This window comes from Rhinichthys klamathensis, unplaced genomic scaffold (genome assembly GCF_029890125.1).
Source record: "Rhinichthys klamathensis goyatoka isolate OS25496 unplaced genomic scaffold, OSU_Roscu_1.1 h1tg000989l_1, whole genome shotgun sequence".
NCBI classification, from domain to species: Eukaryota; Metazoa; Chordata; class Actinopteri; order Cypriniformes; family Leuciscidae; genus Rhinichthys; species Rhinichthys klamathensis.
In genome coordinates this window covers 82,922-222,500 of record NW_026607292.1, presented here as the reverse complement: position 1 = coordinate 222,500, position 139,579 = coordinate 82,922, and the positions used below count along the sequence as shown (strand labels likewise).

The 139,579-nt window shown below is 39.1% G+C and overlaps 8 protein-coding genes and 2 long non-coding RNA genes across 14 annotated transcripts; 6 read left to right on the top strand and 4 right to left on the bottom strand.

The window, feature by feature from the left end:
• Window positions 1-26,134: 26,134 nt before the first annotated feature.
• pnp4a (purine nucleoside phosphorylase 4a) lies at window positions 26,135-30,787 on the top strand. Its single transcript, XM_056244491.1, has 6 exons — window positions 26,135-26,247; window positions 26,665-26,828; window positions 27,248-27,351; window positions 28,431-28,606; window positions 28,698-28,888; window positions 30,277-30,787. The coding sequence occupies exons 1-6, from the start codon at window positions 26,225-26,227 to the stop codon at window positions 30,492-30,494; spliced, it is 876 nt and encodes a 291-aa protein (XP_056100466.1). The 5' UTR covers window positions 26,135-26,224; the 3' UTR covers window positions 30,495-30,787.
• Window positions 30,788-31,725: 938 nt separating this feature from the next.
• Window positions 31,726-38,630, top strand: cunh20orf96 (chromosome unknown C20orf96 homolog; the record flags this gene model as incomplete). Its single annotated transcript, XM_056244487.1, has 9 exons — window positions 31,726-31,852; window positions 31,947-32,074; window positions 32,148-32,306; window positions 35,049-35,148; window positions 35,583-35,740; window positions 36,138-36,239; window positions 36,348-36,434; window positions 36,577-36,695; window positions 38,327-38,630. Coding segments are annotated over 9 exons (1,041 nt in total), but the record flags the coding sequence as incomplete, so codon positions are not given.
• Window positions 38,631-40,174: 1,544 nt separating this feature from the next.
• Window positions 40,175-49,505, top strand: rem1 (RAS (RAD and GEM)-like GTP-binding 1). Of its 2 annotated transcripts, none has more exons than XM_056244489.1 (5): window positions 40,175-40,532; window positions 41,455-41,801; window positions 44,946-45,028; window positions 46,335-46,542; window positions 48,731-49,505. In XM_056244489.1, the coding sequence occupies exons 2-5, from the start codon at window positions 41,474-41,476 to the stop codon at window positions 49,006-49,008; spliced, it is 897 nt and encodes a 298-aa protein (XP_056100464.1). In that variant the 5' UTR covers window positions 40,175-40,532; window positions 41,455-41,473; the 3' UTR covers window positions 49,009-49,505. The 2 variants fall into 2 exon arrangements, with proteins under 2 accessions (XP_056100464.1, XP_056100463.1); XM_056244488.1 differs by lacking the exon at window positions 40,175-40,532 and adding an exon at window positions 40,558-40,843.
• A 5,685-nt stretch (window positions 49,506-55,190) lies between these two features.
• LOC130078800 (uncharacterized) lies at window positions 55,191-57,024 on the bottom strand. The gene is made up of 2 exons (XR_008805972.1): window positions 55,888-57,024; window positions 55,191-55,349 (listed from the first exon to the last, which is right to left on the bottom strand). It is a non-coding gene; the product is annotated as an uncharacterized LOC130078800 (long non-coding RNA).
• On the top strand, window positions 55,222-65,712 carry rbm39a (RNA binding motif protein 39a). Of its 3 annotated transcripts, XM_056244484.1 has the most exons (17): window positions 55,281-55,354; window positions 55,890-55,955; window positions 56,124-56,184; window positions 57,309-57,358; window positions 57,449-57,631; window positions 62,743-62,808; window positions 62,913-62,966; window positions 63,065-63,182; window positions 63,294-63,446; window positions 63,531-63,668; window positions 63,753-63,818; window positions 63,964-64,168; window positions 64,277-64,357; window positions 64,450-64,570; window positions 64,659-64,764; window positions 64,864-64,942; window positions 65,045-65,712. In XM_056244484.1, exons 3-17 carry the CDS (start codon window positions 56,179-56,181, stop codon window positions 65,143-65,145), a joined length of 1,527 nt encoding a protein of 508 aa, XP_056100459.1. In that variant the 5' UTR covers window positions 55,281-55,354; window positions 55,890-55,955; window positions 56,124-56,178; the 3' UTR covers window positions 65,146-65,712. The 3 variants fall into 3 exon arrangements, with proteins under 3 accessions (XP_056100458.1, XP_056100460.1, XP_056100459.1); XM_056244483.1 differs by lacking the exon at window positions 56,124-56,184 and having other exon boundaries at window positions 55,222-55,354; XM_056244485.1 differs by lacking the exons at window positions 56,124-56,184; window positions 62,743-62,808 and having other exon boundaries at window positions 55,222-55,354.
• Window positions 65,713-65,934: 222 nt separating this feature from the next.
• On the bottom strand, window positions 65,935-67,877 carry si:ch211-15p9.2 (uncharacterized protein LOC562650 homolog). Its single transcript, XM_056244494.1, has 2 exons — window positions 67,779-67,877; window positions 65,935-67,537 (listed from the first exon to the last, which is right to left on the bottom strand). Exon 2 carries the CDS (start codon window positions 67,501-67,503, stop codon window positions 65,971-65,973), a length of 1,533 nt encoding a protein of 510 aa, XP_056100469.1. The 5' UTR covers window positions 67,504-67,537; window positions 67,779-67,877; the 3' UTR covers window positions 65,935-65,970.
• Window positions 67,878-68,712: 835 nt separating this feature from the next.
• nfs1 (NFS1 cysteine desulfurase) lies at window positions 68,713-74,058 on the top strand. Its single transcript, XM_056244495.1, has 13 exons — window positions 68,713-68,975; window positions 69,190-69,266; window positions 69,385-69,501; window positions 69,641-69,724; window positions 69,895-70,047; window positions 71,082-71,175; window positions 71,261-71,395; window positions 71,467-71,624; window positions 71,716-71,821; window positions 71,910-71,991; window positions 72,780-72,863; window positions 73,012-73,101; window positions 73,305-74,058. Exons 1-13 carry the CDS (start codon window positions 68,867-68,869, stop codon window positions 73,366-73,368), a joined length of 1,353 nt encoding a protein of 450 aa, XP_056100470.1. The 5' UTR covers window positions 68,713-68,866; the 3' UTR covers window positions 73,369-74,058.
• Window positions 74,059-74,532: 474 nt separating this feature from the next.
• Window positions 74,533-107,478, bottom strand: dvl1b (dishevelled segment polarity protein 1b). 2 transcript variants are annotated; one of them, XM_056244492.1, is made up of 15 exons: window positions 107,050-107,478; window positions 95,653-95,722; window positions 94,785-94,906; window positions 89,064-89,176; window positions 84,852-84,990; window positions 84,610-84,712; window positions 84,270-84,339; window positions 84,049-84,188; window positions 82,790-82,866; window positions 82,633-82,700; window positions 82,443-82,520; window positions 82,223-82,357; window positions 81,064-81,231; window positions 80,752-80,970; window positions 74,533-76,913 (listed from the first exon to the last, which is right to left on the bottom strand). In XM_056244492.1, the coding sequence occupies exons 1-15, from the start codon at window positions 107,217-107,219 to the stop codon at window positions 76,414-76,416; spliced, it is 2,172 nt and encodes a 723-aa protein (XP_056100467.1). In that variant the 5' UTR covers window positions 107,220-107,478; the 3' UTR covers window positions 74,533-76,413. The 2 variants fall into 2 exon arrangements, with proteins under 2 accessions (XP_056100467.1, XP_056100468.1); XM_056244493.1 differs by having other exon boundaries at window positions 84,619-84,712.
• Window positions 107,479-111,688: 4,210 nt separating this feature from the next.
• LOC130078811 (uncharacterized) lies at window positions 111,689-112,794 on the top strand. The gene is made up of 2 exons (XR_008805973.1): window positions 111,689-112,472; window positions 112,509-112,794. It is a non-coding gene; the product is annotated as an uncharacterized LOC130078811 (long non-coding RNA).
• A 380-nt stretch (window positions 112,795-113,174) lies between these two features.
• On the bottom strand, window positions 113,175-135,488 carry mxra8a (matrix-remodelling associated 8a). Its single transcript, XM_056244496.1, has 10 exons — window positions 135,261-135,488; window positions 123,771-123,797; window positions 122,214-122,516; window positions 121,781-121,882; window positions 120,507-120,974; window positions 114,591-114,752; window positions 114,303-114,360; window positions 114,125-114,207; window positions 113,966-114,040; window positions 113,175-113,324 (listed from the first exon to the last, which is right to left on the bottom strand). Exons 1-10 carry the CDS (start codon window positions 135,310-135,312, stop codon window positions 113,299-113,301), a joined length of 1,356 nt encoding a protein of 451 aa, XP_056100471.1. The 5' UTR covers window positions 135,313-135,488; the 3' UTR covers window positions 113,175-113,298.
• Window positions 135,489-139,579: the final 4,091 nt, after the last annotated feature.

The following is a 139,579-nucleotide window of genomic DNA, read 5'->3' as shown; positions in this document are numbered from 1 at the left end:
AGTTATATTGACATTGCAGTCCTAAATTAGTACTGATAGTTGTAGTATCACTGCTAATTTACAGCTCATTTGTTATAATGGCGAACATATCGGATGCGTGTCTAACTTTACCTCTGAGTGCAGGTGAGGACACTTTCGAGCTATTCTCGGTGAATCTGGAGCTGAATCCGTGGAGAAACAGATCCGTGGTCTGCTGGAAAAGCAAGCCGAGCTGTTGGATCGGCGATCAGCACTTGAAGCAGCACGCGCCGATGCTCACAAGTTAGTGGTTAGTAACTCTTAACTCCGAGTTCGTCTACTCCGTGTGTTTCTCTGTCCAGAAGGACGCGATCATCTCGGGCTTCATTTACTTCCGGCACCGACACAACACAATGGACCATGGATCACGCAGCGGAAGACGCGAGCCAGGACCAGAGCTACTCCTCCGCCCCTCCGGTCTCGAGATCTCCACTCGGAACCGCTTCTCCCCTCTTCGCGAGTCGAAACGCGACGACGCCGTGATCATCGGCACGTCCATGGTCCGCCATGTCCGTGCTACCTCAGGTAAAGGTAAGGTGCGCTCTCACTGCTTTCCTGGTGCTCGTGTTCTTGATATCGCTGCACAGGTTCCCGAAATCCTGACCGGGGACGAGCGCGTCGGAGCTGTGGTGCTGCATGCGGGAGGGAGCGACGTCAGGCTGCGGCAGACGGAGGTTCTGAAGAAGGACTACATGAGCCTGATCGAGGACCGTACGCAACACAGCGCCTGAGGCAACGATCATCGTGTCTGGACCGCTTCCCACGTACCGACTAGGACAAGAAAGGTTCAGTAGACTATTTGCACTAAATGAATGGTTAATGTCACTGTGTAATGAACAGAAACTGCTCTTTGTAAATAATTGGAATCTGTTTTGGGAGCGACCCAGGCTGTACCGTGCTGATGGCCTGCACCCCAGCAGAGCCGGAGCGGCTGTTCTGTCGGATAATATCTCCAAGACGTTACGCACCAGATGACTAATAAGTCAAAATCCAAATCACAGTCTTTGCTGTCCAAACTTAATTGATATACGTAGTGAAGAACATTATATAGAAACTGTGTCTATTCCTCGTTTAGTGAAGCCAAACAATAAATCTAGTGCAGGATCTAGCAAAAATCTTATTGTAATTAAACCAGAAAATCTAAATATCAGTGAACAAAAAGAATTTCTAAAGCTAGGTCTTCTAAACATTAGATCGCTCACACCTAAAGCGGTTATTGTAAATGAAATGGTCACAGATAATAATTTCGATATACTTTGCCTTACTGAAACCTGGCTTAAACCAAATGAGTATTTCGGTCTAAATGAGTCTACTCCGCCAAGATACTGTTATAAGCATGAGCCCCGTCTGACTGGTCGTGGCGGCGGTGTTGCAACAATCTATAAAGATATTCTTAATATTTCTCAGAAAACAGGTCACAGATTTAATTCGTTTGAAGTACTTATGCTAAATGTTACGCTCTTAGATGTAAGAAAGAAATCCATATTATCTCTAGCCTTGGCTACTGTATATAGACCTCCAGGGCCATATGCTGAATTTCTAAAAGAGTTTGCAGACTTTCTCTCGGATCTATTGGTCAATGTCGATAAAGCAATAATTGTTGGAGATTTTAACATACACGTAGACAACAAAAATGATGCCTTAGGGGCTGCGTTTACAGATTTATTAAACTCCTTTGGGGTCAAGCAAAACGTCCGTGGTCCCACTCATCGTCTAAATCATACACTAGATTTAATTATATCATATGGAACCAATCCAACTGATATAGATATTATACCGCAAAGTGATGATGTCACTGATCATTACATGGTAACGTGCATAATACGTACTGCTGAAATATGTCATGTTGCGCCACGTTATAGACCAGGCAGAACAATCCTTCCAACCACTATAGATAGATTCTCAAATAGCTTACCTGATCTATCTCAGCTGCTCAGTGAACCCAAACTAACAGATGAACTAGAGGAAATGACTAGCAGTTTGAGCACCATTTTCACTAGTACATTAGATATTGTTGCACCAATTAGATTAAAAAAGGTTAAAGAGAAAACTAAAGCACCATGGTACAACAGTGTTACGCATGATATCAAGAGAGAAACTCGTAACCTAGAGCGTAAATGGAAACAAACTAATTTAGAGGTCTTTAGAATCGCGTGGAAAGACAGTATGTCACGTTATAAAAAGGCTCTAAAAACAGCCAGGGCTGAGCATCTCCGCAAACTAATAGAAAATAACCAAAATAATCCAAGGTTCTTATTTAACACCGTGGCTAGACTAACAAATAAACAGACATCACCAGAGCAAAATATACCGTTACAGTTTAGTAGTAATGATTTTATGAATTATTTCAATGAGAAAATAGAAAGCATTCGAAACACAATTATAAATGTACAATCCTCTATGGTCTCTTATGATTCAGCCTCAATTATCGTCCCTCAAGAACAACTACACCGCTTTGCAACGATAGGACAGGAAGAGCTAAATAAACTTATTATTGCATCTAAACCAACAACATGCTCATTAGATCCAATACCCACTAAACTACTGAAAGAAGTGTTAGCTGTAGTGGAAGAGCCTCTTCTTAATATTATTAACTCGTCTTTATTCTTAGGTCATGTTCCAAGAATATTCAAGTTGGCAGTAATAAAACCTCTCATTAAGAAACCGCAACTAGATCCAAATAACCTAGCAAATTACAGACCCATTTCAAATCTTCCATTTATGTCCAAAATACTAGAAAAAGTTGTATCCGCTCAACTGTGCTCTTTTTTGCAAGAAAATGATATCTATGAAAAATTCCAGTCAGGATTCAGACCGCATCATAGTACAGAAACTGCGCTAGTTAAAATTACAAATGATCTACTCTTAGCTTCTGACCAAGGCTGTATCTCAATACTAGTCCTACTTGATCTTAGCGCCGCGTTCGACACTATAGATCATAAAATACTCTTGGATCGACTACAAAACTACACTGGTGTTCAGGGACAGGCATTAAGCTGGTTTAGATCGTACTTATCTGACCGTTATCATTTTGTCTCTTTACACGGGGGAAAATCAAAGTTAACGTCAGTAGACTACGGAGTACCGCAAGGATCGGTGCTAGGCCCTCTGCTATTCTCAATATATATGCTGCCACTTGGTAATATTATAAGAAAACATGGAATTAATTTCCACTGTTATGCTGACGACACTCAATTATATATTTCATCACGACCAGATGAAAACATTACCTCATCTAAATTGACAGAATGTCTCAAAGATATAAAATGCTGGATGACGCGTAATTTCCTGCTATTAAATTCAGATAAAACGGAGGTATTACTTATTGGTCCAAAAAACTACACACAAAACCTCTTACAATACGACTTTAATATAGAAGGATGCCCTGTTACTTTTTCCACTACAGTAAAAGACCTGGGTGTTATACTAGACCGCAACTTGTCTTTCGAAAATCATATTTCATCTGTTACAAGAACAGCCTTTTTCCACCTTAGAAACATTGCTAAATTACGTAACATGCTATCTGTTTCTGATGCAGAAAAGTTAGTTCATGCATTCATGACCTCGAGACTAGATTACTGTAATGCTTTATTAGCTGGTTGTCCTGCATCCTCAATAAACAAGCTACAGTTAGTGCAAAATGCAGCCGCTAGAGTTCTTACTAGATTAAGAAAATATGATCATATAACACCGATTTTATCATCTCTGCACTGGTTACCTATTAAGTTCCGTATCAATTACAAAGTACTACTACTGACCTATAAAGCCCTTAATGGTTTAGCTCCTGTGTATTTAATGGACCTTCTATCACCCTACAATCCACCGCGTTCTCTAAGATCACTAAATTCAAGGCTTCTGGTCATTCCTAGGATATCGAAGTCCACGAAAGGAGGGAGGGCATTCTCGCATTTAGCTCCAAAACTCTGGAATAGCCTTCCCGATACGGTCCGATGCTCTGACTCGCTGACACAGTTTAAAACTAGACTAAAGACGTGTCTCTTTAGTCAAGCATTCACATAATGCTTACCTTTTAGTCCTCTGCTATGCCATACGGAACCGTTTGCCACTGAAACTGCTTAACGCACCAGTGGGGCTCGACAGCCTTATAGACAAACGGGTCGGTCCGTATGGTTGCGGTTGGGTTGCGGAGAGTTTGGGTTACGGAGAGTTGTGAGATTATGGTTTTCTAACACCTACTCCCGTGTAATGGAAATCATTATGAACATCAGCTATGCTAATTATTTCCCATCTGCCTTTCTGCTGTTATCTCGGGACGCTTGTCCCGAGAAAAATGGCGTTCGTAGGCTCTAGTTTGGTATCCTGCCTCTCACGGGGATTTCGGATGCCTCAACGCCTGTGATGAGAAGACCAACGCCTGTGAAGAGACGACTCAACGCCTGCGAAGAGACGACTCAACGCCGGCGATATGTTATCCCCTAAATATTACATGATTAACTAAATGTATTTTTTCCAGGTACTCTCTGATATGGACTTACTGTAAAGCTTCTTTAAAACCCTATGATTGTTAGCCAGAGGAGAACTGGCCCCTGACTAGCCTGGGTTCTCCCAAGGTTTTTTTCTCCATCCAATCTGATGGAGTTTTGGTTCCTTGCCACTGTCGCCTTGCTTTTGGCTTGCTTAGTTGGGGATATTTAATATTCAACAATATTATTGAACTGTGTTGTACTACTTTCATGTTATCACTGTGAAGCTGCTTTGATGCAATCTGTATTGTGAAAAGCGCTATATAAATAAATGTGACTTGACTTGACTTGACACACACGCACACAAACACACACACACACACACACACACACACTCACACACAGATAAATTTGCCCTTAATAATTCATGATGGCCTTATTAATTATACAAATTATCATACAAACATTGCAGACCTTTGCCTTAAACTAGACATATAAGTTGTAGAGACGGACTATATGAAAGACAACTTTTTACACTTTTTTTATCTACAGTAAATGCTTAGCTTTGAAAAATCTACATAAAGCATTTTCTTGATAAAAATGTATGCTTGAAGGTAACTTTAAAAATCTGAATTTTAAAATGTGTAATGTGAGTTATGGGACTGACAGGCTCCTGGTGTACTCAGCTGTTGTATGCGCACTTACTAAAAATGACCCATCTCAAAACCTGATCTGTCATAACACTGCATGCAACCCTCACAGACTTCACGGAGGTCTGGAGAAATATCTCCATATCTCTGAGTGACAGTGCCACATCCCCTTATTCTGAGTGTAGCCGAGCGTGGCCCCCATGCAGGGCCCCCCTCTGCCTGTGTTGGCCTTCCCCACAGCAGGGGTCCCATTATTGGACTCAGCCAGTCGAGTGTCAGCAGTCCCCTCTTAATTCACAACGACGGTGCATTCACTCACACATCACATGGATACACAGATCCAGCTGAGGTGGGGCCGCAGAGACCAAAACAATCAAACAAATCTGCAGATATACAATGTGGAGTGAAACACTAATATGAACTTACTGTATGCAAACTTTCTGTGTGTACATTTTTAGGATGCCTGCAAGCATGTATACATGACTGAAGTGGAAAATGTTTAACATAATGACATATAATACTCATCAGAATCAGTCAACATAAATAAGATTGAGTAATTCTCTGAAATTGTATAAGTTGTGCCTTTTGAGTTTTCTTTTCTCTTATGATTTCATTAGAAGGTTACTTCTGTACTCACCAAAACCAAATAAAGCTTCCCACTCGACTCCAGACACAAAGTATCAGGACCATAGACTTTGGGGACCACTATTGTTTGTCCTGATAATGCCAACTGTCTTATGTTACCAGTAAAACGTGGCCTACATCATTTTAAAGATATCTAGTCAGTGACAGAGTGCAAGCATATTCATCTAAAATAATTCTGTATTTTCAGCTTCAGAATCATGAATATTTTTATTCTGGTGTTACCATAATTGTCCTGTGCATTTGGGTTACCTGCACCAAGTCCAAGCTTATTCATTTACACCCCCAATGTTATTTAAAATTTAGCATTTTAATCAACACTGATTCATTCAGGAATGCAACAAGCATCTGTCTTTTATGACTGAGTCATTGAATAATTTACTCAGCCAATAGGCTTTATGCACAGCTGCACTACTTCCTGAACTTTAGCCAGCTCCTTTGTTTCCTGTCTGCCATTATTGGACAAACTGATTAATCCAGGTGTGCCTGATTATTGTTACTGAGGCCAGGCACACCTGGATTAATCAGTTTGTCCAATAATGGCAGACAGGAAACAAAGGAGCTGGCTATAGTTCAGGAAGTAGTGCAGCTGTGCATAAAGCCAATTCACTTGTAAGGGATCCACTGGAGGCAAGTTGTAGAGAAGAACCCAAGTGCAGTTTATTACAAACAAGATTAAACATGAAACAAACATATGGCGTGACATGAACTCAAAACAAAAACATGAACATGACCACAGTGGTTACAGGGAAACAAAACTTGACAAAGACACATGGCAAACATGAGGGCTTAAATACACAGACTAATGACAAGGGACACCTGTGAACAATGAACAGACGATTAACCAATGACAAGACACATGGCAGGATCACATGACAAACAGGGAATCACATGACAGACATGGAACATGACATGAACAAACCAAAACGTGACATCACTCGAATCCCTGGAGATGTACTACGGCTGATTCTGCTTTAAAATTAGTTTGAAACTATTTTTGTTGGTGGAACAAAAATAAACTTAATAATCGTAAGTTACTCAATATTAGCTTCTTTATTGAACCCTTTTATAAATTATATATCATCATTTGGACATTGTGGATAAAAGATGGAAATCTAGAGAAGGGTTATGATGCCCTTTTTTTTTTTAGCTTAGCAGTTTGCAACCCACAACAGCCGGTTCCCACAGGAGCAAGACTGGCCTGGCATGCCTGTTTGTGTTTATGTGTGCTAGCCGAGATAGAGCTATGCCCTTTTTAGCCCTGCCCTTCTGTCTGCCACCTCCGCACTGACATACAGACTGCTCAAGAGATCATGCCCAGTGCGGCTAATCTATAATAATCCACAGCCCAGGCAGCGATTCTCTCAGCGCGGGGAGTATTCTGGCAATGAGAGTATCTTACTGTGTGATACCAAAACAGAGCATCATTAAGTCCCATTGAGTCAAACGCCAATGCAAATCCCCCCGTTGGGTGGAATTATAACGAAGGTAATCATTTTCTGGCAACCCAATTAACGAACACTTTTTCTCAATGCGAGTGTTTGTTGTATTTGTGGGCCCAACGAGGACAAACTGTCAACCTTGAAACCCTCCCAAATAAAGGGGGTCACATATGGTTTGGGACCGCAATCGCTGAACAGTGTGTGTGCATGTATCACAGATGTGGCTCTGATTGTTTGTGTGTGCATTGTGCAGTCACGCTTACACCGGTGAATATTTGCCATCATTTTGCCCCATTTTTGAGATCCCCAACAGAGGGACTGACATCCATGGCAACAATTAGCGGCAATTACAGCCAGGACAGTTTGATGTGAGCTTTATCATGGCATAGAGTAGATTTACTGTTGCTATGAGAGCTGAAGTGTGTCCTATCCTTCATGGACATCTGCAACTGTACTCGGGAGAAGAGAGTCTTCTCTTGTGTACTATATTTCTCTGAAATTGGTCAATTAAGTGGCTCTTAACTTCCCTTTCACTCTCCGCCCTCTCTGAAACGCAATTATGTCCTTTCTTTTCACATGGTCGATTATCAATGCAGGTCCATTAAAATCAGATTTGCATAATATAGCATGCTCTGTAGCATCAGGCTATAACAACACATTAATCAAGCAGAAGGATGTGTGACTGTAGGACAGAGTCATCTTTTAAGACGGCATTAGAGGCCATCACAGCTCTTCGTATCCTGGGTGGCATTGGGTGGGCCGTTGTTTCCAAGAGTGCGCCCTTGATTGTCGCCCTACATGTTTTCTGGCTGTCCTTGGCTCTTGGCACCCGGCAGTGGAGCCAGATGTACATGGATGACCCTGCTCCATATGTGTTCAGAGGATTAGGGTCAACTGCTTAAGATTCAGACCCACACTGGCTCCCTGACTCACCTTCATATGGCCTGTGAAAGGGCAAAAAGGGCGAAGGGTCTCCTTTTTAATTTGGGTCAAGTCATGATTAAATTTTACAGGATGTATTTTTAATGTTTTGATAGGTTTTTTTATTGCACTATATATACTGAAATGTTTTTATTGTATATATATATATATATATACACTCACCTAAAGGATTATTAGGAACACCTGTTCAATTTCTCATTAATGCAATTATCTAATCAACCAATCACATGGCAGTTGCTTCAATGCATTTAGGGGTGTGGTCCTGGTCAAGACAATCTCCTGAACAAACTTGGAGTGTCAGAATGGGAAAGAAGGGTGATTTAAGCAATTTTGAGCGTGGCATGGTTGTTGGTGCCAGACGGGCCGGTCTGAGTATTTTACAATCTGCTCAGTTACTGGGATTTTCACGCTCAACCATTTCTAGGGTTTACAAAGAATGGTGTGAAAAGGGAAAAACATCCAGTATGCGGCAGTCCTGTGGGCGAAAATGCCTTGTTGATGCTAGAGGTCAGAGGAGAATGGGCCGACTGATTCAAGCTGATAGAAGAGCAACTTTGACTGAAATAACCACTCGTTACAACCGAGGTATGCAGCAAAGCATTTGTGAAGCCACAACACGCACAACCTTGAGACGGATGGGCTACAACAGCAGAAGACCCCACCGGGTACCACTCATCTCCACTACAAATAGGAAAAAGAGGCTACAATTTGCAAGAGCTCACCAAAATTGGACAGTTGAAGACTGGAAAAATGTTGCCTGGTCTGATGAGTCTCGATTTCTGTTAACATTCAGATGGTAGAGTCAGAATTTGGCGTAAACAGAATGAGAACATGGATCCATCATGCAGGCTGGTGGTGGTGGTGTAATGGTGTGGGGGATGTTTTCTTGGCACACTTTAGGCCCCTTAGTGCCAATTGGGCATTGTTTAAATGCCACGGCCCACCTGAGCATTGTTTCTGACCATGTCCATCCCTTTATGGCCACCATGTACCCATCCTCTGATGGCTACTTCCAGCAGGATAATGCACCATGTCACAAAGCTCGAATCATTTCAAATTGGTTTCTTGAACATGACAATGAGTTCACTGTATTAAAATGGCCCCCACAGTCACCTGATCTCAACCCAATAGAGCATCTTTGGGATGTGGTGGAACGGGAGCTTCGTGCCCTGGATGTGCATCCCACAAATCTCCATCAACTGCAAGATGCTATCCTATCAATATGGGCCAACATTTCTAAAGAATGCTTTCAGCACCTTGTTGAATCAATGCCACGTAGAATTAAGGCAGTTCTGAAGGCGAAAGGGGGTCAAACACAGTATTAGTATGGTGTTCCTAATAATCCTTTAGGTGAGTGTGTATATATATATATATATATATACAGTATATATATATATATATATATATAATAGCTCGACTGTAGTTGAATTGTTTTTGTTTTTGGGCTCCATCAAATGTGTTATATTTTTGTGTTTTCCAATAAAAATAAAATAGATGTCTAATCAATTAAATCTATAAAACTTTAATAATTAAATATACTATTATATTATAAGTAGCGTATGCAGAAGTTGTAGTTTAAATTTATATTTATTATAAATAAATATTTTAAGCATTATTATTGAGCATTTTCTGCCATGTTCGTTCATAAAAAGAACCAAGAAACAACAAATTCAAAGAATAGTGGTGAGGTCAGGGTTAGGATGAGGACTCAGACATATATATGACCCTTTTACAAGTCACAAGGTTTCCAGCAGATTCACTAAAAACCGAATTACTGCACACCTCCACATGACCGGCCCGACGTCAGAGCATAGAGTGAGTATTGTGGAGCACGTGAAATTGCTCGCGCTTGAGAAATGCCTGGCACGTTCCAAGCACTGTGCTTTTATTTAACAAATTGCACAGGCTACGGGGCTCATTTTTCAGTTATTATGTTCAGCCTTTTTTAGGCCACGGATACCTTGATAGATGAAAGAATGAAGCAGAGACCCCCTGTTGCATATTGTATAAAATTATTAAAGTGTTACATTTTAAGCCAGGCTCATAAAAATATAACCATAGTACCATATGATTGTTTTACATGCTTGATAGTAATAGGCTATGTGCACAAGCGTAATTTCGAACTTCCGCTATTGTCAGAAGTCGGCATGTCAGTTTCCGGTTTACGGCTGTTCATCCGCATCCGCTATAAACGAACAAGATGAGTGCTGCTGTTGTACGAAAAAAAGAGTTGTTAAACACATCTGTTTCTAAGAACTGTAGGTGGATCTATCATCTAACGCCCGTTTCACACATACCCCGTTTGCAGTGCGTGTTGCGGTGCAGGAGCAACGCGCGCTATAGTGCTTTCACATATGATGCGTTTGCATAACTGATCCGCGGCTGTACCACAAACACATACTTTCTATTTTTATTTAAAATCCAGAAGTTGTGCTGCAACTTTTTTCAAAAAAAAGTTGTCAGCATTGCTATTCTCTTTGTACACACTCTTTAATGGATGTATGCACGTTTAAACACAATTTAAACAACGCAAGTTATTCCATGCATTACTTATATTAAGTTGCTCAAGCAAGTGGTCAAATTTACTATTAAAATGGCAAATATTTTAAATTAAAACTTAAAATTGGCAAAAACAGCCGACTCATGTGCCTTTTCTTTTGCATTTAAATTGTAATAGCCTACAATAGATCTTGCATGTCACAAAGAACTTGTTTTTCCACCTCCACGAATGAGACGAGTGTTGTTCATTATGTCGCCTTAATTGTAGTTTTCCTTGATTTACCCCGGTCTTCACAGTCTTCAGATGACTGTGAAAAATAGTAGTACCGGTATATTAAATGCATTTATGGTGAGATTACTACATTTTATTTAATGAAACGCATTTATGGTGAAATTACTACATTTTCAGGTCAATCTTTGTGCATTTTGACCACGAAACATGCGGTGTCACTTTAATGCAGCACAGCAGATTCGGTGCAGAAACGATCGCTGTACTGCTGTTATACGTGCCGCATCTGGAACGGTGTGAAAAGTGAAAGCCCTAACCTGTTAACATGGTGCGTTAGGAGCACTGCTGTGTGCCACTTTGCTCTGCTTCAAGTCGCTAACAGCCATTTGAGCTTCCACCGCTTCCCGAAAAACACCAACCTTCGTGCGCAGTGGCTGCACAAAATAGACATTTTGGGCGACGCAAAAAAAAAAAAAAAAAAAAAGTAAGTATGTTTGTGGTAGGCTACAGCCGCGGATCAGTTATTCACTGCAAACGCATCATATGTGAAAGCACTATAGCGCGCGTTGCTCCTGCACCGCAACACGCACTGCAAACGGGGTATGTGTGAAACGGGCGTTAGATGATAGATCCACCTAGTTCTTAGAAACTTAGATGTGTTTAACAACTCTTTTTTCGTACAACAGCAGCACTCATCTTGTTCGTTTATAGCGGATGCGGATGAACAGCCGTAAACCGGAAACTGACATGCCGACTTCTGACAATAGCGGAAGTTCGAAACTACGCTTGTGCACATAGCCTATTGCACCACAAATCCACTACAATATTCTTGAAAATGATCATTTTAAAGGTATACTAACTTTGGCCCTTTAGCGATTAAAAAACAAAAATACATGCATTTTGTAGAAGAACATTGTTTTTGTTGTGCTTCGGCTCTGGGTTATTGTGCGAATGAATATAGCGATTTTCAATAGCAATGCTTTACAATGAACTCTGTTAGTGTCAGGTTTAGTGTAGGTAGGATGCCGAAGACGAGGACACGGGAAATGCAGTATAGTTGTTCTCTTACGAGAGGTTCTCTCGTATTGCGTAAGCTAGCTTACGCTGCGGGAAAGATTCATCTTTGCTGAGATATGGAAGCCAAAAAATTATTTCATAATTTGTATCCATTGACAACGCAGTTCCTCTGCGGCAGACCTAGAGCAGGCTAGCTAGCAGCTCATTGGTTCGCTCAGAGAGAACTGCTTAAGCCTATGGGAGAGCGGGGCTGAACCCGCTTCCAATGAGAGGCGCCCGCGCGCTCATTGCGTCATGGCCCGCCAGAATGGGCGTGGCTATGGTGTATATAACAGTCTCTCCCAGGCTTATATGTTGATTCATTTCATCTTCAGCAAGCTGCACGCTTCTGCTGTCCTGAGAAAAGCCGTCGCCGTCGAGAAGGCATCACTCTAGCGAGCTCCCGGACCCTGAAGAAGCCGGCCGTCTTCGCCACCTTCAGCCACCCTGCAAGCTAGCGCCATCCGACGACTGTATCCTTCTTCTTTTCTCTATATATCTAAAAGAGCCGAGCGTCTTTTTAAAGATGTCTCGTTTTTCCTGCGGCTCTTGCCGCGCTCCTCTCGAGGACGGAGACCGCCATGTCATCTGCGCTCTCTGCCTGGGACTCGAGCACGCAGAACTCGCCCTCGCGGATGGAGGATGCGACTTCTGTGAGAGCCTGCCGTTGTCGTCCCTGCGGGCACGACTTCTGGCAGCAAAATCCGCTCCCGCGCCGCCTCCCTCTTCGCCGCGTAAGAAGAAACGCCGCTCCCAGAGGCCGCCGGAGCCCCCTGCGGAACCATGCGGGCCGCCGCCGCCGCTTCCCGCTTCCCGCTCTCCCTCCCCGCCCCTGCCGGACATACAGTTGCCGCCGAGTGGCCGCTCTGTCGCTTCCGATGACGCCGCGGAGGAGAAGGATTCCTGTTCACTGCTCGCGTCAGACAGTGAAGAATGGTCATCTCTCGGATCCACGAGAGAGTCGGCGGGGATCCGCGCCGGGATAGAGGAGGAACTAATGCGCCTCCTCTCACAGGCCGTCGAACGCCTCGGTCTCGAGTGGTCTCCTCCACCCGAGCAGGCCCCGAACCGGATGGACGGCAGCTTTTTTCATCGGCGCTCGACCCCCGCGTGCAACCGGGCCGCCCCATTCCTGCCTGAACTTCACACAGAGCTGACGAAGTCCTGGAATGCCCCGCTCTCGGCTAGAAACCGCTCCGATATATCCGCCTCGCTGCGCTCGGTGGACGGAGCCGCCGAAAAAGGTTACTCAGCCATGCCGCCCGTTGAGGACTTGGTCGCCGCACACCTCTGCCCGCCCTCTGCTAGATGGCGCTCTTCCCCCACGCTTCCTTCGAAAGCTTGCAGAGCGACCTCGAGCTTTCATGCTCGCGCCTACGCCGCCGCCGGTCAGGCCGCCGCAGCGCTACATTCTATGTCTGTGCTCCAAGTGTTACAGAGCGATATTCTCCGTGAGTGGGCCGAAAGCGGTAGAAACCCCTCCCCCGCTGTCACGGATCTGAGAAGTGCTACGGACCTCGCCCTTCGCGCCACTAAACCCGCCGCACAAGCTCTGGGGAGATGCATGGCCAGCCTTTGTGTAGCCGAGAGACACTTATGGCTCACGCTCGCCGACATGGGAGAAAACTTTTCAGAGGATGCTGGGTTACATGGCCTCAGCCTCCGCTGTACTTCAGCTGGGCCTTCTGCACATGCGTCCGCTTCAGCTTTGGTTAAACAGCCGTGTACCCCACCGCGCGTGGAACACGGGCCGCCAGCTGATCAGAGTTACGCAGACATGTCTCACGGCGCTGCAGCCATGGACAGTAGCAGAATGGTTTCGACAGGGCGTCACGATGGGGACCTTTTCCCACCGAAAAGTCATCTCGACAGATGCATCCAACACGGGTTGGGGTGCAGTCTGCGAGGGCTCACCGGCCTTCGGCCATTGGTCGACACAGGAAAGCCCCTTACACATAAACTGTCTGGAAATGCTTGCGGTCGAGAACGCGCTTTCGCGCTTCCTCCCGCTCATTCGGGGACACCACGTCCTGATCCGTTCGGACAACATGGCTGTGGTCTCCTATCTCAACCGTCAGGGCGGTGTCAGGGCGGTGTTAGGTCCAGGAATCTCTTCCTACTGACACACCGCATTTTAGTTTGGTCTCAGAGCCGCCTGCTCTCGCTCAGAGCGACGCATGTGCCGGGCCATCTGAACGACGGTCCAGACATACTGTCCAGGAACCTCATCTCCTCAGGAGAATGGTCCCTGAACACACAAACGGTCCAAATACTGTGGCGGCTATTCGGCAGAGCAGAGGTGGACCTCTTCGCGTCAGAAGAGAACGCTCACTGCCCAATATTTTTCTCAAGGAGCGAGGACGCGCTAGCCCAGGAATGGCCTCGCCGCCCGCTCTATGCATTCCCTCCGATCGCTCTGCTACCACAGGTAATTCAGAGGATCAGGGACGCACGCCACTCGGTGCTCCTCATAGCCCCGCGTTGGGAGAGTCAGAATTGGGTTCCGGAGCTCACTCAGCTGTCACAGACAGCCCCGTGGCCCATCCCAGTCAGAGCAGATCTCCTCTCTCAAGCTCGCGGCACGATCTGGCACCCCCATCCACGGCGCTGGGCGCTACATGCATGGGTGATCAACGACTATTCGTCGATTTGCCAGAAGGAGTAAGAAACACTATCATACAGGCTAGAGCACCTTCCACGAGAAGGCTCTATGCGTCTAAATGGTCTGTGTTCTCAAAATGGTGCACCGACAAACATCTGGACCCACGGTCATGCGAGGTGCCGTCTTTGCTTGTTTTCCTTCAAGAGATGCTGGACAAGGGCAGGTCCCCCTCCACTCTCAAGGTTTACGTGGCAGCCGTCGCGGCGTTCTCTGAACCCCGACGCGCTCAGTCCCTGGGCAAAGACGAGTTAGTCATCCGCTTCCTCAGGGGAGCTAAGAGGATGAACCCTCCGCGCCCCCCTTCGGTTCCTATCTGGGATCTTTCTATAGTTCTCGAAGCTATGAAAGCACCCCCGTTCGAACCGCTCGAGTCTGTGGACCTAAAATACCTCTCGCTCAAAACCGTTTTTCTGACGGCGCTGTCCTCAGTAAAACGCGTAGGGGATCTTCACGCGCTCTCATCCAGCGCCGCGTGTCTTGAGTTTGGACCGAATGATTCTGTTGTCATTCTCAAACCTAGGCATGGCTATGTCCCGAAGGCGATTGGTACCCCGTTCAGGGCTCAGATTATTTCCCTATCGGCTCTGCCTTCATCCGATAGTGAGCGCGACGCCAATCTCCTCTGCCCGGTGCGGGCTCTGAGATTGTACACTACGCGCGCTGCCGCGTTCAGACGCGCTGAGCAGCTTTTCGTGTCGTTTGGGGGGCGCACCAAAGGTCTGGCCGCCTCTAAACAGACACTGTCTAGATGGATAGTAGACGCTATCGCCTCTGCTTACGCATCTAAATGCCTGCCCTGCCCTCTGGGCATCAGGGCGCACTCCACTAGAGGCATGGCCTCATCGTGGGCATGGTCCTGTGGAATTTCCATTCATGACATTTGTGTGGCCGCGGGATGGGCCTCCCCGTCCACTTTTGTCAGATTTTACAACTTGGAAGTTCCCGCCTTGCAGGCAAAATTACTAGCTGTCTAACGACCAGCTCCCTAAGAAGCTGCATTATTGGGAGTCCCTCACACAACCGGTTCGCCCCTTGTGCTCTCCTTAATGCTTATACACTTCATGTGCCCGCTCTGCCGGCCTCATACATGCTTTTGTATACACTTCATGTGCCCGCTCTGCCGGCCTCATACTACATTCACTCCACGTTAAAAATCCCCCGGTATCACCCTGGGATTCATGAGTGGATTCATAGCGCGCACGGCGTTGACCAGGTGTTCCCGCAGCGTAAGCTAGCTTACGCAATACGAGAGAACCTCTCGTAAGAGAACGAATCGGTTACCTAACGTAACCTCGGTTCTCTCTAGAAGAGGGAACGAGTATTGCGTTCCCGGCCGTGCTTGCGCTACTAGCGTTTCGCTTCACGCTGAAATAAATCAACATATAAGCCTGGGAGAGACTGTTATATACACCATAGCCACGCCCATTCTGGCGGGCCATGACGCAATGAGCGCGCGGGCGCCTCTCATTGGAAGCGGGTTCAGCCCCGCTCTCCCATAGGCTTAAGCAGTTCTCTCTGAGCGAACCAATGAGCTGCTAGCTAGCCTGCTCTAGGTCTGCCGCAGAGGAACTGCGTTGTCAATGGATACAAATTATGAAATAATTTTTTGGCTTCAATATCTCAGCAAAGATGAATCTTTCCCGCAGCGTAAGCTAGCTTACGCAATACTCATTCCCTCTTCTAGAGAGAACGTCTCGGTTACTGATGTAACCCTCGTTCCCCGAAGGAGGGAACGGGAGACGTGACGTCGACGTGACGACGTTAGGGGATCACTTCAGGGAGCCCTATCAACTTCGAGTATCTAAGAACAAGCCAATGAACGTTGGCGTGCGTGAACGCGTCACGCGCCCCCGCCCCGCAGCGCGGGTATAAAACAGGAAGCGGGCGCGAGCACACACCGTTTTTCACTGAGGAGCCGAGTTTAATGACGGCCGTACAGCGATGGTCAGCAACTGTGGCGGCGGGACGTCACGTCTCCCGTTCCCTCCTTCGGGGAACGAGGGTTACATCAGTAACCGAGACGTTCCCCTTCAGTCGCTCACGTTCGACGTGACGTCGATGTGACGACGTTAGGGGATCCCATGGAAAACGCCATCGGTTGCTGCCACATCCAGCGCCCTACGCAAGACTCTCAGACCCCCAACTGCTGGGGCAGAAGACCTGCGTAGAGGGAGTTCAACTGCTGTTCCATATACCCACACAGAGAACCTTGAATAACACTGGGAAAGCGTGCCCCTCCAGAGGAGAGGGACGCTGCGGAGCCACATCCTACCCGAAGGGAGGTACCATGTGGAGAATACACATATGGACTGGCCGGATAGGGCAGTGCAACATATGGAATGTCACTGGGGTGGCTCCAGCCTAAGAAGGGGGAGGCTACACCAGACAGTGACGGCAGAGCGAGCTCTGCCAAGGGAAAGACACGGGCTCACCGCAGGGAGCTGGTCGTGGAAGAATACTCATATGGGATCGCCGCAGGGATCACACATATGGAACCCAGCCTAGCACAAGTTACACAAGCATACGAGCACTAGGCCTGGCGTCGGACGCTCCGCAACGTCCGACTGCCGAAGGGGTGTGGAGGAACTCACAGGGTTCGCCTAGGTGGGGAACTCGACTGGAGCAAAAAAGCGCACGTATCCGCTCCGTGGAGGGGAGTGGCGCAGCAAGCCGACACTAGAGCGGGAACTTCGGTGTTACCGGCTGGTTGAAGCGAGCACACAGGAAGAAACCGGCTCAACACGTAGGCTATAAAACCTAGCGAACGTGTTAGGTGTCGCCCAGCCCGCAGCTCTACAGATATCTGTCAGCGAGGCGCCATGTGCCAGCGCCCAAGAAGAAGCGACACTTCTAGTGGAGTGGGCTCTCAACCCGGGCGGGCAAGGCACGCCTTGGGCTTCGTAAGCCAAGGCGATGGCATCCACTATCCAGTGGGCCATCCTCTGCTTGGAGACAGCCTTTCCCTTCTGCTGGCCTCCGTAACAGACGAAGAGCTGATCTGAGGTCCTGAGGCTTTGCGTTCTGTCCACGTACAAGCGCAGAGCGCGGACGGGACAGAGAAAAGCCAGGGCTGGGTCTGCCTCCTCCGAGGGCAGCGCTTGCAGGTTCACCACCTGGTCCCGGAAAGGGAGTGGTAGGAACCTTGGGCACGTATCCGGGCCGGGGTCTCAGGATCACGTGAGAGTTATCCGGGCCGAATTCCAGGCACGATTCGTCGACCGAAAATGCATGTAGGTCCCCTACCCTCTTGATAGAGGCCAATGCAACCAGGAGAACTGTCTTACAGGACAAGATTTTTAACTCAGCTGATTGCAGAGGCTCAAAGGGTGGTCTCTGAAGAGCCGAAAGGACCAGAGACAAATCCCAAGAGGGTATAGAGAGTGGGCGAGGAGGATTCAGTCTCCTCGCTCCCCTCAGGAACCTAACGATCAGGTCGTGCTTCCCCAAGGACTTACCATCAACAGCATCGTGATGTGCGGCAATAGCGGCCACGTACACTTTAAGGGTGGAGGGAGACAGCCTTCGCTCCAACCCATCTTGCAGGAAGGAAAGCACGGCTCTGATCGAGCATGATCGGGGGTTCTCCTCGTGAGAAGAACACCATACAACGAATAGGTTCCACTTCAATGCATAGAGGCGCCTCGTAGAGGGGGCTCTAGCGGAAGTGATGGTGTCAACTACCGCTGGGGGTAGGTCACCTAGAACCTCCGCGTCCCGTCCAGGGACCAGACATGAAGCTTCCAGAGGTCTGGACGCGGGTGCCACAGGGTGCCCCGTCTCTGAGAGAGCAGGTCCTCTCTCAGAGGGATGGGCCAGGGAGGGGCTGTCGCGAGGAGCACTAGTTCCGGGAACCAGGTCCGGTTGGGCCAATACGGCGCAACTAACAAGACCTGCTCCTCGTCCTCCCTGACTTTGCACAAGGTCTGTGCCAGAAGGCTCACTGGGGGAAACGCATACTTGCGAAGACCCCGGGGCCAGCTGTGTGCCAGAGCATCCGTGCCGAGGGTCCCCTCGGTCAGGGAATAGAACAACTGGCAGTGAGACGTGTCCGGGGCGGCAAACAGATCTATCTGTGCGGTCCCGAAGCGCCTGAAGATCAGCTGGACCACCTGGGGATGGAGTCGCCATTCTCCCGGTAGCACCTGCTGCCGTGAGAGCTCGTCGGCTGCACGGTTGAGCAGGCCCGGAATGTAAACGGCACGAAGCGACCTCAGATGCTTCTGACTCCAAAGGAGGAGATGGCGGGCGAGTTGTGACATGCGGCGGGAGCGTAGACCACCCTGACGGTTGATGTACGCAACAGTCGCAGTGTTGTCCGTACGGACCAGTACATGCTTGCCTTGTAGCGACGTTTTGAAGCGGCCCAGCGCAAGATGTACTGCTAACAACTCGAGGCAGTTGATGTGCCAATGCAGTTGAGGCCCCGTCCACAGACCTGAAGCTGCATGCCCGTTGTACGTGGCCCCCCAGCCGGTGATAGAGGCATCCGTGGAGACCACAGAGTGCCTGGACACTTGTTCTAGGGGAACACCTGCCCGCAGGAACGAAGGGTCCGACCACAAGCTGAGAGTTTGGCGACAGTGCGGGGTTACTGGAACCCGGCACGAGCCGCTCTGCCACGCCCATCTCGTGACTCGATCGTGAAGCCAGTGTTGGAGCGGTCTCATATGAAGCAATCCGAGCGGCGTTACCGCGGCTGCAGATGCCATATGCCCCAGGAGCCTCTGAAACAGTTTCAGTGGTGCCGCTGTTCTGCGTCTGAGCGTACTCACGCAGTTCAACACTGACTGGACGCGGGCCTCGGTGAGACGCGCTGTCATGTTGATCGAGTCCAACTCCATACCGAGAAAAGAGATCCTCTGCCCGGGGGTGAGTTTGCTCTTTTCCCAGTTGACCCGAAGCCCTAGGTGGCTGAGGTGACTGAGCACCATGTCCCTGTGTTCGCACAACTGCTCTCTCGACTGGGCGAGAATAAGCCAGTCGTCGAGGTAGTTGAGAATGCGAACACCACGCTCGCACATGGGAGCAATGGCCGCCTCCGCGACTTTCGTGAAGACACGGGGCGACAGGGCCAGCCCGAAGGGTAAGACTTTGTACTGATATGCCCGTCCCTCGAACGCAAAGCGAAGAAACGGTCTGTGTCGAGGGAGAATCGAGACATGAAAGTACGCGTCCTTCAGGTCGATCGCTGCAAACCAATCTTGGGGACGGATGCATTTGAAAATGCGTTTCTGCGTAAGCATCTTGAATGGTAGCCTGTGCAGGGACCGATTCAGGACGCGCAGGTCCAAGATTGGTCGTAACCCACCTCCTTTCTTGGGTACAATGAAGTACGGGCTGTAGAAGCCGGTCTTCATATCGGCTGGAGGGACTGGCTCGATTGCGTCCTTTGCCAGTAGGACTGCAATCTCCGCCCTGAGAACAGGGGCACTGTCCGCCAGAACACGGGTGAACAGGATGCCCCTGAAAGCAGGGGGGCGCCGGGCGAACTGAATCGCATAGCCGAGTCTGATGGTACGGATGAGCCAGCGAGACGGGCTGGGAAGCGTTAACCAAGCTCCCAGAGACCGAGCAAGCGGGACCAACGGCACCACAGACGTACCCAGAGTGGGGCAGCGTGGCGGAATGCAGGGACCCGACTCGGACGGCACAGCGGCCCGAAGTGGGGTCTGAACGTGTGGTGCAAAACGTACCTGCTTCCGTCGAAGGGCAGAGTGAGTGTGCGGAGGCGATACTGCGTCCAGGACACAGCCACTGCTGCCCGCTGGCGATGAAAGAGGGGCTTGGGAGTGACAAGGCATAGCGTCGTCGACTGCCAAGCGCGCCCTCTTGGGGCCCAGAGGTTTCAGAAATTGCTCTTTTATTGAAAGGTGGGTACCACTGACCCGTGGGTCAGTGGCGGAACAAAAAGAAAAGGAAACAAAAGATTCTCCGCCCGGCCCTCCACCGGGGGAAGGAGTGGCTCGTCCGCCATCTCCTGAAGAGCAACTTGATCCACCTCTGGGCCGCCCGTCTCAGGGTCGTTTGCACCGACGCTTACCTCCTGGATTGGCAGCGGCCTGGACGGGCGGGGTCGGCTTCCTGCGGCTTGCTCCACGCTGAGGCCTGGATGATGGCTGCTGCTGGGGCTTAGCGGGAGCGGAGGACGCTGCAGGAGGCCGACCTCGGCGACGAGTAGACGGAGGGGCTGCGGCCGGCGGGCGGGTGGGAGCAGCAGCGGTCCGCCGGGGAAGGATGTGTCGGATGGCCTCCGTCTGCTTCTGTGCGGCCGAGAACTGCTGGGCAAAGCTCTCGACTGCGTCGCCGAACAACCCAACCTGGGAGAGAGGGGCATCCAGGAACCGGTACTTATCGGTGTCCCTCATGTCCGCCAGGTTGAGCCAAAGGTGGCGCTCCTGGACCACCAAGGTGGACATCGCCTGACCGACTGAACGTGCGGTTTCCTTCGTCGCCCGGAGGGCGAGGTCGGTTGCCACACGGAGCTCCCGGAGGAGCTCTGGGTCAGAACCACCCTCGTTCATGTCCATGAGCGCCTGGGCCTGGTGGACCTGCAAGAGCGCCATGGCATGAAGAGCGGAAGCAGCCTGTCCACAGGCCTTGTAAGCCCTCGCCGTTAGACCGGACGAGAACTTACAGGCCTTGGACGGGAGGCGTGGGTCACCCCGCCAGGAGGAGGCGGATGCCGGACACAACTGCATCGCGACAGCCCGCTCCACTGGGGGGATCCCCACATACCCCTTAGCTGCCCCGCCGTCGAGGGTGGCGAGGGGAGAGGAGCCACTAGGACGGCTTCGGGCACTATACGGTGCCTTCCACGTCTTAGAAAGCTCCTCATGCACCTCCGGAAAGAAAGGTACCGGGGCGGCGCACTGAGAACCAGCACGGCCCGCCCCGAGAAACCAATCATCCAGCCGAGAAGGTTCGGGACGTGGTGAAGGATTCCACGCAAGCCCGACCTTCTCGGCGGCCCGGGATAGCATAGCGGCCCATTCTGGATCCGGCTCGGACAACGCTACACACCCCGAAGGGGGCAACGCAGCCGAGTCGTCATCTCCAGATGACCGCTCCCCCTCCGATGCTGCGATCGACATCTGATCGTCAGCTGGTGCCCCAAAGGAAACGACTGGTCGTTCCGGAGAAGGACCGAGCCGTTCGCAAAGGGGCGCCGATGGCAACAGCACATGAGAGGCGTGAGGGGCCCGCGGAGATTGCCTCGGCGGGGAAGCCCTCACGGTAATCCTCAGATCACCCTGGTCATGCGCCGAAGTAGGCCTATTCTGCGGGGCAGAATAAGCACTAGATCGGGGCATAGGCGAGGGGACTGCACCTCCCTTGAGGTAAGCGAGTCTCGACCTTAGTGCTGCGATAGTCATATTCCCGGAATGGGAACATGAACCATCCACAAAAGCTGCCTCAGCGTGCTGAATGCCCAAACACGAGATGCAGCTATTGTGACCATCTGCTGGCGCCAGGGAACGACGGCATCCAGAAACGCACAAGCGGAATGACATCTTGAAAAAGACGCAGGGTCCGCTTGTGTTGCTCTTTTAGTAAAAATAAAAAAGGAAATTGCTCTCACAGTGCTGAGGCGCCCAGGGGTAGCCACTGTGTGGACACACACACACACACACACACACACAAACAAAAGTGCTGTGAGAACAGCAGTTGAGAGCTGCACTGCTCGCGGCCACCGCTGATCGCGCCGTCACACCAACACTGGAACAGAGATCTTCCTTGCGTCTTCAAAAGGCGTTGAATCTCAGACACACAGTCACAGGAAACTCGCGCTCCGAAATGAAAGACGGTGTGTGCTCGCGCCCGCTTCCTGTTTTATACCCGCGCTGCGGGGCGGGGCCGCGTGACGCGTTCACGCACGCCAACGTTCATTGGCTTGTTCTTAGATACTCGAAGTTGATAGGGCTCCCTGAAGTGATCCCCTAACGTCGTCACGTCGACATCACGTCGAACGTGAGCGACTGAAGGGGAACCGAGGTTACGTTAGGTAACCGATTCGATTTATTTACAAACTCAACTTACAGGAACATACAGAAACAAAGGAAAACTCTCCAGGACTTCAAACACACACAACCATAAATTGACGACGACCAACAAACACTGAGGGAAAACACAGGGCTTAAATGAACAGGGACTAATGGGATAATTAACAGAACACAGGTGAAGGGAATTACTAATTAAACAGACCAGGAAACACTAACAGGACTAAACCAAAATCACAAAGACAGGGGGAAACAAGATCACAAAACTGAACTGAACACACTGAAAACGTGACAGTTAGAGAGCAACATACGGCAATTTTCCTGTTCAATAAATTACAGAGTAATAAAAACACCATCTCCGCGTCACTTTTAAAACATTTCAAATCCCTCAGTCCTCGCCGTCTCCGAAAAGCCAAGCCAATGTTGATTCTTGGTTTATTACGGGCTTCTCTGTGTTCTCTCTTTGCCAGCAGACTCTCCTCTGTTCAGCGTTTTTTTTTAAACGGGTGATTCCGGGGAGGTTTGAGATTTAGGCTACGTTTACACGGCAACATGCTTAAAACGGATATGTTTTTCCTTTAAGTTTTCCACGTACAGACGACACCATTGTAAAAACGATCCCCATTCACACGGATCCGCGAAAACGACTAAAAATGCTGTATTCCGCTGCCAGGCCATTAGATGGCGATGAAACTCTATAGATTTAACACGTAATACGCATGTGCATGACGTCATTGTTTTCACAGATTCACGTTTTCGTTGTTTACACGGAGACCATTTTCACAAACTTGCACTTTGAAACCCGTTTTCTAAAGTTTGCTTTTTCAGGCACCCTAAACGCCGTTGCCATGTAAATGAACGGCCAAAACGTATAAAACGTTTTACGTTTTTAGTTGAAAACGTGTCGTGTAAACAGCCCCTAACCTATACCCCTCCCACACAATACACGCACCGGAGCAACTTTTCTCCATTTATGGATATGACGAGACACGCACAGACGTTTGACGCATGTACGCAATTTCCCCCGAAAACCATACTTACTAACACTTATAATAGGCTTACCATAGTGAACCAGGGTAAGAAAAAAATACATTTTGGAAGAAGGGTTGATGATGATTCATTATTTGAATTTAGTTCATTTAGAAGTTCCTTTAATTAATAAATGTGTATGTGAGAAGGGCAATAAAGACATTTAACTTGAATTTTAGCTGCTTAACGTCAGCTTTGGTTAAAGTTAACTTAATATTGTATTATTTTTAATATTGTATTATTTTTTTGCAAAGCTAAATTTGAGACTAAACAATACGTTTAAGTACATTAATATGAGATTTCACTGTTTACATCAAATGTAAGAAAAAAACCTTCACATTATATATTAAGGTTTCTCATTTCTGTTTTTATTTAGAATCCATTAATAATGAGTGAATTGGGCAATCAGATTCCAGTGGGTGAAATCACATGTGCCTCATATGCCACAGATTACGTCTGAGCAGAGAGAGAGCGAGATGCACAGGGTATGCTTGGCACTCGACATTGTTAATGTAATTACAGAGAAAGGGATACGCTTCCTTTCTTTCTCTCTCTCTGTCTATCGTTCTCTGTCTTTCTCTATATCTGCCTGATTACATTGTATAACTCACATGAGCCTAGTTAGATGTGACCCGCTATGCAAGTTACCACGTTCTTTTGGGACAAAAGGTTTTCATGTGTCTGAAAGCTATCTTGACTGGTGCACATTGTCAGACTAATGGTATGTGAGAGAGCAATGCTGAAAATGTAAATATTATTGTCTTAAGCTGAATGTTCCTCAGGAACGACCATTTATAGGATCGAGTCTGTTCTTGAATTCTGTTTCGTCTTCGGCGATCAGTTTTGTTTGGGGATGCAACTTAAAATTCTGGTTATACAATAAGATGATAATTATTTTGTTGTTATGCCAACAACTGGATGATATTAATACTCTAGTAGCACTTTATTTTACAGTCCTGTTCTCCATGTACATACTATATACTTATTGTAATAACTGGGTAATAACTAGGTACTAGTCCTGAACCTACCCCTAAACTTAACCTTAACCCATGTAGTTACCTTTTAATACACAGTACTTTCTTGGTAAGTAGTACACTGTACACTGAAAGTGTGTGTACTGTAAAATAAAGTGCAACCAATACTCTATACTGTTTTGTATAAATGAATGAAAAATAAAACACTAACAAACTCAAATCAGTCAAGTGTAGGTATCACAATATTATATTGTACAAAATGGATATTGAGATTTTTGAGATTTGCTAAAGATCATTATTAAACTAATTGTGTTTTACTAAATGTAAAAATAGAAAATCAGATAAATTAGATGCACAATTAAATAGCCAGTACCTACCAATAAAATAAAATAAAATATCTAATATCGACTTGTACCCAGTATACTGATATTTCATGCATCCCTAGTTTTTGTTTTTATTTTTCATATTTAAATGTCCATAAAAAGAGACATATATTAGGTTTTTTAACTGCCTGATGAATGAGTTCCCTTATTACATGCTCTCAGAACACTTGGTTCATTCTGCCGACAAATAATTTTGTGTAATGACCGTTAAATTGTATATGTGACAGGCAATTGAGTTCCTAAACAGCTGTGTTCATATATCTTGCACCACTTTGGTCCCTTTCTTCTATCATAGTAGAATAATTTCTTAAACTGAAATAAATTTTCCAAGTGCATTTATTTATTTATTTGGTAAGTAGCCATATAATAAGCAGGAAAATGTTTTAAAAATAAAAAATATTAAAGTAATGTACCACTAAAAGTGGAGAAGGTGTGGGGAAACAGTGGTGTATCAGTCTTTGATTTCGGTCAAGGACAATTCATGCACAAGCCAATGAGAAGCTGGGTCAATCACTGTGTGAAATACATTAATCTGAATAATAGTGATGGCAAGAGAAAAGAAGTTGATTTATACCTTTGAAATGTTTTTACAAGACTTTGGATCTGTATATAAAAGTGGAAAATTGCTTGCAATCAGACAAATCTTGTGAGGTCCCAAAAATTAAATTTTTCTAGTCTCATGCTTCAGATTTGGGAAGGAGTCTGTACCCCTAATGGGCCTCACATGTTTACCGATGTGCATGGAGAAACTCAATCTCAACCCATTGACAGATCCTATACGGCAAACCGGATATACTCCAAACGCAGTATAGTTGGAAATTAGTGTTTAATTTAGGCTAGTGACATGTGGTTTTTAAATTGTTATTAATTTATGTTTTTTTTTCCCCAAGTGATGTCTTCTGATCCTATGATTAGATCTGTCGGAGAAAAAAAAATTCCCCTTGTGATGCAATTAAACTTTGAATTCACAATGTACACTGATTTTATTTACTCATAAAAGCACCATATATTCTTGTGTGGTTGGTTTTAAAAGCTTACTTCTCCCAAATCTAATTGAAAGTTTAGTTTGCCTCTGGTATTATACTTAGACACACCTACAAATTACAAGGCAATTCATTTGGCATGACTAATATAACACTGAGTTGTAACCAATCAGAGCGTTTGTGTGTGTTAGTGAGGTCTGTCAGTAGGTTTACTTAAATCGAGAGAGCTGTTCTCTCATTCACACACTGCCCAAATCCAGGAACACTTCTTCGAGACAAACACACAACACCAACATGCATAGTAAAGATCAAATCTGGTAAGTTACATTTTCTTTCCTCCTTAAGGTTAAGACAAAGTATATCTTAGGATTGTGCATGAACGAAATGGCATACTTTTTCTTGAAAATGTAGAACTGTAGCTCTATTTAATACTGTTTATTTCTATAAATGATATTCTCATCTTACAGTATGAAACAGTATTTAGGTCAAGCAAATGGATATTTGTCTTTTTAAAAGCAATAATGCCAATATAATGCTTTTTATTAATTCACAGTTGCCCTGATTTTTCAAAAACTGTTAAGGTCACAGTCCACAATGTGCAGAAAATGAACTACAGTAATATATAATGGGACAACAATAGAGCCAGTTACTGATGCTTTAAATTCCACAGTTCCCTCTAATGAATATAGTCAGGCTTTAAGTTTAATAAAGGGTTTTTTTTTTCTTGTCACTAGCCATGAGGACTACCAGAGAACGGCAGACTGGCTGCTGTCCCAGACACAACACAGACCTAAAGTAGCCATCATCTGCGGCTCTGGACTGGGCATGCTGGCAGACGCACTCAAGTGCCAAGACTCTTTCAAATACTCTGACATCCCTGGCTTTCCTCAGAGCACAGGTAGCTAAGACACTGCTCAGAACATGTAGGAATGTATTTGCTTCAGTGTTTTTCTTCATTTGCTAAAATAAAGACAAAGTATTATCAAACAGTATGCGTGACACTACCAACACCAAGGTCATAGGTTTGATTCCCATGGAAAGGAAGAACTGATAAAACAGTTTTTCTAAAATGTGTATCTTGAATGCAATGCAAGTCACTTTGTATAAAAGCATTTGCCAAATGCTTTATCTAAATACAATAATGTAAAATATGTCAATATTATGCTAGCATGTTACACTGTTCAACTTTTAACCTGCAAAAACTTTTTTAAATAGCTCCTTCAATATTAAAAGGATGGAAACAAAGTTAAAGGGAAAAAAAATGTGTATTTTGTTATAAGTAATAATGCTTGTATGTGTTTGTGTGTATTCAAACAGTGAAGGGTCATGCTGGAAGGCTGGTTTTTGGGGAGCTCAAAGGGAAGACCTGTGTGTGCATGCAGGGTCGATTCCATATGTATGAGGGACACTCGCTAAGCAAGGTTTGTCTTTTTCAAACCAAAGACACTACATGCCCCACTTCTTTGCCATAAATTGTATGCTATCGTTCAAACATTTGTGGTCGGTTTTTGAAACAAGTCTTTTATTCTCACCAAGGCTGTATTTATTTGATTAATTTATTCCTGTGATGGCAAAACTGAATTTTTTCAGCATCATTTCTCCAGTCTTTAGTGACACATGATCTTTCAGAAATCATTCTAATATGCTGATTTGGGCTCCCGAATTTTGGCTCCAGAATGTGTGTGTGTGTGTGTGTGTGTGTGTGTGTGTGTGTGTGTGTGTGTGTGTGTGTGTGTGTGTGTGTGTGTGTGTGTGTGTGTGTGTGTGTGTGTGTGTGTGTGTGTGTGTGTGTGTGTGTGTGTGTGTGTGTGTGTGTGTGTGTGTGTGTGTGTGTGTGTGTGTGTGTGTGTGTGTGTGTGTGTGTGTGTGTGTGAAAACAGGCAGTATTTATTTAAAATAGAAATTATAGATGTCTATACTGTCACTTTTATGCAATTTAATGCATCCTTGCTGAATAAAATTACTGTATTAATTTCGTAAAAAAAAAAAAAAAAGATTCTTACTGACCCCAACAGTAGTGTACATTTTCAACATTTTTCATTTCAGTACATATCATATCATTCTTGGGCAAACACAGTTTAATGTTCCATCAGGCTTTATTTTCTTTATGGCCCATGTTAATACAAAATCTATCTTGACAGTTTCATCATGTGTCATAAAAAGAATTATGTTACATAACAAAATTATATTACATTCCAAAAGTAATAACTACAGAACACTGTTCTATTCATGCTGTGTCATGCTGCAGTCTAAAATGATGATAGAATAAGGAGATTCTTTTTTTTGGATGCCCACACGGTATAGTCACTTCATCCTAGTCACGCTGAGTCACATGCTTTATGCCAGTGCGTAATTTAACATTCAATGAAACTTTTGTGTGGTTTACATAACACAGAGTTAGATTAAAATGGCTTATTAGTAATATGCCTTGTACAGTACAGCAGCAAGCTTTGGTGGATGTTGAAAATGGATTACCAGAATTTGTGCTTGTGTTCCTCAGGTCACTTTTCCAGTAAGAGTTTTCAAGCTTCTGGGTGTCGATACCTTGATTGTCACTAATGCTGCGGGGTCATTAGCGGACAGTTATAGCTGTGGTGATATTATGATCATACGAGATCACATTAACTTCCCTGGACTTGCTGGACTGAACCCTCTCAATGGCCCTAATGATGATAAGTGAGTATCAATGTACATGTTGAAGTGAGTTAAGAAAGTGTTCATTCATTATAATCACAAGCTATGTAATCATTTATCGGTCGCTATCAAGGTTTGGCACTCGATTTCCGCCCATGTCTGGGGTCTATGACAAAAGCCTACGGAAGATGGCATTCGACATTTGTAAGAGCATGGGCGTCTCCCAGTATGTCCAAGAGGGCGTGTATTGCATGGTGGGAGGACCCAACTTTGAGACCATAGCTGAAGCCCGACTTCTGCACAGACTGGGAGTGGATGCAGTTGGTAAGATGGTGTCTCATTTAGTAAAATCAATATCATTTTTTTAAAGTGCCCTTATTATGCTTTTTTACTACCTTTTATGTGGTTATTGTTATATAGCTGTTTGTGAATGTAAAAGGTCTGCAAAGTTTCAAAGATCAAAGTGCTTCATAAATGGAGTTATTGTCTCCCAAAAGAAAGAATCGAGCCTGAAGCGAGTCGTCATTGATCGCAGACTTACTTCCTGCACAAACGTATGGGTTTGTAACAAATTTACATAATGCCAGCCAATGGTCTTCATTGGCTGCCCGCGAGCAACGACCACTGTGACCCTCAAACACTTTAGTTGTAGCTGAGGCCTGGAGGAGTTCGGTTTAAGTTGTCGACATGACGCTATTTTATGCGCCGCAAAAGCAAAGGATCTAAAGGATGAGGATGCTCGAAATTCAGATATATAATGGGTGTTTCGTTTACGACATGCGCTGTATAACGGTAGACCAGTCGTAACAGACTGAGCCATCTGACCAATCAGAGCGGAGTAGGCTTTCGGAAAAGGAGGGATTTAGATAGACTGAGTGCTTCATCTAACCGTTTCAGACACTGTGTGAAAAGCTGTGATGCTGCAATGGATATTAAAGTGTTTTTAACCTTGGATGCATGTAAACCTGTTGTAGGAGACCGGCATAACAAAATAAGGAACCTTTAATATAGCATTATAGGGGCACTTTAAATTGCTTAAAGGGATAGTTCACCCAATAATGACAATGCTGTCATTAATTTCTCACCCTCATGTCGTTCCACACCCGTAAGACTTTCGTTCATCTTCAGAACACAAATGAAGGTCTTTTTAATTAAATCTAAGAGCTTTCTGTCCCTCCATTTACAGCCTATGTAACTACCAGCCCCAGAAAGCTAGTAAAGACATCATGAAAGTAATCCATGTGACTCCTGTGGTCTAACCTCAATTTTATGAAGCAACGTGTTCACGACGCATTCGTGTTGTGTTGACGCGAGAGCAGACGTTGTTGCGTTAACGTGCATTGGAGATTAATATTTTGTAAATAAAGTGATAAATTATGTTATTTGGTGCAAACAAAGTCCTCGTGTCGCTTCATAAAACTTAGGTTAAATTACTGGAGTCACATGAATTACTTTAATTATGTCTTTAATACCTTTCTGGGGCTTGAAAGTGATATTTGCATAGGCTGTCAGTGGAGGGACAGAAAGTTCTTAGATTTCATTAAGAAGATCTTCATTTGTGTTCCGAAGATCATGAAATCTTACAGGTTTGGAACCGTTTAAATTTGGCAGGATTTTTGAAAAACTTTATATTGCATAGAAATAGTAAGTGATAGTTATATTGTCTTAATTATGCATTTTATTATTAATTTATACATAATTTGCCTTTAAAGGAATGAGTACTGCACCAGAAGTGTTGGTCGCCAGTCATTGTGGCATGAGAGTCTTTGGTCTCTCCCTCATCACCAACAAAGTGGTGAAAAGCTATGAGGACAATGAGACTGTCAATCATGAAGCTGTGCTGGAAGTGAGCAAAATGCGTTCAGAGACGCTGCAGGTGCTGGTCACAGAGCTCATCAGCTGCATGGACATCAACAACAACACGGCATAATGTCATCAACACTGTAACTGCCCATCAAAACCTCATCCGGAAGAATCTGCAGCTATGCTGTCATCACTCTTTTCGTTGAGTAAAACTACAGAACATCTGTTTTAATAACACATTTTTTTTTATATTTAAATGTTAAGATTTTATTATTTGCAGTGATCATAAAAATCATATAGTTTGATGGTTCCATAACAACAAACTTAAAAAACTGTGAGATATTCAATATGTTATTCATGAAATGTAAAAAAAAAAAAGAAAAGAATTGTGCAGTGAAAGTTGTGTATGCATCTGTATATTCATGATTACATAACATTAGGCCCGTTTGTGTGGGAAATTATTAAATGTTTTATGCACTGCTATTCATTATACAAATTTATATCATTCCTAATGTTAATATCTTGATGATAAAGTATTTAAAATAATGTATTAAATCAAATATTTAAATCATTCCTATATGCTATTTATAATACATGTTATGATCTGTTTGTGTTGTAAATTTGCCATTGAATAGACCTGTTTTGTATAACCTTCTCTTCTATAAAACAAATACATAATCTTATCTTATAATGCAAGAATGTCAGCAATAAAGGTGTATTTAGAAAATATTTTACAATGAATTCTTTAATCATGTATATATCTGTTCTGCAGTGCAACAATAACAAGTGTATTTTGACAAGAATAAGTATATTTTAGCTACTATCGGTCTCTATATTCACTCACTTTGCTACAGTCACATATAATTTATAGGGATTTATAGACGTTCATATAAAGGATTACATTCGTTTTTCTGTTAAATTATGAACAATAGAATGACAGGAAACGGAGAAAGAGAATTTCCCCATTTTCGCGCATGCTCAGTATGTCCACTAGATGGCAGCAGAAGTACATTGTACACAGGCGTGTCGTGGTGTATCTCCGGTTGCTATGGGAAACTTCTGGAATGCTGGAATTGTTTAAGAACTCTTGATGACTTTTTGATATCGACAGAACTGATTTTACCGGTGAAGAAAACAACATCATGACACGCCTTTCATCCGGTGGTATGACTGACTGACTAACGACAACTGTGTTTATGACTTACATTATTGTTATAATGTTTGGGAATTTTGTGACACATAATGAAAAGGTTTGCAGTAGGCCTACACTCCATTTTTTTTCTTTCATGTATGAGTATTGATCTCTGTAAGTAAAATAGCTGCAGTTAGACTAAACCCTTTTTTTATTAAAATATTTTTTCAAGGATTACAGCAAATGGGAGCGAAGTACAAGAACAAAGCCTTTGCTTTGGGCAACATTTCATCATAAAGCAGTCATATCATCTAACAAAGGAGAAATCATACCATCTCCACCTGGAAAATCAGGTATAAACATGGCTACGGATAAATGTAATGCTTCTACTTTAGTGAGACATGTCTGTCTTTATGCATTGTTTTGTAATCTCTGCTTTATGAACAGGAAAATCTCAAAACGCTGTCCAAAATGATGTCACAACTCTCCCCAAACTCTCTACAAGAAGGGCACCTGAAAAAGTGGAGCAGGACCAGATCACCTCAAAGAGGAAAGACAACATCAAAGCACTGATGGTGTGTACTGTAAAGCAGGAAAGCCGACTTTAATAAAAGTTTACGCCACGCTGACAACTGCAATCTGTTGTAGTTACTCATCACATCCAGAAAAAACGCAATAAAAGACCTGGAGGAGCACTGTGAACAGCTTCAAGAGAGGAACCTGCAGATGGCCAGAAGCATTATTGACACAGACAGAAGCTCAGTCTCCAGAGCCAAAGAACTGCTCACACAGAGAGAACAAATGAGGGTGAGCTATATTGTATTATGTTTTTAGATCCCACTGTACACAAAGAGCACTGGATTCAAACTTTTTCAACGTTGAGTATTAAAGGCGGAGTAATCGATTTCTGAGAAACGCTGTTGAAAGTGGATCGCACCAAAATGCACTTGTAGCCAATCAGCAGTAAGGGATTGAGGGATCCATTCATGAGGGGGGTGGGCCTGTGCTGCATAGTGTGTTTGTGAATTTATGGGCTGAGCCAGAGTTGCGACACGCTTTGATGTCGCCGCGACGGCTGTCACGTGGTTCATGTAAGCCCCATTAGTTCCAAAACACACGCGGGCTGTCATGTTCTTCTATGGACAGACAGCAGCGATTGCATTATTAAACGGTAAATATAAAATAAAACACACACCCAAGTACTTTTTCAGCTGTTATTGCATTTTGTTTATGTCAGTTTTGCATTTGGAGAGGCAGGGTGACAACTTAGATAAGTTTTAGGCTATATTTTTGGAGGGAAACGCTAGTGTTCATGTTCGCATGGGTAGCACTGGCTTTAGCGGCTCTAACTTAACTTTTCCATGTCATTCATCTGATGATGGACGTCTCATGATATTTATTTCAGCACAACTGGGCTGTATTAGGCTATTGATTCCCGTGATCTTGCTTATAAATTCCGCTTCGTGATCACGCAAAGAGGTCTGCAGTCCGTTCAGAATTCTAACCAACATAAAATATAAATAATTACGCTGTGCATGTACAAATGAATGATTTAGGAGGGAAATAGACTGCTCCCATAACGTAGAAAGCAACGACTATATACAGCAATGTTCGGTAAATATTCAACCGAAAAATATTCTTCATAAAATTAAACCGGAGAGATAGTTAATGAGTGAATTAACTATGTTCCTAAATACATATAAGCACATATATGCATAACCCTAACCCATTTAAATAAATGAATTGTGTGTGTGTGTATGTATATAATATTATATATAGGCTATATATACACTCACCGGCCACTTTATTAGGTACCCCATGCTAGTAACGGGTTGGACCCCCTTTTGCCTTCAGAACTGCCTCAATTCTTCGTGGCATAGATTCAACAAGGTGCTGGAAGCATTCCTCAGGGAGTTTGGTCCATATTGACATGATGGCATCACACAGTTGCCGCAGATTTGTCGGCTGCACATCCATGATGCGAATCTCCCGTTCCACCACATCCCAAAGATGCTCTATTGGGTTGAGATCTGGTGACTGTGGAGGCCATTTTAGTACAGTGAACTCATTGTCATGTTCAAGAAACCAATTTGAAATGATTAGAGCTTTGTGACATGGTGGAAGTAGCCATCAGAGGATGGGTACATGGTGGCCATAAAGGGATGGACATGGTCAGAAACAATGATCAGGTAGGCCGTGGCATTTAAACGATGCCCAATTGGCACTAAGGGGCCTAAAGTGTGCCAGGAAAACATCCCCCACACCATTACACCACCACCACCAGCCTGCACAGTGGTAACAAGGCATGATGGTTCCATGTTCTCATTCTGTTTACGCCAAATTCTGACTCTAACATCTGAATGTCTCAACAGAAATCGAGACTCATCAGACCAGGCAACATTTTTCCAGTCTTCAACTGTTCAATTTTGGTGAGCTCTTGCAAATTGTAGCCTCTTTTTCCTATTTGTAGTGGAGATGAGTGGTACCCGGTGGAGTCTTCTGCTGTTGTAGCCCATCCGCCTCAAGGTTGTGCGTGTTGTGGCTTCACAAATGCTTTGCTGCATACCTCGGTTGTAACGAGTGGTTATTTCAGTCACTGTTGCCCTTCTATCAGCTCGAACCAGTCTGGCAATTCTCCTCTGACCTCTGGCATCAACAAGGCATTTCCGCCCACAGAACTGCCGCTCACTGGATGTTTTTTCTTTTTCGGACCATTCTCTGTAAACCCTAGAGATGGTTGTGCTTGAAAATCCCAGTAGATTAGCAGTTTCTGAAATACTCAGACCAGCCCTTCTGGCACCAACAATCATGCCACGTTCAAAGTCACTCAAATCAACTTTCTTCCCCATACTGATGCTCGGTTTGAACTGCAGGAGATTGTCTTGACCATGTCTACATGCCTAAATGCACTGAGTTGCCGCCATGTGATTGGCTGCTTAGAAATTAAGTGTTAACGAGCAGTTGGACAGGTGTACCTAATAAAGTGGCCGGTGAGTGTATATACATACATATAAAATATTATTAAAAATATTATATATTATATACATCAGTTGCCGTAAGTTAGCTAACGTTAGTGAAGTGTTGGTCACGTAAGCTATAGCTGCAATTAACCTATTATCTTCCAATAAACATTTACTAAAACTGGCTACATAAAATATAACTACATACTAGATTCACGAGAGGTCGGCTAATGTGTGTAGAAGTAAAAAAAATACAGTAATTTCATTAATTTACCAGCGAGCGTACTTCGGAAGCACTGAAAATGAATGGGGTTCAATGCTGGAACTATCAGTGTTTGGAACTATTGGCCGCTCCACGACACGCGTTACTTCCGCATTCCAAAGTTCCTATGGCGGTCTATGGGAGTGTCGCAACTCTTTCTCTCTATGGCTCTGGGCTGAGCTATCAAGATAAGGGTGTGATCCTTTTGGGTAGGGGGCGTGTTTGTTTTGGTGATTTCAAATATCAATAGCGTTTCTCTGAAATTGCTTATTACACCTTTAAGTTCCCCTAACCAGTGAAATTTGATATCATATGTTTTTTTTCTAGAGATCAATGGTAGCTTTGAAAAAATGGGATGACAGTCTTATTAAAAGTGCCAACGCAGAGCTGACAGATACAGAGGAAGTGTCACAGACTAATCTCAGCGGTTAGTTGAAACTTCTACACTTTACAATCAATTATGTTTTAGCTATTTTCATTATTACTTTTGTGGAAGTATGTGGAAACCCTTTTCTAATCTAATTAATTGGCTTTGCTATTCCAGCTATATTACCATTCAAAAGTTTGCAGCCGGTACAATTTCTTTACATGTTTTTCAAAGATGTCTCTTATGCTCTCTAAGGATGGGTTTATTTGATCAAAAATACAGTAAAAGTGCATAACAAACAGGGGCATAAAATCAAGCAAACACACTTTTAATGTAGAACGAGGCCCTCTTCTGTTCCAGCATGATATTGCCCCTGTGCACACAGAGAAGTCTACATGTTTGGGTATCCAGGTACTTTAGCGTTAATGCTAAAGCAAAAACAAACAACCCCAAACTGCAACAACATGTTTCAGTTGACTCTCTTATAAGTGCAGGTTTGCAGAAGCAGTTGGACATGGTAAAAGCAGAGGTGGTAAAGGCTCGGAAAGAGCTCCGCTTCCTGAAGACATACAAAGATATGGAGTTCCCAGTCAAGGCCTTGCAGATTGCAGACATGAAAAGAAAACTAGATAAACTGAAAGAGATGCAACAGGTAAAAAATGGGTAGCACTTTATTTTACAGTCCTGTTCCCCATGTATATACTATGTACTTATTATAGTAATTGCAATAACTAGGTAATAACTAGGTACTCTCTCTGAACCTAAACCTAACCATAACCCATGTAGTTACCTTATTATTACCCAGTACTTTCTTAGGTAAGTACACTGTAAGTGCACATACTGTAAAAGAAAGTGCAACTGAAAATAAGCAGGACTTACTGCCTGGATGAATAAAAGCTGACATTCTGGCCATCTGATGGGGAAAGAGTAAAAAGTACTTAAAGTTAGATCCAGGAAAATGCTGTATTTATTAAAATACACATGTGGTTCTAGCTCCCATAAGAAATCTTCAAAAATGTTTTAATATGTTTCTCCTCTATAATTGTCAGAAAGAGCAAGAGGATGTTAATCTGTTGTTTGAGAAAGAAACAGTCCATTTGGAGAGATGCCAACACCAAAGAGAACAGGAAGTGCTTTCTGCTGTTGTTGAGGTAAAGAAGCTCTTTTATGTCAATTTGTTTATTTCTTTTTTTTAATGAAGGTAATTCTTGACTTTTCTAGGTGCATTATCAAACACATCTTTGTTGTTTGATTTTCAGAAACATGAATCCCAGGTCCCTCCCATTGTCAAACTCGTGGCCTCACAGAATTACACAATGAGGGAAGAGATTGATATGCACAGAAAAGTGATTTAAAAAAATATATATATATTATTAAAGTAAATCTTTGATTGTTAAGCTAGACTTAATGAATTATTTTTTTAAAGTATGTTAATTTGTAAATGTATTTATTTATTTACATTGTATATTGACTGTATATATTTTTAAGGTGATAATGGAGCTAGAGCAGAAGAACGAAGAGCTAATGAAGAGTATTCAGGAACTGCAACTATCGAGACCAAACATCAGGAGAGAGATCTTTCCAGATGTTTTCCTGAAATCAGATAAGTAAGTGGATGAGGACAATGAGTTATTGAGGCAAACAGCTTCTTTATCACAAACAGTTCTTATGTCCTATTAACACAAGAACATTGGCAAGCTCTTCAGTTGAAGCATTCCCAAGTTATACAGTAATTGCAGTTGGAGAGAAAAGTTCTCACAAAATTGACCACTTGAAGGGAAGTTCAACAAACCCCTCAAAATCTCTAACAGTGTTAGTATGACCCTACCCCTCCCATAAACAGATATAAAACAGCAACACTTCAATTTCAAGAGGCTTCTCAAACATGCTGACAGCACACAGCTCATGATAGTTTAACATCTAATATGGGTTATTTAAGACGCTCATTTCATGCATGAGAAACAATTTAAAGGGATAGTTCACCCAAAAATGCAGATTCTGCCATCATTGACTCACCATCATGTCGTTCCAAACCTGTATGACTTTTTTTCTTATGGAGAATGTGAAAGAATAAATTCTGAAGGATGTTTTAACTGTTTTTTTTTTTTTTGTTTTTTTGTTTTTGTCTATACAATAATAGACAAACGGGGTCCAAAACCAAATTAGACCCCCTTGACTTTCATTGGATGAACAAAAACCACGAGATATTTTTCAAAATAATATGTTCTGATGAAGAAAGTTATACAGGTTTGGAATGACATGAAGGTGAATAAAAGTATGTATGATAAGTAACATTTTCCCTAACCCGAGGAGCTTTATTGGAGATCCAGCATTGCAAATCTGATAAACTACTAGAGCAAAACTTGCCCCATCTACTTTCAAACAATGGCTTGGTTTTGAAAGATATTGGGCTGTTGGAGATGGTGTAATGTTACAGTTTTGGAAAAGACTCCAAAGGCCATCTTAAAGATAAATGAAGAACAAGAGAATGCTGTGCATTCATGGAATCCCTGGCGCCCATTAAAGGTTAATGAAGGTTTCACATTTCCCAACAGTCTGTTCCAAAACAGCATGTCATTTTCCTCTCCAAAACAATCGGACACTTTATTCCAAGGTCCTGCACAACCTCTTGCCACCCTTGGGAACGGTTATATCACATTTAAGACATATTCATATGGACCTTTGGTCCTTGAGTGTTTTGGCCTAGGGGACAAAGAACGTGGAAAACAAGCAAAAAACACTTAGTGTGTTCACATATCATGTCACACTGAGCAACAAATTAAAAAGGTTTCCATTAACTAGAGATAATGATAAACAGATCTGGGATTTCCTTCTCCGCGCGTGACAGAGACATGGCTTTAGTATCTGCAGATGTCCTGAGCCCCAGCAGAGAAAGTTCTCGTGTTTCCGGTCTTAAACAAACTGTCTCAGGCTGTGGTGACCATGTTTAAAGGCAGATAAGGAGTCCTTCTTATTTACAGATGTCTTTGCTCCCAAAAATAAAAGAATTGTCATCATTTGTCCATACAATGAAACTCATTCTGGTCTGCTGTAGTTTTGGACCCCTTTGACTTTCAATATATGGGCAAAAACAGTTCTTCAGAATATCTTTTTCTTGGGTTTGCAATGACATGAGGGTGAGTAAATGATGACCGAAGTTTCATTTCTTCTGTGAACTAGGCCTTGGGTTGTATACTGGCTGTTTACAGTCACTGTCACTGTGTTGTCTATATTTTAGGTGTACTCCAGATATGGACGTCCATCTCGATATACCCCAAGAGGATTTACTCCCCGTGTAGCCCTGTGCTAAATGCATTACCTTTTTGAGTCTTCCCCTGAGCTGCTATATATTACAGACGAAAATCAATGGAGCCACTTCATTAAATCATTTTACTCAGTCAAACATTTTTACAGATCTTCCTTACTTTATTTGCCTTTGCTTTCAGTTTGTTTTATTGGCTCGATCCTCTTTATTTTTTTTTCTATATATTCTACTCTAGTGCAAGTACCGTAATTTATTCATGTGCCTTTAAACATGCAAGTGCAACATGTATTTTAGTGTCACACAAATTAAGCTGCAGATGTTAAGTGACCACTTTCCTTTGCTAAATAGTAACAGCATACCTCTTTAAAAATCTGACTTTTTATATTAGCATTCATACAGTAGTCTTATTGTAGGTACACTAACATTCAAAAAATTTTAAAAGAATTATCTTATGCTCACAAAAGCCATTTATTTGATAAAATACAGTAAAAATATGAATATTCTGAAACATTATTATAATGTAAAATAACGATTTTATATTTTAAAATATCAGTTATTCCTGTGATGATAAAGCTGAATTTTCATCATCATTACTCCAGTCTTCAGTGTCACGTGATCCTTCAGAAATCATTTTTATATGCTGATTTGGTGCTCAAGAAGAAATATTTTTTTATTATTATCAATGTTGAAAACTGTTGTTAACCCTAACCGCTTAACATTTTTGTAACAAAAACAGCATTTGTTTGAAATAGAAATCTTTGTAACATTATAAATGTCTTTACTGACGCTATTGATCAATGTAATGCATCCTTGCTGAATAAAAGTATTAATTTCTGTCAAAAACTTTTCCAAAATTTTTAACAGTAGTGTGATGTCAACTTATTTTACTAAGCCTAAACCTAACAATAGTCTCCCGAGAGTTAGTTGACATGTAGTTGCAAATTTAGAATGTCTAAAGTGGACTATCGACATAAAGTGTAACCTCAAATTATTCATAATACTTTGTATTGTTTGCCAAGCACATAAATCAGCAATTGCAGCCTTAATTTGTAGAAGATGCTCATCGTATTCTCATGTCGAGGAACACGATGTTGGAGTTTGGTACCAGTCGGCAAGCAAATGTTATTATTGCAAAGTGTCAATCCTCAAAGTATGCGAGTGCTTCATTTTATGACTATAAATGACTATTTATCTTGCAAATGGAGCATTTCAAAGCCATTTTGCAAACCTTGAAACAGTAGTTGTGTGACATTGATGTAATTGACCAAAGTGTGGGAACAAGGCTTGCTCTGTAAACAGTAATGGATTTCAGCACCCCAGTGTACGGGCGACTGGTTTGATTACTTTTGTTGTTTCAGTTGGAAAAGATTCAGCTGAGCCTCAGAGAATTAAAAATTCCTGGTAAAAAAAACAACTGTGTGATCTAAGCAGGGGATAAACCTTCTTCTATTTCACTGATGCGAAGATACAGGATTTTTTTTTTTTTTTTTTTTGTTATTTATTTACATGTGTATCCAGTGCTGGAATGCTTTTTTCCAATAAATAAAACTTATTTTAGAAACAAAAATACTAAATAGATGCATTAACATGGCAACATTCATTATCCAATTGCAAAAAGAAGAAACATCTGTGGATGTTTGTCTCTAAAAGAAAAATAAATGCAATGTGTGTGGTTTCACATTGCATGACTTTCCAGTGATGACATCATTAAATCAAGATGCGTTTTACATCAAAGCAATTGGACTAATGAGAACATTCTCATAACTTTTGATATCTCAGCTTAGCTTTAAGCAGGAAATGACAGAACATCGACGTCATGGAGATGGAGTGGGACGGTGCTAAAAAGACATATTATAACATTTCGCGGCCCTGGATGATGTTGAAAGACGCTCAGCGAGGACCCACGAGACTTACAGTGAATTGCCCATTTGTTGAGCTATGTTTATGGATCATGTGAGTAATATAAACAGAAAGCACGTTTCTCCGCTCCGCGCGCTCTGAGCTGGAGTTGAGTTGGCAACAGGAGTCCACCTGTGTTTAATCACAAAGGCACGATACATGCGACTTCACACCGATCCAGCGCTGTGGACTGACGCTCAAAGTCTAACTGTTACAAGTGGAAGGATGAACTGAGAAGTCGTGCTTCGGACTCCTAAAACTTGCGTGTGGTGAGATAAAGGTGAGTGAAAGGTCATAGATGTGAACTCACCGATGTTTTTCAGAGCGCACGAGCGTTCCAATCCGCGCGCTGCGGGTGACGGGGCTGTGACAGACAGCGCGAGAGAATGAGAGAAATGCTTCATTCCGCTCTTAAATTTTTAAAAGCGTTGTGGAACTCGGCGGGCTGTTGCCATGACTGCAGCGGTGTAGCGTTTCTGCAACCGGTTCCTCAAACTCCACTGCGCGCAAACTGATTGATTCACTTTGAACTTCATTCTGTGGATTGATGTGAACCTGTATGCTTTAAAACCTTCGTTTACGGACATGGTTGTGAGTACACCAAACATTCTAAGGATGTTTTTGTTGCAATATGTCTGATTTGTTTAGTTGTTGTGTTTATTAATGCATGAAATATAGTAAAATGCATGAATATTCAGAGACAGCGAGGCTAGTTGTCACAGGGGAAGTTGTCACAAGGATTTTAGTAACTAATGTTTTCACTGTCAGTGGTTTGGTATGTTGGTTTCAAACACTTAGTTCACTTAATTAGAATAATTAAACTAAACTTAAACAAACATTTTTCCCAGTGAGCATAATAATTTGGGGGCAAGTTGTCACGTTCAATGTTTGTTGAAAAAAGTGTTGATAATTTTGCATTTCAAATTTTGAATATTTTCCAATAATAGATTAATTGTTCAATAGGTTGTTTTGCCAAGCATTTTATGCCTAAGTTATGAATATTTGGTCTGTTTTTTTTTTAAGTCAGTTTATACTAAAATTTAAAATTGCACCTCATTACATTTTTATTTTTATTTTTTTATTAGTGGTGTATAATGTATATGCAGTGAATCAAGACTATTTAATAGTATTACTATGTTAACAAATTATGCTCAGACTATTTGTTTTCCTTTAATAATAATGTCACTTTTTTTTTTGTTCAGGCATACCTATGTTTATAAGATGACACTCAACACACAGAAAGAGGGAAAGGAACCACTGAGGAGAAGAGCGAGCACTCCCATCCCTTCCTCTCGTTTAGCGAGCCGGGGAGATAGAGACCCCTCGGCTGACCCGTATCACCCTCCGCTCGCCCAGTCAGCCTCTTACCACCCAGGAGACAAGAGCATCCACTCACGGGCCGACTGGTCTTCAGACTCAGAGTCGGACAGCTCTGGATCTGAGTCTCTTTATCGTGTGGTTTTGTTGGGGGATCACGGCGTGGGGAAGTCAAGCCTTGCCAACATTTTTGCTGGAATACAAGAGAAGGATGCCCACAAACACATTGGAGGTATACAACCCAAAATACATTATAGTTTTTGTTCATGTCTACATATCTAATCAGTTTAGTTGATTAATTAGGTACAGTTTAATTCCTTCGATTCGTCAACTGAATGTTATTGTATAACCATAAATATAGCATTGACACACTACTGCAAATGGCATTCCAGCACCTAAAATAACCTTGACTAAACTGTTAGGTCTGCCTGATTGATTGCACTCTCAAATTGTCACGCGTCATGATTGATCCTGAAACATTAATTGTATGACGGTATTGATTAATACATCAGTCAGTTCATACAGTACATTGGTTTGTGTAGCAGCTGTTGTCTAGAGCATTACTGCCTGTTTTATGCCTTTAAGCGCAGAATTTAAACTTTGCGGTGGCGTAAACATTACACTTTTATAGCATAAATGTAGAATCATTTCACTTCAGTTTGCTGGAATATGTGCATTTCTTACAATGGGACAACACATGACTGATTTAAAGTCAGCACCGTTGTTTCGTCTGTCCCATTTTCCCAGTCCATCTCAAGGATGTGGGACAATCCCTTTTGTCTGACACAAAACTGGTCCATCAGAGACCTGTGTAACTTAAAACTTAGACAGTTATGACTTTAATATTCACCACACACATTTGTGTCTCCCTAATTCATTGAGCTATGCAAAATCCCTTTATGAAAGCATTAGATGTGCATCTGTTGGCCTTCATGTTGTTGGGTTTTTTTGTCTAATGGCATATGACCCCATGTCTCGTGGCTGTTTTGGCTTTGACGTGTGCAGAACATCATCCTGTAAATAATCATCTCATTGACAGGCGGATGTGTGTATATATCACTGGAGACATATTAGTAGGCTACTCTTCTGCATGACCCTAAAAGTTACAATTTAAAAGAGCTGTTTTCTATTTTAATACTTTTTAATTGCGATTTACTCCTGTTATGCAAAGCTGAATTTTCAGCAGCATCATTACTCCGTCTTCAGTGTCACATGATCCTTCAGAAATCATTCTAATATGCTGATATGCTGCTGAACATTTGTTTGTTTTTTTCAGTTTTAGTTTTTCTTCAGGATTCATTAATGAACTGAAAGTTAAAAAGAACAGCGTTTATATCAAACAGAAATCCTTTGTAACATTACTACATTACTGTCACTTGTGATCGATTGAACGAGTCCTTGCTGAATAGTGTTAATTTCTTTTAAAAAAGGACTGACCAAAAACGTTTGAATATATTATGTTGTTTTATCGTTGATAAGAAGGCATTACAATTTACAAATTCATTTGAGATATACCGGTAAGATGTTACTGTCAGATTTCTATCCCAATGGCTTGCAAAGCTTCTATAAAATCTCTTTGATTCTATCTTAACTGGCTTTCGTTGAGTGACGTGTTTGTTTTGAATGCTTTGTAATTGCACTGCATTAGCATACACCTTAGTTAGCACAGTGTTATCATATCTGTGAAAAATAAAATGTGCATTGGCCCTCATCGTTTGAGGACATTGTTTTCTGTAGGGGATGTCTCGATTATATTTTAGATCTGGCCAAAACATTTAGATTTTAACTGACATGAAGTTCTGAGACATTGAAGTTGATTAAGGACACTGTTATTCTTTACCGTGAATTCAAATGTTGTGCTGTACATCTTTTAGAGGTCTTGAAAAGTGACAGAGTAGATTTAAAGTGGAAAAATGAGACAAGGTCAGTATCAACCTAGACTGGAGCAAAGTGTGTTTTATCTTCTTGTCAAACTAGCTATGTGATCAGTTTATCAGACACGGCTCAATGATTTTTCCACTCTTCCACTTCACATGCATTTTTCACGCTTGTGATTATAACAAAGCACCGTTTAAATGTATCGCACACAAACACATTAATGGCAGCAAATGTTTTTTGGGGTTTTTTTTTAGTGTCCATGATAAAGAAAAGGAAAATATTTTTAAATAACATCATTTTCCTTTTACCTTGTGTACAAAAAATATATATTTTCAAGTTAAAATGTGTTTTTACAAAATCATGCAAAATTAACGTTTTTGAGAAGTCACAGCAAATGACATTTTACAACCTTAACTAATCATACCTTGTCATAAAAAAGTCAAATTATCTGATATGTTGATACATGCAGTCTTAAGGGCCTTTAGGAAAGCTCTCTATGTTTTGTTTTGTTTTCTGTATGTTGGTTGGATCAAATGTCTTTGATTTGTGGCCAACAGTTTTTCAAATATTAATATGCAGTGAAGCACTTTTAAGAAATAGTAGATTATGCCAAACTGGTTTCTTTTTTTAAGAATTTCACCCTTTCTTGTTGTATCAACCATTTTTTTACTTGCTCAAAAACATGCTCATCATAGAAGATATGTATTAAGTAGCTGTATGTGAGTGTTAAAGTTTTTTTTAGGAAAATATAACCATGGTTAAATCATGGTTACTTTACAATAAAGTTCAATTTGTTAACTGTATTAGTTAACACGATCTAATAATGAACAATACTTCTGCAGCATTTATTAACCTTAGTTCATGTGCATTTCAACATTTACTACTACATTTTTAAAATCAAAAGTTGTATTTGTTAATATTAGTTAATGCATGTTCACGTTGTAAACACATGGAGCGCTTCCGAGTTCTACGTCAGAACGCCGGCTCAGTATTGGCTGGATCCTGCATCAGCATCACACGCATGCGTCGTGGTCCTCACGTGAACAGTGTCAGAGACTGACACGGAAGAGAAGGAATTGTTGAATAAAGTTGCTTTTTTTGTTTAGTTTGCGCACAAAAAACATTAACATTAAGGTTGAACCACTGGAGTCACATTGACTATTTCAACAATGTCTTTCCTACCTTTCATGTCCTTGAAAGTGGTAAAAACATTGCTGTGTATAGGGGGGTCAGAAAGCTCTCGAATTTCATAAAAAATATCTTAATTTGTGTTACAAAGATGAACGAAGGTCTTTCTTGTTGGGAACGACGTGAGGGTGGGTGATTAAAGACAGAAATGTATTTGTTTGGTGATCTAACCCTTTAAATGTTAACAAATGAGCCTAGTTGTTTGTTTGTAGCATCTATCCTTAGTTGCCAAAGCTGTTTTGGTTGTCAAATTAATGTCACTGATGTTTTTCTAAACAGATTTAAAATGCAGTTTTGCGTGTTTCTATAGAGGATACATATGAGAAAACCCTTACGGTGGATGAGGAGGAGACGACCCTAGTCGTGATGGACACGTGGGAAAATGAAAAACAGGTATGCAAACTTCATACATCAGTATGTCTTAACATAATCAACCTCATACTCGATGAATTATCAGTTGTAAATAAAGGAAAATCTGAAGGCATTTCATCTTCTGGGGGTTGCATGTGTCAGCCGTGAGTCTGTGTTTGTAGACACAAGTCTCATATACAGGGCCACAATGCCTTTTGTGCAATGCTGTGGAAAAAACATGGCCTCTCACTGCCAGTGGCTAAACTCCATTGAGCGATGGCCTGCAGTGAGCAAGCATCATACAGCTGGCCCCTGCTGCTGCTGCTGCTGACCACACAGACAAGTACACTGATCGCTCTAGGGCCTCATTACACCGCTATTGATGACTCTCCTCTGTGAGGTCTGTCTGGCAACTCCGCTTTGCTGGACTCTACAATTGTTTACAGAGATAATAATTCTGTAAATGTTACAGTCCACAGCATTTCCTCGACACAAAGCTTTGAATTGTTTGTTGTTTATACCTCAGTACATGTTCAAGTGTTTAAAGGGATCCTAAAATGAAAACTCTGTCATTGTTTAATTGCCCTCATGTCATTCTCTTTCACTTTCTTTCAATATGATGAAGATGAATGAGGACTGGAATTGTGAAGCTGCAAAATTACACCAAAAAAAAAAAGCAACATTAAAACATCATAGTGCTCCAGCTATCATTTTAAGTCCATTAAAGCGGACTGTGTTTACACTACTGTTCAAAATATTTTTTGAGTAACTATTTTATGCTCACTAAGGCTGAAATTATACAAATACTTTTATTTTAATAAAATGACATTCATTCCTGTGATGCGAAGCTGAAATTTCAGCATCATTACTCCAGTCTTCAGTGTCACATAATCCTTCAGAAATCTTTTTGATATGTTGATTTAGTGCTCAAGAAATCAATATTGAAATCAGTTGTGCTGCTTACTATTTTTGGGGAGACTATTTTTGTGGATTTTTTTTTTTTTTTCAGAATTCTTAATAGAAAGGTCAAAAGAACAGCAGTTGTTTGAAATATTTTTTTGTAACATTATAAATGTGTTTACTATCACCGTTGTAAAGTTTAATAAAAAAAATATCGTAGTGACTCTATATTGATATATCTTGACATATATTGTCTTATGAACCTCTTTTATTATACGCTATTATAAGCTTGAAAGACTCTATTCATTGTCGTAAAAATGTTTTCAGTAAAAAAAACTTTTGTGTTCCATTATAGAAAGTTACAGGTTTTGAACCACATGAGGGTGAGTAAATATTGATCATTTTATTCTACTATCCTTTCAAAAGTGTTAATTTTTTGATCCCCCAGGAGGAAGATGAGAAGTGGGTGCAGGATTACTGCATGCAGGTGGGGAATGCTTACATCATTGTTTACTCCATCACCGACCGCAGCAGCTTTGAGAGCGCATCGGAGTTACGAATCCAGCTGCGGCGCATCCGACAGGCTGAAAACATTCCCATCATCCTTGTGGGAAACAAAAGTGACTTAGTGCGCTCTCGAGAGGTGGCAGTGGAAGGTGAGAACTGTTTTGATTTGTATCATTCGCACAGACACATCATAGTGGGATGTTATGCACTACTGTTCAAAAGTTTGAGAAGGTAAGGGTTTTTTTTTTTTGAAGAAATTAATACTTTTATTCAGCGAGGATGCAATAAATCCATCAAAAGTGACAGTGGCATTTATAATGTTACAAAGGTTTTCTATTTCAAATAAATGCTGTTCATTTGAACTTCTATTCATCAAAGAATTAAAAAAAAAAAAATTATGATGGTTTCCCTAAAAATATTAAGCAGCACAAATTTTTTTCAACATGGATAATAATAAGAAATATTTATTGAGCACCAAATCAGCATATTATAATGATTTCTGAAGGATCATGTGACACTGAAGACTGGAGTAATGATGCTGAAAAAACAGCTTTGCATCACAGGAAAAATTAGATTTTAAAAATATTAAAATAGAAAAAAGTTATTTTCACAATAACACTCTTTTTAATGTATTTTAATATATGTGCAGCCTTGGTTATCATAAGAGACCTTTTTTCAAAAACATCAAAATCTTACCATCCCCAAACTTTTGTACGGTAGTGTGTGTCACAGTAGCTACGTTTACATGGACACGTTTTGTTTCAATCGGAATGAAATCATTACGATTAATGAATCCGATCATAGTGTTTACATGAACACCAAATAAAGTGATCAGGTTAATGTGAGCTTTTTTATGTCACAAGCTTCAAATCGGATTTTTTTTAATCTTTTGACACGCACACACTGCATGGATATACAGAGTTTCCCGCTGTTGGCACATACTAACCATTATCCTGCTATCGCTTCTTTTCTTTGTTTTAAAATGCAGACTTAATATTTATCTATTTCGGGTCCTGATTAGGAGACGACGAGCACATGAAGTGCTGCTTATATTTATTAAGCAGTAAAATGCCCCTTGCTGCGGCCAAAACAAAGGTGTCTGTGGATGAGAGTCCGAAGCAAGGACTGCTGGTACGACATTCCCTGCAGCACTTCACAGACGATAAGTGGAATAAGAATTTTAGAATTACACTATTCACCAACAACAGCTCGTTCCGTACATCGTGTGTCATTATGACATTTCTACTTCATTGCACATGCAGAACTTTTCTGTGTTGGTTTTCAATCGAGTTAACATGTCCTATCAAACGGATTAGAAAAGGTGTAATCCGCCCCTTATAATACGAAATAAATTTGTATTTGGCCAAATCATTCCGATTGATGTGGTTACATGTGACTTTTTCTATTCCGACTGTGCAACTAGTCTGATTACATAACGGATTATTAGGGTCCATGTAAATGCAGCTTTAGTATATCCCCTGAAGCACAATTGTTTGACATGGTGCAGATTCACATGCCTTAAATGAATAGTTCACCCAAAAATGACAATTATCCCATAATTTACTCACCCTCAAGTCATCCGAGGTGTATATGACTTTCTTCTTTCAGCTGAACACAATCAGAGTTATATTAAAATAATATCCTTCTCAGCTTTACAACGGCATTTTTATAGTGTTTAAAGCTCCAAAAAGCGCATACATCCTTCATAAACTATAATCCCTGGCTTCTGGCAACGGCCGTACGTGCGTTAAAGAGAGAGTTCAGGCGGAAGAGTGACCTCTGACCCGACTTATGACGTAGCTCCTCTTCTCTTACATCGAAATCCTCTGGCATTTTTCTTTAAGACTTCTTCTCATTTTAGACTTCTAATTCATGACGGGCGTTTTGTTTTGCTCTATCCTCTACGCCATGCATCGGGTCAAAGATCACCCTTCCACTGGAACTCGATTCTCTCGTGAACGGGCTTACGGCCGTTGCCGGAAGCCAGTGATTATAGTTTGTAAAGTTTTAAATATGGATATTTTTTCTTACAAAGACCCATCGCTTCACTTCAGAAGGCCTTTATTATCTTTTTGGAGCTTCAAAAACTCCGGCACTATTCAATGCCATAGCAAAGCTGGGAAACTCAGTTGGATATTATTTAATATAACTCTGATTGTGTTTGGCTGAAAGAAGAAAGTCATATACACCTAAGATGGCTTGAGGTTGAGTAAATTATAGGATCATTTTCACTTTTGGGTGAACTGTTCCTTTAAGGCCTGCTGTGATGTGATGTACTGCAATAAGTATTATGGGGTCAATCTAAGGATCTCACACAACCCTGGTCTTCTTCGGCAGAGGGTCGGGCTTGTGCCGTAGTGTTCGACTGCAAGTTCATAGAAACCTCCGCCTCCCTCCACCACAATGTTCATGAGCTCTTTGAGGGCATTGTGAGGCAGATCCGACTGCGGCGAGACAGCAAAGAGATCAATGAGCGCCGACGCTCTGTCTACAAGCGAAAAGAGAGCATCACCAAGAAGGCCAGACGCTTCCTGGATCGACTGGCGGCCAAGAACAACAAGAAGATGGCCATGAAAGTGCGCTCTAAGTCCTGCCATGACCTCGCAGTGCTCTGAACCCACAGATCCCTCTCATTCCTTGAACTTTCATTTTTATATTCGAAAAGAGGATTTGACTTTCTGACAAGTCCACTTTTGAAGCTGAACATTAATTCACATTTTTAGTTTGTTTATTCATTCATTCAAGTCAAACTATTGTATTAACCTTTTTTACTTATTCCCCCGAAGACCTATAGATCAAATGTTTGATAGGCGTTTGAATTAGACCAAAGGTTTATTACTGTATATCACCAATTAAGTGGACTTTTTTTTTAATGAACATTTTATCAATGTTTGCCTTATCAGACTGAATAGACAATAGTTAGAAATAATTAACAAGCAATATTTATTATTCATTGTTTTTCTTTTTATTTTTTTTCTTATAAAATTAATAATTCACCTTGTTGTTTTTTTTAACAAAGGATGTATTTTGTATACACTGAAAGTCATTTGCTATGAGATGGGCACAGCCCATTGGAGAAGTTAAAGGAGAGACAGCTGAGCCCAATGGGGTTTTTTTTCTAATAAAGCAAAATCATCATTTAAAAAGGGCATGTGAATATCCTCCACGAGCCTTTTTACAGTTTATTTGAATGAGGTAGTTGGTCAGTAAACTCAGTTGGTCAGTAAACAATAAAGGTGTCAGATATTTTACGAGAATTTATTATAACAACAAAAATTATGGTTTACAGGCTATCTAAATGTTTTCTTGTTTTTGTTTTTTTGCACTGGACGGGAAAATGTTTTTGTACAACTTGATGTTGCTGGTTTGTAAATATTTATTTTCCAAAATTTGTATAATAATAAATGGCTTTGAAATATGTAAATACAGTTATGCTTTGGATTATTAAATCCCAATCTGTGTTTTGAGGTTCTGCTTTTTTCAAATACCTCCCAGTCTGTCTTTCAGAATAACACGAATTGTCATATTTTATTGTCATAAGTCTGCCATTCTTAATCCTCTTCAACGTTTTAAATTGACTAAAAAAAGTTTCTTGTGTATTGTTTCATCCATAAGGTGCACTAGTGGTCATAAGTATTTGGTCACGTTCCGTAGCCTCACCTTGAACCTGCCACTATTATTATTGAGAGAAGGGTTCAGATATCCATATTTAAGTGGGTGCCATCCTGAACACCCCCATATTATCATTGTTTTCAGATACAGTCGAGGGGCTCAGAGGGCTTGTCTACAACAAGATGGAAACAATCAGTGAAATCCAATCACTGGAACAATGTTGAGAAAGGACCACAATGAAATGCCACGGTCAGTGCCTCTGTATGATGACACTTCAGTGCTCCACATAAAGCTCTTAAGCAGATTACTTCTCTCAAATGCTAATTTTCAGAGTTTGTTTGGTGGATGGGTCATATATGAGGTCAAATATATTCCAAACATAAAAGCAATGCAACTGAAAACCATCATGCCTCATTGATAATCCATACTCAATGTTAATGCATGAGAAGAGCATTGCATTGCCTGCAGATTTCCTTTAATAATTGTCCATGAAAGTTGATTGAGGGATTCTGCATGCATGGTATTATTTTGAAATTATTTTATTTTTACTGAGACAAAAAAAAAGATAGATTGATATAGATAAAAGTGTCTCCAAAACCAAAGTCATTCTTTGCAATCTGTGTTCTGCAAGCCCCAAATTCAGCACCCATATGACCAAGAATGTAATTTTACACAAAGACGTCAAGGTCAAGTTTGTGGATGGTGGATTTCCCAGATAAGCCTTGTGGATAAAGTTACAATTGAGGGTCTCCAATGCAACAACAACAAAAAAAGTTTACTCTTGGACTAGATTTGATTTGTATCCTTCTTCCCATAAAGATATTTCTCCAACAGTTGTGTAAAACAGTTACTGTTGTTTTATACTTTGACCCATATACTTAAAAAGCTAGTTCACCCAAGAATGAAAATGTTGTCATAATTTACTTGCCCTCATGTCGTTCCAAACCTGTTTTCAATTCTTTCTTCTGTTGAAGAAAAAATATATATATCCTCCTGGGACCCAAGAATAGACTTTTGTCCACTGTAGTGGACATTATATTTTAGTTAATTTCTCTGACATCATACATGTCACATGACACAACCTGGGTGTCCTGTAAAGAGCACATTCAGGACTTTTGAGAGATACCAAATGTTTGGAGGTTTCACCATGAAAACAACTTCTCCTTGGTCTTTAAAAATGTCTGACATTAAATTAGTGATCAAATGTAGCATTCTTATGGAAATATGATAATATATTGTAATTATATTTAAATTGGACTACTTTTTCAAATTGTATTTCATAAAACAACATCTCAGGAAAATGTTAAGGGGTTTCAAATAAAAAAATTACTTTCTGTTACAGAACAGGGCATTGATTTCAAACGTGTCCACTGTAGAGGACATCAGGACTAAAATCATGTTTATCAGGCATTCTGGGAGACACAACAAGTGAATATGGAAATAAATTATACATCAATATTCCTATGAAATATTAGATATTATTATTAAAATGTTGCCAATTATTACTCCAATTATTACACTTATTTTTTCATTAAATGTTGCTCCAAGAACACATTAATGTGCAAATTAGATACAGTGTGTAGATACATTGCATTGAATGGGAATATTAATTTATGGCCATTTTACCCACATATTGCAAAAAGTAAAATGGTGTATCAATTCATTCCATTATTTCTTTCATAACATAGTTGAGAATAATCTTTATACAAATTTTGGTTGATAAAATCCTGAAACCCCAAAATTTATTGGTGATTGAAAAAAAATCCCATTGCTTTTGCCTATACATATAATTTCATGTCATTTTATTTTTTAAACAACTTAGTCCTGGCGTCCACTACAGAGGACATAGCATAACGTATGAATAAAATATTATTTTATATATGTGTTTTTTTACCATTTGTTTATTGGGCTCTAAACAGTGTGATGACATGGAAAAAAACTAAATTCAAAAAACTTTTTTTTTCTGGGTCTCAGGAGGATATATTTTGAAAAATATTAACAAAAATACAATGGAAGTCAATAGGAACCGAAACTTTTGGTTCCTCAACATTATTCAAAATGTATTATTATGTGTTCAGCAGAAGAAAGATATGCATACAGGTTTATAATGACATGAGGGTGAGTCAATGATGACAGAATTTTCATGTTTGGGTGAGCATAGACTTGTGATGCTCCCTTGACCATGCGGTTGAGTATTTTATCCATGCATGTGGCAACCACTGCTCAGCTTCAGGAAAAGAAGCAGGAGGCCAGAACTGCAATTAGGCCAGTGTGCTGTGCCTGGGTCAGCTCTTTCCACTGGCCCCCTTGTCACCACTGGAGTGGGGGAGGGGACGTGGCGTTCTGGCTGGGACCTCAGTGCATTGATTTGGTCTGGGTAATGGAAAGAATGCTCCACTCCACACTCAACCTTTCCCCCTGCTAATACAGCCTACACATTACACATGCAGATCACACGCAAATAGACATCTTTTGTTGTGAATGTAGGATTTTTTGCTCATATAGTCATGCACATGAAACTTACCAACATTTGGTGCCTTCTTCAGTTTAGATATATACCAAACTCTAAGCTGCTTTGAACTATGATTCATCTCCCAAGCTTTTTTACAAAGTCACAATTAACTACCCAGCAGGTATGTTTGTGGTTGAAACACATGAAAGGCTGTTTCTGCCTTTCATAACAAGTGGAAGTTTTCTCCAAATACCAAAAATAACTGTGCATTAAGCGTCTGACGGGAGATTAAAGGGGACTCATTCACCAGAGCCATGCAGTAAAAAACGAACAACACAACAGGGAAAGAGAGAGGGAGAGCAGAATGGAAAAAGTGAATAAGGCCAGGGAGGTGGCAGTGCATACAGGAAGACGAATGGTCCAGCACCGGTCGCACTGACTGGTTCTTGTAACGTGTCAAGAATCTGGCGTCCTCCAGATGTGTGTCATGTTCATGCTGTGGAAAGCCTCTGGAGAGATTTACATTTGGCTGCACTCTGCCTCACTGTGAGCGCGGCCGGGGAGAGAGAGCTAATTACGGAAAGTTGGCAGCCAGCAGAACATCAAGCAAGCTGTGGTGAGAGTCAATGGAAAGAATGAGATTAAACCAAGAAAAATGTGGGGTCATATTTTTTCTTTTTTTTTCTTTTTTTTACTCAAAGATGAGTAATGAATTTGTTACTTTCTATTTTTCATTGTATAGGTCTACTTCTTGTAGTAAATTTGTGTACTGTTCTGGTTCACTGTCTGACTATGTCTCAGAGGTATGGTCGTAACACTTTACAATAAGGTTTCATAAGTAAATATAGTGAACTACTTCAGTTAACATTAACATGAACTATAGAATGAACATACTTCGCCAGCATTTATTAATCTTTGTTAATGTTCATTTCAACATTTACTAATACATTAAATACAAGTTGTATTTGTTAAAGTCCCTTAGCGAAGAAAATCAAGTTTTTAATGTTGTTTATCTATGTGGTATTTTTAATATGCTTTAAGACAAACCATGTGCAAATTCATAAGTCAACACCATTGCGAAGTATTTTCTCCTTAAAACTGCAGTGAACCTAAAAAGGCGGTTTGAAATCGCTGGTGTTTCTGACGTCACAGACTAACCAATGTGTGATAGTCACCAAGTGAATCTCTGAGCTGGTGTGAGTGAGTGGAGGTGGGGCTAATTTGCATATATTAATAGAACCACTAAATTAGGCAAAGGTATAGAGTTACATTCAGGCTATTTTAAGGCACAAAGAATTTTTTTCAAGAAAATAAGGTTCATTAGTTAACTACATTAGTTAGCATGAACTAATAATGAACTGCACTTATAAAGCATTTATTAATCTTTGTTAATGTTAATTTCATCATTTATGAATACTTTATTAAAATCTTGCTCACATTAGTTAAAGCACTTTGAACTAACATGAACAAACAATGAACAGTTTTTATTTTTATTAACTTACATTAACAAAGTTTAACAAATACAGTAACAAATGTATTGCCCATGGTTAGTTAATGTTAGTTAATACATTAACTAATGAACCTTATTGTAAAGTGTTACCAAATGTTTTGCTCATTTTTAGTTCATGTTATTAGTTCATGTTAGTTAATACATTAACTAAAATGAGACCTTATAGTAAAGTGTGTTGTAAAATAGTCAACTGAGTGAAACAGACTTGAAAGCCTGAGGGAGGAAAAGAGCAGCCGTTTCCCCTCCTGTTAATTTTAATGTTCTAATCTATAGGGATTTTTTTTTTTTTTTTTTTTTTTTTTTTATAATACTAAGTCATTGTTTGTATTTTCTTTTTTTGTACCCCCACACTTCCTTTGTGGTTTGGTGCCATAAAGATCACATTATTCCAGACTCTTGGTGGTCTATCTCTCTATCCATCCATCCATCCATCCATCCATCCATCCATCCATCCATCCATCTATCTATCTATCTATCTATCTATCTATCTATCTATCTATCTATCTATCTATCTATCTATCTATCTATCTATCTATCTGTCTATATCTGTCTGTCTGTCTGTCTATCTATCTGTCTATCTATCTGTCTGTCTATCAGGCAGGCAGGATATAAACATAAACAAACAGACAGACAGACAGACAGACAGATAGATAGATAGATAGATAGATAGATAGATAGATAGATAGATAGATAGATAGATAGATAGATAGATAGATAGATAGATAGATAGATAGATAGATAGATAGATAGATAGATAGATAGATAGATAGATAGATAGATAGATAGATAGATAGATACTACTCGTACTACGATTACCATATATTCTATGGAAGAAATAGTAAGAACTTAGGCTATGTGGTTTCGAATTCAGCAAATGACTATTCTTCATTAAAATTCATTTTTATTAAAGTTTCCATATGCCAAATTGAGACTGAACGTGTGGGGCTGGGCCTGGGGGTAAGGTGTTGTAACTAAAATTAAAACGAAAGTTTCAGGGTGTGTCTGTGTGTGTGTGTGTGTGTGCGTGTAACAATGTCACTTTGCCGTATTTCCTGTTCACACTTCCGTTGTCAGTGTGTATAACACGAGTTCCCCCTGGTGGACAGTTCGGCGCATCTCCCCTTATGCAACAAGAACGAGACGTGTACGCGCAGTAGCTGTTTGCCGCCAGTCAGCTTGTCGTTTATAGCCGCAGCACGCGCCTTGTGACTAGTATTAGTTGAAACGATAACGTTTTGGATTAATACCGTTGTGTTTTTTAGGTTTGTGTGGATTCGTGTTAAACGCCTGGGGTTTGCAACTGTAGCCGGAGCCGACCGTAGATCCGGGTTTTAGCGCTCGTTTGTGGAGTCAGGATTGTAAAGCTCTGTAGGCCGCAGTGTCTAAGGTAAGACGGAAAGGCTAATATCTATTTACGGTTTTGATCTATTTATAAGAACAATCTGACCAATTTCAACTTGTTATGTGTCATATGATGATCTCATTGATATTAATTGTATTTAATTCGTGTATTTGTGACGTTTATGGTGGGTAATTTCCGCATGTTGGCATAAACAACGACTTTAGCCAGATAGCTAACAAGCTAACAAAGCAATTTTAAAAATCCTCTACCGATAATACGAGTTATGTGGACAAAAAATATCCAAACGTACATACAAGTCCGTTATATGTGCTTATTTTGTCTAAATGTGTCCAAATTTTGATAAATAACAAGTCAGTTCGTGATTGTATGTGAGAGAAACGTTTCATTACCTGTCCACGTCTAGTCACGCATGTCCGCAAGTCAGAAATGTACAGTACGAGTGTAAAAATGCTATTTTAACACAGAAGGTAGATATATAGCCTATGTGTTATAATTTAGAATAAGATTTTTAAGTTTAACATTATTACGCCACTTAAAATACAATTTTCCTCGCCTACAGATCAACAACAACAACATGGCCGATGATTTGGACATCGAAGCAATGCTCGAGGCTCCATATAAAAAGGTGGGTGTTAATGCAAGTAAATAAGCTCGCTCAGGAATCTGTTTAACTTTCATTTGAAACTGCTAACCAGTCGTGTTTTCGTTAAGACTTTATTGTCAGATCAATAACTTTAATGTTTCTGTCATAGTGGTTTCAATGAATAAATTGCCCATCTATCTCTTTTTGTAGACTTGCCTATATCTCACCTCTACTCCCATGAATTCCAGTGTGAACTGTCAAAAAAATGAAGGTAGTAATTGCCCAATATATTGATGTACTGTGGTACCCTTGGTTGAAATACATAGGCAAAATGATACATAGGTACCGCCAGAATAAATGCAGTGGATTCACATAAGAGCTGGTATGAACTCTGTGGAGACTGTATTCATGTTATTGTTTGCATGATATTCTTAGCTCCATATTTTGTCGTAAGGAAGTTTTCTTCCAAAATGGCTAGAACGAGATTAAATGTTTTACCATATAAATATATGGCAGGTAACCACTAAAAATAAATTGGCCTAAAATGTCATAATCCTTAGTGCAGAAATCCTGGAGTTGACATACCCAAGCAAATCCACAGAGTCTCCTTAATTCTCTGTTCATCGCTTTGAAAATAAACCAAGATAAATATACTGTAGTGTAAATGTCATCTGTTTTAGTGAAAAAATGTTTATGCATGCTGCTAACATTTAGAAATACTTATAAATTGTTATTCTGCGGTTTTACAAACAGGAATTGATGGGGCTCAGCATATAATGTCATAACGTTCACCATAAAATACATTTATCTTGTAAACTATCTACAACAAAAGATCAACTCAACTATAGATGGTCTGTGGGAGTCGCTATTACTAAGCCGTGTGAATCCCTGTTTGCTTCAGGGCGAGATGTGTGACTGAGGTGGCATCGAGCTCTTTCAATCCACGAAGGCAAATGGGGTGAAGATCACTGGAATGGCATCCACCACTGGAGCTCGTTTAGTGGCTGGCTGCTTGCGTTGCCACTTTGGGTCTTAGGCTCAGATAGCCTTGGTACTGAACCTGTTGGGCTGCTTAATGAATGAAGTGTCTAAAAAAATGCTTTTTTACATACCCAGCATAGCATTAGCACTTGATTGATTTATTTTTTTATTAATTTTTTGGACGTTTTACACAAGTAATGCAAGCACTAGTAAGGAAGAACGACATTGGCAGCCATGTGGTTGGTTTCTTTCTAAAGGTCCCCCTTGTATTTATCGTCTTCCCACACAAACCCTGTAATGAACTCCTATTTAATGATCATATCATATTCTCTTTTGTTCCCATCCCTTCTTTATCCTTACGACTTGAAATGTTTCGCCGTCCTCCTCATGCTGTCTTCTATCGACCCTGCTTAGGATGACATCAAGTCCATAAGTACCAATGGCCACGAGGAGCGGAGCAAGAAGTGAGTTTTTCAATTTTCCTAACCATTTTACTTTCTTGCAAAACGCTCTTTCAATATTTTACTAACTGAACTTAACCTTTAAATTGAAAGAAAAAAGAAGAGCAAGAGTCGCAGCAGGAGCCGGGAGAAGAAGAGAAGCAAGAGTCGCGACCGCAAGAAGAGTCATGACCACAGGAGGAGCCGCAGCAGAGAGCGGAAGCGCAGCCGCAGCAGGGAGAGACGCCGCAGCCGATCCAGGAGCAGGGAGCGTGGCGGGCGCTACAGAGCTCCGTTGTACGTAGTTGTACATCTTTTAGTCTTTCTTTCAAGTGGCTACACACCTCAGATATAGTGCTCTTTAAATGTGTCTTTTTACTATAGCGAGCATGTTAACCTGAAGTAAAAGCCTCTCGCAGTGCTCCTGATTAGGGTTGGGTATCGGTTGGGTTTTATCCGATACCAGTACCTACTCTGTATTTTTGAAACGGTACTTAAGAAAACGAAACCGCACACACTTTGTCAAAAAATAATACCCCTTTATTTACAGGGCCTAACTGGACACAATATTAACTTACATCTTTAAACAATATAAATACAAGTAACATATGGTAATAATAAATAAACCAATTTAAAATAAAAATTCACATTACTTAATATCAAATAAAACAATATTGTATCAAACAATGTAATAATACTGGAGATAAACAGATATTACTACCTGGGTAATCTAATATCGACATGGCTCCAGGTTCCCATGTTTTGTCTGCTTGAACCAGTCATGTAAGTTATCTGATCATTGTACTAATTACTAGAGGTCGACCGATAGTGGATTTTACCGATATCTAGGTTTGACCGTACATGCCGATAACCGATAATTCAACCGATATTTTTTTTAATGGATACTGGATTAAAAACAAACATCATACTCACAATAAAACAGTGCTAAACTGAAATGTGCTCAATTAAATAAATAAATATTAATATATTAACTTTATACAGAAAATAATTTAAACATTAAAATATTACAGGTTTCGTTAGCTATAACCTAGAAACATACGTACATTTCATAGGTAACACTTTGCAAGTCCCATTTGTAAACAAGGATGTATTAACTAGCTTTCATGAACTATATGCATAATGCAATATACCTTTTTACTGCATGTATTAATATGAGCAATACAATTGTACCTTTATCATTCGTGTTAGTTCATTCACAGTACATTAACTAAGTTAATAAAAGATAAAATAAGAATTAAAACTCAATTTCAAATGCATTAGTAAATGTTGAAATTAACAAACTACCGTAACAATGAATAATTCTTCTACAACTTGTATTAACCTTATTTAATGCTAAAAATGCAATGTTATTGTAAAGTGTTACCCTTTCATATGATTCCAAAGAGTCGTGCTTAAAGATGGCCATTAAAATGTAATAAAGACCTGTATTATGTATACGTAATATAGCCTATAGTCTCTCACTTTATTTGCTTCTATATTTTAGAACACTTGATGATTATCTAATCAAAATAACAAGATCTATTGAAGTGATTAAAAAGATCTTAAAATCGAACGCGTTTCTGATTAGTTTAGTTTATCAATGTTGAGAAAGCAATCACGTCACTAGTTTTAAATATGCAACTTCGTCGGCTAATGAATGCATAAAAATGACCAGCCGGATAAAAATAATGCAAATAGATGGTAACAATTGCGCCATAAAACATTTGGGTCAGGTCTGCGTGTGTTTTTGTCACATATATGGTTGACTGAGGTAATGTTAGAGTCCTCACAGCCTCGACGGCAAACAACTGTTCTTTCTCTGCTGATGCAGCATCTAGTCAACAAATGAATTAATTTGTAATGATATGGCAATATGTAGCTACTTTAGTGTTATGTATTCATACCGTTTTGCTGTCGGTGTTTTAAATGTCAGCGCTCTCGCTGCGTGTTCTCTCCGTGCTGCGCGCTGCCTCACGTGTTAACGTAAACAACTCAGCCAGTGATAGTTTGTTATTTGTCCTCTAGAGGCCGCTCTCACTCTGTATAATGCCAGCAGTCTCTTCTGTTCTGAGCGCTCTCGTGCTGTGTAATGACCGCGCGCACTTCTCAGCCGCTCCAGCAACGGACGTAACCCGGAAAAACTAGGGATGGCCCGATACCATTTTTTTTTCAAACCGATACGAGTACGAGTATTTACACTTGTGTACTTGCCGATACCGAGTACCGATACCGATATTTCTACCGCAAAAGTAAAAGGCTCCCAGAAAAGAAGACGACTATTTTAGAACACAGGTCAGAAGACTGTTTTTATTTTCTTCTCTGCTTGTTTTAACAAGTCAAAAAAAAAAAAAAAAAAGTAAAATAATAAATGTATTAACTAGAGGTGGGCATAGATTCATTTTTTTTATCTAGATTAATATTGAAATTAATCTAGATTAATCTAGATTAAAATGGCTCATTTGAATTCTCCCGAAGGCATTCAGAATATGTGTGCTACCCAAATAATGACTAAAAGTAAGTCTTTGAGAATAGTTTGCCTCGCGTAGGGATGTGCATTTCTGCCAAGAATGCCATTCGACAATCGAGGAGCAAAAGTCAAATATCATTTAAAAAAAAAAACAAAAAAAAACGCAATGACAGAAAGGGAGGCCAATTTCATCTTTAGCGATTTGTCATCAAACAAACTGTTTATTAATTGAACAAGTAACATGTTTTCGTCCTTTTTTTTAACATAGTAGGCTAATTGGAAGAAGAAGAAAAAACAATAGCCTACGCACGACAGTCCGTTTTTGCATCGCCAATGCTCGTTAGATCAAAAAATAATGTCATCATATGTCATAAGAATTTTATGTGAACCTGCCTTGTTACTGCAATAGCCTCATTTTTAAACAAATTAGTTTCAATCAATGTAAACTATTCGTGTGATTATGCCACTGCGCAATACACGCGCAATACACACACAATGTATTACCTGAATGAAATGAAATCGAATGTGTCGTCCTGTGGAATCATTCATTCACAGACAGCTTACGAAGATGTTCAACTAATAAAGATCTTCATCGCTGGCAAAAATATGATGCATTTGCAGATTTGCATTCACTAGACTATAGACTGTAGATCGGCCACTTCATCCAACGCTCTGATGCTCTTAAATCTTCCTGTTTCGACTCCGAGTGTGAATTGAAAGCGCTTCAGACGATTTAGTGCGCGAGGAACTGAACAGATCAACTGATTCGCGAACCGATTTAGACAGATCATCTGACAACTTGTTTGATGAAGTCTTTGAACAGAATCGACTCAAAAGAGTGATTCATTTGTAAATGAGCATCGCTCATGCCCATACAAAGGACACAGCGCGCTTGGAATAAACTCATTTAACAACGTATTGCATTAAAATAAAGTAACGAGAGGAACGTCGCCCAACGTAACAAAGTAAAAGTACACCTTGTGTCCCTGACAGGAAAATACCCTACTGCGCGATCTGTGACAGTATAGGCGCGGCGTCATACTACACATTAGAATTGCGCGAAAATATAACGATATTCGAAAAAGCTGTTTATGATCCCAACCCAACTTTGATTAACGGCGATATTTTTTTTATCGCCCGATAAGAGTCTCACGTTAACGCAGCACGTTAACGCCGATAACGGCCCAGCACTAGTATTAACACACAAACCACTGTTAATTTAACATAAAAGCAAGCAGGCTACTGCGTGCATGGGCATGACTGAATGCACGCAAAGTGCGCACCCTTAATAAATCCTAAAAGCTGACAGTTCATCGCGATCTCGCACATCTCTGTTATTATCAATGAAGCTGACTGCACAATCAATCTTTCATAATATCCACACTTTGTTTGTTATAATTAGAGGATTTGCCAGCATACAGAATTCAGCACTGAATTTCAGTCCGTTTTGAGCAGTGAGGGGAGTCTATCTTAAATGCTTCTGATTGGCCATTGCGTTCAAGAAATCAACACATATGTCTGTGATTGGCTACATCACTCAACGCTGTAACCATGTTATGAATAGAAACTCTGGCCTGTAAATCATTTCTATTTTGTTGTAGTTGTTCTTGTTGCTTTTCTGCAAGAGATGAATAAAAATCTATTAGTTTTTATGTTTTATTCATAGATATTTCTAGTTTGCAGGAGTCCCGCAAATCGTTTTATTCTCCCGCACCCGCACACACAGAGTGAGTGCATTACCGCCCGCGCGCGCGCTCGGCCATCAGATCTATGATGCGTCTTCAGATGTTTAATTAGATTGCTGGTGTTAAACGATGTACTTTCTTTCCCTCCTCTCGACACCTTAGCTGAACATAACTCACAGTCTGCCTTGCTGTTGTCATCATCCCTTATCTTGAAATGAGCCCTAACCGCCGACATTATAGGCTACTTTCCTATGCCTCAGTTCACCACGACAAAGCTCTCGCTGCGGCCAGTTTCGTTTTGCAAAATGTACGTGGTATCGGTGCGTGGTATCGGCGAATTTTTATGAGTACGAGTATATGAGGACAGTATCGGCCCGATCCCCGATGCCAGTATCGGTATCGGGCCATCCCTAGGAAAAACTATCGGTGTGGATTTTTGCCGATAACGATAGTTCCACCAAACAACTATCGGTGCCGATTAATCGGCAAAACCGATGAATCGGTCGACCTCTACTAATTACGCAGCGCTTAGCTTGGCAAGTTTGGTATTTCGTTCCCACTGCGTCTTAGCTACGCAGCTTTGAGTAAACTTATGAAAGAGAACGTCTCTGGTTACCCATGTTCTCTGAATAGGGAACGAGACGCTGCGTTCACTGCCAAACTCCTCGCGCTGCCAACAAGCTTCCTTTTTCGGCAGAGAAATCTGAGGAGCAGATGATGTGCGCGCTAATATAATACGATGACGTGAGCGTCAAGGCGGCGGCCGCGCCATCAGCCAATGGATTGGAGTGAATCTTGATTCTATATGGGCTTCAGACAATCGTTCTGACGCGTAATTTTACACGTGAAATGCAGCCAAACCTTGGAGCGTTTTGTCTTCGCCATCTTCAATAATCCCCTCGCTATCAGCAGACGTTCCGGGAGTCTCCCGCATATTGATAACGGCTGCCTGATGCCCGCAAATTAGTTTAAATCTCCCGGAACGCTTGAGCGAGCGAGCAAAAGCGCGCATGCGAGACAGTTCAGACAGTGCTCCAATAAACCGTATAGTGCGTGCACGGCGGAGAGAGAGAGCGAAAGACTTTGCGTGTATGCGCCTAATGCCACAGAGACTCAGGCACCGAATTTTTTTGTGTGTTTACAACATTTACCCTTGTGTCCCATTGAAGCTTGCAGTATGTATTTAGAACTTGTAGTAGAGCGATTAATTGTAGCTACTGAAATTAAAAACCCTGAAAACCTTTTTTAAATTGCAGTTCTGGCCTGAAATTTAACGGTGGTCCCAGAGGGAAGACTGGCCCACCTCCTGCCATCAAACTAAGGTTTCTATGATACTATTTTTGTGATGTGTGGGTAGTTGCTTGTTCTGTGTTTGAGTCAGACGTGGAAAGTCTTTCCAAAAGTACTCACTGAAATTCTCTCTCAGTCGTAGAAGGTCTAGGAGCCGCAGTCCATTCAAGAAAGACAAAAGCCCTATAAGGTAAGTTTATTTCACCCTTGAAAATGACATTTCCCCCTACTAAATTCTTTGCTGGTTATAGTCATTCACTGCCTGTTTGTTTTGTCTTTTGCTAACAGACAGCCTATTGATAATCTCACCCCTGAGGAAAGGGATGCGCGCACAGTGTTCTGCATGCAGCTGGCAGCTAGAATCCGACCACGAGACCTGGAGGAATTCTTTTCTGCAGTGGGAAAAGTCTGTGTTTGTTTATCTATAAAGTTTAAATTTGGACCATTTCTACCTGTGTTACCTGTTCTACTTTGGTTTTGGATAGACACCTCTAATTCCCTTTGTTCTTTTTGAAAGGTGAGAGATGTGCGAATCATCTCTGACAGAAACTCCAGAAGATCCAAAGGAATTGCTTACATTGAGTTTGTAGATTCCACCTCTGTACCTTTGGCAATCGGTCTGTCTGGTCAAAGACTTCTTGGAGTACCAATCATTGTCCAGGCTTCACAGGTAACAGAAGCCTGTGAATAAATTGTCAGTCTTTGGTTGTAGATGTGATCATCTTCTAATTGCAATTGTTTGTTTGATCACCAGGCTGAGAAGAACAGAGCAGCTGCATTGGCCAACAACTTACAGAAGGGCAGTTCTGGACCTATGAGACTGTATGTCGGGTCATTACACTTCAACATCACAGAAGACATGCTCCGAGGCATCTTTGAACCATTTGGACGGGTAAATGTTGCCATCTATTATTTGATCACTTTATATTATCACTTGTTCTTTTAAATTTATATTGATCTTTCCTTGTTCATGCAGATTGATAGCATTCAACTGATGATGGACAGTGAAACGGGACGATCTAAAGGATATGGCTTTATCACAGTAAGTTGTATGGTCAAACTGCTTTTGAGATGTCACAGATGTTCAGGTGCAGAATTTCTGACATTACCTGACAAGTAGTTGGTGCCAAGCTCTAGAAGAGGTTATGATCTTCTCAAGAGCTTATTCGCTTTTCCTCTTTCTTCAGTTTTCTGATGCCGAATGTGCCAAGAAGGCTCTGGAACAGCTTAATGGCTTTGAGTTGGCTGGCAGACCGATGAAAGTGGGACATGTGACGGAGCGCACTGATGCCTCCACCGCCAGCTCCTTCCTGGACAATGATGAGCTGGAAAGGACTGGTATTGATCTGGGAACTACCGGAAGACTTCAACTCATGGCCAGACTGGCCGAAGGTAAGGATGTACTCTGATCTGCCGTATTAACATGTATGGTTTTCTACTGTTGTGAAGTGGGTAAAGTCTTGTGGCGTTTTAAAATGCTTAAACTTTGTTATCTGTTAGGTACAGGTCTGCAGATCCCACCCGCTGCACAACAGGCCCTTCAGATGAGTGGCTCCATGGTAGCCATGGCTGCAGCTACTGGTCAGTTCCTTGTCTTTTGTGTTAAATACATATGCTTTCATTTATCCATTTATTGTTGGGTTTTTTTATTTAAAGTCCATCTTTTCTTTCAGCTGCTATGAACCCTGGATTGAGTTTTAACATCAATGTGCCCACAAACCAAGCTATGAATCTACCATCGCAACCAATTGCAACACACTGTTTCCAGCTGTCTAACATGTTCAATCCAAACTCGTAAGTAGCAAGAAAACAATCACAGGTACATCTATGTAGAGAAAGTAATGTTAAAGGCCTGAATTTTAATTGCAGTGTTTTCTTGCAGAGAAAATGATCTTGGTTGGGAAATCGAAATTCAGGATGATGTCATTGAAGAGTGCAACAAACACGGTGGAGTCATACATATATATGTGGACAAGAAATCCGCTGAAGTGCGTGGCTTTCCTTAAACATTGTCATTAATTACTGTTCTAAATGTGGAGCTTATGTATTTAATTTGTAATTCTAAACTTCATTGTTATTTTTCTCAGGGTAATGTCTATGTGAAGTGTCCCACCATTCCTGCTGCCATGGCAGCAGTCAGTGCGTTACATGGACGCTGGTTTGGAGGTAATTCTAAATTCTGTTTGAATTGTTCATTCACTTATCAGTCCAGTTACAATATGCATTATGGTCTGAATTGTCACCTCACATTTTAATCTTTTATTTTAGGTAAAATGATCACAGCAGCTTATGTCCCTCTTCCTACATACCACAACCTTTTCCCAGAGTCAGTGCAGGCTACACAGCTTCTTATGCCCAGTCGCCGGTGATCAATCATCTCTGGAAGATTCACATTTTTCAGCCTTGCTCTTTTTAACTTTTGGACGACAATAACAGCAAGCTGTCGCATTTGTTTTGTTTCCTTTAAGTTGGTTACAAAACCAGTAAGGTTAACTTCACTTGCATATTGTCCTTACAGGTCTTGGACATCGAGAGAAGTTCTGTGGTTTAAAAAAAGTTTCCTATGTACAGCCTACTTGTTGAATTTTGCTTCTTGATCTTTTATTGTTCGTACATATTTTTTTTTTTCCCCCCTTCCACATATATTGTCTTTGTGATAGATCTGATTGGCTTGTTTCTCACTTGAGGAAGTGTACAATATTGCCAGATACACAATATAAAATAAGTCTTGATTTAAACTCTGCAATTTTGATCAAACATCAACATATTCAGCTTTTTGGCTCTATGAGCTGTGGGAACTAAATGGCTGACAAATATCTTTTGTGTTCGTTTAGAGACCATAAGGTTTAGAAACATCTTGTTTTTTCTAATCAAGATTTGATTTTTGTAAAGTCCTTGATGAAAGTTAATTTCAAATAAAGCCAAGATAACTGAAATTGTTTGATTCTCGCTTAATTCGAACTGTTAATTGTGTGAATTTAAAAAAAAAGTGTCACAATGTATTTTTGAAATGCAAACGTGGAGATTTAATTAGACTGCTTACAATAGATGAGAAAAGCTACCATATGGACCATTTGCTTGAGTAGAAATTAGATTAAACTGCAAAAGTGTCATTAAAATAATCATTTGCTCTGTAATTTGTACAAAAATTAAATGTTCAAAATACGAAATATTTCATATTAACTTAAAGTAGATCACCCATTAAAGTGGATGACTATAATTGTTATATCATCTCTGTACATTCTTGCCAAATCTTGGGGCAGACTGAGCATTTTGGCTATACGCTTATGTTCAATGGAGCCGCTGCCATCGCCCCCCAGAGCGTGACGTATCAGATGAGTCGCACTGTTCTCATCCTCCAGAGCAGAGAGCGCTCTACTCTTCCTCTCCTGCAGCAGTCTATGCATCTGTCCAACTGTAAAACTTAGTCCAGAAACTGGCTTCTTCCACTGGATGTCAGACAGGTGTTCCCCTAAGACTTGCACAACAGTCTGCCTGTGCATCAGTTCCCAGAGACCATCAGAAGCTAGAACCAAGAATTTGTCCTGGGGTCGCAATTTATGAGAGATTATTTCTGGCTCTGCTGTGAGGTAAGGTGGTGTGTGGTAGTTCGGAGACAGTATTTTTGAATTTTCGTTTCCGACCAGCAGCTCTGGACGTGCCTCGTAGATGCGATTCAAGAGCTCACTGTTCCACTTTAACTTCATGTCTCCAAAAGCCCTGAAAGGTATTAACAAGCCCAACAACCTGTCATGTTTCACCACTGTCTTATGCTCTGAAGCAGGATGCTCAGAGAGAACTCGTTGCATCTCGTCTGGGTTGTGGGCATTATGGTCATTGGTAATAGTGAGAGCTGACCACCTCCCATCATCCCCTTGGACTCCAAGAACGGCTCTGCTGTCACCCAGATTGGCTACGTGAAGATCTTCTCGGTCCACGTGAGCCACACAAGCCGTGCATCCAGACAGAGCCACTCTGAGAGGTGTGAAATGAGAAAAGGGAACCCCAAAGTCCACCTGGGCCTCCAAGGATATATCATTGTCCAATCTCTTGAAAGCGCTTCTTAAAGCTGTTTGTATATCATTGTCGTCATCCTCGTGAAGGTCTATCCTTTCCTGCCAGTATGTCCTCAGACTATTGAAGTATAGTTTGCCAGCATCTGTGCTAACGTAGTCGTTGGGGTGCTTGTGCCATTGTAGCACGGGAAGCACAGGCCGTTCACTCTCCACAGCCTCCTCTATATCAATTAAAGTCGTCAGTGGAAGTAGAGACACGGCTATGTAGTAGAAGAGACGTTCACTGACTGCTTGTGCGCAAGCAGACCCTGCATGACCATCAAACACTCCGAACAGCATGCCACGGCTCTGTAGACATGTTGCAGCACTCCGTCGGTCTTCGCTTGGGGAGTTTGATGCTAAGATATTACTGTCAAACCCTTTTATCAACACATTATAACGTCCATCATAACCATTTGCTTTTAAACTATACTCATTAGCCTTTAAAGCATGGTTTATTTGTGGGAGTGACATCTGTTTAGCCATGCCATTGTATTTTCTTCTGGGGTTTAGAATCATTGGTGGATTTGTGCAGACTGTAGATTTTGAGAGATGGAAATGCCTTGTGTGCAATAAAGTGGTTCTATTCAGAGTAACATATCCATGCATTGCTGCTGTCCATCTAAGTAATGACCACTGATGTTTGAGGTGGTGCGCTGAAGTTGGATACATTTATGCCAAGAGATGTTATGGATGAATTCTGTACCTGTAAATGTTTTATAATAGTGTATTTAATGAGTGAAAACCAATCAAACCAATGTAAGCAATCACGATTTACTGTGCAAAGGAAGTATACAAATAGGCTTACATATCAATTCCTGAATTAGTACAGTTCAGCCATACTGTACAACTAAATGAATGCATGCAAGCTCAACTGTTGCTAAAAGCTCTGAAGACACCAAATGATTCGTTTTCAGTAAATACTGTATAGAAATGTAGAGGCCTACCTTTCTTTTAGAACCGATCTGAATATTCTAATCGCGCTTTTCCAGACTTTATGTTTCACAGATCTACTTCCTCATTTTCACACGTTGTTTTCAAGTTATTTTCAAGATAGGTACAAAGTCCATTATTTATATTCTTAACTGCGCCAGAGCGCGCCTTGAGAAGTTTTTTTTGCTGCTCTTGACAAAGCGAAAATTAATTCGGCTGAATCAAGACACAAAAGTCATCTATGCCATAATCAGTCAAAATTATGAGATTTTAAGTCATAATTATAAGATAAAAGTCGAAATTATGTCATGCATGACATTGTCATGTCATCTTTTCGAATTTTTATGCAATTCCTTTTTGTCATAATTTAAACTTTTTGTCACAATTATTGCTTTCTGTGTAAAAATGAATAAATAATAACAATCGAAAATTCGTAACATAGGCCGACTACATATGATTAAATGATTTTATCAGAACTGAGGACGTAATTATAATGACGCAATAGCGACGAGTCACTTATTTGAAACGACCTGTTCAAAAGAACCGATTCGAGGAAATTATTTGGAGTTCCCGTCACTACTTTTGAGAAAATGCAAACCGCAGTTTTAAGTAGGCCTATAATGTTGTCTGACAGGAGAAACTAGAAACTAAAGCTTTCTTTCAATAAGCGGGGCTGATTTTTCCAAAATGAACTGATTATATACAAGCATGTCCAAGGACAGGGGAACTGTTACAGAGAAGATTGTATTGGTTCATGTTTACAATTTCCGGCAAAAGAAAAAGGCCAGGCTTACTTTTCAACCAATAGACTCCGTAAACGACACAAAAACCCGCCCACAAAAGACACAGATAACCAATGAGAGTTATAATAACAGACGTCCCGCCCCCGCTGTATGTGCGTCTTGTGTAAGAATCCCCGAATGTTTTTGAGAGCTTATGACACACTGTTTTATGGCGACAGTGAGCATGTCCTCTCTTCTGAAGTTGCACGAATAATACTATTATTTATCTGACGGGCTTTTTGTTTGACGAAGGCTTTGAAAGAAGCTCTTTTTATTATATCTATCATCGTTTATGTTGAGAACACTGTAATTGCATAAACATGATGAACAGGACATTATCGAGAAAACTTCTGGGCTCCATGTGTGGGATCTCCAGCCCTCGACTGAAGTTCGCTCAAAGCGCTGCGAACACTGTGCAAATCCAGAAAGGTAACGTTAAGGTTTTAGTACATCTCATTCTCTAATCTAGAGACCGACAGTGACGCAGTTGAATTGAGCGTGTGTAACTTACTCGGGGAGGCTTTGCTAATATACATTAACACACTTGCATGTAAATACATCTTGACTTCCTTGCATGGGTCTATTTATTCTAAAAGTCACTGTAACTTTTAGTGCTGATAAACATGTCTGTCTTATTCCACAGAGTTGATCAAAACAAGGGAACTTGAAAAGGATGAGCTGAGACCTCTGTATATGGACTTTCAGGCCACCACACCCATGGTACCCAATTATAATGCCATTTAGTTCAATTACTATTCAAACTCGTGAATCTAGTGCATGAGAACATTTCTTGGATGTTTACATGCATTGTTTTCATTGTTTACATCTGATGCAACAGGACCCAAGGGTTTTGGATGCCATGCTCCCATATCAAGTGAATTACTACGGAAACCCACATTCCAGGACTCATGCTTATGGATGGGAGAGTGAGAGTGCAATGGAAAAAGCAAGAAAAGTAAGTCTTTATCCTTCATAAAACCTGTATGTTTTTATTCGATAGCTGAGAGCTTTATTTATGAATATCAAAGCATAATATTTAGGTTTAGCCACAAATGCACTGTTTATTGTAACACCATTGTTTATTTCCTCTTCAGCAAATAGCAGATCTTATTGGTGCTGACCCAAGGGAGATCGTGTTCACCAGTGGTGCTACTGAGTCCAACAATATGTCAATCAAAGTAAGTATGTCATTACTGTTAGGAAAGATTAGGATTAGGAGGAAGTGGGACACTGGGGCACAGATGACTTGGCATTTCCTAAAATAATCAAATAGGTGAAGTTTATATAGGATCCACTGCATTAGTTATTAAGAATTACAAAAAAAATCTCTGTCTTTTCTTGTCTTTAGGGTGTGGCTCGGTTTTATAAAGCTAAGAAAAAGCACATTATTACCACCCAGACGGAACACAAGTGTGTGCTGGACTCGTGTCGTGTTCTGGAGGCAGAGGGTTTTGATATAACGTATTTACCTGTGAAAAATAATGGGCTGATTGACCTGGAGGTAAGCTTTCTTAAGGGGGAATAATTACATTATTTTGCTTTTCAAATAAGTTTCAGACACTCACCTGATCTCACATTGTTTAACAAATAGGGAGTCCCAAACAAGCTCCAAATTGATTAAAACAGTGTTGAAATAATGTTTTAATGGCTGTCACAATAGATTGCAATACTATTAGGGGTTGATAGTGGCACATTGCACAAAAAAAATCAAAATTTGAAATTAGTTTGTGTTTTTATTATATTTTAAAGATCTGGAAGACTTTTTTTAAATGGTTTTCTAAATGTTATATATATATATTTTCACATTGATAACATGGGGGAAAACTGCCCTATAGATATTTTTTATATTATCTCATAATTTGGCTGCAAGTATATTAGGCTGCTGTCACTTTAAGACCTGACACAGGGATCCATTATACTGTTAGATGTACGTTTTCTTTCTCAACTGCTTACGTCCACTTAAAACATAACTGATTGGGTTTATGTGAATATTCGCCAAGACAGGCATTTTGACATGTGTATTTGACTGTTTAAGTGCAATAAGCAGCGAAAAAGATCTCAATTTAGTACTGGGAGGCGGCTTTATGTGCGCGCACTTCGGGTGTGAGCACCAAATCTGTGGGAATGAGTAAAAATATGCACAAAATGCGCAATCCTAGTCCAAAATTCAAGTCCTGCAACACCAACAATATTCATCCTTCAGCGAATGAAATGAGTGAGTGAGCAGAGGCGGGTTTGTGTGTAACTCACTGGAGAGATGAGAGAGAGAACAAGCGCAGCTGCTATCGTGTATCTATTCTGCAGAAAATGAGTATTGGAAGCCTTTCAGATATTTCAGTATCGATACATATGGATATTTTTGGCAACACTACATTACACTTGGTTTATTATTTCAGATGCTTTTTTTAAAAGACTACAATTGAAAAATGTATATATTCTACATCAAAAGCCACCACTGAAATCCACCCGGATTTGGCGGGTTGGCAGGTGTTAATGTCAAGCCCTGTATTTACATCTTATATTTTGCTTCCTTAGCAATTAGAGGAAATGATCCGTCCTGATACAAGCTTGGTGTCCATAATGACTATCAACAATGAGATTGGTGTCAAACAGCCAGTCAAAGAAATAGGTAACCTTTATTATCTACATAATTCTCAAAATAGATACCTGTCAGGCTTCATATCATCTATATCAAGGATGTTTTTTGATTTCAGGTCATCTGTGTAGGTCCAAAAATGTGTTCTTTCACACTGATGCTGCTCAGGCTGTTGGAAAGATCCCTGTTGATGTCATTGACTGGAAAGTGGACCTGATGTCCATCAGCGGCCATAAGATCTACGGGCCCAAAGGTAGCGCATTCTACATTTAAATGCACAATAGTTACATCATCCCAAATATATTAATTGCTTGTGTTTATTAGGAGTTGGGGCTTTGTACGTCAGGAGAAGACCCAGAGTTCGCATTGAGCCTTTGCAGAGCGGAGGGGGTCAGGAAAGGGGTCTGCGTTCAGGGACCGTCCCAACACCTCTAGCCGTAGGCCTCGGAGCCGCCTGTGAGATCGCCCAGCAAGAGCTAGAGGTAGAGTTGGAAAAAGTGCTCGTTTTTTTCTACTACTAGTCTAAGTTTAAGTTTTACTTACATGCAGGTTTAATTTCCTGTTTATTCTCAGTACGATCACAAGCGTGTGACGTTGCTTGCGAATCGCCTAATTCAGAAGATCATGTCTGAGATTCCTGATGTTGTGATGAATGGAGACCCAGATCAGAGATACCCAGGTGAGACTGGATTTCCCAGGTGTCAATTTTCCTTTGTAAGGATCGAAGTTGACTTGGGTTTGTAATCTTAAACACTTTCCTCCTTCAGGATGCATTAATTTATCCTTTTCCTACGTTGAGGGGGAGAGTCTGTTGATGGCGTTAAAAGATGTTGCACTTTCATCTGGAAGGTTAGTAGTTTAAATGTCTAACCAGGGTTTATAAATCTGCGGATGACATGGCGAAAGAGCACACATTGTTCATGTACATGTACTCCCCACATACCAAGCTGGTTGAAAGGTTATCCTTTTACTAAAACTATTAGAGATATTTTTGTTCATTGAAATAATAAAATATAATTATTAGATTTTCATTTATTTGTATATTGTTGCCAAGGCTACATTTAGAATTTTCTATATTTTTAATTTTAAAGTTGAAGTGCTAAAATTACTATCTGGAAATAAATAAATAACTAAAACTGAAAGTAAAAATAAATTAAACCCGAATATAGTCATGTTTAGAATAAAATACAAAAGCACATTGCAAAATTATTAAAAATTAAAATAATAACTGAAAATATAAAACTAAAAGCTAATTTAAAAAAAAAACATAATAGTATGCAAGTAAAAAAAAAACTAAAATAACACAAACTCTTCCTGGAAATGTTTTTATTCAGAAAGATTAATTAATAGAGGTGTTTTTTTATTATTATTTATTTATGATTAACGTTTCTCCTGGGAAAATATGATTTTTATCAAATGTCAGATTTAAAGATTTTATATAACTGTTTTATTGGTTGATTGTTTTTGTTTGTAGAGATAATGTAAAATTATTGTATACAATCAATTGAAATATTATTGTTATTATTTTAAATGTGAGTACTTACTGCAGTGAATATATGCCTTGATGCTGATATGATGATAAATAAATGAATAAAAGTCTTCGTGGACGCAGTGACTTGAGTGTGTTCTTGTTGCAGCGCCTGCACGTCTGCCTCCCTGGAGCCCTCGTATGTTCTCAGAGCAATAGGGACAGATGAGGACTTGGCACACTCTTCTATTCGGTTTGTAGTTTTTACATAATATCAGTCGAAATGTTTATTGTGCTTTTGTGTTGCTTTATCTAAAGTATCAGTACTCAGTGCAGCATGGTTCCTGCTTGAACCATGAGCACACATACTATAATAATGTGTGATCTGATGTTTTTCTCAGATTTGGAATTGGCAGATTTACCACAGAGGAGGAAGTGGACTTCACAGTGGACAAGTGCATTCACCACGTCAAGCGGCTGAGGGAGATGAGGTGAGCTTTTTATCAGTCTGACCTGGCATCATGGAAAACATGGGAATATTTAATATGAATATTTTTTACAAATCCTTATGTAATCACGAATGACTGGGAATGTAATAAACGTATTAGTTAACTTAAAACCCATGCAAACTGGATCTTTCTTTGGGAAAATAAGGAATGTTATAACCTGCTTTGTCCTTTTTTTGGTCTATTAGTCCATTATGGGAAATGGTCCAGGAGGGCATTGACATTAAGAGCATCAAATGGACCCAGCACTGAATCATTCTCTGCGGAAGAAGTATGAAGACCTGCTGTGCTGTAAATACTTGTTCTGTACAGCTTTATTAGGCCGCCATACTCCGAATCCTTACACCTTATTCCCTAAAAAAAACACGCACAATTTTATTTCTCAATTTTTGGGGCTTTGAACCGTCTATGTGGAGATTTTAAGTGCACTTGGATGAATTGCAGAGGTTACAGAGGTGTGGGTTTGTGTCCGTTTTTTTGATATATTATTTTTACAGTTGCTCTGTGTGTTTAAATCACTCAAAATATAATCTCAAAAGACATCTTATAATGAACATGCATTGAATATTGCCCTGTCGTGTTTTTGTGTTTGAGCAAATCATAATATAAACTTAAAAACACTTTAGGGGTCTATCATATTGTCCTTTGTCATTCCTGAGACCAGCAGAAATAATTTTAGTAATAAGTGGTTTTATTACAGAAGCCTTGTTTTAGGCAAGTCAAATGTGAATTCCAAGTTACAGTTAATGAGTAAAGGTTTTCTTGAAATAAAGGACAATAATGGACAGTAGGTGTCATTAAATTCACCTGCCCATTAGAAATGTATTGCGTACGACTTCATGCTTATTGTCAAGTATAAGCGTCTTCTGCGATTGCGATTCACAAATTCTGTAGTGTCTTTGTTTTATTCAAGAATGTTATACTAATAAATATCCAAACCAATTGTTTTGTCTTTTTTCTCTACAGTATACACGTGGTTAAAAAATGTGGGTTTGGTCATTTATTCTTTTTTTGGACAAACTTTTAATCCGCAAGGATGCATTAATCAAAGTAAAAACATGTGACAAATTATTTCTATTCCATACAAATTCTGTAAATTAGAACTTTCTATTCATCCTAAAAAATGTTTCCTCAAATATATTAAGCAGCACAGCAGTTTTCAACATTGATAATAACAAAGAAGTTCACAGGAATAAACATATTTAAATAGAAAACAGTTATTTTAAATTGTAATAATATTTCACAATATTAGTTTTTACTTTATTTTTGATCAGATAAATGCAGCCTTGGTGAACATAAGAGACTTCTTTCAAAAATGGTAATGCATATTTCAGAATCAGATTAAGAAATTCTGAAATTGTAAAGGTAATCGTCTATTTCAGTGCCTGGCAAATGAAAATGAGCCGGAAGTTAAGATTAATCGTTTATTTCAGACAGTTTCACTTACAGATGGTCAGACAAATACAACACAAACAAAATGAGATTTAGAAAACTGCTTTAAAATTACAAATACACAAGAGTCCAATTTATATCTTACATAAATACAAAAAAGGCATGACCAGAAGCTCTGTACATATACTATATACAATTATCTATTTTCATATATACAATAAAAATGAACTATGTACAGCAGTTTTTACCCAGTCTTCCTAAGACAAAAAATTATACAACACATCTAAAGATGGCGATTCACCATAAAAGCGCAGATCAGATCTTGTAAAAGTGCCAATTTGACAGTCTTTATCTTGAGCGACAGTCCTCAAATGGTTAAATACTACACATACAGTAGTACACACAGTCCATGTGCTAAGTGGTCTCCTTCATTTAGTTACCTTATACAAGCTTTTTGAGCAAACATGTTCTCTTTGAGACACTGATGAACAGGTTACCAGCACGAGATATCACATCATACAACTGACACATTATTCCAGGGGCAAAAGTCAATATTTAAGAACATCTTATGTAAGAAAATATTACTAATTTCAGACGTTCAGCAAGCGCCAATTTGTTTTGTGCATCCACACCATAAGTGCTGCTTTTGAATTTACCCTGATATCTTTTTTATTTCCTGAAAATACATTTTTCTAGCTAGTGTTTCATAGCCAAGAGAGTCATAACAGTGTCATGCTACCATGTTTCCAACCTAGTAACAATTGGAAACGTGTCAAAATGATTAATTCCTCCAGTCTCTGCCACCCTCCCAGACAGCTTGTAATGCACAAGAGCTTTAAGCATTAATCATGTGCACCAAAAAATGAAACTACAATATAAAGATTGTTTTAAATAACATTTGAAAAGGACCAAACACAACATGAAAATACTTGTTTGACTGTTGCTGGATCTTAAAGGTGATGATCAGTAGCCTAGTCTCTTCATGGACAGCTTTGGAAAGGACTAACAGCTCCTGACCAGCAGAGGGCATTGTCTGATTGTCTTTACCTTTTGCTAATCTAGGATTAAAAATGTGCCTGCTGGTGTGTTATTTTATTGCTAAAATGGTTAATACTGGTCTTAAATTTTGTGCTGAGCCTAATGTGTAATGTAACATTAGCCATTACCAAACATTAGTTTGATTTTTATTTTATGGTGACAGAAAAATTGGGTGCTTTGTTGGGTTGCCTTACTTTCAGATACTTTCAAAAGTTTGGGGTCAGTAAGTTTTTTTTTTCTTCTAAAGAAATGAACACTATTAAATGAATACTATAATTTAACAAGGATGCATTAAATTGATCAAAAATGACAGTAAATACATTTATAATGTTACAAAAGATTTCTGTTTCAAATCAATGCTGAACTTTCTATACATTAAAGAATTGTGAAAACAGTTATGATGGTTTCCACAAAAATATTAAGCAGCACAACTGTTTACAGCATTGATAATAATAAGAAAGGTTTCTTGAGCACCAAATCAGCATATTATTATGATTTCTGAGGGATCATGTGACCCTGAAGACTGGAGTAATGATGCTGAAAATTCAGCTTTGCCATCACAGAGAAAAAAGAAAACAGTTATTATTCACAATATTACTGTATTTTTGATCACATAAATGCAGCCTTGGTGAGAAGAAGAGACTTCTTTCAAAAACATTACAAAATCTTACAGACCCTTAAGAATAGTAGTGTATGCAGGTATTTTCCCTCTGCTCAACACATGATTATCTTAACAAATGATCCTCAATCTTTCACACAAACCTTTGACTACAGTACGGCCACATGTGCTGTTGGTGAAAGTGAGCATGTATTTATGGCACTCATCATGTGAGATTACAGAATTGATTATATTATTTGTTCATCAGATTACATTATGTCCACAAAAAACTCACAAGGGTTTCCCATGGCATGCTGGAAGGACTGGCGACTAGCGGTGAGTTCGGGTGGTACGGTCCCTATCTCCCTCACTGGTGGGGCCCCAGGGGGCCCGCTGCTGATAGCACCCTTAGGGGTCAATCTGGCCAGGCTGTAGGGAGGAGGCAGGCCTGGGGGCCCGTAAGAGGAGGCGTGGCTCCGTTCGCTGAGTGCACAGGAGGTGTGGCCGTACTTGGAGAAGGGAGTGTGGCTGTAGGAGAAGGACGTGCGGCTGTGCTGGGAAGGGACTCGGGAATGAGTGTGGCTGCGAGATGAGAGAGTATGGCTACGGTGGCTCAACTGGCTGGCTGAACGCTCAACCCGCCTCCCACCTGCTCTGTTGCCTGAATCCGATTCGCTGCCGCCGCTGCCTGCTGCTTTGCGGTCCTTGTCCCTCGGCACGGGCCGCTGGCTCCTCCCAACGCTAGGGTTGGAACTACTGCTTCGACTTCCTGGAAAATAAACAGAAGTTGACATGGCTATATGGAGAACAAAGGAAAGAAAGAAATCAGCCTAATGCATTTTATTTTTTACATGCTTTTTACAGAAGGTAAAACAAAAGTTTCCATAGTAAACTTCTATGCAATGACCAAAACATTTGCTTCAGGTATGTCTGGTTGAGGACAGCAGGGAAAACAAATACTGAATGCAAATAATAACATTCAAGTAACTACAGTACCTTTCAAAAGTTTGGGGTCGGTACGATTTTTAAAAAATTGTATTTGAAAGAAGTCTCTCATGTTCACTCAAGGCTGCATTTATTTAATGAAAAATATAATAAAAAGAAAAACAATCTACTGACCCCAAACCTTTAAACAGTAGTGTATATAATTTTTTTAAAAAAGAAGACACATATTTTGTTGTAAGGCTCTGTCCAGTGAAACTCAGTGTTTTAATTTTGAAGCTAACCAAATTATGCAGATAACAAGAAGGAACATTTGTGATGTGGCTTCAACCCCGAAAACCATAAACAACACTATGCAAAATGAAAAAATACATAAATAAATGCGAATTAGACTATAATAATACAGGTTTCACTTGCTATAAAGTATATACATGATTTATGTTGACCACGATGTGTTTTGCACGGTGAATACTCAATAATAATTATGTCATTAATATTGTTGCATATTGTCAGACCTATGCAATATTTGTTAATATTAATAAATGGTAATGTTTGACTTGAACAATTTAGTTACTGTGAAGACACGTAATATCTGTATCTTTCAGGAAGACCATTTGAGAAGCTCTGATCTAGAACTAATCAGTGCTTCATCCTTCAGCAACTGAAGTAACAGCTCATAAAGTCAGAGAAGCACTCCATCCCTCACTAACATATAATGACAAATGTTCTGCATTTCTCACACTTCGTTCCTTCATGCTATGTTCCATGTTTCAAAGAGAATGATTAAAATATGATGAAAAAATGATGGCAATTAAAGAGCTGGATGACATGACACTGGAGTCAAATGACTATGCAAATGAGTTCATGAGGTGCTGCATCCTGAATTTAAAAGAGTCAAACTTCAAACAAAAGCCACATCATTTCACTCTTACATAACAGGCATGGCAAAGCTTTCTACATACACATATGGGATCTACATTGATTTTGTCATGTTTATTCCCAAACTATTGTGTATGCAGTTCATTTGTGTGGCCGCTTTATCCACAACACATGACATGCTGAGAAATACAGAGACGAGAGGCGAGGCAGCAGGACAAATCCAGCAACAGAAATACCCCAGTCAAGGAGGGAGACATGACCGTAAGAGAGAGAGAGAGAGAGAGAGAGAGAGGGAGAGAGAGAGAGAGAAAGAGAGGGAAGGAGGCTGCCTTACCGGACACCCCAGGGTTGGGACTACCTCCTCCATCAGTCTGCCATTGCCCAGCAGAAACGAACAGGAAACAACACAGTTATGCCGTCTGTCTGTCTGTCTTATTACCAGAAGCTCTATCAAGTACAGTTCATCCTCTCAGCCTGAATGCACTACTGGAATTTCATCTGGAATCTGCTCAGTTAAAATAATATCTTATATGCGCTCACATGTAAGATATCTATTTACATGTTGCGATGACATGAAATATTGTGAAATCCAGGGTCATCAGGAAAGCGAAATTCGATAGTCGATAACAGTTGTGCTGAAATTTCACGATACTAGATACCAATTTCGATACCACAGTAAAGATTTGAATTCTATTGAACAAACTGATTTATTTAATTATTTAAGTAACATATTAATACAAATATTTAAAAAATTAGCCTTCATTTATTGTTCAATTACATTAACTCAATTAAATCAAATGATTATTAGTATATTATTATTTTCAGTTGGTAATAAAGGTCAAAAATGAATTTAGAGCAGCCAGCATTTTCTTTATTTCATGTTAATATCATTGTTTGAATAATATTATCAGTGTAACTGTCTAATACATAGATATACTAAACTGAGTCAGTCCATCGAGTATACTTTTGACATCGCATGTCATATCTATTGAAAATAGACAATACCGTTCAAAGTCAGTAAGATTTTAATACTGTTATTCAGCAAGAATGCATTAAATTGATCAAAAGTGGCAGTAAAAAAAACATTTAAAATATTACAAAAGATTTCTATTTCAAATAAATGTAGCTCTTTTGAACTTTATATTCATCAAAGAATCCTGATTTTTTTTTATAATTTCACAAAAATATTTATTAGCACAACTGCTTTCAACATTGATAATAATAAGAAATGTTTATTAGAATGATTTCTGATAGGGATGGTCAATACCAAACTTATTCTCATTCGATATGATACCGATACTTTTTGTTACAGTTTTAACGATACTGATAATTTCTTAAATCAGTATGTGCTTTTTCAAAATAATGTTCATTTTCATACTTAAAAGTCAAATCACATCTACATGACACATACTGGCCATTAATTACAAATTTACCACAAAAGCAAATATGAGCACAATTAAATAAAAATGTGGACAACAATAGGTGTAAACGTAATCTTGTATTTTAATATTGGGATTAAATAATAATCAAGTAATTAAAATTATTTTAACATAAATATGTATAAAATAAAATAATATACCATGTATCATATACCATGGCATCTTGCTGTTTTTTTTCTACAGGTGAAATGTAACACCACACCATGTTATGTTTCCTTTCAGCCATTCTCTCCATCTCTCTCAGTTTAATGCAGAAGTGTATCTCGTGTGACACGTCACGTGACACAGGCCAGCTAAATATGTTTAAAAACAAACATTAACAAAAAGTGCTGGAAACATTTGAATGTGATGCAGAAACCCACATTTTGTATAATTATCATTTTAATATGGATATTTTTTCAAGGAATCGATATCAAATAAATCAATACTTGTTATGAGTATCGATATATGGATACTATAGTATCAACGTGCCCATCCCTAATTTCTGAAGGATTATGGGACCGAAGACTGGAGCAATGGCTTTATTAACAATATTTCACATTATTATGGTTTTTAATTTTGATCAAATAAATGCATAAGAGTAAAACATTAAAGAATTGTATCGACCCAAAACTTTTGAACGGTAGTGTATATATAGTACATAAAATCCATGTACTTAAATATTTAAAATGTTTTTCCATATCTGCCCTAGTTTGATTTTGTTTGACTGCTTTCATGGGCCTATCCATAAGTTTCAAACCACACAACACATCCGAACCTTCACTCAAGAGATGACAGATCACTCTAACTGCTCTTTACAGCAACTCAAACACACACAACAGGCTGCTGAGTTTCCTTCCTGACATTTTCACTGAGCTAGTGCATGGCATGTGTGAAATGAGCAACAGGTGAAGGTTAATGTGAAGCAGTGGATTGAGACGGACGTGTTTGTGCACTGCATCAGCGTTGAAGGCAAAAAGCACTAGAGAATGAGATGTATATGCCAGATGAAATCATGATGAGCTGATGTCAGCTGATGGGGATCATTTTTTAAAATGTGGCCAAAAATGAAGAAGATTTGCTTGAAAGGTTTTAAACTAGGGACTAAGACACCTAAAATGGGCCGACCATATTTGAGGACAATACTTAAAAAAAAAAATCTTAATTCTTGCTTTCAAAACCAGCTGGATAGAGTGCAAGCAAATGCATAATGCAGGATCAACTGTTTCATACATTTACAACAGCCTGAAATAATGTTTATATATGAGCGATCTTATCATTTCAGTACTGAACTAGGCTGAGATTTATTTTGGAATGTCTAACTGTGATCCAGTAATATGAAGTCAAGGATGACCTTTCCCTACTTACCCTCACTGTGATGACTTCCTGCACTGCCACTGTGGAAACTGTGGCAGGGGTCGGAATATCCTGGTGGGAAACCAGAGGGCGCTGTGGAGAAGGGTGGATAGGGGAAGGGCTGGCCGCCCATGGGCCATGGGTTAGTAGACGGAGGGGGGAGAGGGGCCAATGTGTCCTGCTCTGAACCGGCACCACTCGATCCCTCATTCAAGTTTAGCGTAGCCATGTCTAAGAACAAAGGTGGAAATTATAAAGAGGTGGAAACATTTTGTTTGTAAGGATAAATAAAAAGCATGAAGGAAATGTAGAGATGTGTTGTACTTTGGCAGAGATCTCCAAATGTGTAGTAACACTGTTCAGAGAAGGTGATCTTGTTGACAGTGTGTCTCAGATAGCCGTGTTTGAGCAGGCTGCTGGCATATTTCCTAGCATCACGCCGGTCTTTGAATCCTTCAACCCGTGAGTACAGCCAGTCTACTACATCACCTCCTGTAACATGCCAGATACAGACAGATGAATACCTATACACCACAGTTATTATAGTTAAATAAAACCATAAAAAAAAAAAACATTTTTTTGTAACTTTAAATAAAATAAAAGGTAAGTTAAGAAATAAAATAAAATATAAACAAAAAAAGTTTTACAGCTCCCACTTTATATGAAGTATCTTTGTCTACTATGTACTAACATTTCAAGGTAACACTTTATTTTACAGTGTTATTGTTACATATGTTACATATAGTTACTATAGTAATAACTATAATTACATGCAACTAACCCTAAACCAAACCAATCCCTAATCATAACCCTTTAGTAAGTACATGTAGTTACTTAATATTACTGAGTACTTAAATGTATAATTATAGTGTAACAAAGACACCTTAAAATGTATGATAAGTGTATTCATTTCAATTAATCATTTGATACAATGCACTTATTGTATACATACACATAGTACTTATATTGAAAAAATACCTGCATGTAATACAGCTGTAATTAATTCCTGTAATTACATTTATCATTACACTGCTGACTCTTCCATTACCCATTAACCAACCCTTAAACCTACCCATACCACCAAACCTGTAACTAACCTTACCAGTATCCCACCTCAATATCAGCGCAAGTGTTTTGCAATTCAACATGAACACAATGAGTACACATTGTACCTAACAATTATTTTTTGATGTAAGTATATAGTAGTTACACATCTAATATAAAGTATGACTGTGATGTGACTTGATGTGCCACAATAACTAAAAAAACTAAAATAAAAATGTATAAAAAAGTATTATACATATTAAATTATAAATATATACATATAAAAATTATAAAACAATATCTCCTTCAAAATATTACTAAAAATATAATAGTATCTCAATACTAAAATAACACTGCTTTACACATTTTTAAAACATTATCAACATTAATAACATGAGTGAGATATTTTCAAAGGTGATGAACGCAAAAGACATCTTACCTATTACAGCATTAGATATAGTAATCTTGAGCCACATCCTGTCCCTTATCTCTAGTCCTGAGTCTGGGACCTGCATCACCTTTACAATGGTGGCCATGTCTGTTTTTCCCACTGTAAGAGGGAGATCGTCAAACTCTGTGAAGGACAACAGGATGATTAGGATCATGCTTTTCAACAAAAAAAAGAGATGCTGTGATCTGTCAGAGAGAAAAGACTGTACCGTTTTGTGGGTAAGATCCTGTTAGTGCAGTAGTGTGGGAAATCCATGCAGCCGGGTCAATGGGTCTTACTGGTTCAGCTTTGGGAGGGAAAAAACAGGTCAGATAAGTCAGATAAGATGGACAAGTATCTCCATACCTAGCTTATGTTTATCTGAAAGAAGCGTAGATAAAGAGTTTGTGTGTATTGACCTCTGGGTATTGTAAAGTAACTGCGAGGCGAAGGGTCCCAGCATTTGGCAACAGTGAGACTGATAGGACTACAGAAGACGAGTACAATGGTTAGTTAAAACACATTTACATCTAAGCCTCATGTCCAATGTTACAATTCAGACATGTTTATTCTTACCCATTCTTTGAGACAATCTCTCTGAGGATCCTGACAGCATCGTCATTGCTCATGTTCTCAAAGTTCACATCATTTACCTGCAAGTCAAAATGTGGCATACACACATGTTAGCATTAAGGCAGAGCAGAGCCTCTGTGAGAAATTCATACCAAGGTCAACTGGGACCTTCTAAGTTTCTGTAAATAAAAGCAGCAAAATAATTTGCATTTAACTGATCTTAAGGTAATTACCTTAAGGTAATGTTAATAATATCAGTGTGCCAAACTGTGCAATGCCGATATAAATACGCAGTCTAATCCATAACTATAACTGTAATCTGCCACTCAACGGGGATCAGCAGCTACTGGAGGCATTTGAAGGCTGTATTTGGATCCAGAGACAATCACTACTAAAGCCACAGAGCAAGAGGCCAAATCTCATCATTAAAAACGAATGTAAGTAAGTATGTCCCTGCAGTGTTATATCACTTTAATACACCACTGGCGGAACCAATCCACTGTATTACACTAATCTGCTATTCGAACTGAAAAACTGATCTATTAAGTGTTTTTAAAGGGATAGTCCACCCAAAAATGAAAAATTTGAAGAATGTTGGTAACCAAACAGTTTTGGTTCCCACTGACTTCCATTGTATGGTCAAAAATGCAATGGAAGTCAATGGGAACCAAATTTGTTTGGTCTAAATATTACATTTTGAATATAGAAATATGTTGGGAAAAATGAAATGATACTATTATGAAACTAAAACCGCCAGTAGGTGAAGGAAAGTCGTAATAAGTGAATCATAGAATCATTCATTCAACTGATTCGTTCAAACCAGCTGATTTATTCATGAAAGAAGCAAGTGTCCACTGATGCTGATTTCGGAACCACATACTAACATACTACTCTTACTAATTTTGCCATAGAATGATATAGGAAAAAAGTAAGAGTAGTATGCTAGAAAGCGGTTCCGAATTCAGCACGAGTTTATGAATGGGTCATTGAAAAACTCACCCGATTCGTTCAAAAATAGTAAATCATTCAATAACGCCACACCGCTGTGTGTTGCTGGGGGACACAAGTTTTCAAAAAGCAGATGTTCTGCTCATATAGTATTTAATGTTGCATGCTTCAATAACAGCCTCTTTGGAATGTCTTTTTTATACTGTCAATGTTTACAAAAAACAATTATGTTCCAAAATTGTTAAAACCAGACTAAATTGATCACAAACAGAAATGAATATTCTCAAGAAGTGCCATTGCAGACTACAATGTACCTGCAGCAGCATGTCGCCTGGCTCTATTCTCCCATCTGCTGCCACCGCTCCTCCCTTCATGATAGAGCCGATGTAGATGCCACCATCTCCTCTATCGTTACTTTGGCCCACTATACTGATGCCGAGAAAGTTGTATTTCTCTGTGCAAACAAGAGAGAACACGGACGTGATGAATTTGTGTCACACTGTACGTGTACATGTAAAAGGCAAGCTGATCTTACCCATATTGAGGGTAACTGTGATGATGTTGAGGCTCATGGTTGAATCTGTGATACTACTGAAGGAAGATGACTGTGGATACGAAAGCAAAGGAGATACATGAAACCCTAAGAAGTCAAATACATGTATACATATATATACACACACACACACACACATTTACCTGGCTGAATTGAAACATAGACCTCTATTGTTTTTTATATAGTTATTTATAAATAGTATAACCTAACCCACACCCTAGCCCTAAGGTTTTGGGATGTTTTGTCAGATTTAGCTCTTTTCTGGATGCAAATTTGTCCCCAATATATGGTTAAGTAGGTGCACACAAGCAAGCACACACACATTTCTAACCCTGTCGATTTTAGCCACTTTGTGTCGCCGGCGCCTGCGCTTATGTCTCTTCATTAACTGAAAAGAAGAGCTCTGCTCTGTGGAATTGCTCAGCCTGAGAGAGACAAACATAGAAGAGAAGAACAGATAGATTATTGAATACAATCTGAGCCAAGACTGAATAAGTCAGTTAGAAGTCTAGCACACAGTAAAAGCAAAGTGTCAAAAAGTTTATGCTTTATATCATTCCAAACCTGCTAGCATCCTCATCCTCCTCGCTGTCAATGAAGGAGCTTGACTCCAGCTCACTGCTCATCATAGACCCACTGTCACAGCCCATGGCCGAGTCCCTCACCACCCGCTCGGCTTTTGTGTGACCGTTCACACGCGGGACTAAGAACAATCATGCACACAGCGAGCTTGTGAATGCCTTGTTGAAAAAACAAAACACTAACAAAGAGAACCATATATTTGGATATATTCATGGCTTGATCGCACCTTGAGCGACAAACTTAAAAAGAGGAAAACATACACTCCTGTGGGCGTGGCTCTGCCTCAGGGTGGCATCTGATTGGCTGGAAGGCTCTGGTGAGGCGGTGGCATCTCAGTGAGCCGGGCTTTTGGTATCGCCTCTGGTGGAACCCGAAACACTCCAGGAGAGTTGGGCTGCCAGTGCTTCTTTCACCAGGCTGATATCGCTCTCTCATACTGTCTGATATGCTCACTCACATGCCAGTCTTTTGAATTTTAAGGCAGCACTTTATTTATCTTGCACTTGCAGTCATTACTAAATTAGTTTGATGAAAGTTTGATTAACAAAAGACAGGCAGTAGAACAAAGGAGATGTGGGGGAAAGTAAAAGCACAAGACTAATGGAGAACAAAATATGTTTAAATATCATTTATATTCTGTGTTTTTATTCAGACTACAGATGTAGAGCAAACAAGCTACAAAAGATGGCGATATAGCTTAATGCACATCTACATCTAGCAAACTAGGCAATCCATTACAGAGCCATGTTTGACTTCAGGCAACGAAATGGAAACAAAGTACTCAATACATCACCACTATTTGTGTAAGCAGCCTATTTAAACCCAGACTACAGATATATCACGTTTAGCAGGATAATATAACAATATATTACATGTGATGCACAAGGGCATATTATGTTGCAATCTATTGAAAAAATAATTCTTCACATGCTGGTTAAAATTTTAGTTAATTTATAGTTTCCTTTATTTCATTCTTACAAATTTAGTTTAACGTAAAATAATAAAAATGAGTTTTAAAAAATTAAAATATAGGATACGAAAACAAGCCAATTATGAAAAAAAAATTAAATCAATATTTTTTTAAATATTGTAAAAATATACCGATTAAGAAAACTATTTTATTTTATTTTATTATATTTGCTGCAGTTTAACAAGTCTAGCATTCTGTATACTAGATAACATTTTTTTCTTTATAATAGATAATATTTTCACTTGCTCTTAACAAAATACAAGCCAATTACGCATGTCTTTCTGATAAATTAATATTTAGCAATAGCACTACAAAACATATGAAATGAATAGCCTACCCGAATTTTGTTTATTTTAAAATAAAATAAAAAGTCGCCTTACCTCAGAAAGCGCTAACGACAGAAGAGCTTCTCTCCGCCGGTGCACACAAATAAACTACTACACAGACAGAAGAACTCCCGCGGGAGCGCGCGATATGAATTTATTATCCTCCCCTTCTGCTCGCGCTCTCACCAGACGCGCACTGTCATTCATCAACAGCAGCGCGTCGACAATGAGCGCGCGACGATTTCGATTTTTGCATTCTCTGCTCGAGCGTGAAAATAATCATCATGTAGCCTACTGTGCAATTATAATTTACGAGGCAAAGTTTCCCCGCGTCGAGGGGTGACAAAAGCCTCTAAACAGAAATTTGAGGATAAAATATAGTCTGAAGTGTGACGTTAGCATGTGGAAATAAATAAATAAATAACTGTTTGTTTCGCCTGACTAACTGTTTTCCATGTTGTCTAAACATACATCTGAGTCTTTCAGGACAGGACAGCTACATTTTTGTATTTAACAGCCTACTAAATATTGTAATATAGCTACAACAAATGTTGTAGCCTAAATCTGGAAATGACAAAAACTGGATTTGTTGCCCATAACATATTGTCTGTGTAGGGTGCATAAAGCCACATCCCACTGTTGTCTTTTATTTGATTTTTATCTTTTTACTTTTTATTTCTTTATTTTATGCATTTTTTTAACCTATCTGTATTAGTATCAGAGGCGGACAGAGTACACAGCTTCATTACTTGAGTAAAAGTACAGATACCCCTTGCTAAATTTTACTCAAGTACAAGTAAAAGTACTACAGTCAGATGTCTACTTAAGTAAAAGTACTGAAGTACTTGTTTTTAAAAGTACTTGAGTATCAAGAGTACATTTTCTAATGTTAAAAAGTTGGAGGATGAATTTTTGTAGGCGGTGATGAAGTTCTGTTTTGGTAAACACAGCAAACACTTAAAGCGAAAACTATCATTAACTTGTTCAGAAAATTAAAATAGTCTGGCAAGGTGGGGCCACGGGTTGGCACAATCCCGGGATGGACCTGCTGCATCTCTTCATCCATTGTTTCGTCCATGGTTTCGTCTCTTATCTAAATCTGACCATGGAGTTGACTTTGGCGGAAAGCTGAAGGTGATTGCTGATAGGCTGTCCCAATCAGTGGCGCCTGCACAATCAAATTACGTTTGAGAGGGAAACAACAAATTGAGGGTTTCTGAGATTTTTCTTTTTAGAAGTAGTAACGGGTACTCACGGTTATGGATAGAAATGTAGTGGAGTAAAGAGTACAATATTTGCCTCTCAAATGTACTTGAGTAAAGTCATGAGTACTCCCCAAAAATGATACTCGAGTAAAGTACAGATCCCTCAAAATTGTACTTAAGTACTGTACTCAAGTAAATGTACTCCGTTACTGTCCGGCTCTGATTAGTATGTTATATAAGTAAATTTCTTTGTGTTGTGTGTTTAGCATAAAAAAAAAGAAAAGGAAAAAGGAAAATAAATAAATAAATAAATCCACATTCCTGCTTTGCATTTTGTTGGCAAATAGGAAAGGGCCACAGCACAAAATTCAGTCAGGGGCCCAGAATCCCTAGCTACCGCCTGGCTATTCCCAGAGGAACAGTGCATCTTGTAAACCTAATATTTTTTTCTCCTTTTTGTCCTATTAATTCTGAACTCAAGGAGTGTTGCACTGTCACCACTGACACTGTCTCCAGACTGGCCAGCTAATTAAGCCACACTGATTAATGATCAGCGGGAACTAATGGGCCAACAGAGAGACCTGCGCTACCATCACAAACACAGATAAATTATTCTGAGAGGTCTGGGTGTGTTTGCGTGTGAGAAAGCATTTGTTTTGTAAGGGTGAGGACTATGTTGAATAGACGACAGGAAGGGTGTGTGATTCTGCTCTGTTAACGCCTGTTGTTGTAAATAAGTATTTTACCAAAAAAAAAGTGCCATTGTACATTGTATTAATGTGTCTTTATTTGTGCAGTTAAGTATTGTGCAAACAATCAATGGAAGCTCAAGAACAAATACAGAAACAAAGAAAGAAGAGAAACAAAATGTACTACGAGAGTGTATGCAAATGTCATTTAAATGACAGATTGCTTTATTTGTATTCTTCCGTAATATTAATGTGAGAACACATTTAAAAAAGATGAAGTCGTTTCAGTCTGTCATGGTAGGTAATTATGGATAAATTAAGACTTTATAAATGAGCTAAAAACAAACAAATGCATACACAAAAAGACAAAGATGAAAACACCACTATAAACATACACAAAAAGAGGTGACTTTTTGACCTCAGTTTGAAAAGACGAATATATTTAGCACACCAATGAGGCAAATATCCTACATAAGAGGGCGTAAAACATTTGTCATGCTCAGAGTAGGATCAAGCCATGATTATATCAACTTTGTGTACGAATGCAAAATAAAGTGGCATGTACAGCAGGGATTTGGTCACCTATGCAGGGTTCCTACACAGTATGGAAAAGTACAGATTTGAGTCATTTCCAAGTCTGGATAAGTATATAATATATATATATAGTGTTTCTAAACTATTGCTCCATTTCAGTTTTCTAAATATAAAATTAAGAATTAAAACAAATATATATAATAATAATTATCGTACAAGCAGAGTGTTTTTATGGCAAAAGTTTCAAGGCGCACATTTTCATTACGCGCACCTGTTTGTCTTTACCATAAGCCAAACCAGCAACTGATAAAGGAGCAAGCGATTATCTAAATCAGACAGTACGATTTTCGGTTAAATATGGTGTGAAATTTGAGTCTGGAAAAGTATAGAATTTTGAAATGGAAAACTTGCAGGAACCCTGATTATGATAAAAGTCCAGTATTTAGACATAATCTTGTAGCTACACTCACATTCATCTCTCCTCCGTCTTGTCCTTTCTCGTTCCCGCTCTCTGCGGTGGCGGAGAACAGACTCACTTCCAGTTTCTGTGTCCAGACCGTCTCTGCTGTTCACTGCATTAGCACTGTGGCAAACACACACACAGAAACATATGCAGCATGAGCTCTGAAAAACATTGTATGTGCATGTAAGATATACATGTAAGCGATGGAATGCAGACTATTTTAGCCTTTGTGAGAAGGGCAGAAAGGGGAAGAGAGTGAGCAAGAGAGAAACAGAATAATGGTAATGACACATAGGGGGCTTCATCATGAAAAATCGTTTTTTGAATTACACCCTTGGGGCAGGCAAGTGTGTCTTTGTGCAAGCATGAACATATATATGTGCTTTCAGTAGAAATCTGAGTGAGGTGAAAGATTTATTCCACCATATAGTCAAGGTAGCCTATAAAGGTGTGTGTGTGTGTGTGTGTGTGTGTATATATATGACCCCTGAATGTTTCTTTTTTTTTTTGCCTTATGCCAAAAATGAGTTTGTCCTTTCCGGAAGATATAATACTTTTAAATACACTGTAGGGCAAAGAGGACATATCCTGTACATGCAGTAGAAATTACATTTTTAATGATAAAAAAAAGTCACTTCAGTTCTTGCTATTTTAATACAAAAATGTTGATGTAATAAAAATACATGTTTAATAATAATTGTAATCATTCATTTATTTTTTTCATTATAAATGTTTGTATGAAACATACACTATTGGTCAGTATAATTTACTTTTGGAAAGAAATTAACACTGTTATTCAGCAAGGATTCATTGAATTGATCAAAAGTGCATGACAGTAAAGCCATTTTTAATGTTACAAAAGATTTCTGTTTCAAATTAATGTTTCAAATTAATTCTATTCATCAAAGAATCCTGAATATGAAGCAGAATAGTTGTTTTCAACAGTGACAATCATAAGAAATGTTTCTTGAGCACCAAATCAACATAGAATGATTTCTGAAGGATCATGTGACCCTGAAGACTGGAGTAATGATGCTGAAAATTCAGCTTTGCCATCACAGGAATCAATTACATTTTAAAAAATATATTAAAATATAACAGTTATTTTAAATTGTAATAATATTTCACAAGATTCCTGTTTTACTGTATTTTACTGTACTGTATGTTTGATCAAATAAATACAGTTTTGCTGAATATAAGACTTTTCAAAAACATAAAAAATGACCCCAAACTTTTTAACGCTAGTGTTTTACAGCGTATTGTTATTATTGTTGTTCTAAAAATGTGAGGTAAACTGCATGAATGCAACATGTGATACAAATGTAAGCAGTGAGTCAGTCAACCAATGTTAGAAATTAAGGTCATGGCATCAAAAATTATATAATCCAATGAGTTTGTGCTTTGCTGTGCAGTTTACAAATCAGCCACAAGAGGGCAGAAATATCACAGCAACAGCTCTAGTGATCTGCATCAGCGTATCCTCACATGTGAGGCTCAATTCCCACTTCATCAACACGAAACCAGCATGGCAATGGGTTCATTTTAACGCACATTATTCATATTCATATTATAAGTATTATATTATATCATATGGCATGCTGCCTTCATATATTCTCCTATACAAGTATAATCCACACATAAATGGACTGCATTTATATAGCGCTTTCACAGACCCAATGGCCACCAAAGCGCTTTACATTTTGCCTCACATTCACCCATTCATACACATTCATACACCGACGGTGTCTTGCTCATGGACACCTCGACACTTGGTCAGGTGGAATAATTAAGTGAACCAACCTTCCGGTTTGTAGACAACCAACATGAACCACTGCCGCCCCAAACCACATAAGCCTTAAGGTTTGTTTTGATTTCTTGCCTTATAAAAGGAACTGGATGTGTGAGTGTGTGACTGCAATAATAATGTTCCATCCACACTGTAAAAAATGGTTGTAACTTATAGAAAAAAAAACCCTGTAAAAATGCTACAGTAAAAACCGGTTACTAGTTACCTTATCACATACAGTGGAAAAACTGCAAATGGTAGAACATATTGCCTTATATGTAATTTTATTGTAAAGTTATGTCAAATTAGGGTTTTTTTTGCTTGTAAAAACTATAAAATAATATTTGACATATTTTGTACAGGTTTACCTTGCATTATATTATACCTTATTATTATTACTACATCAATCATGTCCTTGTAGATGTTTACTATTTTTGCTATTTCTCTATTTATACACATTCATACACTATCATCACAGTGCCCCTTTTCTATATTTATATCCCTTTTCATCTGCACAGTGCTGTTCTCTTGCCTTCTTTACACTATTTGCATTTTTTGCACAATATATTACTATTTCCATTTCTGGTTAGATGCTAACTACTCTACATAATTAAGTTAAGTCTAATCTAGACATTTTCAATGAATATGCACAAGATGTCTCTCCCTGTCCTCTCATGTTTAAAACATTAACAATTTTATATTTGGTCATGCCGTTGCATAACAGTGAATCAGATTTACAAAGGTCCCTTCTGGATGTTCTGCTATGGGCAGATACACCACTCATTGTTTACCACAACTCCCTTCAACATTTGTGTCTCATGCTTTCTGGATGACTGAGCCCAGTGGGGGAGCAAGAGCCAAGGGGATTTGCTCTCTTTATGCTGTTGATATTCCTACATCCACAACATCAACATGCATGTGTGTGTGTGTGTGTGTGTGTGTGTGTGAGAGAGAGATTATTATGTAGATCAGGGATTCTCAACCGGGGGTAAACGTTCCCCAGGGGTTACTTCAGCAGGTTGCAGGGGGTTCTTGGAACATTTTTGATTTTGCTTTAAAACTGAAATTGCTCATTACATTTTTTTTTGAGTTGTCAACACATTCAAATAATTAATTGCAATTATTGTCATGATTTTTTTATTTAACACGTATTCTTTTTTTAAGGCAAGACACTATGGCCAAAAATATTGTTTTAATTCCTATATATATATTCTGAAGGTTTTTACAGAGGGGTTTGTTCATTTATCATTTGCCTGATTTTATACATCATTTTATTCTTAAAAACATGGTGATATATTGATTTTTTTTTCTTTCTGGCTGTTGACAGAATTTTCTGATTTATGGAGTGATAAAAAAGAGACGTCAATTCAGTAAAAACCTCTGACTCTAATAAGTCAACAAAATGAAACAAGATTTTTAAGATTTTTAACCTGACTTTATCTGGAAATGTATGCAAATTAGTGAATATTTAATTAGATACCTAATTTGCATATTCAAACAACATTTTAGAAAACATGTAATACAATTTTTTTCCATTTAATGTAATCAATTAACTGGGGAAGTATGGTGATGTATTTACCAAAAAAATACCAGACATGCCTTAAAAACGAACTCATTTCTGGTTTGATGTCGATGAAGGGATTCTTGAGCCTTTCAGTAGAGGTACATGTACAAAAATCATGTACCCGAGTGATCAGGGAATCTGATTTCACCTCATGTAAAAGAAGCATGGAGGTGTATAAAGTAAAGTGTGTGTGCAGGTGAAGGTGACACGGCATGTGCGGGATGCAGAATGTGTGAGGGATAAAGAGAGCATCACCAATGTGAGTGTGTATGTGTGTGTGCACTCATGTGAGATAATCAGCACATCTGGTGCACGCTATAAATGGATGTTTTCAGTGGTTGAGCATAAAACACAATGGCAGCATAAAATGAACTATTAAATATTGTGCAGAGAACACTAAATATTACACTTGACCAGGCCCACACGATTCAGTTATATAATGCAATTATATCATAGCAATATCAAGAGATAATACCATTTCTGATATCAACTGAACCTGGAATCGATCCAAATAGAAGAAACAGCATTTTGATCTCTTAAAGACACCCTGTGGTGAAAATCAAGTTTTAAATGCTGTTTATATGTCTATGTGGTGTTTATAATATGCTTTAAGACCAACCATATGCAAATTTATAAGTCAACACCATTGCTGAGTATTTTCTCTTTAAAAATACAGTGAACCAAAGACAGTCTCAAAAACACGGTTTAAAATCGCTGGTGTTTCTTACGTCACAAACTACCTTGTAACCAATCACCTCGACGTGCGGGTGGGCTTTAGCATATCATTAATTATGCTCTGAAGCAGGGGAGTCTTAAGAGAAGCCAGGTTATCCCGGTATATTTTTCTGTTGATATGAAAAATCAGGTAGATTTAGCAATATGATGTATATTACGATGTTATGATGAACTATATGCCTTTCTCCACTGATATTCTAAGTTGTTCAAGCGTTTCTAAGGATATTGATTGTTAGAAGGCAGCTGTCTGACTCCGAGATGGCGAACGGGAACATGGTTTGTGTAACATTAGCAACACATTATTAGCTGTTTGATAACATAGTCAAGCAAAAGGCTAATCATATTAATTACCATTATGTGTCCGATGTTGTAAAGAGCGATACCATTGTGCAGCTTTTACCTCAGTAAGTTCACAGAGTAGATCTCTGAGCTGGTGAGAGTGAGTGGAGGCGGGGCTAATTAGCATATTCATGGATCTGCATATACTACATGAAGAAAGGGTGTAGTTACATTCTATTTTAAAGCATGAAGACTTTTTTTCCCAAGAAAAATCGTTTAAATATGTAATTTTGGTTTTGCCGCTAGGGGTCGCTAACCTCTTACAATAACAAAGGCATAGGTGGATGATGCTAAGCGGAATTATGGAACTTGTCGTCATGCCGATGGATCTAATAATGTTTATGGATGAGTGAATACATTGATTTTTTTTACATGACTGTGGTATGAAGCAGGTCACAATTGCTAATGAGAGACAGATATATATCAGCGCCACACGCGAGTCCCGTGGATATAAAGGAATAAGGACATTTCATTCTACCGAACTACCCGCAAGTGCTGAATTACTGACACAGGTCAGTTTATTCGACGAATTAAACTTGTGAAGTAACACAGCGCTGATTCACTTGGTCTACACTATTATACTAAACAGCATTTGAGTGTGTTGAAAGTTATAATGTTATTCTATGTGTTAGTTTGTTGGCTATATAAGACAAGGAGTAAGCTAGATCAACATCGGAATAACATACTGATCATATTCTAACATTTCATCATGTTGAGCTATGATAACATTGATTCATTTTATGTACATTTGCTCACCTGTCTAATAAAGTACATGCAAGAGTGGCGTCTCTGTCAAGTCGAAGTTAGTCGCGGACGTGGAGCTCTCGGCATCTCGAAAATACCACGCCGATATTGATCCTCGTTTTATTTCATTTTATATAATTTTATTTCGTTTTAGATCCTCGGTCCATAATGTTTGAACGAAACAACAACAGCGTGAGAGTGCCGCTAGACGTAACGCAGTTGTCCACGTCTGTCGCCATGGTTACTATGGCAGTACAAGCGGAAACCAGGGATAACGCGGATATTACGTCATTGACAGGCAACAATGACCAGGGACGAGCCATTATTTAAAATTGGAATTTCTTTGAAATTCTCTGAGATTTTTGGATATTTTATTACAAAAATCTTACATATTGTACCTTTAAGGGATAAAATGATTGACTACAGGGGGAATTTAACTACTGAATATATCAGAAGTTCGGGATAATGAGTTTGACTGAGCATGTGTATTAAAAGAGGGCATCTGTGTAGTGAATTTGTTCTGGAGTGTGTGTTGCACAGGATACATGCGTGTTACTCACTGGAACGAGGGAGGTCTGGAGTCTCCGATGCCTCCTGTCCTCTCCAGTGGTGGGGGAAGCTCAGTATGACTGTCAGTGCACACCGACATCCCATCTGTGTGGGAGCTCTCAGCCAATACAAGCTACAAATACAAAACAGACAAATAAATGCATTTTAACACAAAGATGAACTTAAAGAGTTGAAATGAAAATTACTCACCCTCATGTTGTTCCAAACCCATCTCTGGGTATTAAACCCAAATATTAAATTAAATCGGTTTATCATGTAAAGTGACCGTGTTTCTTCAGAAGACTTGGATTACACAGGGCGATTCATATGGATTTTACGATCTCTTTAAGAACCCTTTTGGGTTTGGGTTTGAATTTTGGGTGAATCGACGTACAATGGAGGGGCAGAAATCTCCATTTCTTTGTTTGTGTTTTGGAGATAAACAAAAGTCTTATGGGTTTGGAACAACATGAGAGTGGGTAACTGATGACAGAATTTTAATTTATGGGTGAAATCCTTTAAGTAAACATAAGTGTCAAGTTCAGATGCTTTTTGTTTAATAAAATGATGTTTGAACTGTTCTACTAAACTCAAAACAAAAGACTACAACAGGCAAAGGCCTCAAAGGCACTAAATAAAAATGGCATCCAGCAGAAAGCAATGTCCTGAATTATGCATTGCACTTTAGTCGGTAAGACTTCAAAGTGCCTTTCAGACTTAATTAGTATAATGAATCGGTGAACTAAAACTGTTGATGTCCAGTATATGATTTAGCGCATGTGCTGCATCTTTCTTACGAGTCGACATATGAATGCATGACTGCCTGCCTTTTCCACTCTGATTCAGATGTTTTATAAGGCAGAGGTTTTCACAGCTCACCCATGACACCACTCTCCCATTGAAACAAGGCAGTTTGGCGTTATCGTCAGAGACTTCCTCTTTGACAACCCTGCAGGGACACAAAGAAAAAAGATGCATGTGTATTTAATTAGAAGTGTTTTTGTATGAAACTGCTGCATTGGTTGTGCATGCTGCATATATCGTCACTACCGCCATGCGCTGAGAAATGAGCTCATAGGACTAGATAACATCTTCATGTACTGTGTGATGTGTAACTGTGATCCTGTTTAAATGTGTTGTTTAGACTGACTTTGCAAGCAGCAAACTGTCAAAATGGAGTTGAATAGAGGGCATATGGTGAGGATCTCACAAGACAGCTTGTAATGAATGCGTCAACTCAATGATACCAAACTTAAGCTGACATAGGGGTGGTTTCCCGGACAGAGATTAAGCCTAGTCCTAGACTAAAATGGCCCTTTAAACCAGATTAACAATAATCTGCTTTCTCTATCATGGTTTTAAATAGTCCAAGACTTAGTCTAGTCCAGAGTTTAACAAGCTGATTTCCTGGAGGAAGACTAGAGCTACTTCAGGACTAAATTGAGGCTTAAATTAAACCTACCGGGAGGCAGGCCTAGCCCTCCAGCAGATCAATTCCGCCAATTCTCCAGTCTGCTGCGGAGCCCGCTTCTGTGCAGACTCAGCAAAAGTGTGCATATCAACCGCAAAGGGGGTGTTCGCGAGCACCCTTCTGAAACCTAAAATGACAAACAGGATCGGCCGTCGTAGTTTGACTTGTCGAGACTGTTTTTCAAAGATGGCTCCTGCCTGTATACGCGAAGTGGACTGTCTTTATAAAGTATCTTCTTATTAAACTGTCTGGTTCTCAATGCTTCGGTTTGCAGGTAGGGACCCTCATTACGCTACCGTGTTAGTGTAGGGCTATTTTGAGCCTTGTTAGTGGTATTAACTAGCGATTTTTATTTGCCATTACTCTATGCCCTATATACTAGCGTTATAGGCTAAACAGTTTTTAGAGATAAAACTCTTTACATTCGATAATCATGAAAACAAATCTCAGAGAACGGTTGACTAGGTAACAATGTGTAATTAGACCAAAGGTTCATTTTGTGCCGGAGTTCTCCTTTAACGGACATGCGCACGCAGCAGCAATTTTATGTCCACAAAACCGAAAGTGCATATTAAGTGTGAATTTTGGGACAGGATCATAGACATACGTCCTCTTCCAGGCAGATTCGTATTTCGTAAAATTTCCTGTTGATTGGAACTTCTTAATTATTGCCCTGATGGTTGAAATGTACCTTTCACGCTATTTTCGAACATTTTGTTGATTCTCTATTTTGTGCTATTTTCTTACATTTCTTGAATTTTTGAAGCTCAACAATCTTTTGCTGCACATCAGAATTATATTCTTTGTTTTTTTTCACTCATTGTGTTGGATGGAATAGAATGGAATGGGTGGAATTTGAACTTTTTGTTCCCTCATATTAATAGTCCTGTAAAACAGGAAACCATGGCTGGACAATATAAACCTGGTGTGCTAAAAATTGTAAATATGAATGGGAATATACTTCAGAGATCTTCAGAGATTTTACTCATAATAATTTCTAGGGAAACCAATAATTGTGGCCAATGTGTATTAGAGAAAACCATTTATTTCATAATGTTAAGATTTTCTTGGTTCATTGCATGTTTTATAAGCATCTCTGTCAAGCTAATTCAGATTAGCACAGAAGGTTTTAAATTAATCTTGTTTATTTTACTTCAAGACTCCATAGTCCAGGTGTTAGTACTTAATCTGTGTTTCAGAAAGCCATTTTTAAACCACTATTAACTATTCTAGATTAAAGGGTTAGTTCACCCAAAAATGAAAATTCTGCCAGTAATTACTCACCCTCATGTTGTCCCAGCCCCGTAAGACTTTCGTTCTTCTTCTGAACACAAATTAAGATATTTTTGATTAAATATCACTCTAAGTCTCACTCCTCCATAGGCTTTTAGGTAATTTCATTCTGCCGGCCCAGAAAAGTTAGTAAAAACATTGTTAAAATAGTCCAAGTGACTACAGTGGCTCAACCTTAAGTTTATCAAGCGACGAGAATACTTTTTGTGCGCAAAAACCCCCTAAAATAATGACTTTATTCAACTCTTCATTTTCTTCTGTGTGGGCCTCTGACGCGAGTTCACGAGAGCGCCATGACGCATGTGCGAGAACTGAGAAGATGACGCTCACTATCATTTGATGGGAAAGTGTGAAAGGTAAGCCATTCCTTTTGCGGCATTGGTAAGGCACTTTTACGGTTTCTCGCTGGTTTCTCACGATTCGGACATCCAATGCACACTTTAGAACCATTTTAAACACTACATCGAGACCCATCTGCGACATCATCTCAGTTTTCGTGCATGCATCGTGGCACTCTCGTGAACTCACTCTGAAGGTTTATTATACAACCCAATCCAAAAGTAAAGATTATCCACGAAAGAGCTGTCCATGCCATGGATATACACCACCAGGGAAGTCAATTCTGCTTGGGTTTTCAAGATGACTAGGCTCATGCTCAACAGGTTGCAATGAGTCTGAGCTTCTTTCCAGGATTTATTTTCATTGACCAGACTGAATTCGAGGATACTGTTAACTTTTCTGAAGCAGACAAAAGGGTGTTCCTCAAAGCAAAGGCGGTCATGCCAATATCCTCTCCAATCAATCACTGCACAAAAAAAAATGTTAAACCACAGGGAGTATGTGACTGGCTCGTTGTCGCCAATCCATCTCCAGGTCTCTTTCAAAGGAGTATCTTCTTTCACTCTAGCTAGACCAATCCAGGCCAAATTATTATTTAGCAGAGCACTTATGAAGTTGTTGTCCAAATCATTACGTATAATCGCAAGACCAGCGTGATCCGTTTCACACTGTTGTTTTGGCTCCAGCCAAGTTTTATTTTCTTTGACTAAGACCCAGACTCCAGAATCCTCCTTACACACAAAGAATAGTTTAGCGTCACATTTTGTGGTATAAAACCAACTTCCAGCCTTGTTCATTGAGACACACTCTCCATACCAGTTGAAATAATTGGATTTGGTCTCATCCACCCAGTACCAAGCTGTGAAAAACCTAAAAATTCCCATCCAAGAGAGCTGGCTGACAGAACCGCTGAGATTCTTCAGCTCGTTCTTATCCGAGGTTACTAACAGTTGCCCGGAATTATTTAGGCAATACTTCTTTGCATCATACCAGCTCATCTTCTTCTCCACATGGATGATTTCCTTCACTAATCCTGGAACGGATATATCGGCAGACGTATGGAGTGCCAGTAGAAGGAAGCTAAGAAGCCCAAACATCTCCATGGTGAGACAGACAGCAACTGTTACAAGAACATGTCATGTTAAACTAGACTTGAGATTCATTTGCATGACGTCATAGTGAGTATTTGAATAGGATGCTTTGAGCTACTGTGCAAAGATGAAATGGTTAACTATCTTCCTAATCCGTATTGAAATGAGGGAACCAATTCAAAACATTCAGTCTTAGTTGCCTAACCTTATTTACAAGGATTAAAAACACAAATAAAACACTAAAAGATCATTTAATTGTCTGGTTTTAAAATGTATGTTTAGTTAAACTCTTCCATACTGTGCTATGAAGTTAATTGAATTATGACAAATGTTTTTTTTTAATTTTTACTGTAGAACAGGGATGAGTATCTGACAGAAGGAAGAGTGTTTGTCTGAGAAAAGTGTGCATGTATTTAAATTAAAAGGTTCAGTGAGGATGCTGGTGCGATGTCGGTGCAGCTAATCTGTACTTTGCAATGGAAATCCTCCTCATCTCACGAGAAAGCCTTGTGACAATTGATACAGACTACACACGACATTTGACAAGATATACAGTCTTCCTTCATTTTCTGTAATTTAATTAGTCTCAACTATGCTCAGATTCTCATAAAATAATCTATGAATAGCTAACCACACTAATAAAATCCACAAAATGTAAACAATGTTGGATATTATACTTGTTGAATGTGCAATGTCCCCTTATAACACATTTCACTTTTTATTCAGGGTCTCAAACCAAAAGCAATATTTGACGTGCTACTGCTCATACTTCGAAACATTTAGGGCTTTTCACAATTTAAATAGTTAACCCTGGGTCAATCTACTGTAAACCCCGGGTAAAGGGAATCCTGGGGCAATAATATTTCATGTTTCACACTGCTCATACTTATCAATTACAACTGTAGGTATATGACATTTCACATTGTATATCCATAAACTTTGGATTGGTGTTCTTATTTGAAAATTTGCAGTGTGAAAAGTCATGATTGGATAAACCCAGGGTTTGGAATGATGATAACCCAGGATTAAGTGTTGTGTGAAAAGCCTTTTATTTTCATTTCTGCTGACACCACTGGTACTTTTAGTCCAGTTTCCTGAAGATCTGCCCAACAAGAAGCATGTGCTTGGACAGTATATTGCTGCAGTGCACCAACAGAAGTGGCACAGTATATTGGCAGCATTGAGGAGTGGAATAATAAGGCAGGATGTTCTTGTGTCATTAATGACAAAAGTAGGTACTTCCAATTCCAAACCATTCCAGGGGCCAGGAAGTGCTGATGAGTGCTATGTACCAGTAAGCCACCACAATCCAGGCATTTTTATGTGCATTCAACCACCAATGGTAGACAGTTTTACTCTAAAGAAGAAGACTTGACTTCCAGAGCTTTGTAGATGTACATTTTTTCTTCTTCATAACAATACATATTTTGACTCTCAAAAATCAAGATTAACATTACTGCTTTTATATGAATAATAAGGGTACATTTCTAGTTTCAACATTATTTGTTATTCAGATAGTCCTCTTTAAATACAATACGTCAGATGTATGCAAACTGACCCACATTTGGGTTTCGACCATTGAACATCTATCAAATTCAACAATTTGCACACGGAACCACATTGACATTTCCCATATCTTTGGGACTAAACTATATGGCCTTAAAAAGAAGATACCAAATGAAAATTTTAAGAACCTAAAAAGATATTGAGATATGTGTATTTGACAGAACGAAGAGTATTTACCTAAGAAAAGAGAGCGTGTACTGTATTTAAATGAGAAGATTAAGTGAGGCTGTTGGTGCCAGTTAAGCTAGTAATCTGTATACTTTGCAATGGAAAAAAGGAAAGTTTTGTGATGCTAAGATGCCCAAACTTAAGTAAGACAAGAACTGATGTCACATTAACTAGTCTTAAAATTCATCTGCATGACGTCCTGAGTGTTTCAATAGGAAAGTTTCTTTAAAGCAGCACTAGGTTATTTTTCAACCTTCATAATATATTTCCAAGTCTCTTGTGATGGTACATCGACTTACAATAGGTTGAATGACACGTCTGACATAGCCTGACGGGGTCTGTAGCGTTTTTAATCGTACTTTTAAACTTCGGGTTTCGGGTAGTAACCGGCGAACAAAGAGAACTACAAAATTCGACTGCTTTACGGCATATACGTCACTTCCACCACCACCCCCACTTCCTTAAAATCGGACGTGCAAGCCAAATGTTATAGTCATGGCCGAAGCAGCACAGAAAAACAAGAAAGCAAAGGTTTTATCGGAGCAAAGCAAAAAGAGAAAAAGAGAAAGTGATCGCGTTAAAGGCAGAACGAGGATCAACATTGGGCCAGCATTTTCTCGCTGGCGTGAGCTGAAGGAGGAGGAGGGTTGCCCGACCGATGCGGACTTGGCAAAAAAAAAATCAAATGAAAGCCTGTGTCTAAACGGCGTGCACAAGTTTGGTAGGGGCTACATTCTTGCAAGTAAATATATAACATGTACAAAATCATATTTTAGGATACCTAACATGTCTGTGATATTTGTTTATTTGTCTTGCCTCAAGCTATAATGCAAATCGATTTGTAAAATTTGCAGATTCATTTATGGTAGCTTGATATTATAATATTGACGATATATATTTATTATCAACCACTCAAACATTGCATTGAAGTATCATATAGATTCAGTAAAACGGTAACCGATAGACTAGGCTACTATAATGACGCTGGCTTTTAAACTTGATAATCGCGATCATTTGTCGTTAGAAAAAAAATAAAACCCATGAAATTATATTCATATGACATACTGAAATATATGCCACTGTACCTGGGATGAAGACATTTCACACGCGACGCAAGCAGAACACCTGCATGTGACCTCCTCCTACAGTGTTCAGGGCTATCATGGTTGTCAACAATTGCACGTGCATGTAGGATGACAGAGTTTACGACAGTAGTAGAGGTCTAGAGGACAATACTGTTTCCCAACTGTAGGGGGACCCCACCCCGAGAGCAAAAGTTCCCTGGTGTTACTTTAACTTTGTTGAAGAAAAATAAATGGCATTCAAATATGGAGCCAATCAAAAACATTAAAGGCATAGTTCACCCAAAAAAAATGAAATATGATGATGATGATTAAAAACTTTATTTACTTTAAAAAGATCACTTTCAAAAGATCAAGTCAGATGTCTAAGAAAGATTTAACAGGCCTGAGTTCCATTATAAAATAAAATGCAAAAGATTTATGCAATTTTAAACTCACGGTTCGGATCATATTACGGTTTTTGATCATTTTTCAGACACCAAAAAAAAGAAAAATTAACTTGGCTTTCAATTTATTACTTAAAGCACACTTTAAGTACTTCAATACCACAGCAAAACGACGAACCTAACTAAAGTTCAAACATTATTAAGACAAGTGAACAGTCAGTAATAACATAAGAACAATAACACAAATTACAAGCATATAAATACAAAATAACAAAGTTACAAATAAAGTAAGGTCTAATTATAGCCTGACTTCGTCATACTCATATTCTAATCAGAATGTGAGTCTGATACGGCTCCATAGGGCTTTGATTATGAGGCGTGTCTTAACCGAACCAGGAAAAAAAACCTCTGCACTCAATTGGATAGACCTACAACCAATCAGAGCAACGCAGTAAGTGTTTTTTAATGAGCTATGCAAAGTTGTCAACAGAACTCAACTACACGCACGCTGGAAGAAGTAGTAAAATAATGAGTGTTGCTTCTTTTACTTGGTCCTCCATGAGTGCGACCAAAGGAGAAACCACAGCGACCACAGGGTTTTAATTGCGTCCCATCTTCTTAGTGACCATCGGAGCCAGCTGATAAATTAAACTTTTGCCGAATCCCGTAGGAAGGACGGCAAACACATCTTTCCGATCGACAAATGCCTTGATTGCAGTTCTCTGTTCGTCTTTTAAAATGAATGCGCTGTCGATTTCTTTTACAACAGACGCGATAGCGGAATCTATACATCTCAATCCTCCAGCTGCAGTCATCTGTGAGGGAAACCAGTTCAACCCAAGCGCTCTTTGATAACGTGAGGATTGCGTAAGCGTAACTGCAGATCATCTGTCCATCATCGTATAAAGCCCGCCCTGGCAATTTGATTGGCCCGACTAATTCTGAACCGATCATAATTCCCAACTACCAAAAAATGTTGTGGGCGGGGTTCGGGCTGGCATCCAGGCTAGTCTAATTAGTATTCAGGTACAGAAATGTAATACATGTAAAATAACACTATAGTGTTCACTGTATAAATTAAATATAGATTAATCTTTGTTAAAGCTGTGTTTTGTTCTTTGATTAGGCTAACATTAATGACACAGACAGCAGCATGTATTTATAGGCAGCTGTCACTTTAAGACCAAATGCACAGATCCAATATAATGATAGACATCCGGTTTCTTTCTCAACTGTTTATGTTCACTTAAAACACTAAAACGACTTTACAAAAATACTTGCAGACATGGGTATTTGACATAGTTTTGTGTGTATGTGTCCTTTCAAGAGCAAGGAGACTTGAAAGAGGAATCAATTCGGAGTTTGCACGCTATCTGAAACGGGGCTGTCTGTGTGTGCGCGCACAAGCATAACATAACAGCGCACAAGTACCAAATTGAGTTCTTCTCTTTCGCCTCTTCTTGCTTGTGACTGGTTTAAAATCGCATGAATGTGTAAATTGGCAAGCAAGACAAAACATGCACTTGATAAATGTTCACTCTATGATGGTTAAGTTAATCTGTGAATCACATGCCTGCACCATCTAGAGTTTCATGACAGAACTTTGTATTACAGTTTTTCTCGATTGCTTAAACACATTTCTTGAAACTATGCCTCGTATTCTCAAAACAGTAAACACAAATCCATAACGTCTCACCCAATTCCCCAAACATCCTATTTTCAGGTCAAAATGAAGCTCTACATTCAAAACCATTCACTCTTGCTGAAAAACCAAACTTTGCCCTCAGACAGGACACACAAGCCCTCAAAAATACACACACTACAACATAGTCTTACGCACTGGTGCTATAAATTCAAAACAACATTTCCAAAACTGGTAAGTCATGTTGCTTGTGGTCCCCCAATCCCCCCCCCCATCTTTATTTTTTACTCGCTCCTACTCTTACGTAAGATGTGTGTGAGCATCATATGACAGTAAAAGAGCACACACAAACCTTATTCAAATATGGAGTTGGAATGGTAAAGAGTGTTGGTACATGCCTCCACTCAAGGATACAATATGATGAACAAGTCTAAGAATGTTCCACATACGGTTGAAATACCATCATTGGCCTAAAAAGATAACATTGTGGGAGTCAAGACTATAAAGGAGAAAGGATGCCCTCCCTTCACTGTCACACTCTGCAGCCACTCTGTGTGACTGTACGACTGCTGGCCTTTTCTTGCAAGAACATAAACCTCATCAAAGACAATTGGAAATGTTTGTCTCTTATTCAGGGAGGTTTGCCACCACACCTCCCTGAAGGTTCTGATGATGGAGGCGACGGTGAAGCGACTCAGATTTGGCTGTACTCGTTGCCCAGCCTCCCTCATAGTCATACCATGGACAAGGAAATGGCCAACTAAAGTGGCTTGAATTTCATCCGAGACTGCTTGTCTTCTTGCCCTTGCCCTTCCTCCTCCTCCTCCTCCTCCTTCTTCTCCTCCTCCTCTTCCTCCTCCTGTTCCTCCTCCTCTTCCTCTCCCTCCTCGACATATTGCTTAATTTCTCTGTGGATCCATTGTTCCAAAACTCAGTAAACTGATTTTTGTCTTTTATAAAAGATTGTATAACCTTTTATATATCTATTGAAGGATCTGACTGATGTGTGTTCAACTTTGACTCTTAGTGTTTTCACCTGGGTAATTGTGTGCTAACTGAGCTGAAGCTGTGCTGACTTGAGTGAACAATTTTGAATGCTAGTGCTTTCTAAATGACCACGTGGTGTAGGCAATGAGAAATGAAGGGATTTGTGTGTAGAGTTTTGCTGTGACAGTTCAACAAATCTGACTAATGTGTCAAAACAGGGGAATAGTGTTCATAGTTCAGTGAAATAGGTGTGCTTTTTGATAAATGGCATTATGGTTTTGATATTTTAGTTCAAAAAGCCTGGTTATAGTGTTTAAGCAATCGAGAAAAACTGTAATACTATGAAACACAAGTTTTTAAGATGTTGCCAATTGGTAAAAGCAATCAGTATTACGTCATCATGCCTGATTAATGGTTTCAAAAAGAAAACAATAATTAACCCGAGTCTGGTGTAAACTCTGCTGTTAATGAGTAATAATCCACCACTTTTAAAACAGTTTGTAAGCTAATGACCTTCTGTTAGCTAATGAGGATCTAATGGTGCATTCTGCTATAAACAGCCCGAGGCAACAATCCTTGCAATGAATCTTTATCAGGATCTGAGTATACTGGTTTTAAGTTACATTAAAACCAAAGAGATTTTTGAGTGCACATAAATGAAGCCAGATAGGTGCTAGCAGCTACTGTAAAAGACTGGGACTGTTAAAAGGCATCAAACTATATAATACATTAGTCCAAGGGGATGCAGAGTCTTCTTCACTAATATGCACTTCAGGGGATTTTGCCCCTGTCCTACTTCAGTGGTCTTGACCTTCTCGACCGTAGCAAAAGGAGCTGGAAGAAATATTTGAATGCTACTGATATATAATCTGATTTCTGACTTGTGATGCATTGCAGCCTGAATCAAAATCACATCGTGTTCGTTCATTGGCCAGAGGAGAACTGATTGAGTTTCTCCCATGGTTTTTTTCTCCATTCTGTCATCTGATGGAGTTTGGGTTCCTTGCCACTGTCGCCTCTAGCATGCTTAGTTGTGGACACTTAATATTTAACAATATTACTGATTTAACAGCACTGATACTATTGGATAAGAAGTGAACTGAGCTGGACGATGACATCACTGTTTTCCGCAGAACTGCTTTATAGATGAAATGAACTAATTTAATGAGTGATGATCTTTTCAACAGAACTGAATCAACACTGAACTGACTTCAGCTGGACAATGACACTATTTTCTTTTAGAGCTGCTGCTCTGCCAAAATGAACTCTGTTTGTATTATTGAATCAAATTCCTGTTATCACTATAAAGCTGCTTTCAAACAATCTGTATTGTATAAAGTGCTACATAAATAAAGGTGACTTGACTCTATACACTAAAAATTATTTACTCATAATGTTGACAATGTCACATTTTTTTGACAATCTAATAAATTAATATTTAATTAATCACAGTAAAAATATAACCATTATAAACAAATTTTAATGAATGAAATCTTTATATTCAGTAGTGCCCGTGTTTTATACACAACAATTTTGTCATGAGGTCAAACATTTCATTTTTAGAATTATCTCTTTTCACTGACCATTTGTTGAAAATGAAAAAAAGAAGAAGAAAAAAAACTACTTATGCACTATTTTGTATCCTATTTGTGGAAAGTGCCAGCTGTTCATATGGATGACAATCACATCAGGCAGCTCTGGCAATACTAGAGAGGATAATGTTACTCATGGTCTGCTGGTCTTAGCTGGTTTAAGATGGTCTCCAAGTCTGACCAGCTGGGAAATCACTCTAAAACCAGCCAACAGGCCCTGACCAAGCTGAGAGACCAGCAAACCAGCTTGTGATGTTTTTTCTTAGCAAGGCTGTAAAGCAAGATTTCATAAGCTGGCCGAAAATAAGTCAGAATCATGACATTGTTTGCCTGTTATTGACAAGTGTCCGTTATTGCTGGTTGTGTTTTCCCTCCTCTTGCTAAAGGTCAAACTTCGGCTACCATGAAAACAAACCAGTTTAAAATGCAAATGCAAGAAGCAAAGAGATGTATGTTGTGCTATAGCATATTTAACAGCTACGAGCATGACTGTATTCTGATGCTGATCCCACAAAGGAGGAGATGATACAGCCATCACAGATGACAGGCAGGTGCCACTGATGACAAATCATCTCTGCCACGATGACAGCTTCAGTCCCATCGGGGACTGAATACAATGAATGAATGAATACAATGACAATTCCCATCATCTCACTTACCCAAAATCTTGATCCATAGATTTGAAGAAGAATTTGTAGCTGTTAACCGGTCGGTTGCTGAGGACATTTTTGAAATCTGCCAAAGTTACCTTCTCTGGAGCCACTGACAGTTTCACCAAATAAGGAGTTTCCTCCTCGTCTATATGGTAAATGATTTTAGTCTCCGCCATGAGAATGGTGGGGACAATTGCCGGAGAACGGCGCGTGTTCCTGATGCTGCCTATCCAGACGTGCGGCGACAATAAATAAAATGTCTATAATAATGGATGCTAAATTAATACAATCACGCATTTAGCGCGATTGAAGCTGTGAAGTAAGCGACTTTGTAACGCTAAGGATAAGAACACTGCCATTATGGAGGCCTGATAGATATCTATTGCAGCTCACTATGCGGAGGTTTTGCTGCCTGTGTTCCTGAAACAGGAAGGAAAGGTTTTTTTTTTTTTTTTTTTTTTTTTTTTTTTTTTTTTTTTTTTTTTTTTTTTTTTTTTTTTTTTTTTTTTTTTTTTTTTTTTTTTTTTTTTTTATTCTTCAACAACACAAACAAACAAGGTACATTAACAAATCTCTGAAAATAACCTCAATTGTTCAGCCTTAGGTTGAGCATCGCTAGTACAGAAAAAAAAAAAAAAAAAAAAACAGACTAGAACAAACAAATAATTAAATAAAGAGCAATACAAAAAAAAAAAGAAAAGAAAAAAAGGGACTTTTAAATTAATTTAAACATATCCAAAAAAGATATCAATTTAAGGGCTTTCTGATTTTTAATTAATTTTAAAGATTTGCACAAGAGTTTAACCTCCTTCATCCAGTGATTAAAGTTGGGTTTAGATTTAAACCATCTGCATTTGTGTATGAAAAACTTTCCAAAACATAACAAGAAATTAATACCAAAATCACAATCTTTGTTATCCAGACACACACCAAACCTAATCAACTTCACCGTGAGAGGTGGGAGTTCAACCCTCCTAGACCTTAACCAGTTCTGCACCTCACTCCAAAAGGGTTGCACCATATCACAATCAAAGAAGACATGCTCTAAATTCTCAATATTTTTTTCACAAAAAACACAATTATTCACCTCAAAATTAAATTTCAATCTTAAAAATTCATTAGTAGGATAAATCTCGTTTAAAATTTTGAAGTTCACTTCCTTAGCTTTAGGAGGAAGGGGAAAAGACAAATAATTTTTCCTAATTTTTTTTATTTCAACCGTATCAAAATCTTTAAGCACGTAGTGCCGTCTAATTGGGTTTGGGTAATTAGCCTGTAAAATAAAATTTCTAATAACTTTATTTGCACATTTTTTATCACAAAAATCATAACCTTCTAAGGAGAGAGGTCTCAGTTCTGGGGAGATTTGGGAGTACAACATGTCTTCTCTAACCATTAGTCTTAAAGGAATTGGTATGGCTCTAATCATTCTATTAAAAATATTAACGGTACACTGTACTTGGAATTTCTCACAAAACTCTCTATAGAGTAACAGATTACCATTATCATCCAAGAAATGGGCAATAGCCCAAATCCCTTTAGATTTCCATTCCTCAAGATATACAGATTTTCTGCCAAACTTTATATATCTACTATTCCAAACTGGAGTGTTGTGAGGCGTGAAGTTATGTTTGTACAATAGTTTCCAATAGAGCAGCACTTGCTGATGAAAGGCTGAAAGTTTAACTGGTAACGAGGTGCACTCAAAATCACAACATAACAAAAAATGTATTCCCCCCAGTTTGTTAAAGATCGCATTGGGGACAATAAACCAAAAGGAGTGGCTATTTTGAATGAAGGATTTTAACCATTTCAATTTCAAAACACCATTCATAATGTCAAAATCGATCGCATTCACCCCACCATCTTCATATTTTTTAATCATGTCATCCTTTCTTATGTACTGACATTTATTTCTCCAAATAAATTTAAAATTCACCTTATTTATTAATTTAATCATTCGTGTTGATATGGGCAAGGAGAAGGCTGGATAAATGAGTCTGGACAAACTATCCATTTTAGATAAAAGAACCCTTCCAAATATTGTAAGATCCCTCTGCAGCCATCTATTTAGTATGGACTTACATTTATCTATGTTATTCAACACGTTTTTATTCTCCATAACATCTTTATCTTTAGAAATAATAATCCCCAAATATTTAACTTCCCTTTTAATTTGTATATTAGATAATGACTGCAAAGGATACTCATGTAATGTTAACATTACACATTTGTTTAGGTTTAAATGTAGCCCCGAAGCTTTAGAAAAATGGTTAATAGACTGTAAAGCTAGTGGAATTTGATATTCATTTTTTAGAAACAATGTTGTATCGTCAGCAAATTGACTTATAATTATATGACTATCCAACACTGTAAGACCTTCAATACCATTATTTTTAATCAATATCGATAGTAACTCTGCAACCATTATAAATAATAATGGAGAGCTACCACATCCCTGACGAATCCCTCTTTTAATTGGAAATCTTGAGCAGGTTCCATGCCCTAGAGCTACAGAGCTATTGATTCCGTTATATAACATTTCAATTAAATTTATAAATTTTACTCCAAAACCAAAATTATGTAAGGTTTTCAAAATAAAAGGATGCTCAACAGCATCAAAAGCTTTGTAAAAATCTAAAAAAATAAGAAACCCCCTCTCTTGAACCATTTCACTATAATCGAGTAAATCTAGAACCAATCTAATATTATTATGAATTGACCTTCCTGCCAAAAACCCTGATTGTGTCTCACTAATTATAGTAGAAATACCCTTTTTCAGCCTAGCAGCGATAGGAAGGAAAGGTTCACATCCTTGAGAGAATCAGCCTGGAATATCCGAGCCGTTCTCCTGCGCAGTGCCGCCATCGCGTGGTAGACAGAAGCAATGCACTCTCAGTCTGGATTCATCAACAGGTAAACAGGTCTCATCCATAGACAGGTCTCATCATCACACTCGCTTGTTGGAGGAAGTGTTAACAGCGGTATGAAATGACGGCGATCTGATAACCTAGGTAGTTATTTTTATTCCTCGCATTTTTTTTTTTTTTCAATTTTAATATCCGGATGTTTGTGAGAAAAAGAAAAAAAAACTTTTAGATATCATCAATGATCAATCATATGCGATGGACATACATCGGTTATGCTCATCTTTGATCGCTCTTGAAGGTATCTTGAGTAAAACAGCTTTATATTTAACGATGCACATACAAAAGACCTGAACCGGAAACATTCAAATGGAACGTTAAAAAAAACGTGCTTCTTTAAATTCGTGTTAACTGCTTAAAAAATGGAAATTCGAATTTGAAGAGTTCAAATGGTACATACGAATGCATTTAAACGTAACTTTATTTTTTTCAGTATAAAAAATATACTGAAAATTTTTTATTTTATAATCAGCAAGAAAGTTATTAATTGTGGTACACAATTAGACCTTTTCACATTTCCGGGTTTCTCAGAAGCGGAAGTCGTCATAGTTTGGTAAACTTCTATAGTGGTGAATGAGAGACTACATTAAATATATTTTTGTGTTCTCATTTTCTCAAATAGCAAAAGAAAAACTCAACAAGTGTTTTCACAACTTTGATAAAAAGGAAAAAAATAGAGAGAGATTGATAACGGCAGTCAGAAGAGAGAAAGACGTCAATTTTTATTGTCATAGACGCTGTATTTGAAACACCCTGACAGCAGCGTTAACTAGTTTTTTTGTAATTTGATGCAAATTTAAATTGTGTTAAATATACATAAAAAATGAAAATATAAAAAATCTTTGCTGGATTTACGATGCTGATGGCTGTTAAAAAATATTTCCTTAGTGTCAATCTCTCCTATAGAAAATTTGATTTAATTCAATTGTTTAATTTAATTAATAGATTAGCTTGCATTTTATGGTTCATGCTAGGAAAACAATTAATTTCTCAAAATGCTAATTTACCCCAGTTTTTATGTTTATAATTTTCATCTTTAAAAAAACAATGTGGTAGATATTTTGCGTTAATGTATGGCTAGGATGGTTTTAGAGTAAAATCTGTTCTGATGGCTGAGATAATTGTTTTGACAGCACTGATATGACTCATGTTAAAATGATAAGAAATGTCTGTCAAAACATTGCAGCAATTTTAAAGTGCAGTTAATCAGACATTCCTGCATTTTTGTTGAATCATGAATGAGCAAGTGGCTGTACCAATGATTTCCAGTATCAAAAACATCAAGTACTTGAGATTTAGTTTGAGATCATGTCCAGCATCAGAGATGCTCTACAGTACAGGGCTGGCACATGCAAAAGATCATCCAGAGGTTAAATTGTGTTTATTTTATTCTGCTTTGAATGAGAGAACATTTGCAGTGAACTGGAAAATTAAATCATCGATAATATAAACCGCTTCAGGATGGGAATAATCAAGTATCCATTATGTGGCATCATGTACCAAAAGCACCGTAGTCTACCCAGCAAATTCCTCTTGGAACCTCAATCAATGTGACATTGACACATTCTTATTTGCAGCCTTTAAGGAAATTAACTGAGTGTCATTTAATCATCATAATGGGCATAATAATTGCTTCATAGCTTCATCTTGATAATCTGTATAGCTGTACACAGTAAATAACACTGATTTGAAGTTTCCTATGCATAGCCATATTAAAGGTACACTATGTAACTTTTTATGTTCAAAATTAACACTTTAAATGTCCACATCAGTCCTTCTTCCAAAACGTGTTTTTGTCTTTGATTAACTATGGTAAGCCTATTATAAGTGTTTATATTTTAGACCGAGCAGGATGGTTTTCGCGGGAAATCGCATACACACGCTCACCTATGTGTGTTTTGTCATATCCGTAAATAGAGAAAAGTTGCTCTGGCTACTTTGACGCGTGTATGGTGTAGGAGCGACTTTTGTTGTCACAATGTTGCAGAAAGGTTGACATGGAGCATGCTAAATCTCGAACCTCTTCGTGTATAAGCCTAGTAGTGAATGCTTTATGAGCAGTAGGATAATCTATCTCTTTTTTATTTATGAGAAAGAACCATATTCAACTGCACATTCATGCAGAGGCAAAGCACAACCAAACATATGTTCTTCCGCAAAATCCAGGTTTTTTTTAACCACTAGAGGGCCAAAAGTTAAATCGTGTACCTTTTAATAATTGTTCAAATTTAATCATTTTCATGTTGTACAGTTACCTTGATGCATTAGCATCAGTTTCACACTTAATTGTTTGTTGCAAATGACCTCAAAGCTGCCTGTAAGCACAGAGCTGTATGGATGAAAAACACATTAAATGCAGGAATATTCAAATAAACCGTGACAAAAGCAATTAGTAAGGTTTGTAACACGAGAAAAGTAAACATGAAAATATACAAATGATAACATGAAAAAGGTGATAACAGACAGTATTTCTAGATGACAGAATACAGATGATTTTGATAGGTAATGTTATGCATTAAGGGGAATGTAGCTTTTTAGTGGTAACACGGTTAGTAAGAGGTAAGAGTAAGAGGAAAAGAATATCAAAATGAGAAAACATACTGATTTAAATTGGTCTAGAATATTATGAAGACTTACAATATGAAATATTTTGTCTAAACTGTCTACCAAGTATGATTTCATTAAAAACAAAAAAGGACCTTTTAATAATCATGCTGTTCATATAATACAGTAAAGGTATTCAGGTGTCTGCATAAAAGCATGCTAGATTTATGAATTGTAGCTTTCAGAAAGCACAGCTTAAACCTATTGAGAAAGCTGAAAAATATGGAGAAAAAAATCAGTTTAAAAAAAACTGTTCTAAATTTTTTTTTTATTCCACAATGAATACGAAGGTTCTTCCTCAACCCTTCACTGCCCAAATCTCAGACCAATAAACATTTTGACACTCAGGACACATAATTCTGGGTGCGTTTACTTCTCACTCATAGCGTGCGTGGCAGCATTGGGCAAATTCGGTACAAAATGCAGACTATGTTCTTGCATTTTTTAAGCTTTTTGCTTGTCATTTTAGTGCTCTAAAACAGTTGTTTGCCATTAGTCTTATATGTCAGTTGTCCAAAATACTGCTGGTGATACTCTGGTGCTTCCTGCGAGCTTCACAAGAGCCAAAAAAGGTACAAAAAAATCTCTGAAAAATCAGAAAGAAAATCTCTCCTTCTTTTGTCTTATTTCCTTGCCATATTGTCGCCTCTCCACATTTCATTCTTCTTCCATGAATTCCAGATTTCCAAATCTCCCCCTGGACCAGCCAGTGGCAAGGTACCGCTTATTTCCAAGATGGCTTCTCCATCTCTGCAGAGAAAAAAAGTTGAGGTTGGTAAGATTTCTTTAATGTTTTTAAAAGAGGCCTCTTCTGCTCACCAATGCTGCATTTATTTGGTAAAAAAAAAAAAAAAACAGTAATATTGTGAAGCATTGTTAGAATGTAATATAACTTCTTTCTAATTTAATATATTTATTCCTGTGATGGGAAAGCTGAATTTTCAGCATCATCATTACTACAGTCTTCAGTGTCACATGATCCTGCAGAAATCATTATAGTAGTATGCTTGTAATATCACACTAAGTTTGTGCTCCAGAAAAATGTGTTGTTATTTATCACAGTTGAAAATGTTTGCTACTTTATATAATGGTGCAAAACATGACACTTTTTTATATACAAGATTCTTTGATGAATAGAAAGTTTAAAAGAACTAACAATGTACAGTAAAAGTCTGTAATTAATTAATGCAATTTGATCATTTGTATATAAACCTGTGAACGAGGGTATATGTGTAGTATGAACGGAACCACATTTGATAACTAGTTGTCTGGTGTCTAGTTGTCTTCATGCACTTAGTTTGGGGTTTATTTTTCAATGTGAATTACATGTTAGGCCTGTAAACCTCTCAGACAAAGACGACAGAAAATTATCGCGATCGGGTCCATTTTACCTCTGTCCAGGTCAATGGCTTTTGGGGAGCAAAGTTTGGACATTTCAGCTTCCTTCAGAAGATTGTTTTTGTAGTCTGAGGAGACAAACAGAAATACATTTGTCCAAGTCTTTTAAAAGTTGGTGCAGCATTTTGAGAGGAAATCTGATGTAAACTCACCCAACTTTGTCTCCTCTTGGTTGCTTGACTTCACCTCTGGGATGCTTCGCTCACATTCTTTCTTAACACATGATGTGTGGCCCCTAGATGTATGACACACCAGGACAGTGGATGTTTTATTCAGGACAGCTGATGCTTAATGTTCACAGATGGCATTTTAACATCAGTGGGTACTCACACATACGTCACCGTCGGTAGCGGTGGGCTTTCAACTTTACGTGGATCAAAATCTCGGCCTACGTTTTAAAAAAAACAAAAAATCAAGTGCAGGATAAATCATATTTGAGCATAAGTCACATATTGCCTGCATATTAAATAACAAATAATGTGGTTGAAAGACACTTTTCTGGTGCAACAAAGGAGCTATTTTTACCACGGTAACATTATATATACAAACTAAGACACTTGAAATAAGAGCAATAAAATGCAAAATGACAGATGGAAGTGACCAATAAAAGGTAAAAACCTGGTCTTTTCCGGTGACGTGTGAGGAGAACGATAGCCAACACAATAAGGGCCAGTAGGAGGAGAGTTGCCAGGATGTAGCCGAGCTGCTGTAGGAAGTGACTCCTTTGCTCTGGCAAGATGACGTTGATGACATGTGGCGGCACTTCCACCATATTGGTGTCTAAAAGAGAAAATGATCAAGAGTTTGGCCTTGAATTTGAGCCTTATTGTCATTTTCAGTAACCAGCAGAGGGCCCTGTGTTACTATAAAGCTTAAGTTTAAGGTTATACAGATCCTTTGTGAAAAAAAAGCACAACTCAGCACTTCAGACGGAGATATATTACAGATATATATTCTGACTTCATGCCTTGAAAGTAAAAAAAAAAAAAAAGACCATAATCATCCAAGCTCCTGAGCTATTTATTCTGTATTCGGCTCCACATTAGTTTACATAGAATGGATACTATATTAAATATATTACATAAAATACTACAAAAAAAGTATGTACATTATGACAAAAATGATTAACCTGCTATTAAACAGAATTAAATTTTTAGAGAAAAATAACTGAAATACCAAACTCTAAAAAAGAAAAATAAATAACTTCAACAGTGAACGAAAGTAGTAAGATAGTAAAATCTACAGAGCAAATAATAAACCTAATGAAGAGTATCTTAACATAGTGACCTTTTGAATGGTACTTTTAATATACTTTTAGATTATTTATTTATTATAAAACAAAGTTTCCAGATATTCATTGGAGCTGGATTTATAGGGATATTTACAACATGTCAACTGAAGACAACTGAAGAATCAGCATAGATGGCACTAGAGCTGAACAGGTGTTGGAGGTGAGAGATCAGTGTTGGCAACACAAGGTCATGACTGATTCTCAGAAAATCCACATAAAGATAGAATGCATTAAAGGTATGCATTTTAAGTTGCTTTGGACAAAAATATAATATATGCGAATGTAAATACTTGGTTTTCAGCAGCATAGTTTGTGCACTTGTTTATTTTAACAGAAGTCAAAATTCTGTGAGAAAGACCGGAAACTGCCACGTGTTTTTCAGCCAGAATGAGATCCACTGTTTTTTTCTCTCCTGGCAGTAAAACATGGATTTAAGAAGAGTGGTGGAAAACAGAGGGAGGAATGGGGGGAAATGGGGAGGTACTGTGTGGTTTAGTTTATTGAGTGAATTTGGCGTTTTGTTTCCACAGAATTTTTTTATAAATTAAATAAATAAGCCAAAGTTGCACCACTTCGTCTATGATACAGACATAATAAAGACACGCAGCCTAAAATGACGACAGGAGATGACTAAATATGACATCATAGTTCTTAGAAAAGAAGTATTATGAGATGTGGAAAATCACTCAGAGACTATAATGTTTGGATCCTGAGCCATAGCTGAAAATCAGAGAGATATTCTTGCTTCTAGATCTTATTGCTATGAAGTTTTTATATCATTTTTTTTTAAAGCTTTTTTCATGGTTGATAAAAGCTATATATATATATATACCTTTTGGGGTCAGTAAGATATTTAAAAGACTTTTCTTCAACAAGGATGCATTATATTGATCAAACGTGACATTTATAATGTTACAAAATATTTTTATTTCAAGTAAATGCTTGAATCGAAAAATGAATTGCGGTTTCCACAAAAATATTAAGCCACGCAACTGTTTTCAATATTGATAATAATAAGAAAAGCATGAATGATTTCTGAAGGATCGTGTGACACTGAAGTAATGCTGCTGAAAATTAAGGTTTGCCAGCACAGAGTAAATTACATTTTAAAATATATTGAAATAGAAAACAGTTATTTTAAATTGTAATAATATTAATATTATTTATAAATTATATATGTTAATACCCCCAAATACAGATATTTGCTATGTTATCTTTCTAATGTACCACCAATTCTCTGTGAGAACAAGCAAATTCTGCCAACATACCCATTAAGTAATTGTTACCTGTGTGAATAACAGTTTCTGCCCTGTAATCTCAATCTTAACCTCTTATTGTGCATGTTTGAAGCCACAGCATCGAGGGGAACACAGGCTAATATCTTATGGTAGATTACTGTAATCAGTAACAGCTGAAGGATCTTCTACCCTCGTTTTCAGAAGACCTCATAAAAGGCCGGATATGACTGGTTACTGGCAGTCAAGAGCCGTGCTAAAGAGCAGTATAGTGTGTTTTGTCACAATATTGCGTTGTTGTTACTTTTATTAAAAGTATTTTTCTCTTAAATGGCAACTACAAAATTTAGAAATACATTCATTTCTGTATTTTTCACCTCTGGTAAACCACAAAGGAGGCTTCTTTACAATAGTATCTCCCTATGGTTATGTTGCAAAGATGTGTTTTGCTTAGCTTCAGACCCACAGATAATAATAATAATTGCTCAAAAGAAACAAGACATCTCCCAGATCGTGAGAAACAATCTTTACTATTTCCTGACTGTCCATGAACAGATGCATTCAAGAACAGCTTATGATGATATTGAGTTTGGCCTCATGATAAAAGACAAGCATTTATGGGCCAAGCAATCCAGATCAGGACTTCCACTGGGACGTGTCTTGGACTCTCCTGCTTAAAAGACCATAGGGGAACATCAATATGCTCAAACCTTGCAACTTTTAAACAATCATTGATATGCCAGATCCTCGTGAAAGCTTTAAGCGAGTGATTTACATGATTGGAACCACCTGGTTTAAAACAGTTTTGGACTATAATAAGAGGATAAACAGAATTATGGAAAGTCCAAAAAGGTTTACTTTATAACTTTATGTAATGGCTATGCTGGATCCAGACAGTTGTCTTTTTCTTCATGCTTAGATAAAACAGAGAAAAGGACTGACACATTTCTGTTGGTTTAAGAACGGGTTGAGGGAAGGTTGAAGGGGGAATGAGGGGATGTTGAGGGTGGGCTGACCTAAATCTACAACAGTCTCCTCCCTATGGCTCACTGTCTAATGTTGAGCTCTAGCAACAGCTGGCCAGATGCTTTACAGATGAAGCAAACTTCCCTTTTCCTGCAGATAAACAAGACGCTGTCCAAAAAAACTCCAAAAAGGATGAAGACGTAGGTTAAAAAGAGAGAATGGCCAAAAAAAGGAGAAGACTATGAAGTGAGAAGTGAGAGAGAGCACAACACAGGCAAGACAGATCAAGAGGAAAATTTAAGAAACGGAAGAGGGAAAAAATAGCAGATAAATAAGTCAAACCACAAAGAGAAGCAGCAGAAGTTAAAAGCTTGGAAGTCAAACAGACTGGCATTTGTAAACACAGTGCACACTGTACAACATATAAACACAGCTAAGGGTGTCTTGAGGAAATCTGACGCTTTAAAGGAATAGTTTAGCCAACAAATAAACATTCGATCATCGTTAAAAGCATCACACGATCTGCTTTGAGTAATTTTTCACTGATTATCTTCCCCTCCAGTGAGCTGTTAACCACTGCAACTGGATCATTTGAACTTAAACTCATGAACGAATAATTCAGACTGGTGTGAATTCACCAGACTGGCCGATTCATTAAAAAAGATAATCAAAAGAATGATTAAAAAGACTCATTCGTTGAACGGCCATTGCAACTCATTTCACAAATATGCAAAGGAGATTTTTTTTTTCAGTGAGACTTTTTCAGTTAATTATGACTCAGATTTTAGAGTGTGTGAAAATAAAAGCTATCATACGGCTTCATAATACTCTGAATAATGTGTGTAAGTTGTTTGAACTATTTTGATGATATTTTTATGTTTATGATAATGTGTTTCACACAAAAAGAAAAAGTCATAATGGTTTGAAAAGACATGAGGGTGATTAATGATGTCAAAACTGTCCCTTTAAGTCAAGGAAGAGAGACAAGACAAAACTGACAACAAAACAAAATACAGACACTCACACTGCAAATCAAAACAGCCCAGTGTAAAAAAAAAAAAACAGTCACTGCAGATGCCCAAAGTTTTTTGCAAATGCAGAAATATTTAGTTGTTAATAATGAATTCAGCAGTGCAGAAAGTGTTTAGCTCTTTTCTTTCTTGCCCAAAAGTCTGTGATTATCCACAAGATTCCTCTGAGGTTTGTGTAGTCTAAGGTCCAGTAGAAACAGTATTACCATAGAAAATGACTTTCCCACATTCTCTTGGTGCTTTTTTTCCTGCAGAATCCCCACCCTTCTTTTACCCAACTCTCTTTGTCACTGTTAAAAATATGCATTGATTCGTCTCTGCCTCATATATTTCCTTCTCCCAGACAGTTCACATCATCTACCTCCCCATCTTATCCAAGTAAAAAAAGCACTTTCTTATCCTACTTTGCTCCTGTCTGCCTGGCAGTACCTCAAAGGAAAACATATGGCTATCGAATGATCCGAACCAGAGCAGAACTCAAACTGAGAAAGCGAGCTGTGACAGTGGGAGAGGGAACGGCAGTGGAATGCGAGTTAAAAAAAAAAAGAGAGAAAAAGAAGCATGCTTGAAGCAAAAAGAAAAAGAAGCTGCTGCATTTCAATGAACGTGAACCCAGACAGAAGGGTAACCAGATCTTCAGACTTACCTCAGACCATTTTAGGTCATGACTGTTTGTTTGAGTTCATGCCTTGTGATTACATCCATTTCTCCTTCTCTTCTTTCTCATAAATACATGTTTGTCATTTAGTCAATACAGATTCAATTTAGAAGAAACAAAATTGGAGTGTTTTTTCTTTGGCTTAATAAATGCTGACAAAGTATACAAAACTGTTCTGTAAAACAAGTGTTGACTAAACCAGTAATAAGCATCAACTCTTGCCTCTTTCTCTTGTAAATACAAGCAAATGACAAACCAAGAACATCAACAGAGAAAGAAAGACAAATGTAAATCAGGAGAACTCCCTAGCCCGGGGCTCTGAGTTGCAAAGATATATTCGGAAACATGCTGAAGATGCTCCAAGACGGACGCTCTATTGTCCTACCTGTCTGCACTGGCATTTAGAAAACCATTTTAGACAACCTTTATGAACAACAGAGATGCATTCACAAGAAAAATATTTACTGGAATCTGAAGGTGCAAACAAGTCATAACGAGTCAAATAACAAACAAGAATTCCTGACAGCAGCAACTTTTCTGTGATAAATTGGGATAATTTCTGGAAAATCCCTTGTGTGCTTTGAGACAGAGACAGCACATGACTACCCAGGCAACATTTAATGGTGGGGCCAATGTAGACATAATATGGCTTTGAAATATAGGCCCTACATAGGTTTGTCCATTCTGGGGCTTATTCAGGTAGGGCCGACATAGAACCCATGGATAAACCCGTGTAGGGCCCATATTTCAAGCCCATATAACACCTACAATGTTGGCAGGGTAGTTGAATTTATGCTGCTCATGATGAGAATTAAAAATAAAAATAAATAAATAATAGTTTTAGCAAGGGTGTATTAAATGATAAGAAATTGACAGTAAAGACATTTATAAATGTTTCAATAGATTTCTAATTCATATAAAGGCTGTCCTTTTGAACTTTATAATCATCAAAGAATCCTGAAAAACCACAAAACTGTTAAGCAACTGTTTTCAACTTTGATAATATTAATAAATGTTTGTTGAGTAGCAAATCAGCATATTGGAATGATTTATTTATACATATTATGTGCTGCTGAAAATTCAGTTTTGCCATCACAGAAATACTTACAATAGAAAACAGTTTGTTTGTAATAATATTTTATAATAACATTTCACAATCTTACTGTTTTTACTGTATTTTTGAACAAATAAATGCAGCCTGGTCGAGCATAAATAACAAGTCATTGAATTTCCATACCATATCATAAGTCTAAAATATTGAAAATAGTAATAAAGAAAAAGCATGCGAGTACAAAACTGGCAGTTCTTTTACTAGTAGTGTCTTATGAAGTAAAAAGTGTGTTTTTCTCTTACTTGGGTCTTCATTGGGAAGATACTGAGGTTCATCTGTGGGTTCCTGAGGGATCTGAGGGACCGGAGGGGTCACAGAAAGCTGGAAGATGCGTCTCTCATGCAGGCCGCAGTAGTGATGGTGGAGATGACAGGAGTATAGCCCCTGATCTAGGAGCTGGATGTCTGAGATTATCAGAGAAAAATCTCCCTGCGAGAATGCTGTGGCAGAAATATTCATCTTTTGTTGAACAAACAGTGGCCCGTAGTGACGCCTCTCACCAGAAGCGTACAGGTCGATGAGTCGATCGGCGCGGTCATGTCGGACCCCTGGAGGTTGACGATCCCAGTGCACCACCTGTTGTTGGTCTTCCTGACTGTTGCCCTCGGTCCAGATGGGCCGGCGGTTAACGCAAGGGAGAACCACCGTGGTGCCCACCAGAACCACATACACAGCCTTCTGACCGTCCCAGAACCGCCTCTCCTTACGTGCTGAGAGAAAACCACAGCTGGATGAGTATGCAGCACACACAGTGTTTCACTTGAAACAGGCCTCACAACAGAAGGGGCCTCCGTCCGCTTGCACTCGAAAAAGAGCCCCGCCATTATGGAAATGAACGGGCTTGAGGCAAAAATGCCACCAAAATAAATAAAAATGCCCCCCCAAAATCAAGATATAAGGGGCAAAAAATGTCCCCGTGAGGTCTAGTTTTTAATATTTATTACAGGATATAGAGTACGGTTTTCCCGAATATCAGCACAATTGCAAATGTGATGGCCTATTGATTTTATACAACAGTTTAATAAACAAAGTTTATTTGAAACAGACTCAGGCCACGTCTGAGCACGCTTATATGAGTATGTATATATAATTACTGTTCAAAAGTTATTATAAAAATATTAGAAATTAATACTATTATTAAAAAGTACAGTAAAGATATTTACAGTGTTACGAAAGATTTCTATTTCAAACAATGGTGAGCAAAAATGACATGATATATGTATTTTAATACATGCACACACACACGCATATATATATATATATATATATATATATATCAGCATATTAGAGTAAAATATTTTTTGTTAAAACATTTTTTTTTAAGTTGGTGAATGGAGATAACCAAGAGAGGGCAAAATTTTCTTTTCAAACGGCCTTCACATTCTTTCAATTCTTTAATCGTCACACAGCTCCTTATTTGGCATGAACTCGAACCGTTTGATCAAGAGTCAAGAGGCAGGTTAAATGCCAAGAATAGCCAGACAAAAACTCTAAAATATGAAGTGAGTTTACCAACCTGATTTGGTGACATTGAGCTGAACTTTGATTGACTCATACAGGTGGCAGTAATGATGATGCAGGTTACAGGAGTAGATTCCTTTGTCACTCATTGCAACATCTGTATGAAGGAACACAGACAAAATGCATTAATTTATCTACAAGATAAACATTGGGGCTTTGCCTGGAAGTTTTAAAGTTTGAAGGTTATTTTGAAGTGTGAACGTTATATAGGTCTTATTTTTGAATACTTGAGCAGTTTGAAGGGATTGAAAGTTATATAGCTAGATGGCTGCTAAAGTTTTCTCGTGGTTGTTAGGCAGTTTCTAGAGTGTTCCAAATGGACATAGGCCTACATAATATGTATTGTACATACAGTATATGTATTACATATAGAGATATTGATTAACTGTGATATTAAGTAACATTTGTGTTGCCCAAAAGTATCTCACCTTTAATTACCAATGAGAAGTTACCATCCTTAAAAGCAGTCTTGGGCATGTTAATGCGTCCCTGGTTGTAGCCATTGTAGATGCGCTGGTCTCCAGCAGAAAACATGTCTAAAACACGTTCCATTGCATGGTCTGGGCCACTACGAAGTAAATCCCAGTGCACTACCCGTTGGCGGTCCTTTAGGCGGTCTTGGGTCCATACCATGCGCTGACTATGACACTGCAATATCGCCTGTGATCCCTGGGGGGCGCTGATATTGTACATGGCCACCACCACGCCACTGCCATCACTTTGGCCTAGCGCTGACACACAAAGAGCAGGTTTCCCGAAAACAGATTAGGTCTAATGATCGAAAAACACTATCATATGTGATTACTTAAAGTAAATGGAGCAGTGCTGTCGTCATAAACCATATGTTGCTACAGCAGCAGTAAACTAGTAGTTGCAGCATTCTCAGTCCTGTATACTGTTCAAACGTTTTGGGTCGGTAAGATTTTTGAATGCTTTTGTAAGAAGACTTATAGGGTTAGTTCACCCAAAAATAAAAATTCTGTCAGTAATTACTCACCCTCATGTTGTTCCAACCCCATAAGACTTTCGTTCATCTTCGGAACACAAATTAAGATATTTTTGATGAAATCAGAGAGCTGTCTCACTCCTCTAGGCTTCTATGTAATTGAAACTTGCCGGCCCAGAAAAGTTAGTAAAAACATCGTTAAAATAGTCCAAGTGACTACAGTGGCTCAACCATAAGTTTATCAAGCGACGAGAATACTTTTTGTGCGCAAAGAAAACACAAAAATAACGACTTTATTCAACTACTCATTTTCTTCTCTGTGGGCCTCTGAGTGAGTTCACGAAGTGTAACAGCGCAGCGCTTCTGTGTTGTACGTCAGAATGTAGGCTCACTATTGGCCGACGCTGGTCATGTGTGTGATACAGTGAGCCACTGTAGTCACTTGGAGAAGCCTATGGAGGAGTGAGACAGCTCTCAGATTTCATCAAAAATATCTTAATTTGTGTTCCGAAGATGAACGAAGGTCTTACGGGGATGGAACAACATGAGGGTGAGTAATTACTGACAGAATTTTCATTTTTGGGTGAACTAACCCATTAATTTATTCCTGTGATGTAAAGCTGAATTTTCAGCTTCATTACTGCAGTCTTCAGAGTCACATGATCCTCCAGTAATCACTCTAATATGCTGATTTGCTGCTCAAGAATCATTATTATCAATGTTAAAAACAGTTGTGCTGCTTAATATTTTTGTGTAAACCATGATACATTTTTTTAGGATTCTTTGATGAACAGAAAATTAATTTGAAAGCATTTACTTGAAATAGAAATCTATTGTAACAATGTTTACAATCTTTACTGTCACTTTTAATGCATCCTTGCTGAATAGAAGTATTAATTTCTTTAAAAAATCTTACTGAGTACTGACCTTAAACTTTTGAATGGTAGAGTATATTTTTGGATAATTATGACATTATGTAAGGTGCTTGATACACTTTTGTTTAAAGTTTATATTTTTATGGTTCAAGTTATGTACTTACCAGGGCTGAAGAGGAAGGAAGCCAGAACTGTAAATTAGGCAAAAAGGAAAAACAAGTACAGATTAAATACACAGTGCTGATATAGGTCACCTCATGAATTTCATCCCACTACATTAAAGACCAGAGATATTATCAGTGTTTTCAGAAATCCCTGTTTACAAGCTCTGAAAAAAGCAGCAGGCACTTAATCTGACAGGCTTGGTGCTTTATATGAAGTAATAATAGTTCCTAATATAGGAAATATACAGTAATGCACAGAAATATAGAGGAATGCAGGGACAGCCAAGCAATGCTTGTTTCAAACCAAACAGTTGTTTGTAAAAAAGCTCTTTGTCAGCAAGCATTTAGGGGAAAACGAGTAGCACCAATATTTTGAATTTGCATCACTTATGTCTGAAAGGACTATTTACGGATGTTTGTATGAGTCTGTAACCCTAAAAAATAAACAGCTCTCCTTGCGTCTGCAAGAAGAGTCAAAACATTAATAAAACATTCCTTTGTAATCTGAAGTAAATGTTAGACTTAGAATATAAATATTTAACTAGATATTACCTAAGCCCATATTATTCTCAATCACGGAAATTTTCATAAATAAATCGGTAACACTTTACAACAAGGTCCCATTAGTTAACGTTAGTTAATGCATAAATTAACAACGAGCAGTACATTTGTTACAGTAATAATTCATCTTTGTTAATGTTAGTTAATAAAAATACAACTGTCATTGTTAATTCATATCAGCTCAGGCCCATTGAATAATATTAACAGATACTTTTGATTTTGATAATGTATTAGTAAATGTTGATAGATATCGTAGACTTCAGATTTGGAAAATAGTGCACAATGGACTACTTTTAGTAAACTTTTTTTAAACAACATGAGGTGAGTAAATGATGACAGAATTTTCATTTTATGAACTTTAAGACTAAGGGAGTGGTTGAACAGTCCCAGATACTCGTGCATTAAGAGGGTCTGGGAAAATCCAACCACTCCCAGTCGTAAAGTGTTAAAAAAAATTTTTTTTTACATGCTACAAATATAAAAGATTTATCTTAAAATGGGTTGGTTTACTTGTTTTTAAATTCTACTCACACAACCCACACGCTTAAAGACATTCAGTACAAAACTAAACACTGTAGAATGTTTTTAGCGTTTCACAACATTGTGAAACACAGCATACAGCTGTGATACCATTCATATGACTTAACTGGAATAGTCATCCGTCACTGTCTGCACAATAGACAGTTCCTCTGAAAGGCAGCACGAAATATTAAACTTTTAAAAAAACTTCTACAATAAAGAATAAATTCACAATAATATTTCTTTTCACACAGGAGTTCAACTCTGTATGGTCTTTGAGGGTTGTTGCATGTCATAATGATTTTATGTCAAATGAGAAAAAAAGAAATACTTTTGAGAATGTACAGCAAATCCTGAGGGCAATAGAAAGGCAGTAATAAGGATGTGTTTGAAGCCAGAGAAACCACAAACATCAGAGCGAAAGGCAGAGGAGGTGGAGGGAGAGGGTCAAGGGTTTGGAATCTGCTGAGGAAGCACTTTGAAACGCAGTGGCTTGTCCGTACGCATATTTCATTCACACACACACACTCATATTCACACTAACATGTTGTGGGCAAAGATACACCTGCACACGAGACTGTGAACCTACAAAACTGCATCTCACTTTCTATGTCTTTCTCATATTACATTCTTCATTCAAATTAAAGGGACAGTTCATTAGAGCAGGCTGTGAGAAAGGCAAGGGCTTCATCATCTCCAGGGCCTAATGGAGTTACGTACAGAGTGTACAAGAGTGCTCCAGGAGTTCTGCGAATTCTGTGGAAATTGATAAAAGTGGAAAAACAGGTTGTACCTAGAGCATGGCGCAGAGCAGGTGGAGTCTTTATACCTAAAGAAAAAGATGCTACAAGCATCAGTCAGTTTCATCCTATTTCACTATTAAACGTTGAAGGTAAGATTTTCTTCAGCATTATTGCCCAGAGATTGTCCACCTACCTATTAAAGAATGGCTTCATTGACACTTCAGTTCAAAAAGCGGGCATTCCAGGGTTCTCAGGATGCTTAGAACACATCAATGTTATCTGGCAACGAATTCAGTCAGCTAAAAAGGAGAGGAAGGAGCTCCATGTGACATTCCTGGATTTGGCTACTGCATATGGTTCAGTGCCACATGAGCTTCTTTGGGCAGCATTTGAATTTTTCAGAGTACCAATGTCAATAACAAATTTAGTGAAAGCCTATTTTGGAGATTTGCAATTTAGTTTCTCAACTCCAAAATTCAGCACCGCATGGCAATGCTTAGAGGTTGGAATAATGGCAGGATGCACCATTTCTCCACTGGCTTTTACCATGGCAATGGAAGTAATCATTAGGGCATCAAGATGGGTAGTAGGAGGAGAGCGCTTGGCTTCTGGGATGCGACTACCACCAATCAGAGAATACATGGATGACATGACAACCATGACTACATCAGTAGCCTGCACTAATCGGTTATTGGGGAAGTTAACAGATAATATTGAATGGGCACGAATGCAATTTAAGCCCTCTAAATCAAAGAGCATCTCGATAGTTAAAGGAAAGGTAGTAGATAAAACATTCTTCATTAATGGTGAGGCAATACCAACAGTTTCTGAGAAGCCAGTGAAGAGTCTTGGGAGATGGTAAGATGGGGATCTAAAGGACACAGTTCGGGTGGGAGAAGTTAGACGACAAGCAGTGGAAGGGTTGAAGAGCATAAACAGCTGTGCTCTACCAGGCAAACTAAAACTCTGGTGCTTTCAGTTTGGTCTACTGCCGAGGCTGCTGTGGCCACTGACTGTGTACGAGGTTTCTTTGACAACAGTGGATAAGCTGGAAGCGTTAATAAGTTCATACATCAGGAAATGGTTGGGAGTTCCACGCTGCCTCAGCAGAGTGGGACTTTATAGTAAAGGAATATTGCAGCTGCCAGTCTCTGCTTTAACCAAGGAGTTTAAGTGTGCCAAGGTCAGGCTGGAAATGACCTTAGTAGAGTCACGTGACAAATGTGTAAGGGAGGCAGCCCCTGTGTTAAAAACTGGTAGAAAGTGGTCAGCAAAGAAGGCTGTAGTAGAGGCAAAGGCTGCCCTTCAAATTGGGGATATCGTGGGACAGGTACAGCATGGAAGAGGGGGTTTTGGGCTCAGTTTAGCTCCTCCTAAATGGCACAAGGCAGGCCCAGCTCAAAGGAGGAAGCTGGTAGTCAACGAGGTGCGAAAGCAGGAGGAGAGGATGAGGTGTATAAAGGCCATTTCCCAGGCCAAGCAGGGAGAGTGGATAAGATGGGCAACGCAAGATGGGCTGGCAAGACCTTTGGTCAATGGAAGAGAGTAGGATCAGTTTCCTTATTAGGTCAACATATGATGTTCTCCCATCACCGCAGAACCTAAACCTCTGGGTAGGAGAGGATCCCTCTTGTCCTTTGTGTTCATCACCTGCCACATTAAGGCACATTTTGACAGGATGTAAGGTGGCTCTTAGCCAAGGTCGGTTTACTTGGCGCCATGACCAAGTACTGCGATTTTTGGCTTTAGCATTGGAAGGCAAGCGTAGTATGACCAATAAGTTGCCACCTGTTCTAGCAAAACATTACACGCAGAAGACAATATTCCTCCGCCCAGGCGAGCAACCACCAAGAAAAGGTGTTAACACCAATTCTCGCCCAGGACAACTGGAAGCTGCTAGGGACTGGAAGATGCTGGCTGATCTTGATCAACGGCTTATTTTTCCACCTGAGATTGCCACCACTAACCTACGACCAGATATTGTTTTGTGGTCTGGATCAGCACGCATTGTTCAACTGATAGAGTTAACAGTGCCATGGGAGGATGCGGTAGATGAAGCATATGAGAGGAAGAAACTGCGGTATGCTCATCTGGCCACTGAAGCAGAACAGCGAGGATGGAGAGTCCAGGTTTATCCAGTGGAAGTGGGTTGTCGAGGTTTTGTGGCACACTCTACAACCCGGTTCCTCAGAGACGTCGGATTCAGTGGCCAAGAGTTGCGTCGCACAGTAAAGAACTTATCTGAAGCAGCAGAAAGGAGCAGCAACTGGCTGTGGTTGAGACGGAAAGATTCTAGCTGGCTGTGTACAGGCCGCCACGCTACGGTTTCGTAGAATTCTTGAAAAACTTGAAGAGTCTGTTGGTTTATTTGTATAGGTTGTATAGTATTTACAGTCATTGCGTTCCTGTGTATATTGCGTGAATGACGGGTGGTTGGGCAGATATTGTGCTTTGTGGTAGGTGGTATGCCATACGGAACCGTTGCCACTGAAATTGCATTAACGCACCAGTGGGGCTCGACAGCCTTAGTCAAACGGGTTGGCGCGTATGGTTGGATTGTGAGATTGTGGTTAGGTCTCAGCAGCAGGAGGGATGTAGAGGTCAGTAAGTTGGGCTGAGTTGAGTGGGGGACGGAGGGGGGTGACTCTGGGACGCCAGAGTCACTGTCGAGCCCTCTTGAGGTGTCGTGGGCTAGTCGACGAAACACTGAGGACGGAAGGTGCCCACTTGAAGACCCTAGAGATGTCCCCTACTCTGCTCAATCCAGACGGTTGTCGTGCTGGTCCACTAGGGAGACCACACTGTAGTTGCAGCCGTCGTGTGTGCTGACGTGCCAAGTACACTGCAGCCGTTAACGCCGGACAGAAGGGGAGTCACACCACCATATGGAAAGAAGCGTAAATGGATGGAGAAGCATAGTTTACTGTAAAGCTACGTCTTAGTGTTGCTTATCTTGGCGAAAGCCGAGTACAAATCAGCATGAAGTTTTTGTTGAAGTTTCACGTGCTTTTTTATTACTGACAACGACAGAGAGAGAAAACAGCGAAGAAGAATAACAGAACTGTAGTGACTCACTTAATACAACAGTGACACCTATTGGCAAATTACTATATTACAACACTCCCACTTAATTTACAATTGGTCTAAGCCTTTCTTAGTAAATTATATTAACAAAAAAAACAACATTTGTAGTTCCTTTTTCCATGTTAATAGTCTGACACTGTAACATAGTTAACAGTATAGTCCATTCAAGATAAGACTAAAACAGAATTAAATTAAACAAAGTCCAATCTCACTCCTGAAATACTCAAACTTCTGTCTCACCAATGGCTTGGTAAAGATATCTGCCTTCATGTCATCTGTGGGACAATATTTCAGTTGTATTTGTCCATTCTGCACACATTCACGAATGTAATGGTAACGAATGTCAATGTGCTTGGTTCTTGAATGATCAACTGGATTCTTTGCAATTGCAATGGCTCCTTGATTATCCTCCAAAATCACCACAGGAGTAGCATCCATCCCAAGATCATTCAGAAGACGTCTAAGCCAGACACATTCCTGAGCTGCTTGGCTAAGTGCAACATACTCAGCCTCCGCTGTCGAAAGAGCAACAGTTGACTGTTTCTTACTGAGCCAACTCACAGCTCCTCCACCCAGTAAAAACACATTACCAGTTGTAGAGCGACGATCGTCCTGATCTCCAGCCCAGTCAGCATCTGAGAAACCAACTAACGCTCCAGACTCTGACCGCTCATACTTGAGTGCAAGATTCAGTGTTCCTTTCAAGTATCGTAGAATTCGCTTCACTGCAGTCAGATGTGACACACTTGGGTTTGCATTGAACTTTGATACAACGCTCACAGCTTGTGCTATGTCAGGTCGTGTGGCCATTGCAGCATATAGTAGGCTACCTACCATAGACTGGTAAGCACTTGAATCCACAGACTTACTGACCCCATCATCCTTTTTTAGCTTTACATTTGCATCAGCTGGTGTTGCAACTGGATTTGCATCATGCATACCATACTTTTGAAGAATGGCTTCAATGTAATGCTTCTGATGAAGAAATACACAGCCTTTTTCTTTGTCTTGGATGACCGAGATTCCCAAGATATAGGACAGTTCTCTCATGTCCTTCATCTTGTAGTGCTTGCTAAGAGCTAGTTTCAACTCTTCCATGCTTTCCATCGACTCTGTGATTAGAATTAGATCATCAACATACACAGCTAATATCTCCAGCTCCTGTCGAGATCTAACAAACACACACGGGTCTGATGTACTCTGATTGAAACCAATGTTCTTCATGAACTCTGTGAAAGTTTTGCTCCAGCAGCGAGGAGATTGCTTCAGTCCATATATTGACTTCTTCAGTTTACACACCAAATTTTCCTCCCCTGGTCTGATGTATCCCTCTGGTTGCTCCATATAGATCTCCTCATCCAGGTGTCCATTTAGAAATGCGGTTACCACATCCATCTGATGCACATGCATGTTATTCTGGACAGCGAAGGACAGCAATGTACGAATTGAGCTAAAACGTACCACGGGTGAAAAAGTTTCATCGTAGTCGGCACCATACTTCTGTGAGTAACCCTTAGCGACAAGTCTGCACTTGTATCTCTCCACTCGTCCGTCACTATGATGCTTAACTTTAAACACCCATCTCGATCCTATGGCCTTCCGATCCTTTGGTAATTCCACCAAATCCCACGTTTTATTTTCAAGAAGTGATTCATATTCCAAATCAGCCGCCTCCTGCCACTCATTTGCGTTAGAACTCATCATTGCCTCTTTCAGTGTACTTGGTTCTGCAACACAACAAACACTAGCATAATGATCAACAGTCACCAGATCAGCAAACTCATCATAACCATATCTCTTAGGTGGTTTTCTGATTCTGCCACCTAGTCTAGTAGTTTCATCGACAGTTGCATCGACTGATGTTCTCTCGTCAGTTCTCAAGACCACTTCGTTCTCCACACAAGAAATGTCCACTTCCTGTTTCAGGTCAAAATCTGACTCATTGAAGATCACATCCCGACGAATCAGAATCCTCCTTTTTTCTTCATCGTACAAACGATAGCCCTTGGCATTGTTGGCATATCCCACGAAACGAAGCTTCACAGCCTTCTTATCCAGTTTTCTTCTTTCTGTGTCTGGGACATGTGCATAAGCTACACAACCAAACACTTTCATGTGACTCACATTTGGCTGTTTGTCGCACCATCTCTGATACGGCGTCACTTGTTTCAGGACAGAAGTAGGAAGTCTGTTCTGTGTGTAAGCTGCGGTTGCTACAGCCTCTGCCCAGTACGACTTTGTTAATTTAGCGTGAGAGAGCATGGTTCTCGCTGCTTCAATTAATGTCCTGTTCTTTCTTTCTGCAAAACCATTTTGCTGTGGTGTGTGAGGTACAGTTGTCTCATGATGGATACCTTGAACCTTCAAGTATTCTTGAAATTCTTTTGAAGTGTATTCCCCACCATTATCCCTTCTCAGTCTTGCTATTTTCTGCCCGCACTCATTGGATAATGTTTTCTCAAATTCCTTGAATCTGGAAAGAACTTCACTCTTTTGTTTCATAAAGTATACTTTGCAACATCTAGAATAATCATCAATAAAAGTCACAAAGTACTTTGATCCACCTATAGACTCAGTCTGCATCGGACCACAGACGTCACTATGCACCAACTGTAGTTTTCGTTTTGAACGAATTTCACCTACTGGTTTATGTGGCTTCCTTGACAGCTTTCCTTCCACACATGCTTCACAGAAAGAAACTTCTTTCTCTTCAGGAAAGTCCACTCCATTTACCAGTTTTTTCAGTTCCTTCAATTTAGTGGTGTGAGCCAAACGCTGATGCCACAAACTGATTGCTGTTAGTGCACTTGATGCACAATGCACACTTCCCTCTACATCCAGCTGATACAATCCATCAGATCTTTGTGTTCCCATTCCTCTGAGATTTCCATTTTTGTTACGAATGTAACAACGAGACTTCTTGAACTCCACAGTATTTCCCTTTTTTACAGCAGCTCCCACTGAGAAGAGATTCCCGGATAACTTGGGAACATACAGCACAGCAAACATTGTGACATTTTTTACATCACTGACTTGTAATGTCATTCTCAGTTTAACATTACCAATTCCTAGAGCGTCAACCACTCTACCATCACCAAGTTTCACAGACTGTGTTTTTTGAAATTGCTGGTAGTCTTGAAGAATTTCTTCGTGACACGTCATGTGCTTTGAAGCTCCAGAATCGATCAACCACTCGACCTGTTGTGTCATCTTATCCTGATTTTCTCCTCTAGCGATAAAGGCACTCTCAGACGAATCTTCATCATGGTCAAATGTTACATTTTTTGCTTTGTGAATTTTAGTCTGTTTTTTCTTACTTGGACAGTCACGCTTGATATGTCCTTCTTTTCCACATTTGTAACATCTCCACGAACTTGTATTGACATCGCTGACGCACCACCGGACAAAGCATCACTATAGTTACCATCAGTAGACACTCGTTTTTGTTCTTCATTTATTAATGCTTGCTGAACAAACTGTAGCGTCAAACTGTCCAACTTAGTTTCCAGTGCAGTAACTATTGTAGCATAGCTTGGTGGCAAGCTACCAAGCAGTGTTACAATCTGATCCTCTTCTTCGATCAACGCACCTATTGCCCCCAGCTTGTCAGTTAATTCCTTCATTCGTTTCAAATGTTCAGTTACATTTTCTCCTTCTTTCATTTCACATCTAAAGTATTTTTTCTTCAGAAACAGCTTGTTTGCTAGAGTGTCTCTTTCAAAATGTCCTTTTAGTGTGTCCCAAGCTTCCTTTGGGGTCTTACAGCTTGTTATCAGATACAACTGAGGCGTACTTACATTCAGCACCAACACAGAAAATGCTTTTTCCTTCCGTTTTTCAAATTCTGCTCTTGCCTGTGCATTTGCTCCTTCTGCCACGTTGTCAGTCTCCATTACCATGCCCCAAAAACCTTTAGCTTTCAGAAAATGTTCCATTTGAAATTTCCACGTTGCCCAGTTCTCTGGCCCACTCAATTTTTCAATAAACAGTTTATCCTCCATGGTGAATACCAGAACACTGTCTATTTCACAAAAAAAAAAAAAAAAAAAAATTCCTGTGTAAAACTACCTCTTCTTTTTCTTTAGCGAAGATCTGGGCCCATAACCTGTAGAAGTTTCACGTGCTTTTTTATTACTGACAACGACAGAGAGAGAAAACAGCGAAGAAGAATAACAGAACTGTAGTGACTCACTTAATACAACAGTGACACCTATTGGCAAATTACTATATTACAACCATTTTAACATCTACTCTCGTGTAATGGAAATCATCAAAGGGACAGTTCACCCACAAATTACACAAATTCAGTGTCATTTGCTTGCTCTCATGTCGTTCCAAACCTGTGTGAATTTTTTTCTTCTGTGGAACAGAAGAATATTTTAAATAATGTTCGGGTCCAAACAACACTGGATCCCTAGCCTGGGAAAACCCAGACAACTTCCGGCAAATTTAGATTTGCTCTGAAAGTTAGTCTGGCAAAGAGCTCATTCAAGCTCATTTCCAATCCGCCGAAATCGAAGCACCAATCAGAAACGTTGGGGCGGGCTTTACATGATGACGACAGCGCTGGGATTTTGAAGCAGATTTTAGCCTACATTACAGAGATGGATGCCGCCGTCGAACATCACTCGTTCGAATCAGCTATCGCGTCTGTTTTAAGCGATTTGAACGTTTCCCTTTTGTTAAAAACCGAGCAAAGAACAACACTCGGAGATGTTTCTGCCGCTCTGCATACGTCATCTCCTTCATCGCTCTGATTGGTTTTAGGTCTATCCGTGACGTCCGTTGGTGACGCCCCTCTGGAAATGATTCGTCTATGACGCTGTGCCAGACCATAAATCAGTTACAACTGAGAATGGTCAGGCTACTGGATCCCATGAAGAAGAAAAAAACACTTGGATATTTTAATAATACCATCTTTTGTGTTTCACAGAAAAAAAAGTCAAGCAGGTTTGTACACGAGGGTGATTAAACAATGACAATTTTCATTTTGGGGTAAACTTTCCCTTTAAGCTTTTTACAATAAACATGCAATATGTCATTAACTTGACAAAATGTTTGAACAGATTATTAGAAATAAAGAAGTTTAAAAATGAATTTGATTAAACTTGTCTCACTCTCTCTTTCTGCAGCAAATGTTCCATTTTCTAAGTCTAAAGTCGAATCTCAGATGTTCTTCTATGATATTCATGGCACACATCTACAAAGGAACTGAATATTTAATAAAGAACTATATTTTTTAATGATAATTTCATGATTTCATAAATAGCTCTACATCTGAAATAAGCCAGTGTTCCTAATCTCAGCCAAGTAGAAAACTGTGAGCAGTGTTGTTTGTATGGCCTGGGTATATTTAAAAGCCTTGAAGCCAAGGTTTGTTTACATGAGTCAAAGTAGACTTTCGTTGTCTTACAAACCTGCTGGTTGTGCAGAATCATAATGTTATGGGATTTTCCACTCAAAATAAAAACTATAGTAACAGGTCAAGTGTATTAATTTAAGCTGAATGGTCAAAAAAAAATAGAGAATATAGTAAGTATACTGAGCATTTTACTTCAGTATGTCAGTGTACAGACTGGAACAAATACTTTTAGAAGTTAATATGGAGGCAAAGACAGGTCCAGTTCAAACAATGGTTAGTTTACCATGAAACATCAAGCTCCAACTGAAAAAAAAACTGCCAATGGGACCTGTCTTAACTCAAATCATAAAATTACAATGCTGACTCAATCTGCAATAAGATGAGTATGTCTAATAATAGTAGGCCTACATCTTCGCTTTAAATAAAACCTTATGTCTTTACTGTTTGTGTCAAGACTCAAGTGAATCACACTGAATCACTCTTGAGTTCTAAACATGCAATTCTAGGTCCAATGTGTTAGGTAAGGGGAATTTTCTTGATTCATTCTCTTTTCAGTGCGAAGACCTCACAAAGAATAAGCTTCGGCTCTTGGTGAACCATCAGAGACTTTAACAAAGTCATCGTGGATAAACCTCTTGAACAAAATAAAATTCCAAGCCACATTAAGGAATTTATTAGACCGAATTTCCAGAGTTATAGTTCCTTTGGTTTTTTTACCCTTATATGTGCTTTACTTTTGGTGCTCATGTCATGCAACTCGGGTTTGTTTGGAGCAGAACCTTTTCTTTGGGTTAGTTCAAAACAAAGTCATCAGTCTTGGACACAGGTTTGACTATCTGCGCCAGCTGGTTTTGGCATTTGGGTCTGGATCTCAACAGTGCAAAATACAGACTGAAAACCCATTACATGACATTATAAAACGTTTAAACAGAAGAGAGTATGCACAAACATGTACAATGACTCTCAAGAGACATGCAATACACACTCAGGTGAGGGGAGAATAACCTGACATGTTTCTTGTACATAACCTTCCACACAAACACTCACACTTTGATGTATTTAATCCCAAATTAGGCTATACATTTTTAGAAGTCTGTTCAAATAGCCTACATAATACACAAGCATTTATCCGTTATTTTATCAGCAGTCAGTGTAGATAGAACCACGATAAAACTTAAAGAACAACAGTAACTGCTTCAACTGGATAAATCAGATACTCACTTTGAGCCAAGAAAAGCGCTCGAGCGCACAAGGGCACAGACAAGTTCTTCATGACCGATATCCTCTTGGTTTGATCACTCTAAGATATGTTAAAAACAATATAAAGCCGAATTAGCAGGCTTTATTCACCTGACAAACATTTATCGCGAAGGAACACTTGCTGTTTGTCGACCAGCGACATCAGCAGCGGCAGCAGTCTGTTCTACTGACCCACCTTCAGGATTCAGTCCCTCCGCATGGCCTGCCCCCTTTAAACATATCAACAAACCCTTCAGATAGCTAGGCTACTGTCTTTATTCATATTCCTCTAATCCGAAATAAAATGTATGAAATAAAAATAATACTTTTGAGAGCAAATATGAAAACTTCAAGCACAGTTATCATAAGAAAATGAAATGCCCTTCAGAGAAAGTCGACATCTATTCAAATGTTTGTTTTCGGAACTTCGTGTAACAGTTAAAATGTTAACTCTTACTAATGAGTTAAAAGTTTTAATATGAGGACAGTTATGACAGTTAATAGCAGTCGTTCAAATAGTTCCCGAAATAATAAACTTTTGCGTTCCCAATAGAAACTTGCATTTGATCATACAACTTTTGCGTTCTCTAAAAAATGTTTTTGCGATAAGCCTACCCGGGAAACTTTGTGTTCGCTTGCCAAAGCAAAATAGTTTCCCCTCCCATCTCATTTCCATCACAAAACTGTTCCGAGCGAACACTAAGTTTATCTGATGAACGCAAAAAAAAAAAAAAAAAATGTGTCACTAAACTATACGATCTGGACTGTTATTGATTCAAAACGTATTTTGTATGTAGCAATCTGTTAACATTTTACAGATGATCATTCAATTGCATGGTGCATATTGTCTTTGATATACATAGCCTATGACAGAGACGTAGGCCTATGTGTAACACCTGGTAATAATTACTGATGGTGCCTCAGTCGCTGTTTCATCAAGGTGTTGTTGGTATGTTTACAGGCTTTGCTCGCAGCATGGTTATGGGCCACATTGCAGACTCAGCTCCCGCAATGAGCAATAAAACTATAGGGAACAAACAATAAAGACAGTCTCATTCTCCTAAGAACCCAAAGACGTCCAGCAAAGAGAGAAGGGGCAACTGTATTTCTTCAGCTAGGCATACTTTATAGTGATGTAGCCTAAAAGCAGCCTTCGGGATTCATGCTCAACGAACAAGCAGTTATCATTTCACCAAACATTTACGGAAAACCGATTTCAGTGCTAAATTATAAATATGTGATAACTGATAAACGGCACGTAGGACATTTGTTTCTGAATAGTAAGAATACTAAGTGCCTTAGTTGATTTAATCTTTTGGCCTGCTTATATTTTCGGTTTACATAAAAATGAAGAAGATGATGGAAAAATAAGTTAAGTTGCATGACCACATATTTTTCCATCAGCTGTACAAACAACAAAGGAAGTCAAAGATTTAATTTTTAAAAAGGTAGATCTTTGCTGCCACCTTCTGGATTAAGTAAATATTGCAATTCTTTGGCAGGTCAACAGCTCACCAATAGGATCCCGTTCAGCACTGCGCTCAAAAACCATGCTGCTTGCAAAGATTACAAAAAAGAAAACCTACCACATAATGTAACTAAAGCTATTAAACACATGATATAGTTGAGACATAGATGTGCTGTAAGGACATAAACATATGATTACTTGGTGCAGTCACTATGAGACACTTGTTGTTGTGAGTTGTGACGTCCATTCATGGAATATCTTCTCATTAACAAGAAATTAAATCATTCATTCAGTTTTGTAAATAAACAAAATAGACACACTTTGCTAGTGGATTTGTCATTTGAAGCATTTTAATTAGAAGTTTGTGTTTGTTTGTTTTTTCTTTCTTTTGAGAGCATTGTGCAAATTGGTAACCTGTAAATATTGAAGATACATACATATGTAAACTGATCAAATCCAAGACATGGATTCAGCCCTTATTATGATGTCAAAAGACAAATTAGAGACAGTGCCAAAAAGAGACATAACAATCAAAAGGCATCAACAATAAGTATATTTTCTACAAAACAAAGCAGGTTCAATAAATACCATATTTACAGAACACTGGAAAAAACAAATGCATGCAAGTTGATTTTTATTGTGGTGTTTGAAGCAAAAGTAGTCCACAGTTGTTATTTTTTATTTTATTTTTTCACAAGTGTGATTCAGTAAATTACTTCAACCTAAAAGAGTCAAGCTATTTTAGGTGTTTCAGGAGCTATATCATCAAGCAAAAAGCCCTTAGGACTCAAGAGGTCAAATGATTTTTCTATCCATCAAACAATTCATTCTAGGATAAAGAGTGCTTTAGAGTTTATATTCATACTTTTTTGTGTGATAACAGACCTCCACAGGGCAGTAATGCATGAAGTACACAATTAGAAGTTGGAAAGAAGATGATTTTTTTTTCTGTGCCTTTTACTTTGCAAAAGCCCTGACTGTTGCATTGTTAAATACAAATTGATTAACTCAAGTCTCTTTTATTCATTGTCAGACAGGTATTACACACAAATGCATTTCTTTGTATGTTTGACCCTTCAACTTTATAGTATTAAATTACTGAATTATGGTCATGGCTTTTATCTGAGAGTTCCACCGCGTTCTCCCTGGTTCTCTTCCTGTCACTGAGTTGTATGTCCCCATGGGTACATGTTTTTGTAGATGTAGTCTTGGACCAAAGACATGGTTTAAGTCCCACCAATAGACCAGCTAATGGCATCAGCTTCATTTACTCAAACATTAAACTTCCCTAGAGGAAGAAAAAGCAGAATAGGGTTAATATAAATAGCAAATTAATATATTTAATGTGATCTTCTTTATATTACTTCAAAGCAGCTGGTAACAATTATAGCGTTTCGTAACACCAAATCCTTCACTAAAACATCAAGAAACAATTAGAGACCCTCCACTAGGTAAAAATAGATACAATACATGGAAAAATCAGTATTGTAGATGCAGTCATTCTCTCTGAAGTTCAAATTCTCTAATAACTCTGGGTGGAGACTGAGATTATTAGATAAAACACACTAGGGACAAAAGCCCCTGGATGTTGAAATGCCAGTTTCCCACAGACGGCTAGACAATAGGGGTTTGGCTGTCCTGTGCCTCACTGACTGAGATCACTGTGTCTCGCCCTATTAAAAGCTATATCAGAAGAGTACATTGTCTTCTAATGAGTCCACACTGACAGCTAATAATGTGCCACACTCTGCGGTGAACATTAACAATGAAGAGGGCATGTCTGGACAATGAGGGACAGTTTTGTAACAACCTGCAGGAACAATCTGTCAGCAAGCTATTAGTGATTTTGGGGGGTACATCCTAATGTCTAGTGTTGAAATCTCTTGATAGCAACTTTATAGGAATGGCTAAATTAGCATGTGCAGTTGATGAAGTAAGACAAGGACTAAGCGGCTTGTTTTAATTGCAACTTGCTTGTGGATACACGACTGAAACTACAAACTTTTGCATTATATTTTAGGACCTTTTCATGACTTTCATGAGTTTTATTCTCATTACAGTAACAAAAACAACAAATACTACCAAATTGTACTTTACAAATGTACACTACTGTTCAAAAGTTTGGAGTTAAAGTTTTCTTTTTTAGCAAGGATGCATTAAATTGATCAAAAGTGACAGTAAAGACATTTACTGTAGAATGTTACAAAGATTTCTATTTAAAATATATGCTGTTCATTTGAACATTCTATTCATCAAGTTTCCACATTTTTTTTTAAATGACAAATAAAAGTATGCTGCACAACTTTTTCTACATTGATAAATAAGAATTTTCTTGAGCAGCAAATCAGCATATTAGAATGATTTCTTAAGGATCATGTGACACTGAAGACGACTAATGGTTGCTGAAAATTCAGCTTTGCCATCACAGGAATAAAACATATTTGAAAAAAATGTTTAAAATAGAATTCTAAATAGAATACTGTAATAATATTTCACAATGTTATTGTTTTTATAGTCTTTTGGATCAAATAAATGCAGCCTTTGTGAGCATAAGAGACTCTTACCATCACCAAATGTTTGAACGGTAGTGTACTTTAAAATTACAATATTTAAATTTATATTTTTGCATCACTATAATGATAATTATTATTATTCATATTACAACAAGCTACTACGGAGCCCCTAAAGGAACATGGTGATGGAAAATAATATTCTTGCGAAGTATTGAAATATATATTTTTCCTCCCATCTCATTTTTTTCCACCACCATGTCCCTTTAGGGGCTCCATAAGCTACTGAAGACTGGGGGAGAATGATTCTGAATTGATTCTGA

What these genes read in the sequence shown, in the direction of transcription:
- pnp4a (XM_056244491.1), top strand. Translation starts at nt 26,225, where the DNA reads ATGCATAGTAAAGATCAAATCTG. An exon ending in CATAGTAAAGATCAAATCTG is followed by an intron (nt 26,248 to 26,664) that starts GTAAGTTACATT and finishes TCTTGTCACTAG; the next exon opens with CCATGAGGACTACCAGAGAA. An exon ending in ACTGGGAGTGGATGCAGTTG is followed by an intron (nt 28,889 to 30,276) that starts GTAAGATGGTGT and finishes TTGCCTTTAAAG; the next exon opens with GAATGAGTACTGCACCAGAA.
- rem1 (XM_056244489.1), top strand. Translation starts at nt 41,474, where the DNA reads ATGACACTCAACACACAGAAAGAGGGAAAGGAACCACTGAGGAGAAGA. An exon ending in TGCCCACAAACACATTGGAG is followed by an intron (nt 41,802 to 44,945) that starts GTATACAACCCA and finishes GTGTTTCTATAG; the next exon opens with AGGATACATATGAGAAAACC. An exon ending in TCGAGAGGTGGCAGTGGAAG is followed by an intron (nt 46,543 to 48,730) that starts GTGAGAACTGTT and finishes CTTCTTCGGCAG; the next exon opens with AGGGTCGGGCTTGTGCCGTA.
- rbm39a (XM_056244483.1), top strand. Translation starts at nt 55,905, where the DNA reads ATGGCCGATGATTTGGACATCGAAGCAATGCTCGAGGCTCCATATAAA. An exon ending in AACATGTTCAATCCAAACTC is followed by an intron (nt 64,571 to 64,658) that starts GTAAGTAGCAAG and finishes GTTTTCTTGCAG; the next exon opens with AGAAAATGATCTTGGTTGGG. An exon ending in TGGACAAGAAATCCGCTGAA is followed by an intron (nt 64,765 to 64,863) that starts GTGCGTGGCTTT and finishes TATTTTTCTCAG; the next exon opens with GGTAATGTCTATGTGAAGTG.
- si:ch211-15p9.2 (XM_056244494.1), bottom strand. Translation starts at nt 67,503, where the DNA reads ATGTATCCAACTTCAGCGCACCACCTCAAACATCAGTGGTCATTACTT.
- nfs1 (XM_056244495.1), top strand. Translation starts at nt 68,867, where the DNA reads ATGATGAACAGGACATTATCGAGAAAACTTCTGGGCTCCATGTGTGGG. An exon ending in CCAACAATATGTCAATCAAA is followed by an intron (nt 69,725 to 69,894) that starts GTAAGTATGTCA and finishes TCTTGTCTTTAG; the next exon opens with GGTGTGGCTCGGTTTTATAA. An exon ending in ATGGGCTGATTGACCTGGAG is followed by an intron (nt 70,048 to 71,081) that starts GTAAGCTTTCTT and finishes TTGCTTCCTTAG; the next exon opens with CAATTAGAGGAAATGATCCG.
- dvl1b (XM_056244492.1), bottom strand. Translation starts at nt 107,219, where the DNA reads ATGGCGGAGACTAAAATCATTTACCATATAGACGAGGAGGAAACTCCT. An exon ending in TTACTTTACAATACCCAGAG is followed by an intron (nt 82,521 to 82,632) that starts GTCAATACACAC and finishes TCCCTCCCAAAG; the next exon opens with CTGAACCAGTAAGACCCATT. An exon ending in AGGATCTTACCCACAAAACG is followed by an intron (nt 82,358 to 82,442) that starts GTACAGTCTTTT and finishes TGTCCTTCACAG; the next exon opens with AGTTTGACGATCTCCCTCTT.
- mxra8a (XM_056244496.1), bottom strand. Translation starts at nt 135,312, where the DNA reads ATGAAGAACTTGTCTGTGCCCTTGTGCGCTCGAGCGCTTTTCTTGGCT. An exon ending in TCTTCCCAATGAAGACCCAA is followed by an intron (nt 114,753 to 120,506) that starts GTAAGAGAAAAA and finishes TTTCTCTTTTAG; the next exon opens with ACACCAATATGGTGGAAGTG. An exon ending in AGCCATTGACCTGGACAGAG is followed by an intron (nt 113,325 to 113,965) that starts GTAAAATGGACC and finishes TTTTCTCTGCAG; the next exon opens with AGATGGAGAAGCCATCTTGG.